Source organism: Eschrichtius robustus, chromosome X, assembly GCF_028021215.1.
Source record: "Eschrichtius robustus isolate mEscRob2 chromosome X, mEscRob2.pri, whole genome shotgun sequence".
Taxonomy (NCBI): Eukaryota; Metazoa; Chordata; class Mammalia; order Artiodactyla; family Eschrichtiidae; genus Eschrichtius; species Eschrichtius robustus.
The window spans coordinates 103076300-103220478 of record NC_090845.1 but is presented as its reverse complement, the minus strand read 5'-3'; positions in this window follow the sequence as shown (position 1 = coordinate 103220478).

Sequence of the window (144179 nt, the reverse complement as noted above, 5' to 3'; positions counted from 1 at the left end):
ATTTTTATGTAAGGTAAGAGATCTACATCTAGGTTTTGTGTTTGTTTTTTGTTTGTTTTTGCATATGAGTGTCTAATTGTTTTACCACCATTTGTTGAAAAGACTATCCTTTCTCCATGGAATTGCTTTTCCATTTTGTCAAAGATCAGTTAACTATATTTGTATGAATCTATTTCTGGGCTCTTTATTCTGTTCCATTGATCTATGTACCTATTCTTTCATTCAATATCATGCTGTCTTAATTACTGTAACCTTATAGTAAGTCTTGTAATCACATAGTGTGAGTCCTCTAACTCTGTTCTTCTTTAATATCGTGTTGGCTATTCTAGGTCCTTTGTCTTACCATTTAAGCTATAGAATCAGTTTGTCAATAATTTAAAAATATTTTGCTGGGATTTTAAATCAGACTGTGTTGACTCTAAAGATCAAATTGAGGAGAATTTACATTTTAAGAATATTGAGTTTTCCAATCCATGAACACAGAATATTTCTCCATTAATTAGAGCTTCTTTGATTTTTTAAATCAATGTTTTGTAGTTTTCTGCATATAGTTCCTGTACACATTTTGCTAGATAAATACCTAATTATTTCATTTTGAGGGGGATGCTGTTATAAATCATACTGTTTTGTTAAATTTAAATTTCCAGTTTTTCATTGCTGGCATATAAGAAAGCAATTCACTTTAGTATATTAACCTTGCATCCTGCAACCTTGTTTTACTCAGTAGTTCCAGAAATTTTTTGTCCTTTTTTGGGGGGATTTTCTACATAGTCAATTATGTTGTCTATGGATAGAGGTAGTTTTATTTCTTCCTTTCCGATCTGTGTACATTTCATGTCCTTATTTGTCTTATTGCTCTAGCTAGGACTTTCATTATGATGCTGAATAGAGGTGGTGAGAAAAGACAATTTGCCTTGTTCTTGACCTTAGGGGAAAAGCGTACAGTTTCTCATGATTAATGATGGTAATACCTTTAAGCTTTCTGTAAATATCATTATAAAATTGAGAAATTTCCCCTCTATTCCTAGTTTGCTGAGAGTTATTACTATGAATGGGTGGTGAATTTTTTCAAATGCTTTTTCTGCATTAATTAATGTGATCACATGATTTTCCTTCTTTAGTCTGTTGATGTGGTAGATTACATTCAGCAGTTAACTGATTTTAATGTTGGACCAGCCTCACAGAACAGTCACGGTGTATTTTTTTAGACATTGTTGGATTCAGTTTGCTAACATTTTCTTAAGGATTTTTACATCTATGTTCGTGCGAGATACTGATCTGTCATTTTTCTTCTTGTAATCTCTTTGCCTGATTTTGGTATTAGAGTAATGCTGGCCTAATAGAATGAGTTAGGAAATATTCGTTCTGCTTCTATTTTTTGTAAGAGATTGTGGAGAATTGGTATTATTTCTTCCTTAAAAGTTTGGTAGAATTTAATGGTGAAATCATCTGAGATGGTGTGTTAAGGCCATTAATATTTAAAGTAGTTATTGATATATTTGGATTAACATCATTCATGTTTGTAACTGTTTTCTAACTATTGCCAGAGGTTTTTTTTTTCAATCTTCTTTGGTTTTAACTAAGCGTTTTATATTATTCCATTTTATATCCTCCCTTAGTGTATCAATTATTCTTCTTTTGAAAATATTTTAGTAATTGCAATTTATACTAATCTAAGTCCACTTTCAATAAAATGTCTTGTGTAGTGCAGATATCTTATAACAAAGTATTCCTAATTCCTCTCTCCTGGCTTTTATGATATTGCTGCCATTCACTCATTTATTCATATGCTATAATCACTCAGTACACTGTGAATATTATTACTTTAAACAGTTATCTTTTAGATAAGTTAAGAATATGAAAAAAGTAGATTTTATTTCACCTTTATTTTCTCCTTCTCTGATGCTCTTCCTTTCTTATGTAGATCTGAGTTTATGACCTAAAATATGTTTCTTCTTCCTGAAGATTTTCTTTAAACATTTCTTGGAGGGCAGGTCTCTTGGCAATGAATTCCTCGTTGGGGGGGAATGTGAGGGTCTGCAAAAGGCTTTTTTTCTCCTTCATATTTGAAGGATAATTTTACTGGATTGTGTTTTTTTTTTTTCTTTTAACACTTTACATATCTCATGCCACTCTTCTTGCTTTTTATGATTCTTGATGAGAAGTCCACTGTAATTGCTATTCTTTTCCTTCTACAGACAAGGTGTCCCCACTCTTGGCTTTTTTCAAGATATTTCTTTGTCTTTGTTTTTCTGCAGTTTAAATAGTATATTCCTAGGTATAGTTTTTTTTTTAAATTAATTAATTTATTTTTTTGGCTGTGTTGGGTCTTCGCCTCTGTGCAAGGGCTTTCTCCAGTCGCGGCAAGCAGGGGCCACTCTTCCTCGTGGTGCGCAGGCCTCTCACCATCGCGGCTTCTCCTGTTGCGGAGCACAGGCTCCAGACGCGCAGGCTCAGCAGCTGTGGCTCACGGGCCTAGCTGTTCCGCGGCATGTGGGATCCTCCCAGACCAGGGCTCGAACCCGTGTCCCCTGCATTGGCAGGCAGACTCTCAACCACTGCGCCACCAGGGAAGCCCCCTAGGTATAGTTTTGTAATGTTTATCCCATTTGGTATTATCTGAGCTTCCTGGATCTATGGTTTGATGTCTGTCACTAATTTTGGAAATTTCTCAGACATCATTACTTCAAACATTTCTTCTCTATTTTTTCTTTCTTCTCCTTCTGGTATTCCAATTATTTCCTTTGAAGTTGTTCCAAAGTTCTTGGATGTTCTGGTGGGGGGGTTTTCCCATTTTTTTCTTTTCATTTCAACTTGGGATGTTTCTATTGATCTATTGTCAAGCTCACTAATTTTTTCCTTGGCTATGTCTGGTCTATTGATAAACCCAACAGAAGCTTTCTTCATAACTGTTACAGAGTTTTTTACGTCTATAATTTTCTTTTGATTTTTTCTTAGAAATTTTCCTCTGTGCTTACATTACCCATTTCTTGAATGTTTAATTTTTTCATTAGAGCCCTTAGCATGTTAATCATAGTTATTTGAAATTTCATATCTGATTATTCAAAATCTGTGTCATACCTGAGTCTGATTCTGATGCTTGCTTTGTCTCTTCAGAGTGTGTTTTTTCTTCTTTCTTTTTAGCGTGTCTTTCATATATATATATGTATTTGTTGTTGTTGTTCTTGTTAAATACCAGACAGGATGCATGGGGTAACAGGAACTGAGATAAATAGGCCTATAGCGTGAGGACATATATTAATTTTTCTAAGAATTGCCCTGTGTTTAATGTTTTTTGTAACTATAGATATAGATACTGAAGGCATCAAATTCTTGTAGCGTCTTCCTTTTTTTTCCTTTTTTGGCCATGCCATGCAACTTGTGGGATCTTAATTCCCCAACTAGGGATCGAACCCCAGGCCCTTGACTGTGAGAGCTCAGAGTCCCAATCACTGGGCCGCCAAGAAATTCCCTATAGTGTCTTTCTTTTTGTCTCCTTGAGTTTGGGTTCCATAACTACTCCTTCTCAGAGAGATTCTCTGTCTTGTAGCTCTTTCAGCTGTAATCCACTGTTAGCATACTACAGGCCTGTTAGTGTCATTGTAATATATAGGGGAGGCAGAGCTTTTGAAATCGTGTACAAGCCCCTGTGTCCTTGCCTTTTGAAGTATAATGCTGACTCAAGAGTTAATGATTGAGGAATGTGAAGATGCAGAAACAAAGAAGAGCTGTTGGGCTGGGGAACCGCTAACAATTTAGACTATAATTCTGCCACATCACAGAATCACCAAACTCCCAGTTCCCTGAAAGCTATAGATAAAGGCCTGACACACATTCCTAAGTTGTTTGTACAGGAAGCAGACCCCCACCAGATGAAAACCGCTGACCACAAGCACATACACCCTAGACTGGTTGAAACCAGAAGGTTGATGATGCTTGAAACTTCACCTTGCTGCCAACCAATCCGAGAACTGTCCACAAGCTGATTACACCCTGCTCCTTGAACACTATAAAACTCCCCACTACCCTCTCCAGGGTGGGTCACACAGTCTTGAGGGCATTAGCCTGCTGTGCCCCCTTTGCCTGGCAAAGCAATAAAAGGTACTCTTTTCTACTTCACCCGGAACTCTGTCTCCGCATTTCTATTCAGCACCGGTGAACAGAGGCAGTTTTAGCAACACTTTCTACAATCTCCTGATTAAATATCAGTCCTCTAGTGGACTTATGTCTTTGGCCTATGACCTTCACAATTGTTTCTGAAGGTTAGAGGGGGCTGGAGTGGGAGAAATGTCATTCTCTCAGGCGGCATAAGGCTCCGGTAAAGTCTTTCCCCCTGGAGAATGGGACCCTCTTATGCAGAATGCTCTGGGCATACTTCAAAATGGTTACTTTCCCCCTACTTCTGCCACAGACATGAAGGGATTTTTCTTGGCTCTTTAACATGAGAAAGTAGTAGGATTTTTGCCTGTAAACCTCATGGAAGTGTGAGGGTCCTGCTAAGACCATGGACCCCGGTTGTTTCTCACTTTCACGCCCATCAACCTTCAGCTTCCAACAACTCATTAGAATTACCATTCAAGTGTTCTTACCAATTTATGGCTCTGGCAGTTTCTGCTCCAGAGAAGCAGATGTCAGCGATGGTTCTCTGGATTGCCTGTCTATTCATTATTCATGGAGTGGTTGTCCTCCAAACTAAGTTTTTTTCTGGGTCTCTTTGATTTTCAGTTTGTCCATCTTTTCTCTTGTTGTAAAGATGGGAGTGATGACTGGCAAGCTCTTTGCCTGTCAGAGCTCACTCCATAATGGATTTTGTTACTCTGGGCCAGATTGCTGATATGGTTGTTAAGAGTATGTCTCATAAACCAAATAAGAGAATTTTATTTGTGCTTATAACAATTATTTATGGGTTTGTTTATAATTGAATAAGTATGATTCATTTTTTTCCAGCTTGTGGACATGTCTGAAAGGAACTTATCAGAGTTCTGTCAATATTTGATAAATTTACTACTTAGGAAAGAAGTATAGGAGTCTTCTGTTTATTAAGTTTTCAAAACAAGGAACTGTGGGATGACTATTATGGCCATTATATTTGAGAAAATATAATTTATTTTTTTTTGAGAAAATATAATTTTGATGGGACTTATTCCTGACAGGAGTCTTTTATCCCATGATAGTACTGATCTGTTTGTTTTGATGTCTGTCTTTTAAGGGAACTGAACTGCCCCTATCTCAGATGTTTAGCTCCAAGTCTGGTTTGCTAAACCTCGGAGACTGGACTTTTAGATCTAGTCTCAGACTATTAGAGTTAAAAGAAATTGTAGTCACTAGCTAAAAAGTAATGTGATTTACCCAAAGTCACAAACTAATTTAGAGACAGCATTGGAACTGGAACTCAGGTCTACTGTCATGCAGCTCATGAATGAATGAATGAATGAATGAATGAATAAATAAATAAATAAATAAACTCAGCAAACATTTACTGGTGCTGCCAACCCCTGGTAATTCCCATTTCAGTCTCTGTTTCTATGAGTTTAACTTGTTTAGATTCCACATATAAGTGATATCATACAGTATTTATCTTTGTCTGATTTGTTTTATGTTGAGAGTGTTTTTTTCATTATGGATGGATGTTGGATTTTGTCAAATTCTTTTTCTATGTCTCTTGAGATGATCATATGCTTGTTGTTTTTTTTTTTTTCTTTTTTAGTTTGTTAACACGGTGAATTACATTGATTGATTTTGTTATACCATCTCTGCATTCCTGGGATAAACTTCACTTGGTCATGGTCTATTATCATTTTATATGTTGTTGGATCCAATTTGCTAAAATTTGTTTACATCTTTTGTTTTTGCATCAACTTTCATGAGATATATTGGTCTGTAGTTATCTTATCTTGGAATGTTTTTGTCTACTTGTGCTATTAGTCTAATGCTGGCTTCATCAAATGAGTGGGAAGTATCCCTCTTCTGCAGTGTTTTGGAAGAGTATGTGTAGAAATCACATTATTTATTCCATAAGTGTTTGGCAAAATTCACCAGTGAAGTCATATGGGCCTGGAGATTTTTTTGTGGAAAGATTTCCAAGTAAAAATGTATTACCTTTAATAGATAGATTGTATATTTCTTTTTGATGTGATGTTGGTAGTTCATAGCTTTCAAGGAATTTGTCCATTTCATCTAAGTTGTTGAATTTGTAGGCATAAATCTGTTCATAATATTCATTTACTATCATTTTATTTTTTAAGAATATGTAGTGATGTAACATCTCTCATCCTAATATAGGTAAACTGTGTCTTTTTTTTTTTTTTTCCTGATCAGTCTGGTTAGAGGTTTATAAATTTTATTAATCCTCTCAAAGAACTAGTTTTGGGGTTTTATTGCTTTTCTGTTTTTTATTTTATTGAATCCTCCTTTAGGCTTTATTATTTCCATTTTCTGCTTATTTGGGACATAATTTGCTCTTTTAGGTTTTTAATGTGAAACAACCTTTTCTTCTCTAACATAGGCATTTAGTACTATAAAATTCTCATTAATACTGCTTTAGTAGTATGCCACAAGTTTTCTGAATGCTTTAAATTTTTCTTTTTATCACTGGTTTAGAGTAACTTGATTATGATGTGACTTGATATAGAATTCTGCATGTTCTTGCACATGAGATTTGTTGAGCTTCTCCAGATTGATCATTTTCATAAAACTGGGAAAGTTATTGACCATTATTTATTCAAATATATTTTGTGTCACCACCATCTCCAATAAGGAGTCTAGTTACATGTATATTAGGTTACTTGAAGTAATCCCACAGATCATAGCTGCTCTTTTAATTTTATTGGATTATTTTTCCTCCGTGTGTTTAATTTTCAATAGTTTTTATTGTTACATCTTCATAACATAATCTTATCTTCTGTAATGTCTAATTTATTGTGAATCCCATTCAGTATATTTTTCATCTTATATATTTTAGTTTTCATCTCCAGATGTTTCACGTGAGTCAACTTTTTGAGCATATGCAACATAGTTACAAGAACATTTAATGTTTTCTCTGCTAATTCTAACACCTGTGTCAATTTTGAGTCAGTTTTGATTGATTGATTATTCTCCTTATTATGGTATGTTTTCCTATTTCTTTGTATATCTGGTAATCTTTGATTAGATGTCAGACATTGGTATTTTTACTTTTTGGGTGCTGGATATGTTTGTATTCCCGTAAATATTCTTGACCTTTATCTTGGGATGTAGTTAAAATAATTGAAAACAGTTTGATCATTTTGAGTCTTTCTTTTATAAATTATTAGGAAGGATCAGAGCAGTGTTCAGTTTGGTGCCAATTATTCCTGTCTACTGACAGGAATACTCCACCCACTGCCACATGAATTACGTGTTTTTCCCATCTAGCTGGTGAGAATAGGCATTATTACTGGCCCTATATGAGCATGGGCCACTCTTTTCAAATCCTTATGGACTATATTTTCCCCCTGGCCTCAGGTGAATTTTTTCATACATATGTGCTTATCAATTTTCAGCCAAATACTATAGGGGTATTCTCTAAATATCTCTACGGTTCTCACTCTGTGCAACTCTCTCCTCTGTGGTACTCTGTCCTGTGAACTCTAGTCACCTTGTTCTCCCTGGACTTTCAGCTCCATTTCCTTACATCAGGGATACTGAGGGTGCTTCACCTGGATTATCCTGCTCTGCACGGCAGTCTGGAAACTCAGGCAGATAATCTGGGGCACTCACAGTGCTCAGTTGATTCGTTTTCCCTTCTGTCTTGGATCACTTTCCTTCATTGTTTGATAGCCAGTGTTTTGAAATCTATTGTTTCATACATTTTGTCTATTTTGTTTATTTTTGTTTCAGGAGGGAGGATAAATCTGGTCCTTGTCGTTCTATATTGGTCAGAAGTAGACCTCTCCATTATTTGAATTTAACATTAATCTGGACTAATATAGTATAGCGCTTTTAAAAAAAAACATCTTTAGACTTAGAAAGACTTATGTTAGAATTCCAATTTCAACCCTAAACTTCTTTGTGACTTTGGGCAATCTACTTAACCTAAGATAATGTCAGAGTCGATGAACAGTACAAATAAATGGCTAAGAAGCTCTGAAGTCACAAGCATATCTGGTGAACCTCAGGCCTCACCATGCAGGGGGATACCCTTTACCTCATGATATGGAGATAATGTGAAAACACACGTTCTCAGCTGGACAGTTAATCCAGTGTTGAGAGAAAAAGAGAAAAAAAGGGTTTAATCATGATCTCATGGTTTATTCTCCCAGGTTCTCCAATCAGTTAAGCCACTCTTCCTCTGGTGAGGAGAAAGGCCAGGAGCAGTACTTTAGGGAAAGGGCTTCATATAGAACAAGTGGAGTAAAGAAGAAGTAACCACTCACTTCCAAAAAAAATCATTCAGTTCTTGGAAAGAATAGACAGGTAAGAATTGCCTAGTGTTCATGTTGAATTTGAGACCTTATTTCCTAAGGGTTCCAAGTTCAATAAGAAGAGGAGATTATGAAAAAAAAATCTTTAAACCATATTTATACCAACTAAAATCTTTTAAGTAATTGAAAGTAAGTTTTCCTGTGGAAGATCTACTCTCAGATAATGTCACAGCCCTCATGTGGTCTTTTTTATAGATGAAACTCTGTGCCATATAATTGAACTCCCCAAAATGAAACCATGAGAAAAGAAATTAGGGTATTGAGACGGATGCTCTTTCTGTGATTTACAAGAAATACAATTTCTTAAAAAGACATTGATTAGCGATCACTCTGCAGAAAACATCCTGTGTATTGAAGCATGTAATAAACTGTCAGGAAATAAATTGAACCAGTAACTAACCTTTTGAAAATTCCTCCTAAATTTATTTGATTTTTTTCATTAAAAAAAAGGTGAAAAACAATTATTTCTTAGCATGTTATTCTTGGTTTGGATGTAGGTCAAATATAAGCAGGAATTGTAATAAGAATGTGATATCTAGCATACATAAATGTGTTTCACCTACAGTTTAGTAACTAGGATTGTCTTTCTATTCTCTTTCCAGTTTCTTTTATTAGAAGGGTAAAACCTTTCATTTTATTGGTCTTAAAAATAGGAATTAACACACCAATAAAAAGAAAGAATTTTATTCCCTGAAAATAAGACTAACAGGGTTTTTTTTTCATCGTTAGACCAAACTAAGCCACAATGCCAGGTCTTTCAACATGTTTTGTCTTCAGTCTTGAGTTCCATTTAACTTGGAAAATCAACATCAATAAAAATCTTAAGCAGCATAAGTGGATTAAATTCCTACCATATGCTATACCTTGTAATGTTATAAGATTCAGCTTCTCACTCAAAGATTTTCCAGTCTAGTTAAAAACCCCAAACTATCAAATGCCCTTTAGACCCAGCGTTCTCTGAAAGTCTGAGAAAAGAGTGATGAGTACAAGTTCTGGTGAATATGAAGGCCTTGTGGAGGAAATGTCCTTAAGGAATAGGTAGAAATTAGATAAGTAAAGGATAGGAGGGAGGATATTCCTAGATTTGCGACCAACATGGAAGTAGAAATGAGATTTATGTAAGAGAAGAAGAATTCATGCAGAAATGTCATGATGAGGAATTGGTGGAAATAGGAGTGAGGACATAGGGTAGATCCCAAGCATGGAAATCATGCAGAAGTACTCAAGATTGATGCATTGACAAATGCACCATTAATGAGTACTGTGCAGAAGAACAATGTGCTAAAGTTTGCATTTTAGGGAATTAGAGGTTGCATGAGGAAAGGCAAGATACAGGAAGAGGCAACAGGCTGCTGTAGTCGTTTAGGCTTAAAATATAGAAGAAAATAGAATTACAAAGGAAAATAAACACATCCCTAATTATACCAGGAGATTTTATCACAGGTATTCCCCCCAGAAGTTGATAAGATTACACGGACAAAACACAAATAAGGATACAAAATGTGTGAAAAACACAATTAACAAGCTTTATCTGAAGAAGATATGTCTTCTCCCATTATTTAGATATTACACATTCACATAACACAGATATTGACCATGTATAGGCCACAAAACAAGTCTAAAAATAGGATATAAATCCCACTTCTGCTGAAGAATATGTGATGAAGTTAGAAATCAATAAAACAAGAGTAGCCTCCATGCATTAAGAAAATGAAAAACAAAAAAATTCTACATAACTTGTGGTTCAAAGGAGAAGTCACTAGCTATCTCTTTTACACATGGTAGTGTATACATGTCAATGGGAGCTCAGCTCAGTGCTCTGTGATGACCTAGATGGGTGGGATGAGGGGGTGGGAGGGAGGTCCAAGAGGGAGGGGATATATGTATACATTTAGCTGATTCACTTCGTTGTACAGCAGAAATTAACATAACATTGTAAAGCAATTATACTCTAATAAGTAAAAAAAAAAAGAAGTCACAATAGAAATAAGAAAATATTTGTAACTGAACAATAATGAAAACACTATATTTCAGATTGGAGATGAAGCTAAAATAGCACATGAAAGAAAATGTATATTCTTAAAATCTTCTTTTCCAATTTGGAATTTTAAGGATAAACATTACATTATAGCCAAATTAAGAAGGTGGAAAAAGTACAAAAGAGTCAACTCAAAGAACTGGAAAAAGGAAATAATAAATACAAAATAGATAGAAGAAAAGAATTTAATCCAAAAATGGTAACAAAATGAGAGAATAAGCAAAATCAAAAGATGGTTTTCTGAAAGGTTTAATAAAACCAACACACCTCTGTCAAGATTCAAACTCTCTAGGATAAGTTCCATGATAAGAGTGATTGCATTTGTTGTTTTTGGTGTTGTTGACCAAGTTTTTACCACTCTATCCCTAGAACCTAATAAAGATCTTGGAACATCTTTTTTCTTGAATACTACATGTTAAGAGATGTCATATTTGAATGATGAGCTGCCATCTAAATGGAAGGGTAACAGAATGATGTATAAACAAAATAGCACTAATCTGAGAGCCAGGGCCTCCACACAAGTATAGGTTCAGCTGTGTAATGTTGGGAAACTAACTTATCTTCGCTGGACCTTAAAAATAGAAATAGAAAATAGAACGGTTTGAAATTCATTCACATCCCTTCTAGCTCTCAGACTCTAAATCTGAATCTGTAATTTACTTTTCTCAATTAGAAATTACAGATTTATTGACTTGTTTATCTGTTTGTTGTGCATTTTTAACAACTAAGCTTCACTGGGTAACCTTATCTGTTTTACTTCAATGTATATGCAAGACCTAAAGCTATCCCTGGCACTTATCGGTGCCTAATAAATGTTTGTTGGCTGACTGAATAAACACTACAATGGGATAGATTTAAGACACAGAGTTTGAAGAGAGACCTGTAGGTCATGAGCAGTAAGATATACATGTATACAGCTTGGGTGAAAAGTCCAGGGAGAGTTTATAGCTTTGGGGAGGCATCAGAAAAAAGGTGGGAGCTGAAGCTGTGAGGAAAGGAATCATTAAAGAAAACAAAATGTGGGCCTCTCAATTTTTTTAATGGTATACAATTTTCTGTTTAAAAGGTAATGCAGAGTCATTGTACAGAATTTTTAAAATAGAGAAATGTACAGAGAGGAAAACAACACATTTTAAAAATGTGTCTGAAAATGCCTGTGATTCACGAAAAACTCTAGTTATAACAACAACATATATCAATTGTCTCTACTGTGGAAGGTTGTGCGTGGGTGGTTGGCAAAGGATTGGGAGTTGTTATTAAGCAAGTAGAAAACATGGCCCCTGATCTTAAAGAGCTCACAATTAAATTGAAGGGACAAAAGAACTACCATGAAATAATCAAGAATAATTCCAAAGTACTACCTGATTAAGGACATAAACACAGAAAAATTAAAACTTGAATGTTGTGCTTAGAGCTAGAGGTGAAATCTGTGATCAGTGTGGGCTGGAGAATGGAGTTAGTCAGGTTTCACAATAGAGGTACGTTTTTGCTTAGGACATGGCAGATCTAGGGGCAGGTGGTGAGGGTGCTGTATTAGTGAAGGGAGACAGGTAAATAGGAGGGAGAGAACGCCTGCTGTTTGAGGGCAGTTAAAGGTTTCCTTTCCTTTGCGGTTTTACAGAGGCAGCTCTTGTATAAAGAAATGGTCTGGGAGCAGTAAGACCTGGGATCTAGTTTCATCTCTGTCACTAATTTTATGTGCGCTCCTAGAGAAGTGGTCTCAAGCTCTGTACCTTAGTAGGACTCAGGTTTCTTCTAGCTCTGATATTAAAGGAAATATTCATAAAAGCTGTTACTTAAATCACTGCTCACCCGTTTTGTCTCTTTTGACTTTCAGAAATGCATGTCATTAATTAAGAATGTAGGTTGATTTGAGAGGAAGAGCATTTATTTAGGCAAAACATCACTTCCCAACTTTGATCATTTTTCCAGACTTGAGAACATTTTAAACCCGAGGCAGACCCAAAGGCAGATTTGCATAATGATTGATATAAAAGCTATGTCACCTCCCACTAGGCTATTCAGCCTGTACCCAGAATGGGAGAAGGCTCTGAAACACAAATTTACGTAATTCAAAACTTTCCCTAAGAAGTACCAAATTGAATACTTAAGTAGTTGTAACCAGGGATATGTTCACTGTTTTATAAGTACTGTGTAATTTTCAGAATCCACAAGCAATTTGCCTCCTGTGGAGAAATCCTCCTCACTGACTACTAGATTCTCCTGCCAAAGGCAGACAAAACCCTGAAGTTCTGTAGTCAGTGCCTTCTCCTTTTTTCCCTGACAGTTCTAACAGTTCTTTTCTTTCTTTCTTTTTTCTTTTTCATTCTCCCTTTCTCTCTCTCTCTCAATCTCCCTTCTTCTCTTCCTCTCTCCCTCCCTCCCTCCCTTCCTTCCTTTCTTCTTTCTGTCTTTCCCCCCTCCCTCTCCCTTCCTCTATGCCTCTGTCTCTCTTTCTTTCTGAGTTCCTCTCATTTTTCATCTATAAGGCAGCTTCACCCCCTCTCCCTTCCAATTATACATTAACATTAAATTTACCTTCATAACTTCTATTGGTAAAGGTTTTTCTGGGAATCTACATTCAGACAGTTGAAGTCTTTCTTGTCGGCTTGAACTCCAGGAAAAGAATCAAAGGTGTGTTCAGGTTGCATATTAAAAAGAATAATGAAAATTCATGTCAACATGTCAGTAAAAAGCCCATGAAAGTAAGACCATACAGCACGTTGTTTATTAATATACCAGTTGAGTAAAAATGTGAAATCTGTCAGCTAGAGCAGCAGAAAATGAGAAGTCTCAGTTAGTATTCAGAAGAGTGAACTCTTCATTGAGTTAATTAATTCTTGCACTTCTTTCTGGAAATGCAGGAGTTAGAATTTTCACAACGGTTTTCATTCTATTCCGCAGATCTGTAACACACCCTCTTATCCTGTTGTTTCAGAAATAACTTTGCTATTATTTAAATGTCATCGGCGGATACCTCTTGATCTCATTTTCCCCTCCTCTTTATATAATTCTTTCTTCCACACAGCTCCAAACACAAACCTTCAGCATATATACCAGTCAAAGTCTGTTTTCCTTTTTTTATTTTGAGCTGCCTGGAGATGGTATTACAAAGGACATAATTTTTATGCTTTAAAGAACAATAAGATTATTCAGGACCAAAGTAGAGGCATTTATTTTCTTATCTTCAGTTGATTTCAATCAAAAGAATTGTCAAATGTAAGGCTGAAGGAAAATGAACATATAGTACTTATGATGTCCTATTTCCTTCTCTAGTGACAATCATTTTTAGGGCTTTCAGGTCATAAAAAACAACTAAAGCAACCAACAAAACAACCATGATTGCCCAATAAATCTCTAGGTAGTTGCGTGTTTTTCTTTCTTGAGATTTATTGACTCTAAATTCAATTTATCATCATTGAGTTCTATTGGGCTTAAGTGGGTAATTCTGGTGATTTAGGGCACTTGTTTTTTTCACCTAGTAGAGATCAAATACTTGTAACATTAATTAATTTATACATTTTGATCAGTTTTAGATGCACCTGTGGGTCCTCTGTTCACAATGGGGGGGGGGAATATTTCTGCTCTGATGCTGTGCTCAGAAGTGTAATTGACAAAGAATAAAAATCAGAAGGAAGGTTCAGACATGAAGGAGTCCTGAGCAAAATTGCAAAAGTTGTTTTGAACTTTGGCTGCCTCACTTGTAACTGCTCCAGAAAATCTATGACATACAGTTACTATAATTATAAACTATCGACAGCCATTAGAGAAGTTTATAATTTTTAATTATTCATTAAGAAAAACATAATTACTATACCCCTATTATTAGACAAGCTTTGTATTAAACTGTTGGTATAAAATACAGGCTCTATCTGCAAGGTATTCATAGGGCTTTTATTTTTAATCTTTTAGTCATGTTCAAAAGCATCATAGTTGAGGTCCTGAAGCTGAAAATAACAGGATATGAATGGATCTCCATTCTATCTTATTGTTTCCTATAAGCTAAATTCTGTATAGACAGGAATAAAACTTCCTCCAGATACTTGTAGTACAGAAGCCCAAACTCATCGGGTATAATCACTGTAGAGGACATAGAGATAGTTTTATCCTCAGAGAAAGCAATTTGTCAAGCATCATTTTATGAGGTAAAACTATAAAAAATAAAGAAAAAGATCATTTTTATTCTTACTGCCATTATCTTATGTCAAGTACTCATCATTCCTCACTGATGCTAATTGAATATCTCTTAATAGGTCTTAACCCCTTAAATCCATCCTCTACACTACATACAGAGGGAGTTGTCTACAAATACAAATCATATCACTTCATTCCCTGAACAAAAAAATGTGGTTTGTTAACTATATCATTCAGATTAGATTCTGAAGACAGTACTTATATCCCTTAATCCACTAGTCTTGATGTACTTTTTAAAAAATCTCATCTCCGACTGCAGCCCTCTACACACTCAAGCCCCAGCCACACTGCCCTCAAAGTTTAACAAGCATGCAATATATGCTCATATCTTCATGGCTTTACTCATGGCTACTCGCAGTACCTGAAATACATTTTCCACCTAACAAAATTCATTTTATTCACTGCAGCTCCCCTGAACTCTACATTACTGAACTCACGCCGATTCTCTCAGCTGAAATTAATTACGCTTTTGTAAGTATCCCCCCCAAGCACTTTGTTTAAACCCTTGTTATAGCATGTATCAATAGATCATTCTAGTAGATGCAGATTAAAGCAGCATCCTATATCTTCTTGAGTCAGTTGCAGGAGCTTGTGTCTTTCTAAGAATTGGTCCATTTCTGGTTTAGTTTTGTTTTTGTTACTTAAAATAGGAATTGTTGATGATCAGTCACAGCATAACACCGTGGAGAGGTGCATGGAACTGAGAGAGATTTATTATACACACAACTCCTAAAGGAGAGAGGCACGGTATGCCAAACAGGTGGCCATATGAGAGGAGCTCCAAGGGAGCAGGCTCAACCAAGTGGGTGGGGAGCCAAGAGAGAGTGCCCATGAGCAAGTGCCTTTATTGAGGGTCAGGGTGGAATACACAACTAAAAGATGTAGGAGAACGCCTTTGAATGCCATTATGTCACAGTCAGGGGAAGGCAAGACTGGTGACCGGAGATGGGGACCAGCCTTATCACACTGGTGCACCTTGCCCAGGCAAGGTGTTCACAGACTGTGAAGATGTTGAGGCATCAGGAAAATATGAATTTTAAAAATTGTACACTACCACTGATTCCATGATGCCTCATCATTAACAATACTAATTAAGCACTGATCCCTTTGGTTGTAGAGATGTTAAAGGTGAGTGGAACAGCTTGGCTAGGTGGCTGAAACTGGATCAGCCAAGGCAGGGGCCAGTCTCTGGGGGGTGCTGCTGCCCAGGCCACCTTGAAGGGACTGTTGGGGCTAGAGGGGGTCTGGGTGAGGGACAGTCCCTGGACAGTGCTACATCCAAGGCTGTGTTGGCTGGATGCCCCGGGCTGAAGCTGGAGTGGGCCTGGGATGAAGGGAGTCCCACAGGGATTCAATGACACTCGCTGTGCCTCTGACCCCAGAGAGGGCTTCAACAGTTGCCTGCTCTTTGGCAGAAGCTCTACGGTTAGTAAATGGATTTTCTTCCCTTAGAGTCTAGGTGTCCTTTAAACTGCTGTTTCTTCACTGTGTCCCAGGGTGGGTGAGTCTGCATTCAGGCCCCTCAGCACTATCCCTTCTTACTGCGGGTCGCTGAGTCAGGAGTGGGGTTCCCATGGATACCGTGTCTCCGTCTTTCCTACCCATTTCTATGTGGTCCTTCTGTGTGCAGTAGTTGGTCAATCAGCCCTCAGGTCTTCTTCAGGAGGAATTGCTCTATATGTAGGTGTAGATTCGGTGTGTCTGTAGAGGAAGTGAGCTCACAGTCTTCCTAGGCGGCCATCTTGCCCTTCCCCCCAAATCTGGTAGGTTTTTAGCCATTGTTTCTCCAAATATTCTTTCTGCCCCTTTCTCTCTCTCCTGTCCCTTTGGGACTCCCATCATGTGGATGGGAGTGGATGTTCATGTGCCTGATGGTGTTTCACAGGTCTCTTAGGATTTATTCACTTTTCGTCATTTTTTTCCTTTCTGCTCCTCAGCAGGTAATCGCAATGAACTTACCTTCAAGTTTGCTGATTCTTGCTTCAGCCTGCTCAAATCTGCTGTTGAGCCCCTAGAGTGAATTGTTAATTTCAGTTATTTTACCTTTCAGCTCCAGAATTTCTACTTCGTTACTTTTAATAACATCTATCTCCATATTTTATTCTCTATTTGGTAGGACTTTACCCTCCTGTTTTTGTTTGTTTGCTTGTTCTTTGTACACAGTTTCTTTTATCTATTTGGGTATATTTAATTCAGTTGATTTAATTTATCCTAGTATATCCAGTGCCAGGGCTTTTTCATTGACAGTTTTTATTGCATTATTTTTTTTCATGCAAATGGGCCATACTTCCTCATTTCTTTGCATGTCCCATTATTTTTGTTGAAAATAGATCATTTTGAATATTATAATGGGGCAACAATAGAAATCATATTCTCCCCCTACATGGGGTTTGCTTTGCTGTTTCTTCTGGTTTGTTCTTGTTTGCTTGTTTAGTAACTTTTAAAAACTGCTTTGTAAAGTCTGTGTTCTTTGTCATATGTGTCCACTGAAGTCTGTCTTCTGTTAGTTAAGGGGTCAGCCATTGTTTTGACAGTTAAAAAAAAATACCTGGAGAAAAGAAAAAAAAAGGAACGGAGGAAGAAAGAAAGAGTCTCCCAGTCTTTTCAGACTGGATTTGTATTAGAACTCTTTTTCAGTGTTTAGCTAGGCCATTTATTACTCTGCCTTAGCCTTTACTCCCTGCTTGCACTGAGTCTTTAGATCAGCCGCAGGTGAAGTTTAGGTTTTCCCTGGACTTTTCTGAGTGTGTTGGCAGTCCTGATCATGAACATGGCCTTCTTGAATCCCTGATACATATGGGACCTTTTAGAATCCCTTAGCTCCTTTTACATCTTCTTTCCTAATCTCTTCCTTCCCAGGTTTTCTGATATGCCTATTCCTTGTTCCAACTCTTGTTCCTTGCCACAGTCTGCTATGGCTAAAACCTGTGCTTTTAAATGCTTTTGGAAAATGTCACCAGGAAGCCAACCCTGCTCTGGGAACATTCCTCATCAGGCAAAACAAGGGCAAGTTCATGTACTTGTTTCTCATCAACCAATAAGCAGTTCAAAAGGGACACACAGTTCTTTAAGAATAAGGTCCATATTGCTCACTCTGACAGTAGCAACCTTCACCATTACCTCATAGCCACTCCCAGTGTAAGGATTGGTGGACTGTAGGTAGTCAATCTAAAATGCTGCATTACTCTTGCTTCATCATGCCTTCTCCTGATTGTTGTAAGGTTTTAACTAGAGTCCAGAGTTCTGTAAAAGTTAATCCTGACAGTTTTTGCCAGCACATTAGCTGCTTTTGTGGTGAGATGGAATCCTGGAGTTTCTTACTCCATCAATTTCCAGAAGACATCTTTTAAAACCACTATATACTTCCTATATTGGGGTGTTCCATTTCTTTCCCCAAAAGATGATGTCAGTTTCTGCTTCTGGCCATAAGGAGGTAAAGGTGTATAGAATTAAGTTCCAGCCACATTAAAAAAAATAGAAAACTGGGCCAAATATATGAAATGTCTGTTTTCAGTTACTGGACAATGGGCAACAAAGGATTATGATCCTTGAGAAAAGAAAAAGGACTTAGTTGAGCCTTATAATTACCTGAATTTCTGTCTGGAGTAAATTTCTGGACCACTGAGCAGGGAGGGTAAATTAAAACAGAGCTTGGTGTTCTTGCTGAGTTAAGTAAAGTGATACATCAGTTTTAAGAGAGCGAGACAACTAGAATTTGAGGGGCAGAATACTGAAAAAAATACAGAAAAATACATCCACTAACCTGCGTGAGTGGCTGAAAGTCCATTTGTATGCATATAAGGTAAAAGCCCCTTATGTCTGGCAAGGTACAACTTCCTGAGAAAAAATGATTACAGGATCTGTAAGCCAAGCCATCCCAGAGCTCATGCAGGGCAAGGGATCATTTGAATCCCTATTAGCCAGAATGAAGAGACCTCACTGACTATGCAGATCATTCAGTATAGACCCTAGAAGGCTTATGACTTATTAGTGGGGCTAAATTAGCCCTAGTATAAAGGCTACTCTAGACTCACCACAACAAGCTATAGAACAAGCATACAAAGGAAGAAGATTACTGTAAGCAATTGAAATGCTTACCATATGCTTAATATGTCCAAAGATTTAAAGAAAAATATGAGAGAACAGCAAATTATAAAAAGAAAAAAAATCTACAGGTGAAAATGCAATATTGGAAATTAATAGTTTACTAAATAAGATTAACAGGAAATTAGACACCGTAGAAAAACAGATCTGTGAACTTGGAGATCTAGCAATAGAAATTATCCAATACCAAGCACAGTAAGAAAAAAACTTATAAAGCAAGGCAACATCAGTGAAAAATGACACAATATCAAATATTCTAACAGACACATAATTGGATTGCCAGAAGGAGTGGGGTAGAAATATATTTGAAGAAATCATGGCTGAAAGTTTTCCAAATTTTTGAGAAATAGGAACCCACAAATCTACTAAGACTAATAAACGGCTGCCAAGAAGATTAAACATAAACAAAACCAGTCAAAGGTACATCATATTCAAATTGCTGAAAACCAATGTTAAAGAGAAAATCTTATAATCAACCAGAGGTAAAAAGCATGTTTCATACAGAAAACAATGATCAAACTTTGAACATACTTTTTTTTCAGAAACTCTGTAAGACAATAGAATCACACCTTTAAAATGCTATGAGGAAAAAAAGGATATCTAAAATTCTATATACAAAGAAAATATATTTCTAATGTGAAATAAAAACAAAAATGACAAAATTTGGTCTCAGTGGACTGGCAGTATAAGATATGCTAAAGGAACTTTTTCACACAGAAGGAAAATGATCCCAGATGGAAGCACAGATATACAGAAGAAAATGCAAAGCATAAAAAAGAAGTATGTGAGTAAATATGAGAGGCGTTTTTTTTTTCATTTTTGACTTCTTTAAGAGATAATTCCTTAAAAATAATAACAATTAACAATACATTGAGAGGTTTATCACAAATAAAGAAATGAGATGTATGACAGCAATCACACACTAGTACAGAGGAAGGAAGAGGGCAAATGGAAGCCTACTTTTGAAAGGCTCTTATATTTGACATGAAGTAATATAGTATTATTTGAAGTTAGACAATGGTAAGGGAAAGATATATGTTGTAAAACTTAGAGCAATGACTAAAAGAGTAAAACACAGATGGTTAGTTAATAAGCCAAATGTGGAGATGAATAGAATCCTAAGTAAGTTAGTTATTCCAAATGAAGGCTGAAAATAGAAAAGGGAATAAAGAAGAGATGAATCAAAAGCAATGTTGGAAAACTTACACTACTTAATTTCAGCATTTACTGAAAGTTACAGTAATGATACTGGCATAAAAATAGAAATATGGATAAATGTAATAGACTACAGAGTCCAGCACATTTATGGTCAATTTATTTTTGACAAAGGTGCCAAGGTAAATCAATAGGGGAAGGAAAGTCTTTTTAATAACTGGTGCTGAAATAATTGGCTATCCATATGGAAATAAAATAACTTTAATGATTACCTAACACCATATGCTAAAGTTATCTCAAATGTATCCTAAACCTTAATGTAAAAGCTCAAATTATAAAACTTCTGGATGAAAACATAGGAGAAAATCTTATTAGGGTAGGAAAATTTTTCTTAAACAGGATTCAAAATGTAGGAACTTTGAAAGATAACTTGATAAATTGGACTTCATCAAAATGGAAAACTTTCAGTTTTCAAAAAACACATATTGAAAAGATAAACCCTAAAACACAATACTTACATCTGACAAAAGACCTGTATCTAACACATATAATCTTATACCTCGATAATAGGAAGACAAACTCATGATAACAGCTAAAATAAAAAAAGGAATGGCAATGACAAGTGCTGAAGAATATGGAGCAAATGGAACTCCCATGCTGATGGTGGGAGCATAAAATAATACAACCACTTTTGAAAACAGTTCGACAGCTCCTTACAAGTACATCCCAGCAATTCTACTCTTAAGGAACCTACCCCAAAGCAATGAACTATGTATTCACACAAAGACCTGAACATGAATGTTCATGGAATCTTTGCTCATCCTAACCAAAATCTGTGAACCAGCCAAATATCCATCAACCGGTGAATGGATTGGCAAGTAATGATCTAGATGACATGGAATACTACTGAGAAAAAAAAAGGAGTGACTGACACACAAAATAATATGAATGGATCTTGAAAGCATTATGCTAAGGGAAAGGAACCAGATAAAAACTAATATATATTCTATGATTCTATATTATATAAAACACTGGGAAAGTCCAAATTTAATCTACAGTCACAGAAAGAACAGTGATTACCTGGGCTGGGAGTCAGAGAAGGGTAATGACTGGGAAGGGGCACAAGGCAATCTGTGATTATGGAAACACTGTATATCTTGATTGTGGAAATATATATATATATATATATATATATACACCTCAAACTGTAATCTTAAAATGGGTACATAATTTGTAAATAAATAATCTCTTAATAATACTGATTAAGAAAAAGATGGTTTCTTAAAAATGAAAAATAAAACAGTATTTTATTGTTCTCTGTAATATTGTGGCTTTTCCCATTAATAAGAATGATCTATATATTTTCTGCTCTTTGAGGAACACTGATTATTCCTGCTCCTCCATTTACGTTGGATCACATGACTTTACCCAGAACTAGACAATCTGAAACAATGACAATATTTAGAAAAGGAATTTTAACATATACAGCACAGCCATTTAGGCATGCTGCAGGTTTACACAAATTCAAAAAGCACATGAAATAAGGAAGGAAGGAATAAAGGAGGAAAGGAAGAAGGAAGAAATCATGGTAGAAAGCAGAGAACTTCAGGAGTCATAAGTCTCTGATCTAATCCTGGCTCCACAATTGTCTTAGTCTGTTTGGTGGGCTGTTATAACAAAATACCACAGACTAGGTAGCTTATAAGCAACAAAAATTTATTTCTCACAATTCTGGAGGCTATAAGTCTGAGATCAGGATACCAGCATGATTGGATGAGGGCCCTCTTCCAGGTCGCAAACTCCTCATTGTATTGTCACATGGTAGAAGGGGCTAGGGGTGTTCTCTTTTATATGAGCACTAATTCTATTCATGAAGACTCCACCTTCATGACTTAGGCACCTCCCAGAGGCCCCATTTTCCCATACCATCATATGGGGTATTAGGATTTCAACATATGAATTCTGGGGGACACAAACATTCAGACCATAGCAAACATCCAATATTTTCTCGCTTGAATTTAACCGTTTTTCCTCTCCATGTCTCAGTTTCCCTACTTGTAAAAGATCAGAGTGTAGAGGTGGACTCAATCATTTCTAAGTTCTATGCTTCTACATTTTATATGTCTAAAAAAACGGTGTATACATTCAAATCCAATCAAACAAATTGACTTATTTGGTTATATATTCTACTACAGTTAGATTAGAACCCAAGGGAATACGCTCTGGAATCAGACTTGCTGGGTATGAATCCCTGCCCTGCCACTGTTTTGTTGTGTGACCTGGAAAAAATTACTTCACCTTAGTTTCTTTATCGGTAATACAGAGTCAAATATAAAGTATCACACAGCTGTATCCCATGGCTGTAGGGCTGATGAAATGAGATGATGCGTGTAAAATGCTTAGCATTGTGCTTGGCACACTGGACAGTCCTCAACAAACTCTTGGTATCATGCAGTCAGTCAGATGGTAGGCTTTGTGACTCTAGTGCCACACCTTATTATAAATACTCAAAGAAGGGCTAGTCACAAAGGACGGTCCCTGAGACCACCATCAGTTTGGTCCAACTATAGAACAATATACACAAACTTATATCTTCTTTAAACATTTATAAGAAGGCAGTCTAGGTGAATAGTTCCCTTTTTGTCAAAGATTCTTTTTTTTTAAATTTTTATTGGAGTATAGTTGATTTACAATGTTGTGTTAGTTTCTGCTGTACAGCAAAGTGAAGCAGTTATACATATACATATATCCACTCGTTTTTAGATTCTCTTCCCATATAGGACATTACAGAGTATTGAGTAGAGTTCCCTGTGCTATAGAGTAAGCCCTTATTAGTTATCTAATTTATATAAGAGATTCTTTTCCATTCTCTGCTCTGCCTCCTTTTCAGTGATGTCCTTATTAGGGGGGTCAGGCATCTTCCATAAAACGGCTTTCATTTTAATGGAGCTAGTTGATGCTCACATGGAGAATTGAAAACACTCCATTGTGTGGTCGTCAGTAGATTCATTTAATGATCTGGAACACAAGTAGGTCAATAGAACATATAACTTTGCTGTTGGCTTGTAATTTTCTGCTGATGCTTTTTAGCATGGCATCTTCTCAGCTTTCTTCACAAAAAATAATGATAGGTTGTTCAAGGCATTGAGGGAGAAATGGCTGTCAGTTATGTCTATAATATACAAACTGTGGTATTTTTAATGTTTCTTGGAAATATTGGGCATTTTTTCCCAAAATGTTGACTAAGAAAAAATTCTTTTGTTTAAGAAAAAATTTGATTTAAAATTATTTGTCCTGGATTCATTAATCAAGTCCTAGATACAATAGCCTTAAAACAAAGCCAAGAGGGTGGAGTCAAGATGGTGGTGTGGGAAGATGCAGAGTTCTCATCTCCCCAAATTAGGGCACCTGCCGGACGCTGGTGGGGGGACCCGGACACCCAAGGAGACGGGAAGAACTCCCAAGTGAACAGGTAGGACGTGTGGGGACTAAGGGGAGAGGAGAAGTGGAGGCCGGACAGGACCAGTGCCCCTGAGGGGTGGCTGGGGGATGGGGTGTTCCCATGCTTGGAGGGACCCTCGGGTGCTCAGATCAGGGGGCAGCAGGCCCAGCTTTTCCCCTGCCCAATTGTCTGGGGAAGTCTGCCCAGCTCTTGGGATGGGTCCTCCATCCTCAGAGGTCCCCTCCGGGCTGTGTTGGTCCTGGGGGCATAGGAGAGAGACCAGGAGAGAACAGGAGAGGCAGGCGGGAGGGGCCCTCCAGGACCAGAGGAGCGGGAAAGGAGCAGAGGGCTTTTGCCCTGCCCACTTGGGCACAGGGTGTCTGCTGCACTCCCAGGCTGATCTCCTGCCCTCCCAGGCTGATCTCCTGCCCTCCAAAGCCCTCTCCAGGCCACGTGGGTCCTGGGGGCATAGAAGGGAGGCTGGGGAGATCAGGAGAGGCAGGCGAGAGGGACCCGCTGGAACTGGAGGAGCGGAGGACATTTGCTCCACCCACTCGAGCCCAGGAAGCCTTCTGGGGTCCCAGGTGGAGTTCCCTGCCCTCTGAGACCAGAGGTGGAGGCATGCCTGGGCCCCTTCTGTTCTGTTGAGCCTAAGGAATCAGGTTCCCTGACTTCAGACTATACTACAAAGCTACAGTAATCAAGACAGTATGGTACTGGCACAAAAGCAGAAATATAGATCAATGGTGCAGGATAGAAACCCTAGAGATAAACCTTCGCACATACGGTCACCTAATTTATGACAAAGGAGGCAAGAACATACAATGGAGAAAAGACAGCCTCTTCAATATGTGGTGCTGGGAAAACTGGACAGCTACATGTAAAAGAATGAAATTACAACACTCCCTAACACCATACACAAAAATAAATCCAAATGGATTAAAGACTTAAATGTAAGACCAGACATATAAAACTCTTAGAGGAAAACACAGGCAGAACACTCTATGACATACATCACAGCAAGATCCTTTTTGACCCACCTCCTAGAGAAATGGAAATAAAAACAAAAATAAACAAATGGGACCTAATGAAACTGAAAAGCTTTTGCACAGCAAAGGAAACCATAAACAAGATGAAAAGACAACCCTCAGAATGGGAGAAAATATTTGCAAATGAAGCAACTGAAAAAGGCTTAATCTCCAAAATTTACAAGCAGCTCATGCAGCTCAATATCAAAAAACAAACAACCCAATCCAAAAATGGGCAGAAGACCTAAATAGACATTTCTCCAAAGAAGATAGACAGATTGCCAACAAACACATGAAAGGATGCTCAACATCACTAATCATTAGAGAAATGCAAATCAAAACTACAGTGAGGTATTACCTCACACTGGTCAGAATGGCCATCATCCAAAAATCTACAAACAATAAGTGCTGGAGAGGGTGTGGTGAAAAAGGGACACTCCTGCACTGCTGGTGGGAATGTAAATGGATACAGCCACTATGGAGAACAGTACGGAGGTTCCTTGAAAAACTAAAAATAGAACTACCATACAACCCAGCAATCCCTCTACTGGGCATATACCCTGAGAAAACCATAATTCAAAAAGTGTCATGTACCACAATGTTCATTGCAGCTCTATTTACGATAGCCAGGACATGGAAGCAACCTAAGTGTCCATCAACAGATGAATGGATAAAGAAGATGTGGCACATATATACAATGGAATATTCCTCAGCCATAAAAAGAAACAAAATTGAGTTATCTGTAGTGAGGTGGATGGACCTAGAGACTGTCATACAGAGTGAAGTAAGTCAGAAAGAGAAAAACAAATACCATATGCTAACACATATATATGGAATCTAAAAAAAAAAAAAGGTTCTGAAGAACCTAGGGGCAGGACAGGAATAAAGATACAGGCATAGAGAATGGATCTGAGGACACGGGGAGGGGAAAGGGTAAGCTGGGATGAAGTGAGAGAGTGGCATGTATATAAATGCACTATCAAATGTAAAATAGATAGCTAGTGGGAAGCAGCCGCATAGCACAGGGAGATCAGCTCGGTGCTTTGTGACCACCTAGAGGGATGGGATAGGGAGGGTGGGAGGGAGACAGCAAGAGGGAGGAGATATGGGGATGTATGTATATGTATAGCTGATTCACTTTGTTATAAAGCAGAAACTAACACACCATTGTAAAGCAATTATACGCCAATAAAGATCTTTTAAAAAAACAACAACAAAGCCATTTCAGAGACAATGAGGAATGTTTTTCTCTTTCCCCAGAAACAAAGGTGTGAAATTATCGATGCCTCTGCACTTCTGTCACCCTTCTATCACCATGAAGTCCTCATTGCCTTCAGGATGCATCCAGAGAGCTTAACCATACCTCAGACATTTGTTTTCTTTGATCGCCTCTGTTTTCGGCCCCTCTCTTCCCCAAACTGACCACTCTTGCAATTCACCTTTTCCTCAAAGATTTTTCTAAGTGCATTTTTGCCAATATATTGCTCTCAAAATGCCTTAACCCAAAATGATATAACAATTTTTGGCAGTAGGGCAAAACTTTAGGAAGGCTGGGGACAATTACCTGTGCTTATTTTTTCTTGACAGAGATGATTGAAACTGGAATGTTCTGAAGATAACTTTTTCTTTCCCCTAATAGTTTCCCTGAAATATTCTCTGGTAATATTAAAGGATTAAAGAAAAATAAGACATTTACTCTTCTGGTTGAGTTCTGGAAATATTCCTTATGAGTGATGATCTGTATAGCTTGTAGAAAGCATTTAGCCAACTGCATTTCTACATAAAGATTACAAGCCTAAGATAAAAACATGCTAAATAGACAACAGAGAGAAAGTTGGCTACAGTGTCTGTGATAGTGCCTGTTCAATTCCCTGCTTCTGAAGATGGTTCTATGATAAGAAACAGCATAAAGCAGACGTTAGGAGACCTGACTCTGACACTAACTCACCATGTGATCCTGGAGCAAGTCTTTTCCACCCCCTGAGCATCCATTCCCTTATCTACAAAATGAGGTAGTAACGAAAGCATTCCTTTTTTTTTTTTTTTTTTTTTTTTACAATTTTTATTGGAGTGTAGTTGATTTACAATGTTGGTTTAGTTTCAGGTATACAGCAAAGTGAATCAGTTATACATATACATATATCTACTATTTTTTAGATTCTTTTCCTATAAGATCATTACAGAGTATTGAGTAGAATTCCCTGTGCTATAGAGTAGGTCCTTATTAGTTATCTATTTTATTTATAGTAGTGTGTACATGTCAATCCCAGTCTCCTGACTTATCCTTCCCCCCCGGTAACCATAAGTTTGTTTTCTACATCTGTGACTCTATTTGTGCTTTATAAATAAGTTCCTTTGTACCATTCTTTTTAGATTCCACATATAAGTGATATCATATGATATTTGTCTTTTGCTGTCTGACTTACTTCAGTTTTCTACCAGTTTTGAAATTTCATGACGGTAACTATTACTGCCCGTGACTATGCTTAGTTTCTGAATCCTGAAGAATCCAGTTTATTTTGGTTGCATACTCAAGGTCATGCCCCAGTCAGCTTCTTGACAACATCAGTGATTTCCTCTACCCTCATAGAAATCTCCTTGAAATAACTATTAGGCCTCCATCTCTTTCAGCTGCCAAACTGGCTTCCTCTGCTGTCCAGCCTCAGTTGGTGTTATTTTCCTAGTTATGCTTCACCTCTTTCCAAATAAGCTTTGAAGAAGGCTTAACCCACTTTATCCTGGTTTCCCACCATCTCCTGACTCACTGGTTTTGTCCCACACATCGGATTCCTATTATATTTTCCCCCTCTACTTTGCTCCTGTTCAATTATTATCTTGCTTCTTAGTCATAACTACGTACAACCATAAACTTGCACACATGACTTGTATAGGATGGATCCTATTGGCAGCAAAAGGATTACATTCAATATATACTTGGGGGGGAACTACAAAAGATCTTTACTAAGCTCTTTCCTTATGACTCCTTCTTTTGGTGTCTTACCTCTTTTTCAACAAGATGTGAATCCTTCTCTAGAGGCTCCTAGAGAAAAAGACTTTGAATTGGCTGTATTGTTGGCATTTTCTTTAAAAAATGCAATGAAATATCCAGGAGGCTGGGGATTATCAGTTGTCTTGAGTGGTGTGTTATTTTGAATAAACCAATATCAGTGGATGGAAATTTTATGATTCTCTGTACTCCAGGGTATTATAAAATAGAAATACCATGTCACTCAAGACTTTCAAGTTACAAAGTTGCTCTTATTTTTTTGCTTCCCTTCGGTTTGTAGTTTTAATGTAACTCGGGAGAAAGACCTAAAGATAGAGCAATTAGATTTTTACCTTCTCCTCAACCATTATTTTCCACTGAATGCTAATCAGCCCTTTCTCTCCCCCCACCCCAGCTTTAAATTTGAAACCAAATACTGCTGTTTTTCAAGCACTGGTGTCTATGCCTTATAGTACCATCTCCTTAACTCCAAAGGAATTGGTATTGTCAACAATTTGGTCAGTATATATAGCCAGAAAAATCAGGACAATCCACATAACCATAACCACTTGCTAGGATCACTGTATTATAGGTGAAGACTATGGCTTCCCCACTGTCCTATAACTCTCTTAGTGGGTCTAGGCAAATGATAGAGAGAGGACATAGATCCACTCATTCATATGCTTTCATTCATAGGAGACCACTGATACCTATTTTTTCTGCCTATAATAATGATTGACACTTATCAAGCACTTAATCTGCAACAAGCACTGTTTTAATTTTTTTTAATTGAAGTATAGTTGATTTACAATGTTGTGTTAATTTCCAGTGTACAGCAAAGTGATTCATTTATACATATATATATATATATATACATTTTTTCATATTCTTTTCCATTGAATATAGTTCCCTGTGCTATACAGTAGGACCTTGTTGTTTATCTATTTTATATATAGTAGTTTGTATCTGCTAATCCCAAACTCCTATTCTTCCCCACCCCCTTTTCCCCTTTGGTAACCATAAGTTTGTTTTCTATGTCCATGAGTGTTTCTGTTTGGTAAATAAGTTCATTTGTGTCATATTTTAGATTCCACATATAAGTGATATCATATGGTATTTGTCTTTCTCATTCTGACTTACTTCACTTAGTATGATAATCTGTAGGTCCATCCATGTTGCTGCAAATGTCATTATTTCATTCTCTTTTATGGCTGAATAGTATTCCATTGTGTATATGTACCATATCTTCTTTATCCATTCATCTGTTGATGGACATTTAGGTTGCTTCCAAGTTTTGGCTCTTGTAAATAGGACAAGCACTGTTTTAAATGCTCTACACGCATTATCTAATTTAATCTCTTTCCCTGGACTATTCAATAAGTGCTATTTTTGTCTTTATATTAAAAATGGGGAAATTAAAGTACAAGGAAGTTAAGTAACTTGCAAGGTCACAGAGTTAGCAACTGACAGACTCATGACTTGAACACAGCAGTCTGGCCCTAACATTAAACATATCCTTACAGGAAATATGGATGTTCTCTGGTGCTTATAGGAGTCTGGACAAAATTGGTCCTTTTGAAGGATGAAATAGGCAGCCTTCTAGCTAGTGTAAATGAGGGAGTCCAGAAATGTTCCCTCCAAGTCTAAAATTGTCTCCTCACCACCCAAGTACAATTCTTGGATGTATATATGATTTTTTAACTTTGAATACGGTGAGTAAAGCTGCTTTTAAAGCCAGGATTTTACCCAGGAATGATAGTATATTAAGCCATTGCCATCCATTACCAAGTTGGTGTTCATCAAATTTATTCATCAAATTAAGGAACACTCATATAACACTAATCTAACAGAGAGCAAAGGACACAATATGGTTCCCAAACTGCACCAAGGTACCCCAGGAAGACACAGTGAACTTCACAGGGGTGCTGTGGGATATTTTAAAATTTAAAGGGGAAGAGTATGACATTTGACATATGTCAGACACCACATGGACTATTAGCTCAAGATATTTCACAGTCTCAACACTAGACTGTACTACATTATTTTTGACAACATCATGCATTTGCTAAATTGGAATTTGGGCAGTTCCTGTATTTAAAAAGCAAATGCCATGTAAAAACCATTGTGGAACAGGAAATGGTGATGTCCAATTTGATTCTAAAAATTTAAGAAGTTGTACAGGCACATGTATCCCATTAGTAAGTAATTATGATTATTTGAGAATAAAATTAAAATATTTTTTCTTCCAATTTATGTGTATAATTTTTTAATTAGCCACTAGGTTGTTAGGACATACATACTAATTTGTTTGCAATTAACTATTTAATATATTGAAATAGTCTTTTGGACTGGGGGCACAATGAATACTATTACTGAGACATTAAAAGATCTGTGAACAGAGAAATTTGGGGAACCTCTGCAAAAAAGATTATATCATATATTTATTTTCTGGGTAGGGGGTAGAAAGCGGGAAAGCCTTATATTTAGGCTGGCAGGCAGTGCAACACAAAAGTACTGGGCATCTGAATGGGAGGAAAGTATTACCAAAAGGACATGGAGCCATTCTGAAAGAAAACTGTAGATACAAATACCCCATGAGTCTGTTAGACATCAAACTCTGAGGATAGGGACCATGTGAATCTAATTCTCCTGTGGCTTCTCGGTTCCCAGTGTATTATCTGGCAGGGCAAATATTTTCTGAAAGAACAATGAATGAAATCAACTTCTAGCATTACCACAATAGTTCAGTTTGTCCAGCTGGCAAATAAAGTCAATAATTGAACTCATTCTCTCTAGCAATCTAAAATGGAAAGATTTTATTTGATTATATCACAACTCACCTACAGACACTACTCTCTTAGGCAACAATGACTACTTCTTGGGAGTTAGCAACACCCCTATACTGACACTACTTCCCATCTAAGCTGGAGGTACATAAATAACTCTGCTGGGAACTAAATTCAGTATCAGGCTCAATCTTTGATGAATTAGGAACACTGATGTTAGGTACATCTACCATTGATTCATTGAAACTTTCTTGCCTTGGTTAACTGTAAGCATAATTAAGAGTTCTTACCTCAGTCTTTACATGCTGATCAATGGTTTTTAGCTTATTTCTGACCCCTGGTGATTTGGGGAGCCATATTATTCACACTTGAGAAATACAAAGGAATAAAAGCAAATTTCCTCAATCTAATATAAAGTATTTAAGAAAAACCTATACAACAGGTCAGACATTATGGTGAAATGCTGGTAGCATTTGCTTTAAGATCAGGAACAGGATAGTATAACTCACTACCAGAGTTTCTATTAACTGTGGGCCAGAGAGCCTAGCAGTGAGGAAACAATAAAAAACCCAAAAAGTGTAAGTTTTGGAAAGCTTGAAACAAAAATTTATTTACACATGATAAAAATGGTCTATGTAGAAAACTGAAGTAACCACAGATAAATTATCAGAACTATTTTAGGAAAATAAGGTTGCTGGATGTACTAGTAAAACATTAAATTTCATTTGTATATGCCAACATAAAAAAATTAGAAAATACAATTTAAAATGAAACAACTCATAAGAGAAACTTTAAAGATTAAGTTTCATTTTCTGCTTCTAGCATGATGAAATAACATGGGGTAGTCCCTCCTAAAAAACTAGAAAATTGGGCAAAACATTATAAAACTGTTCACAGATATTAGACAATAGAAAGTGAATGACTGTGGTCCTAGAGAGAAGGGAAAACAATGAGATGATTTCTGTAATCCCCTTGGCTCCCTTCCTGGAGACACTTTCTGGACCAAAAGTATGAGGAGGGAAAACTGAGCAGAGAACAGAGATCTTATTAATTTGAGAAGATAGATACTGGCATTTGGAAAGGCTGAGGTGTCTAAAATTGGTGAACAAGAGAAAACTATTCAAAAAGAAGTTCTAGAATATTCATAGGTGACCCCTTGAGTTTGTTGCAGAATATCAAGACATCCATGAGGAAGGTGAAAACCCTGGTAAAGGAAAATAAGATAGCTCTAAAACGAACAATTTCCAGAGCTTTCCCAGGGCTGTGAGAGATTCTAATTCTAAGCAACCAGGATGAAGTGTTGTTGTTGTGCACCTAAATAATGCATTAGAATCCCATAAGTGTCACACCTTAGCAATACAACTAAACTAGCCCTAGAGTAAATGTCACTCTAGACCCATGCCACAAAGCCTAAAACAGGCTTCAAAAGAATCAAGCTGATCCAAAAGTACATTTAATGCCAGTCATAACACAATCCAACACTGACTAAGGCAAGTTAACAAATTCCAGTACTTGGTGATGTAAACTTCACCCTGTTCAAGCATCCAATCCATATTAATAGACATGTGAAGAAGAAGGAAAATGTGACCTATAACTTGAAAGGAAATAAGTCAGTCAGAAAAGACCCAGAAATTAGAGAGATGATAGAATTTACAGACAAACATTTTAAACGGATGTTATAAATACGTCCAAGGAATTAAAGAAACACATGAAAATAATTAGGAGAGAACTCAGTGCTATGAAGAGATTTTCTAGAGCTGAACGACATATTATTTAGAATAAAAAATTCACTGGTTGAGAAAAGCAGCAAGCTAAATACTGAGGAATAAAGGATAGACTCTTTAATACCCAGAAATAGAAACTATCCAAACTTAGCTACAGTGAGAGATAATAATGAACAAAGTTAGCAGAGTATCAGGGAATCTGGCTAACATATGTATAACTGGAATATCAGAAGTGAAAGAGAGCAAAAAAAAAAAGTTAGAATGGCTGCAATTTTCCAAGTTTGATGAAAAGTAAAAACACACATCTAAGAATCTCAGCAAGTATCAAGTAGAAAAAAACAGAAAACAAACAAAAGAAACATATCCTGATCAAAAAACTGAAAACCAGTAGCAAAGAGAAAATCATTTAATCAACCAAAGATGCACAATACAGAAAGAAAAATTTTTAAAAGACTGCAGATATTTGATTAGGAAAAAAATACATGCCAGAAGACAGTGAGACTTTTGGTATAAGTGCTGAAAGAAAAAACAAATATGTTAGCCTAGAATTCTATGCCAGTGAAAATACTCTCAAAAAAACAGGCAAAATAAAACTAAAAGAAAAAAAAAAGTCAAAAAAAAAAAAAGCAGAGATAATTCAGTATAAACGTTCATTCATTACAAAAAATAGTTTAACGAAGTTCTTCAGGTCAAAGGAAAAAAATTACACCAGATCAAAATTTAAAACTCAATAAAAGAATATAGAGCAATAAACATGGAGAATATATGGGCAAACATAAGAGTTACTTTTATCATTAACTTACTATCTGAAACAACAAATAAACCACCCAAAGTATATTAAAATTAGTTTTCCAAACACTGGATATTGGGCAATGGTGAACAGTGATCCTCAAGATTCAGGGAACAAATAATTTGTTCTATAATATTGCCTAAGTGTAATAGGGAAGAACAAATCTGACTCCATATTGGACCTGTTTCTTTTACTTTAACCTTTGTATTCTATTGCTTTTGCTACAAATTAATCACTAAAATGATGTTGCCTATAGCTTAAAGTATACATAATGGTCCATCTCCAGGAACCCTGCCTCCCATGCCTGAGTGTTAAGTTAAAATACCTTTGTTTAAGCTCACAGGAAACATCCTGACCAAGCCCACCTGTGAATGGCTGGAGGAAAGAAGAAATTAACACATCCCCTATGGAGTGTGGCCAGAATCAGGAAATATTTACAACAACTTACCACCTTTTTTACTTTACCTCCTCACCTCCCCGCTCTTTGCTCTATAAAAGAAACCAGCATCCAAACCTGGGAAAATGGTTCTTTGGGACACTAGTCCACCATATTCTTGGTCTGCTGCCTTTCCAAATAAAGTTGCTGTTCCTTGCTCCAACAACTTGTCTCTCAATTTATTGGCCTGTCATGTGGCAAGCAGTAGGAGCTCGGACTCGGTAACGTAAGTACTTCCTGGAATAAATCCCCAGGCTACAGCACAGGATGGGGAGGTGGGGCTCAGGTGGAATATCACAGTCTCCCTGAGTTGAGGAGATAGAGCTGGAAGTCTGGGGAGGCCAGAGTCACTAGAGTTCAAAGTGAAACATAGTGATGAAGAGAGAACTGCACAAAGAGAGAACTTGGAGATCTGTAAAGCAATATCCTAGAGTACTTAGCTGAGTACTGATGAGTGCATATGTCTGAGATATCTACCTGAAGCTATGGAAAGAATCACACAGAAGAATTACAGGAAACAATTCCTAGAGCTTATAGAAGTCTAAGCATAAAGCCTGTTCCCAGCGTACAAAGTGAATAATCTCATAATTTAGAGCACTGGGTAGCATACTCAGAAGTTTTTACCTCATTAGCAGGAAAAATTAAACACTGCCCTAGTATCACCTAACAAAGATAAAACTAATATCCAAAAGGATCAAACTTTTTCCATGTAACTCAGTATGTCCCAGAACAAAGCTCAAGAATATTTTTAATAATGTGAACATATCCATCAGTAAACAAGATAAAATTCACAATGCCTGTTATCTAATCAAAATTAAGAGGCATGCAAAGACTAAGGAACATAGTAACATAATGACAAGAAACATTTATCAGTCATAAATGACCCTGAACTGAAATATTATAGATTTAGTACTCAAGGACATTAAAATAGTCATTATTACAGTATTCCATATTTGCAAGAAGCTAGGGGGAAATTGAATATACTGTATTACACAAAGACATGGAAGATATAAATAGGCCCTAATAGAATTCCTACAGATAAAAATCCCAATATCTAAGATAAAAAATACACTGAATGGTATTTACAGCAGAGCAGACATTGCAGAATAAGTGATTAATGAATGTGAATGCTACAGTAGAAACTATCTGAAATGAAGCACAGAGAGGAAAAGTGAATAGGGCACAAGTACACTGTAAAAAAGAAAATCAAACTCTGTGGGGAGTCCCTGAAGGAGAGGAAAAAATGAGAAAATATAAAGAATATTTGAGGAAGCAATGGCTATTTTCAAAATTTGATGAAAATAATTCACTTTACAGTTTAAAGAAACTCAATGAACTCTAAGCACAAGAAAAATGAAGAAAATGACTCTAAGATATGTTATAATCCAATTACTTAAAACCATCAATAAATAGAAAATCTTAAAAGCTTTTAGAGGAAAGACAAATCTTCTTACCTATACCTGAACAAACATAAGAATACAGTACATTTCTTATGGAAAATAATGAAGCTAGAACACCGTGGAGCATAATTTCTTTACTCAGCAAAAATATCTTTCAAAAATGAAGGTGAAGAAACTAGAGGGGAAAGAAACTTCCAGAATGGCTGAGTGAGAAGCTTGGCAAATCCTGTCCTGAAAAAGCAACAATGAAAATGGGCAAAATTATTTTAAAAAAATTCAAAGACTCGGGCTTTAAACAATTTGAGAAGTGTTTATTCAAGAAAATTTATTGAATCTTGATAAGAACAGTGGAAGTTTATGGTGTTTTAATCTGGAGGTGCTCCCCTCACAACCATTCCCCTACCTCCATGTTGCAGAAATACTTCCCCAGGCAATGAGTGGCTAATGTTATTTGGAGCAGAGTGTAGAAAATTCTAGATCCAGTGGTGTTGTCTTCCAGCTGAGACCTCAAGTACAATGGAGCAGAGAAAAGACATCCCCACTTTTCCCCTGTCCGAATTCCTGACCCATGAAATCGATGAGTCATGATAAATGATTGTTTTACATCATAAATGTTGGGCTCATTTGTCACACAGTCATACTAACTGGAAGATATTTGTAACATGGACATGGGATACTGCCATAAAACAAAAACCTAATATGGCAGTGTTTTGAGGAACAAGATGTTAGGCCTAAATTGGATGAGCCTTCTTCTTTCTTAGGAGAATGTATGGAAGACTATCTTCATGATCTCAGATAAAAATGAATTGCTTTACAAATATACAAAATGCAAATGCAGTAAAGGAAAAGACAGATGCATTTGATTGCATTAAACTTAAGATATCTGTTCATCAAAAAACAGAATGTTTAAAGTCAAGTCAAACATTTAAGGAATATATTTGCAACACATATAACTGCAAAAGGATTGATAGGCATAATAAATAACCCCTATGATTTAATATAGAGAAAAACACGAATGACTCAATAGAAAAATGGACTAACTATAGGAATTGAATTTCACATAAAACAAAGCTCGAAAATCGTATTAATAGATACTAATTTTCATTAGTAATCAAGGAATTGAAAATTAAAGCCCTATGAAATGCAGTTTTATGCCTTCCAAATTTCAAAAGTTAAAAGCCTGAGTCTTCCAAGTGGTTTTCAAGATATGAAGTAATGGGAACTCATATACTTCTGTTGCGATTCAAAACGGGAAAGCTACTTTAGAAAATTAATTTGGCATTATCTTGCAAATTCAAAAATGCACATACCTAGGAATCCCACTCCTATGTCTATACCATAGAAAGATTCTTGAATATGAGTGCCAGGAGACAGGTACAGGATTGTTTAACTACTCTTTGCAATAGCCAGAGATGAGAAACAACCCAAATATACATCAGCAGGAGAATGGGTAAATTATGGCATACTAAATACATATGAATGAAAAGAAAGCAACTCTGGCAGCACTCATAAACATGGATGATTTCAGATTCCTAATGTTCAATGAAAAGACCAAGTCATAGATGAGTGCATACAGTATGTTACTGCTTATACGTTGAAAAATGAAACTAAATAATATATTGTTAATGATATGTTCTGTGCATGTAAGTGTATTAGCCACTTGGCGCCAATCCTCCCAAATGAAATTGGGAGCTGTGTTTTCAAGAATCCTCTCCTCTCTATGGTTCTGTATTTGACTTGGCTGTATAATATTTGGGAGGCAGAAGTGAAACACTAGGAAGTTTGTCAAAGTGAGATATAGTGATGGACAGATATAGACAAGTTTAGAGAGCCCTACCTTGTCCCTGCTCTTCTGTTCCATTCCTAGTTCATCTTTCCAACTAATGCCCTTACCAATCAACGGCAGGCTCAAGCCCATCACTAAGTGCTTAGTAGAAGTAGCAGTTTCCACTTAAGGGAACAGCTTTTGCAGGGATGGCAATTTCCACAACAATCTCCATTAAATCTTTCATGGTACAACCTTGGCAGTCACTTGTGCTCAGTTTCTCAGATTTTCCCACATTCTCTGACTTGTTCACCCTCATTAGTGGTTCAGGTGGATGTAAGATCTGATCACTATAACAAATGGCTTTTTGCTATTGTATTAGTTTGCTACAGCTGCCATAACAAAATACCACATACCGGGTTGCTTAAACAACTGAGAGATGTTTTCTTACAGTTCAGTCCATAACAACCATAATATCTGTGTGCTCCTGTTTTCCTGATATATCTACACATATAATAACACCATAATAAGAAGCAATGAAATTGTAAACACACAAATAAGAATAGTAGTGACTATGGGAGATAATATTTCCTTTAGCATCTCTTTAGCAAATCTGCATTTCCTGAGAGGTCTTTGCTCAAGAAAGCTGTTCAGTTAATGTTCTTCTATGTGACTTTGGAAGCTTCGTAGACCATCGCCAACTCATCACTTTTTTTTTCCTTGCTATCTTCAAAACCATCCTTTCATTCCCATTCCTCACTTCTTTCATTTCACAAATCTCTCAACTATAATATAGAACAGAAGTTGCAAAGTGGTGACCCCAGCTCACATCCTGGCTACAGATATATTTTACTTAGTACAAAATTTTTAAAATGGTTAAACATATTCTGAATTAACTGCCAACATTTTGAAATTGGGAAATTTTACTTAACGATCTGGACTTCTGACTTCTCTTCAAGTTGGAAGATCTAGTAATATTGACTGCACATACTCCTGCACCGTCTTGTCTAACCTTCAGCCAGCTTCCTTCACTTGTTGTATCTATTTCTTCACTGTTGGCATTTGAGCTGGTGACCACAATTCCCAGTAAGAAATTTAGCATATGTAATATTTTCCTCATTTTCAGTCTCCCTGACCCCAAAACACCCTATTGTTCATTCTCTCCTGATCCCTACTCTCATGAGAAAATACAATTGATTCTAGCAATTTAAATTAAGGAATGAATAATTTACAACCAATTAGTAGTCAGCTAACCCAGAGTATTTTCACTTTTAAAGAGGCAACCTAAAGAAAGGAAGACATTTCTGCTATGCACCCCACTGCTCCCTGTGCTTTGCTTTTCATAACACTCAACTCATTTGTCATTATTTGTTCAGTGTTATTTTCTGCAGTAGATGATAAGTTCTATGAGGGCAGAAACCGTGTCTGTTCTTTTCACTGCTGTCTTCCCAGGACTAGCTTAATCTATGTCACTGAGTAAATCCAAAATAAATATTTTTTAATAAATAAAGGAATAAATGAGTGTTTTATCCCTGTTTTCCCTAGTGATCTTGGTTTAAAGCAAGCCTGATGTTTAGCTCTTTGCTGTCCAGATAAGCCTTATTTGATGGTAGCTACCCCAGAGGACCAAGTCTATGGAGCTGGTTTTGTACCCTTATGTACTACTGATAACAGCCCTGATCCAAGATTAAATAAGGTAATCTTCCAACATATCACAGAAATTATACCTTTTAATAACTAGTTTGTGGGAGGAGCATAAAAGCTAAAAGGATTTCAAATGCCTTTGTGACCAGTCCAAGCCCTTTTTAAAAGTGTGTGTGTGTATGTGTGTGTGTGGGGGGGGGGGGGGAGAGAGAGTCATTGGTTCTATCCTCTGTGCTATTAAACACCTAAACAAAACACATAGGAGAGAGACAAGCTCCACCAAACTAGAGACTAGGGAGCAAAACAAAGACAATTTTCAAGAACCAGAGAGAAGATACAGAGCAGGGCTTAGAAATATTAGAAGATGTGAATTTATAAGTTTGGCCTAAGTGCACTTTCAACTTGGACGATCTATTGATTTAGTGTCTCAGTAAATTAAATCAAAATTGCATTTCTCATTTCAAAAAGTCTTTTTCCATTTATCCAAACAAGCATGACCTTATTTTAAATACGTTTTATCCATTATAGGTTGGTGTAATGTAATTTACAGATTGGTCTCAGAGAGCAGGATTGGAATGGTGAACTATTTTAAGGCATTTGAATATTTCATTTGAGATCAAAGATCCTTTTCATATTCATCATTAGAGGAGCAATTCAAGGAATATACAAGGAACTCATTCAACTCAATAGCAAAAAACAAACAAACAAAAAACCAAAGTAACACAATTTTAAAAAGGGGAAAGGACCTGAATAGACACTGTTCCAAAGAAGGCATGCAAATGGTGAACATGTACATGAAGAGGTTCCTACCATCACTAATCATCAGGGAAATGCAAATCAAAACCACAATGAGATATCATCGCACACCTGTTAGGATGGCTATCATCAAAAACACAAGAGATAAGAAGTGTTGGCGAGGATGTGGAAAAAGAGAACCCTGGTACACTGAATTGGCTTTACTTTTTAAGATAACTCATAGAAACTAGTTTAATTACACATTTTCTCAGAGAAACCCAATATGGCAGTAAGGAATAGTAATGTATTTTGTATGTCCTTTCTACTCATCAACACAGATATCAAGAAAGCACTATCTCTGAAGTAAGTCAGAAAGAGAAAAACAAATACAGTATGCTAACACATGTATATGGAATCTAAATAAATAAATGGTTCTGAAGAACCTAGGGGTAGGACAGGAATAAAGACGCAGACGTAGAGAATGGACTTGAGGACACGGGGAGGGGGAAGGGTAAGCTGGGACGAAGTGAGAGAGTGGCATGGACATATACACACTACCGAATGTAAAATAGATAGCTAGTGGGAAGCAGCCGCATAGCACAGGGAGATCAGCTCGGTGCTTTGTGACCACCTAGAGAGGTGGGATAGGGAGGGTGGGAGGGAGACGCAAGAGGGAGGAGATATGGGGATATAGGTATATGTATAGCTGATTCACTTTGTTATACAGCAGAAACGAACACACCATTGTAAAGCAATTATACTCCAATAAAGATGTTAAAAAAAAAAAAAAAGCACTGTATCAAAGGCTAGCTGAAGTTATTTTCCATGTTTTCTTCTCCAGGAAAATACTGAGCCTTTTATTTAAGTTCCAGTGCATACATAGTTATTTTATATCATAATGAAGTCACAAAACTTGGTTTCAAGTATTAGCTTCACCATTTGCTAGCCTTAAGCTAAAGTAATTAAGCTTAAATAATCATTGAAGAGAGATTAGAGGAAACAAGGGGGACTTTGTAGGGGGGGGGGTCACAGCCAAGAGCCTTGGGCAGGGAAAAGGGAGGTATAGGATAAAGGCTAAGCTGCTATAACAAAGAGATCCAAAAATACAATGGCTAATATAAGATAGAAATTTCTTTCTCACATAAATTTTTCCCATGAAAGAAATCCTGGGTAGGTAAATGGACTCTGCTTCACAAACTGATTCTAGTAGTCCAGATCAGCAGGGAAGTTTTGCCATCCTCAATAAGTGTTTTTTAACATTATTACTCCGACCTTCCAATTTTCTAGTCAGCAGGAAGGAAAAGTGATAGCAATCCCAAGAGCAATCTTCATTTTAGAAAAGTGACACTCAAATTGCACAGATCACTTTCATGCCTATCCCTCTGAGGAGAGCTTAGTCATTTAGTCACTCCTAGCCATGAGGGATGCTGAGTAATATAGCTTAGCTAGGCAATCAAGCGTCCAGCTACAGCTCAATTGCTGTAGAAGATGTAGAAAATGGAATTTGATGGACAAAAAGCAGTCTTTGCCACAGGGAGTATCATAGAGCTGAGGCTCTAGACCAGCAAACATCTTCTGTATTGGATCAAATAATAAATATTTTAGTCTGCTTGCCTACGACAAGTTTTCCTATGACATATATCTTCTGTTGCATACTCTTTTTTTTTTTTTTACAACCTTTTAAAATGTGAAAAACATTCGTAGTTTGAGGGTCACACAAACACAGGGTGGAAGCTCACAATCAATAACTTTCTGGCCCCTGCCCTAAGGTATAGCTGATTCAGTCGCTCAGTCACCTATTTGCTGTTAGACGTTGGAGAAGTCACTGAACTTACCTAAACCTCAGACTCCTTATTTGTCTTTCCCCAATGATGTGTTGGTAAATATTTAATAACTGGCTGGGAGGTGGAGACTGGTAAGTATTTGTAGTGTTTGTCAATTTGCGTGGTTTTAATACTCCTATTATGGTCAGTTTCAAGCTAATAACACGACATCTCTGAACACCGATTTGGGAAAAGATGCACAAAATTGGCTCCTGCAAGCTGATGTAAATCAGTGCACTGGCACCATTTCCCTTACCTACTTCACTGGATTGTTTTAAGAATCAAAATGAAAAAATGCTTTGAAAATGTAAAGTATCTGTGAACCAAAGAAGTGATAATTATTACATGAAGAAACTTATTACAAGATGGGAGAATCTTGTTAGAAAATTCTGTCTCCAACAAAACCAAATTTAACATACTAAAATTTTGAACCACTAGTATGAACTGTGCTCTCCTGAGCCAAACAGAATAATTTTAATCTCTTTTTCACATGGCAGCCATTCAATATCTGAAAGCTGCCATCCTATTTCTCCTAAGACTTCTATTTCCCTAGTACTAAGCTTTAAGATTTACTTAAATGATGATACTATTTCAATTATTTGGATTAGATTCTGTAGACCATGAGTATTTTTTTAATACTCTTTTATCTGACAATGGGGAATTACTGAGCAGATGCATTTATTACACCTGAATCACTCACGTACCCTCCAAACCAGAATACAATTTGTAAGCTTTTTACACATTTGAATATACCCTTTAAATGAGGTGTATGGAAAACAAATATTTTGTACATTGAATGGTGTCCCTTGGACTTCCATCATAATTTCAGAGATGAGTCCTGACAGAAATAAATATTGAGTCTATATTTAATCAAAATCATAATACAAAATTCTGACATTCAGTTCAGGGAGCAATATGTCTTTGTCAGAGGCATTTTGTTTTCTGCAGTAGGTTGTTCAAAAGGACAATCTTCTCACACACTCTTTGGCACATTGATTCAAGGCACATATTTAGTATGACTATGAATCAAGGAGAAAATATATTAACCACTGTCCTAAAAACTTTGTATTTATCAAATTGGAAACTTTGCAACAATTACCTTAAAATGTTCTACCTTGATTCTCAGCTGCACAGCACTGCAAACCAACCCCCTGCCCATGATTGAACTTCTTTGAAAGTTCTTGCTGTCTCCTGGTGACCCTAAGGAGAAATAATTTTGTTCTGACGCCTTGTATTTAGAGAGTAAGATCCTTTGACTTCCGTATGCCATTTCAGAACCCAAGCAGAGCCCAGAGGATTCTCTGAGATGAGGAGATGGAGCTGAGAGTGTGGGGAGACCAAAGCAGCTAGACAAGACAAGATACCAGAGTGGAGACAGCTACACAGAGAGAAAACTCAGAAGATCTCAAGGGACCCCTTGCTAGCATTTAGCTGAGAACTGGTAAGTTTATGCATGCGAGAAAACTACCTGAGACTGGGAAAATAATTTTCCTAAAGGATTAGCAATAACAGTGCCTGGTATTCAGACAAGGACAGGAATAATCTGTTCCCACCAAAAAGATGAGAAAACCTCATGATTCATGAGACCTTAGGTAGAGTGTACATGAAGATCTTGACTCAGTAACTGGGAATAATTAACCCTAGGCTGAATACTTCTATAGTCCCACCTAACAAAGCCTAACAGTAAGATACAAAAGGATAAAGCAGATTCCCAGTAAATTCACTGTGTCCCAGAAAAAGCTTAAGAATATTTATAGGAATACAAATTATCCAGCCCCTGACAAGGTAAAATCCACAATGCCTGGTTTTCAATCAAAGATTACCAGGCGTACAAAAGGCAAGAAAATTTCAATGATAATGAGGAAAATAGTCAGTTAAAACCACTCCAGAACTGACACAGATGTTAGAATTAACATAGAAAGACATTTAAAAAGTTGTTACAACTATTTTTCATATTTTCAAAAAAATAAGATATGGAAGATTTTTTTTAAAGACCCAAATCAGAGTTCCAGAAATAAAAATGACAATGTATGAGATGAAAAATATACTGAATAGATTAATGACTAATTAGATATTGGAGAAGAATAGATTAGTAAACTAGAAGACACAGTGATAGAAGAAAAAATTCAAAACAAAACACAGAAAAAAGAATTCCAAACAATGAAAATGGTCTCAGTAAGATGAGGGACAACTTCAAGCAGCCTAATATACATGGAATTGGAGTTTCCAAAAGAGGGAAGGCACAGAAAAAAATATTTCAAGAAATAATGTCTATAATGATCATCTATGTAGATTATTTTATAAGATCTACAACAAAGCTGATAGAAATAATGAGTGAGTTTAGCAAGGTTGTAGGATATAAAATTAACATACAAAACCCAATTTTATTTCTACATACTAGCAATGAACAATCGTAAGTTGAAATAAAAACCAATACCATTTAAAATAGCATCAAGAATATGAAATACTTAGTGATAAATTTGACAAAAGACTAGAAAACTATACACTATAAACCATAAAATTTTGCTGAGGGAAGTTAAGGAAGGCATAAATAAATGGAGAGATATAGTTTGTTCATTGATTGGAAAACTTAGTATTCAATATCAATTCTCAAATTAATTTATAGATTTAACATAATCCCAATCAAAATCCCATTCTTTTTTTTCTGGAAAGTGACAAACATTTTAAAATTTATATGAAAGTGCAAAGAAGCTGGACTAGCCAAAGCAACTTTGGAAAATAACAAATTTTGAGGCCTAATGCTACATAATTTCCAGACATATTGTAAAGCTACAGTAATCAAAGCAGTGTGGTATTGATACAAACATAGACAAATAGGCCAATAGAAGATAACTGATTATCCAGAAGTAGACTCCCATGTATATTGACAACTGATTTTTGACACAGGTGCAAATGTACTTCAATAGAGGAAGAATAGTTCCACAAATGATGTTGGAAAATTAGATATTCATTTGTTTAATAAAAGGAACTTCAAACCATTAATCCAATATGGATCATAGACCTTAATGTAAACCCTAAAACTATACAAATTACAGAAGAATGCATAGGGGAAGATTTTTGTGTGTGATCTTTCATTAAGACAAAGATTTTTTTAGATTCAACACCAATAGCACATCCATAATAAAATGAATTGATACAGTTTACTTCCTCAAAATTAAAAACTCTTGTCTCCAAAAAACACTGTTAAGAGAATGAAAACACAAACCACAGACTAAGATAAAATATTTCTGAATCATGTATTTGACACAGGACTTATATTCAGAATACACTGTGTACTCTCAAAACTCAATAATAAGAAAATAATTTAAAAATAAGTAAAATATTTTACAGACACTTTACAAAAAAACTTTTTGAATGACAAGCACATGTAAATTGATCAACATCAATAGTCATTAAGGAATGCATTAAAAAAAAAACCACAATGCAATACCATTACAAACATATTAGAACTGCTAAAACTAAAATGACTGACTATAGTTACTTTTATAGACTGCTGGTGTGAATGAAAAATGATACAACCACATTAGAAAACAGTTTTGCAGAACTGTTTTCGGTTAGATTTACACCTACCATATGATCCAGTCTTTTTTTCTCAGGTATTTGCCCAAGAGAAATAAAGGCATATGTCCATACAAAAACTGATACGTAAATGTTTATAGCAGGTTCATTTATAATAGCCCCAAATTGGAAATAATCCAAATGTTCATCAATTGGTGAATCAATAAACAATCCATGGTACAGTTACATAATGGAGTACTACTAAGCAATACAAAGTAATGAACTATTGGTACAACAACATGGTTTAATCTCAAAATAATTATGCTGAGTGAAAAAAAAAAAACCATAAAAGAGTACATACAATATAATTAAATTTATATAAAATTCTAGAAAATGCAGATTAAAGTATTATGACAGAAAGCCTCAGGCCAGAATGGGTGGTAACTGGGCATGGGAGGAAATTATGGGATTATGGACTGAACTGTATCCCTGCAAAATTCATATGTGAAGCTCTAATGCCCAATGTAATGGTACAGTATTTGGAGAGGGGGCCTTTGGCAAGTTGTTAGGTTTAGTTGAGATCAACAGGGTGGAGCTCTCATGATGGGATAAGTGCCCTTATTAAAAAGATACCCAGACATCTTGTTTTCTCTTTGCCTCTTTGTTCTTAATCCAACATCCTGTGCTGCTTTCTCCCTGTTCATTTGTTGATTAATAAACAATAGGGGCAGAAAGTGGCAAAAAGCAGTCAAACAGAGCTAGGGAGACAAAAATAGGAGTTTCAGGTTATCAAATGTTAGGATTTATAAGACCAAAATTGAGAAGAGAAAAAGTGCACAATGAAGTGAGCCAGACATTCTGAACTGCTTTTCTTCTCCAGGCAGTCAACAATTTATAAGTGGCATAGGACAAGAAAGAGAAAAGCCAATCAGAAAGCAGCTGCTAACAAACTGAGAAGGTAAGCAGAACTGTTGACAGCCTTCACAAGGCTTAAGAGAAAACAAAATGGTAATTAAGGAGCATGAAGGTTCATGGGCTTTGGAAAATACTCCAGGCTATCAGGTGGGACCCCAGAGGACTATACAGAGGAGTGGGGTGGGCTGGAAATACAACAGGCCTTATAACTAAACTCCTCCTCAAATTACCTCAATCCCTTTTGGATTAAGATAATCTGATCCTTTTCTAGCTGCTTGCTAGAACCTAAAGAAAATCCTGCCTGGAGAAAGATTTTCCCATAAGAAACAATTTCAAAATTGGATATGGACAGTTTTTTTAAATTTTATTTTATTATTTTTTGAATTAATTTTTATTGGAGTATAGTTGCTTTACAATGTGTTAGTTTCTACTGTACAGCAAAATGAATCATCTATACGTATACATATATCCCCTCTCTTTTGGATTTCCTTCCCATTTAAGTCAACACAGTGCATTAAGTAGAGTTCCCTGTGCTATACAGTATGCTCTCATTTGTTGTCTATTTTATACATAGTATCAATAGTATATATGTGTCAATCCCAATCTCCCAATTCCTCCCACCCCCTCATCCCCTTTGGTATCCATACATTTGTTCTCTACATTTGTGTCTCTATTTCTGCTTTGCAAATAAAATCATCTATACCATTTTTCTAGATTCCACATATAAGTGTTAATATACCATATTTGTTTTTCTCTTTCTGACTTACTTCACTCTGTATGACAGTCTCTAGGTCCATCCATGTCTCTACATATGACCCAATTTCATTCCTTTATATGGTTGAGTAATATTCCATTGTATATATGTGCCACATCTTCTTTACCATTCTTCTGTCAATGGACATTTAGGTTGCTTCCATGTCCTGGCTATTGTAAATAGTGCTGCAATGAACATTGGGGTGCATGTGTCTTTTTGAATTATGGTTTTCTCTGGGTATATGCCCAGTAGTGGGATTGCTGGGTCATATGGTAATTCTATTTTTAGTTTTTTTAAGGAACCTCCATACTGTTCTCCATAGTGGCTGTATCAATTTACATTCCCACCAACAGTGCAAGAGGGTTCCCCTTTCTCCACATCCTCTCCAACATTTACTGTTTGTAGATGTTCTGATGATGCCCATTCTAACCAGTGTGAGGTGATACCTCCTTGTAGTTTTGATTTGCATTTCTCTAATAATTAGTGATGTTGAACATCAGTTATATCAGTGTACAGGAAAAATAATGTGAGGATATCTGCAATGGTAGAGTGAGGACCTCTGTAAAGTTGCTCCTCTATAAAAGCAATGAATCTAAAAAAAAAAAAAAGGTTCTGAAGAACCTAGGGGCAGGACAGGAATAAAGACGCAGACGTAGAGAATGGACTTGAGGACATGGGGAGGGGGAAGGGTAAGCTGGGATGAAGTGAGAGAGTGGCATGGACATATATACACTACCAAATGTAAAACCGACAGCTAGTGGGAAGCAGCCGCATAGCACAGGGAGATCAGCTTGGTGCTCTGTGATCACCTAGAGAGATGGCATAGGGAGGGTGGGAGGGAGACGCAAGAAGGAGGAGATATGGGGATATATGTATATGTATAGCTGATTCACTTTGTTATAAAGCAGAAACTAACACACCACTGTAAAGCAATTATACTCCAATAAAGATGTTAAAAAAGAAATAAATAAAAATTTTAAAATATAAGCAATGAAAACACTAACAAAAAAATTGTCTAAATCAACTTTTTCAGAACTCTAGAAATTAACAAAAGGCTTTCAAAAATCCAAAAACCACTTTTTCAAGAAAACTCCTGAACCTCTGGAAAAACAGTAAAATTTGGGATGTTTTGACAAACTATACCAAAAATCTCACCTCAGCTCAATGACAACCTTCAAAAAAACAGCGTCCCATCTATCGTTCCACAGCTGCTATGAAAACCAGCAGCCTTGCAGCCATTAAGGGGGGCTGACTTGATTTGGAGTCCCTTGAAAAGCCCCATCCACAGAGAATTGTTATTTGACCTGTCTCACATCTCCCTGGAAAAACCCCAGTCACAGGGCCTTGTCATTATTTGAGCTGACTCAGTGCTCACTTCTTGGGAAAAGCCTTATCATAGGGATTTGGTGAAAACAACCAGGGGCAATTAGTAACCCTGCACCTGGGACAAGCAAAAGCCTAACCAGAACCCTAAAAGGAAGATCTGAGGAATGACACGTCCATAAAGACCTTTGAAAAGCTTAGGTGCATCCTTGGAAAGCTAAAAGGCTGCATACATATGTAAGATTGGGTATGTGCCTTAGAAAGTGCTGAGAAGACCCTAAAACCTTACCTCTGGCTGAACTTGGGGCCCTGCAAAATTTTGTGAAAGTAAATGAAGAGCAACCAAATGAGAACAAGTAAATGCTGTTTGTTCAAAGCTTGTTATAGCAACAGAATCAGCTACCATCGCTTTCATTTTGGTAGAGACTCAAAGTCAGGCAGAGGAGTGGGACAGGTTTACAGTAGGAAAATGGAAAGGCTCCAGTTATGCCCTGATTGAAGGCTGTGGCATGGGGAAGCTGGAGGCGGGCTAAACTAGAAGCTGGGCATCATACGTGATTGCTTAGGAATGTATATTTGGCTTTCTCTGGTTGGTTCTAACTTGGAAGTGGGGACAAAAATTAAGGGAGCTATCGGTTATTAATCAAATCCTGGCTGTTTGGGGCCAATTGTTACAGGAATTATTTGGCTTCCTGAACTGGTTGCTAGAGATCATGGCCTGACTTCCTACAAGTCTGACTCTTAGATGGCATGCTGGCTCCTGGGCTGATTACCGTAGAGGATGTGTTGGTTTCCTGGGCTGGTTGCTGCAAACTGTGGGTCAGAGTTCTGTTTTTATATATGGTCTGGCTATTGCCCATTTGTAGAGTCAGTCTATCATATTTTAGTGAAAAGTTTTAATATTTTGTAAATAAACATGTAATGGACTTAAAGAAGGGGAAAAAAGAAGAATGAAATTAAGGAACAAATACTGGTTAGAAATATAACTTAAGGATACACTCTGTAGAGAAAATAAGCAAATCTGTGAGCCTGAATGAACTTTTCAAGACAGAGACAGATTGGTTAAAATACAGTTTTGTTGCTAAGGTCAGAGATTCCTGAAAGGGGCTACCTATCCCTAGTCCTTTTAAGTTGCAGAAAAAGGCCAACACAGTCTTTTGGATGATGAACCTAAAAATCTCAGTTATTAAGTGGAAGTATATATCACATGTAAGACTAATTACCACAGAGAGCAATATGTTGGTAGAAAGGAATGAGAATCAGAAAGTAGAATTAAGAGAGAGAGAGAGGATGAGAGAGATGGAGAGAGAGAGAGAGAGAAGTAAACAGAGAGACAGAGACAGAGAACAGTGAGAGAGCGAGAGAGATAGGCCAAAGAAGACAAATAAGAATACCAGAACATACAAGAAGAATAAGAGTTAGAGGGAGCAAGCATAAGGAACTATGGTTGGACTTTATACAATTTATACAGTTGTCTCCAGCAAACTCTATCTTGAAAGTAGGATCTTCACAAAATTCTTTACTTCAGAAAAAATGGATAAGAAAAGGTTTCTTTGGTATAGAAGACACACAGGGTGTTTTCTTCCTAAAATGAGCTTGACCCTCATGGAAGGAGCAGCTCATACAGAAATTGACAGTGCATGCAACTGCCTAGAAGGAAACTTGATTGCCAAGAGTACAGTAGATTTGATTCTGCTGGGGGTTAGAGAGGTGATGTGCTTTCAGATTGAAAGTAAGGCCCTCCTATGTTTGGTAGAAGGATGGGCTAAAGAAAACAAGCTATTCATAAGGAGGATCTTGCCCAAAGACATGAAAAGTCATAGCAGAAAAGAACTCAGATTTTCTTCCTTCCTTCCTTCCTTCCTTCCTTCGTTTCTTTCTTTCTTTCTTTCTTTTTCTTTCTCTCTTTCTCTCTCTCTCTCTTTTTTTCATTTTGCTCCACTCCCACCTCAGACAATCCAACTGTAAAATGTAATTTAAATAAATGGATCTGTCCTAAAGTTACATGAAATCCAAAGAAAATAAACCATCTGAAATTCTTACTCCTATAATTCAATATCTGTTTTATTTCTTTTCACTTTTTCTCAAATACAGGAAAAATTTCACTCCTGGGCTGAATGGAACATTTCATACCAAATTTTTATAGAAGGATGTTTTAATACTTGAGTGATTGGACGATAAAATGAGAAATTCTAAATTAATTTGGGATGATGCTAAAATGTATCACTTCATTTCTCCCATCTTTTCTTGGAAAAAAGCTTCAATGACCTTGCCTTCAGTATTCCATGGTCCTCCTTCTTTAGTGTTCCCAAAAATGTTTAGCTTGGCTACTGAAATGTGGGGTTAAATTTATGAGCCTTGCTTGATTACTAATCTCCATTAGGAATGCAAATTTAAATATGGATATGACATTTGGGACCAAGAGGTTAGGAGAGATGGCAGGGAGAAAAGGAAAGTGGGATATATTCTGGGTAAAATATATGATCTTTCAGAAAGCGTAATAGAAAATCATAATTGTCCCCCAAATTCCTACCGTATGTACTTAATACCACTTATATGGTACTTTAAATATATATTGTTTGGTATTGTCGCTAATTGTGTACTTTGCTAATCTCTCCACTAGTCAACAAATTCCAAGAAAGAAGGCTCTCATACACTGTACCTACAATATTATCCAGCACAAAAAAAGAAGCTCAGCAAACGTTTGTTGAATGAATATAGAAAGATGGGAGAAAGGAAAGAAGGGAAAGAGAAAAGGAGGCAGAAAGAGGAGGAGGAAGGTAGGGAGGGAGGCTATGCAAGGAAATGGCAGGTATCACTACATGGAGATAGAATGCTTTATATAATATGAAGTCCTCCAAATAAAAGCATAAACTGAAGGTGCAAGATGAAATTATTTCACTTTCCTAGATTTTTTTGGTCTCCAACATCTGCCAGTTTTGCCATTCAACAAACAGGCAAGTAATCAAAGAATACAATGAACAGACAGTGGCAAACCAACATTCTCTTTCAAAACATCAGTAACTTTGTGTTATGGAATTGCTTTTAATACAATGATCCTTAGCTTAAGTTGCACTTTCCCTCCTGTCTACATCAGCCCACACTGAACTCTTTCTACTTCGATAGCCTTAATACTTTACACCATACAGTTACACTTATATGAACTTTGTATTCCATTTTATGCCACTATGTTCAATCTAGCTAAATATATTGTAAACATCTAGAGGGATTGGACATGGCTCAGCATTCTTGAATTTCTTCATATCGCCTAGCGTGCTGCTTTGCATTCAGTAGTCACTCAGTAGATGAGTTTGTTAATTAAAATAATATAGAATGGAACTTCTGTTTCTGCTAAAGTGGAGTATCCATATTCCTCCCATGTCCTCCATCTTACTATTAAAAAACTTTGGCTATAGCACAGTAAACAACCATAGGGAGATTCTGAAAGGTGGAAAATGTAGATGGGCTGCTTAGGGACATTGGGGTTTGAAGAATGACATGGTTGTTAGTTCTCTGGGTTTCCTTATTCCCTTCCATATATCAAGGACAAGGTCCTATAGAATTCTCCAACCTGGAACTGCCATCAGGCACAGACAAAAAAATGATCCAAGAAACACCTGCTCCTTTTAGCAAAAGGACCAGAAAACGTATGGACTAATAACAGAAAAGTTTTTGGAATGCTCACAGTATTCCAGCCAAACACCAACAGAAAACTCACATACTACTCCCCTGTGGTTTCAGCAGGGCTGGGTGGGCAGCAGTTGATTTTCCTCCCTACTCCCAACCCTGACAGAAGTAGGTAGCAGCATTCTCATTCCCCAACCAGTGGTAACTGCAGAGTCAAGCAAGGAGCTAAACTTGCATCTCCCATCTGGCAGAGATAGCGGTGCTCTAATTCCCAAGCCCCATAGTTTCAACAGTCTCAATGGGCAACAAAGAGACTTAATAAGGTAACGCGAAGTGGGGTAGTCACCACTATACTTCACCCCCTCCACTCTCATATCAGCCGGGCCCAGAAGCAAGCTGAACCTCCACCCCCAACTGGAATCAGTAAGCCTGAACAAGACTGTGTGAGTAGAGGCTAATAGGGATTCCTATCCCCCCTCCATCCCCATGTCAGCTAAGCCCAGGCAGGAGCTGAACCTCCATACCTACCAGACATCAGCAAGGCAGAACAAAGTGGTGCGAGCCGGGGGAGTTGAAATTCTGCCTCCACCCCCCACCCCGCCATGCCACAACCCCTGTTTTCAGCAAGGTCCAGTGGAAAGCTGAGCTTACACCTTCACTCTGAGGCAACATGACAGTGCAAGTTGATGTCCCACTTTACTAGGGTTTAAGGGGGAGCTAAACTTCCACTTTACTTATTTTCAATCTGGAAGTGTGAGTCAGTGATCTACTTTTCCCAAGTAGGAAGCCAAGTAGGAAGCTGAAACATACACATTTGCTTGGCCCTCAGCTATACCTCAACAAAGTAACTACCTGCTAAAATAGATATAAAATCAAATAAATAAGATCTATAGTCTCATAATATAATTTGCAAAATATCCAGGATATAATCGAAAATCACATGTAATGCAAAGATCCAGGAGAACAGCAATATGAATGAGTAAAGCCAATAAATAGACACCAACACTGAGATGAATTAGATGTAGGAATTTTCTGACAAGAATTTCAAAGCCCCCATTATAAAAATGTTTCAACAAACAGTGATTTTTCAGTAGACTTTATTTTTTAGAACAGTTTTAGGTTCACAAAAGTATTGAGCAGAATGTACAGAGATTTCCTGTATACACTTTACCCCTGCATATGCACAGCTTCATCCATTATCAACATCCCACACCAGAGTGGTTCACTTGTTACACCTGATGAACCTACACTGGCACATCATTATCACCCATAGTCCATAACTGACATTAGCATTCATTCTTGGTGTTCTAAATTCTATGAGTTTGGACAAATGTATAATGACATGTATTTACCATTATAGTATCATACACAATAGTTTTGCTTCCTTAAAAATATTCTGTGCTCTGCCTATTTATCCTTTTCTTCCCCCTAGCCCTTGGTAATCACTGATCTTTTTGCTGTCTCCATAATTTTGCCTTTTCCAGAATGCCCTGTAGTTGGAATCATACAGTATGTAGCCTTTTCAGATTGGCTTCTTTCACTTAGTAATATACATTTAAGATTCCTCCATGTCTTTTCAGGGCTTGATACCTTATTTCTTTTTAGCACTGAATACTATTTCTTTGTCTGGATATGCCACAGTTTGTTTATCCATTCACCTACTGAAGGACATCTTGGTTGCTTCCAACTTTTGGACATTTTGAATAAAGCTGCTGTAAACATTTATGAGCAGGTTTTTGTGCAGACATAGGTTCTCAGCTCCTTTGGATAGATACCAAGAAGTGTGATTGCTGGATCATACATATGGTAAGGATATGTTTAGTTTTTTTTCAGAAACTCCCAAACTGTCTTCCAAAGTGGTTGTGCTATTTTGCAATTCCACCAGTGATGAATGAGAATTCCTGTTGCTCCACATCCTTGCCAACATTTGGTGTTGTCAGTGTTCTGGATTTTGACCATTCTAATAGGTGTGCGATGGTATCTCATTGTTATTTTAATTTGTAATTCCCTAATAACATTACGGATAAAATATTACTTAATAAAATCTAAAAGATAGCGTGGAACATGTTTTCATATGCTTATTTACCATTGTCTATCTTTTGGGTTAGGTGTCTGTTAAGGTCTTTGTTCCATTTTTTAATTGGGTTGTTTTCTTTTTGTTGAGTGTTAATAGTTCTTTGTATGTTTTGGATAACAGTCCTTTATCAGACATGTCTTTTGCAAATATTTTCTCCCAGTCTGTGGCTTATCTTTTGATTCTCTTGACAGTGTCTTTTGCAGAGCAGAAACACTTAATGTTTAGGAAGTCCAGCTTATCAATACTTTCTTTTATAGGTCATGCCTTTGATGTTTATCTAGAATGTCATCACCAAACTCAAGATTGTCTAGATTTTCTCCTATGTTGCCTTCTCAGAGATTTATAATTTTGCATTTTACACGTAAGTAAACAACAACCAATAAGAAAACTATGCAAAGTGATGCACCCCTAAAACACTATAAATAAATCAAGACTGAAGCCTTAAAAAAAAATGGTCAAAACTCCACATGAAAACAAGAAAAAAGCAACAGAGAAATGACAAAGAGAAAAAAATAACAATATGGCAGACTTAAGTTTTAACATATCACCTAAAATGGAAATAGTCTAGATATACCAATTAAAGGCAGAGATTGGCTGAGTGGATTAAAAATACACTCCAACTATATGTTGCAAACATTAATTTAAAAAGTAGGAGTGGCTATATTAATATCAGATAAAGTAGACTTTGGTATAAAGAAAATTTGGCTCAATCTACCAGGAAGACATAATTATCTCAAATATGTATGAACCAAAGAACAGAGCCTCAAAATACATCAAGCAAAAAATGAAAGAACTGAAAGAAGAAATAGACAAACCCACAATTATAGTTGGAGACATCACCACCCTCCTATAAGTAACTGATAGAACTACTCTAGAGAAAAACCTACCACTAGAAAACTTCTAAGGAAAAAAAAAAGAAAATATTCATGACCTAACACTACACAAATAATTCTTGGAATTGAAATTTAAAAGTTGTTCATAAAAGGGAAAACTAATAAAATCGAACCTCATCAAAATTTAAAACTTTTGCTATTTGAAAGACCCTGTTAAGAGAATGAAAACGCAAAATAAGATTCGGAGAAAATATTTGCAAATAACCTATCTGACAAATAATTTGTATCTAAAATATCATAGTAATTCTCAAAATGTAACAATTTAAAAAAATCAATCAACTTTGACAGGAACAGAGCTTGGAAGTATTCATTCCCGTTGTTAAAATAAAAAAAGAAAACAACAACTAAAGAAACTGAAGGCCAATTACCTTTCTTGGAGCCATCAGAGAACTGAAGTAGTAGGGCATACTGCCACCTCAAAATCCAGAGACTTAGGTGAATGGAAAAGAGTTACAGCTGAGGTATGCTTACCAATCCCTCTCAAAATCTTCCTCAAAACTGACAAGGAAGGAACATTTTCTAAATCATTTTATAAGGTCAGCATTATCCTGATAACAAAGCCAAATAAAAATATCACAATAAAATAAAATAACAGTTTAACATTCCTATGAATATAGATGCCAAAATTCTAAACAAAATATTAACATATTGAACCCAATGGTATATTTAAAAGAATATTTACCATGACCAAGTGGGGAGGACAAATGTTGTATGATTCCATTTATATGAGGTACCTAGAATAGGCAAATTTATAGAGACAAAAAGTACAATAAGGGATGCCAGGGGGTGGGGGAAGGAAAGAAGAGGGAGTTATTGTTTAATGGGTACAGAGTTATTGTTCAATGAAAAAGTTTTGGGTATAGACAGTGCTGCTAAGGGACATAACACTGTGAATGTAATCAGTAACACTGAACTGTACACTTACAAAGGGTTAAAATGATAAATATTATGATATTTATATTTTATCACAATAAAGAATAAGTTAAAAAAAAATCAAATAAAGTAAAAATATACATAAGTCAGACTTCATCTAAATTAAAAACTTTTGAGTAAGATGGCAGACTAAGGATCCCTGGACCCTCTTTCCCACAACAAACACACTGATTCAGCAACAATTCATGGGTAAATTCCCTATATGAGAAATCAGAAACTAATTGAACGGCTCCTGCACCCTGGAGAACACAAAACCAGACTCACCAAAGCCAGTAGGGAAATTCAGGACACTCTCTTACCTTGTCCCTCGTATAGTGCCATGTAACCCCCAGCTTCATCCAGGGGAGGGAAGGTGTTGGCTCATGGGTCTTGTGCCCCAACTTTTCCAAGGAGGCTTCCCAGAGGACTGGCTTCTGTCTTGCCAGACTTGGGGCTCTGATGGGTCCAGTGCAGTCTAGCCACCTGGAAGAGTATGGAGTCAATGTCTTGGGCTGGTAGGTGCCATTGATTTGCCCCTCTATTCAATGTAGAGCAAATGGATGAAAAATTTCAGCTCTCAGCTTCCCCCTGGGGAGGGAAAGAGTAAATCCACTATCAGTGCTCTAACTTTTCTGGTGCTTCCAAAAGAAGTAACATCTGTCTGGCCAGTCCTGGAGCTCTGAGAGGTCCAACACAGTCTAGTCACTTGGGGAGAATAGAGGTGGCAGCTAGAGCGGGTAAATGTCATAGCTCTCCCCCACCCGCTAGCTCAGCCCAGAGTGGGCAGTTGCCTGTTTCTCCCTGAGTGGGGGGTGGGGAAGAATTGGTAGAGGTCCCCAGAATCTCTGACTGGGCTGATTGGTGGGGAACTTCTCCTCTATGAGGCCAGTATGCGAAGCCTACTTTGTCTACTGTGCAGACACCAACACAGAGAGTCAAGGAAAATACATAATCAGGCAAAGATGTTCCAAGAAAAAGTTGTGGAAGGAGATGGGACATAGCATGGTACTGACAAGGTTAGCTTTGGGTTAGGGAAGAGACAGTGATTCCTCTAAAATTGGAAGAAAGGACAATAGAATACACAGGGTATAAAGAGTGGCATATGGCTCTCTGTTGGAAATTGAAATTCATTCTTAATGGATATTTTTCTGTAATAAGTAGGAGTTAAAGTCCTCTACTGAGAGTGAGGAGAAAGGATATTGGGTAGGAAGCTGAAAGAAAGTAACAAAGGTTATAATAATTGTGTGGGTTAACTAAAAGAGGAAATTAACGAAACATAAGGAGATTGATAAGCAGCTCTGATATCTCAGCTATTATTGCCAATAATATTTTGCAGCAAAACTAATCTGGACATTCACACATCTATCAACAAATAAGCTTCGATATATAAGCAAAGAGGGCTACTTTTAAGATTGTTCCAAATTCCAAATTTAGTGATCGGTAATGTAGGCACAATAAAAAGGAAAAGGTGAAAAAAAAAAAAAAAAAAAGGAAAAGGTGATAAGGAACTAAGGGTGCTAGCCGGAAAATACTTCAGTGATTGACCATTGGATCCAGGCTGGGAGAGAGTATATACACTGAGTTCAGAGCTGATTAACTAAGAGAAGGTTGAAGAATCATTTGACAGAAAATCACAATAGCTTCAAAGAGCAGGTGTAAAGGAAGAGAATGAGCTGGAAAAATAAAAAGTTTTGGTCACTTAGTAGGATCAGAAGCGTTAATGTAGCCATGGGAATGAAATCCAGTACATGTGAATGTTTGGAGAGTCAAGGGTCTGCAAGTTGGTTTATGGATTTTAAAGTCATCCAAGAAAATGAAAGGATTAGGAATGGAATAGAAAGTTGGTAAATGGGAAAGAATATTCTTTAGATTGACAGCGATCATCATCATCTGGCAAACATTAATGTAACTCTTACTAAATAGGGACTTTTCTAACCACTTGACATATATTATGTTATATAATCCTCACAACCTCCCTTTTAGGAAGATATTATTGATACTTTACAGATGAGAAAACTGAGACACAGGGATATTAAGTAACTTGCCTAGTTACACTGTTAAATAGGTAAAAGAACTGGGATTGAAGTACGGTTTGGTTCCAGAGTCCATATTCTTTACTACTACACCATGGTACCCGGACATTGGTTGAAGAGGGAGAGAGGGTGGAATAAATAGGTTACTAACAATATAAGACATAAAGCCTGTGGCCATGGGATTAATAGCATCTGCTTGAGAAGGCTGCAAGTAAAATAGTGTTCTTCGAAAAGATCCGGGTTTCAAGGAAGGCAAGGAATTTGTATCAGAGAAGGTTGGTGCCCCACCCATATCCACTGGGTACTCACCATTCCCTTATATGCCAAGAGACTTCTCCTGCAAGTAGCTGTAACTCTCTTCCTTAGGGCTTTCTGTGGCCAGGAGCATGGGGATTTAATGACTGGAGAACAAACCTTTTGGTAGACAAGATAATACCCCCTCCCCACCAAAGATGCCCATGTCTTAATTCTAGGAACCTGTGAATATGTTAGGTAACACAAATAAGGAAAAATAAGACTTCTAATCAGCTAACCTTGAGATGGGAAGATTATCCTGGATTATCTGGATAAGGTAATCACACAAGAGTTCTTATAAGTGGAAGAGAGAAGCAGAAGAGAGAGAAACAGAGAGATGGCAGCATGAAAAGGATTTAGCCAACGTTGCTGGTTTTGAAGGTGGAGGAAGTGCACTCTGAGCAAAGGAAAGCCTTTCGAACTGGAAAATGAAAGGAAATGTTCTCTGGACCCTCCAGATGGAAACGCAGCCAGGCTGACATTTTATTTTTAGCTCACTGAGAGCCACTGTGGACTTCTGACCTACAGAATCGTAAGATGATTAATAACAACAACAACAATAATAATACATTTGTGTTGTTTTAAGCCACTAAATTAGTGATGATTTGTTAAATTAGACATGGAAAACTAATAGAGCCATAGCCAGTGAGGGACAGGAATTGGAAGATGAACACCCCAGCTTCCTCTCCCTTGAGTGGAACAACTGAAACGCGCTGTTCCCAGAGGTCCCTAGCAACACTGAGCACCAGTTACCCACACCCTGACCTGCTAATTAAAACAATATATTGAGTTTCTTCCTTCCCCCATCTCACATCTCATCTCCTTTACTGTTACTTCCTGGGATCACTTCTCTAATAAACTACTGCATACTAATCCATGAGACTGCTTCTGTGGGATCTCAAACTAGGACAGAGATTTCTTTAAAAATTCTATGAAATTCAGGAGGATTTAGGGGACATTTTTTCTTATGAAATGAGTATTTCCAATAGAATGTATCTGCAAGGAGGACTGCAGAGAGATAATGAGCCTTAGTTCTAGGATATTCAGAATGATACAAGTTTTGATCAAATTTTTCAGGCACATAGATGGTGCTTATTCATTTATTAAAACATAATTATTCGAATCGAATTAGTTTCTTAAATATATTAATATAATTTTGTCTCATCTGTTAAACATCACTGAAATGGTCATAATGTAATTTTATTGAAAATAAATTAAATTTAGTTTTAATTAAACTGTTCTTTTGAACTTTGCAAACTGCAATGGGAAGTGTATTGTGTTATTAATATTTCAATTAACCATCTTTCTAACTTCTATTTAATTATATAATTCCTAATTTAGGATAGTACCTTCAAGTTGAAACTATACACACATCTGATTTTTTTTAGTTGAAAAACTGAAGATTATACCCATTCTGTACCATGCAGTTTTCCTTTTTGATTTATATCAATAACTACATTCTAATAAGTGAAGTTAATAAGTTAATTTCACCACTCCAGAGGCCATCTAAAAGCTTTGGTTAGTGTGAAACTCAAGTTACATTATCTGTGTTGGGGAGCAAAATTTGCCACCCTAAATTTTCTTTGGCATGAGGATTATTTTGAGCTGAAAACAATCAAAGTCCAAAAGATCAGGAAGAACCCTTGACCTTCCTCCTAACTGCCTAAAAGAATGTTGAATAATTTAGGCAAACTTTGCTCTTCTACAGAATTAACACAAGTGAAATTAGCAGTGTACAATGCAAGACACTGCTTAATTCTCTGGAATAAATTTTGCATCTCAAAGAAAATTGAAACTGACCTGAACTTCAAAGACTGTGTAGGATTTGAATGAGGAAGAAAAGGAAGAAGAGACAATGTATTTTAAGGGATTACAGTCTAGCAGAGTACTAATTTCAGGGTGTGGGAAATAGAACTCAGAAAATGTTTGTAGGATGTGTATTACGAGGGGAGGTAGAATAGAGGAACATGGTTAGAAAATACAACCCAACTAAGAATTTTCCTAATTGTTGACACTATTTGCAGCCACTTTACAACTATCTAGACTTTAGATGGCTTTTTTTTTTTTTTTTTTTTTAGATTATAGGTTTGTATCATAATGCAACCAGCCTTATGATCTATCTTGGGATGACTTATACTATCATCTTATTTTGGGATCATTTTTTAACATAACTGGAACTAAAATTATGAAATTAGGGAAAATATATTATTAATGCCCTAGTCTTACTTTTCTTTCACCCATTTCACCAATCCCCTTACTCCACCCTACATATCATAGCCTCTTCCTGGTACTCTCATGTTGCCCAACCCATATTTCATGTCAGAGAGGAAATAAATCTTATCAGACCACACACTATTAGGAATAATTATGGAACTCCTTTCATTTTTAAGAAGATTTTTATGTAAGTGACAAGATAACATTCAATACTGAATTGCTAGTGTGGATTCTTTTTCTGCACTGCTAGATGGAGACTATTTTGGGTGAATTATATGAATCACACCATGTGGGTAATTAATTATTGACTATATCTACCTTTGAGGCTAGCCCTGTTCATGCAACAGAGTTGTGACTTGTTCCATCGTGTAAATGACAAGATTTTTCTCTGTTCTTTGCCTCCTATGTTAATGCTAGAATATGAAATTTATCCATGGCTAAACTTTCATATTTCAATGTAAAAATCATAAAACCTCAAGTGTGGGCATTTTTACTAATTTCTTTACTTGTACCAAACGGCAAGCACTCAGAGTGTCCCCAGTATTACCAGTTGTGCTTCTAAATAACCAGCTTATCTGTGTCTCTGATTTTATGCAAGTTGATATTGACAAAAGAATTTGTGTTTGTATATCCTGGTTCTGTGGTGCTTAAACATGCAAATGAACTTTCTGTTTACATATGCTTTAACAATTCCATTGATGCCTTTTAGAATTCAAAAGTAAAAAAAATCACATGGAGTACTCTACATGAAATTGTACCAAATATATATAGAAAGGAACAGAACAAAGGCAAAGCCAAGTGGCCCTTATGGAAGACAATAACTACCCTAAAATTAATTTCTGCTTCCTTAAGCAAATAAAAGCACAAATAAATCTGTGTATCATTTAGAAGCGATATGGAATGCATTTAGTTAAAAAGGCAGAATCAACCCAAGCCAGACTGACCAGAAGATTCTGCAATTTTGACTTCTACTGTAAATGAATTTGACTCATCAGTAGAAATCTAGAAATTCTGAACTAAACTCTTTGGGTGACATTTTACATTTTTTTATTAATTAAGTCATAATTAAAAAGTAAATACTTCTACAAGGCTAATTACGAAATTCGGGGTATAAATATAATTAAATTAGATTCACAACTGATCCATTAATTGAGAATAATTTCACATCCTTCCTGTTACAATTTTTATTTCCCTAAATTCCTTTTGTCTCCCTTTTAAAAATGTGTATACTTATGACTAATTCTCCAAAAGTATAAATTTCCTCTCAATACATACAAATACCATTGGTAATCTATTACTTTTATCTCTTTCTTGGAGATAGCTTTCCTAGAGCCCTCCATCATTCTACTTCAATTTGGACCATTTGTTATCTAAGCCTTCATTTCTTTCATCAATTCCCTCTTTCTGGATCCCATTTATTTCTGTTTCTTGCTTTCCTCCCTTATTTTGGTGGAATGCATCTATCACTTACTTAAAAGGGATGTAATGGAAGCAAATTATTTGAGATATTGTACATCTGGAAATTCTATACTTTCAATTAGTTGATAAAGAATTCAAGGTTGGAAATAATTTTTCCTCAAAATATTGAAGAACTTGCTTCCAGACAGAGCTGCTTTGAGGAAGTCTGGTGCCAACCTGATTGAATTGCCCTATCCTGAACTTTCTCTACTTCTGAAAGCTCACTCTTATGTGTTGTAACCAGAAGTTTGCATAGAATGCCAAGTGCAAACTGACTATGATTTCATGCAAGATTAGTATTTTGTTCTCTGGTATTCTCAGGAGTGGTAGGTGGGTGGAGGGATGCCGAGGTTGAGGAGTGTGGGAGAGTATCATAAAATTTCCAAAACCAAATTATTTTTTATTTTCTTTACTCCTATATCTGTCTTTTATACTTCAGAACAAAACAAAAGGTCAGATTGGAACGCAGCAGAACCCTACAGGGCCCCCCAAGTACAAAACTGAGCAGTTAATGATTAGGAAAATAGAGTCACAGACTCAGTGTCTGATGCACATTCCTGAGTTGTTTTATAGATACTATAACTGCAACCAGAGGAGAAAACAAGCTCACTGCATGATGACCAGACTATAGACATGACATAAGCTGATCCATCTTGAGCAGTACTGAATCTATGGCTAGCACAATTCCAAGCACTGGCCACAAGAGAATGGGATTAACATTATTGCTCATAATAATCTATATCTTTGTGGGCATCCAAGTAATTGTAGCTTGCTCTGCCCATATATATAATCCGGCAACTAAAACTGTCAGCAAAGATGCTACAGACCCGTGTTGACATCTTCCACTCTAAGAATATGGTACCCTATGTCAGCATGAAGAAGTTACAGAAGATAGACCTTCACCCCTAATCCCATAGAAATGGAATGATGTTTGACAGTGGGGAATTGAAAGCAGCTCTTTTACCTCTTTCCTGTTTGCCCGTTTCTGTTCCCCTCTAACCTTGAAAGAATGTAATTAACCTGTTGATTCAGAAGAATTAAGTAAAGAATGACTAGCTCTCTACCCCCAACAACCCCTTTAGCAATCCTGCAGGCAGATCGCGTAAGCAAGACAACATCTAAAGAGAGAGTCGGTCAGCCTGCACGCGGTGGAGAATGATGCAGAATCCAAACTCCTGCCGTGATGATTCACTGAGAGTCTACCCCTCCCCCTTTTTCCCTTTAAAAACTGCCATGGCTGAGCAGAATTCTAGGAGTTGGTCTCCCCAGATTGCCAGCTTTTCTGATTAAAGAATCTTTCCTTTCTATTGACCCTTGCCTCTCTGTTATTGGCTTTTGAACAGAGAACAGCCAAACCTGAGTTCAGTAACAAGGTGATGCCATTCGTGTAAAAAGTTTTTCTTTTAATCAATTGTACCAAATTACTACGTTATCATTAAAGATGCATTATGCACCCATATCATACTGATGAGTTCCCTGGGAAAACAAATTGTTTAAAATCAGATGTTTATTGCAGAATTATTTAGATACTTTTATCATCTTAATGGACCACCATTTAGGCTGCCTACTTGTCTGTTTTCCAACGCCTAAATCTTAGCCATAAACTATTATAAAGCGTTGGTAGTCTCAATATTTTATTTATTTTTGTGTAAGAAAAATTATGCAGAATGATACTGTATAGAAAACACTGTTCCTGTACACAAATATTTCATTGGCTCACCTTCATAGACAGGTAGAATAGAATTCTTCTTAAGCAAAAGGATACAGCCACAACTTTAGTGTTTAAAGTTTATGAAATCTATCTATATTTAGCAACATACAGTCCTTGCCCACATGGCTTTTAGGGAACTGTCTGCTATTGTCTGAAGGACATGAAGTATACCAACTCTATTGTATAATCAGAATGTAGACTGTGGGCATAACAATTTAATAATACTAACAATAATAGGAACAGTAATGATAATAGCAGCTGTCCTTTCTTGGGCTGTGCCCAACATGTTTTGCATTTTTTAATCTCATGTAGAACTTGAAATGTATCTATGAATTATTAATATAATTCCAGTTTTATAAACAAGAGAGCTGAGGCTCATTGTGATTGAGTAATTTGCCCTTAATAGTGTAAGACTGGAATTTGAAACTAGGTCTGTTTGACTCTAAATTAGGTGTGCAAACAAGTGTGAGTCTGTTGGTTTATCTTGAGGAAAGTGACTTGGTAAAATCTGAGAGTGTAAATTTAGAAATTTGGAGAGGACGCATAGTACTGCACATTCACATTCATCTTTTTGGGTTTGTCAATGAGGATCCTTAAGGCAAGTCTTCAGACCGTGGGCAGTTTTACATCATCCCTAGGTAGGGGCAGAAAAATAATTTTCCCTCTACCATCTTAGCTGAGGTCCCCTCTGTAATTGAAGACATTAACAGGAGAAAAATAAACGTAAGTTTAACAACATGTGTAAAACAAAGAATGTTACTCACCATCTGGTTCTACAAGGGTTATTAGCCACTGCAGTCACTGACCGACTGTGCACCCTGAAAAGATTTCAGGATGAAAAAAACAGGATAAAGCACTCTGTGCTTTGGAAAAACAGACCCTTGGATAGTTAGGTATATCTCTGGAAAAAATTTAATTAACCCATATTCTTGCATTTTTCCATACATAGAAAAGCACAGATATCTGACCCTTGTGACTAACCTTTTTACTGAGATGTATGCTTGACTGCACATATTCCCTAGCCAAAATCATATATAAACTGGCTTCTCTCCCTATTTCCTCAGAGAAGTTTCTCAGAGCAACTGAGAGGCTGTCTCCTTGGCTATAGTCCTCAGTAAGACCCTGAATAAACCTCAACACACAGCTCTTACATTGTTCGTTTTCCTTTCAGTCAACACATGCATACCTCCTGTATACATGAGAGATACTCAGGAAAACTGAGTAACTCTGTGAAATAGCCCAAGCATCACCTTAAATACCATTTCCAGCTAAAGACAAAAGAAGATTTGGAGGTGGGTGTGGTATCAGTTATGGGAGGTTACCAGGAAAAATACAGTAAACAAGAGTATGATTGTTATACAGATTTAAATTTTTGCCTTTTCCATTGATAAAATTTTCTAGAGATTTAGTCATCCTCCTCTTCCTGGTACACAGAGGGAGACACCCTTAAAATGGAGATTTCCCTTATAAATGTAAATGTGTCTTGCAAAAAGGTAACTTCTATTCAGTTTTCAGAGCTTCTCCTGTGTCTGCTGTTTCTTAAAAATAACCAGCTCAAGATAATCCTTATGCCCAAGAGGAATATTTTGGGGTAGTGTATTTTGCTCCCGTTCGCCTATCGGTGAGATTTTATCGGAGGAGGAAAAACACAGTGCTCAAAGAAGCTTAAATAGATTCCAAATGATAGAGATAAGAGTTTACTAATGACTATTTTTAATTTGAAGTCTTACTTTCTCTTTTTTTCCTAGCCTGCTCTTTATCAGTATTTCTCCTTCTCTCAGGCTAAATACAACCATAGAAGAACCTAAAACTACCGATAAACTTAATCTTTCCAACTTGTGAATTATCCAGCAGACTGCCTTCAGACTTCATCTGCACTATCAGCTCTCCTGGGTCTCCAGTTGGCTGGCCCACACTGCAGATTTTGTATTCACCAGCCTCCATAATCCCATGAGCCAATTCCTTATAATAAATATAATAAATCTCTTTATATATTTTTGACCTAAAAAAATAAACTACCTGATATTTCTCCAGCAAAGATGGGATCAGCAAAGAATTGCAATTCAGGGTCTGCAACCATGGTGAACCATGTGCAAGTCCCTGCACAGCAAGGGAAGAACACCTTTATAGAGAGGAAAAGGAAGTTGGGAGGGCTATAGTAAACAAAGAATCCATGGCTTTTCATTGGCTGAGTCCTTGGCAGGAAAGAAGAGGAGTCTTCCTTCTTCCTGTTGGGATCTGCTATCATCACAGGGCATGAGAGCTCCCCCTTCTGGTGTCTTGAGCCTATTTAATTCAGGTTTCTGTTTATTAATTATATATAACTATATATATACATATACATAAATCTGTTAATCTGTTTTATATCCATTTAATTATTAGACCAGCCAAAGAAACCAGAAGGGAAGAAGAGAAAATTTTTCCACTCTTACATACGTATGATGTTTGGAGATGGGGATTCCACAAGACTCATATACTCATCAAAAACTGTAACAACCAGTATGCAGCTTCATGTTTAACTCTTCCATGCTGCTTGTTTACTCCTTTCTCTGTGAGTCTTTTTTTTTTTTTTTAATTTTATTGGAGTATAGTTGATTTACAATGTTGTGTTAGTTTCAGGTGTACAGGAAAGTGATTCAATTATACATATACATATATTCATTCTTTTTTAGATTCTCTGTTAGTCTTTATTCTCATCATATATCCTTAAAAATTATTTTAAGAGCAGTATCTTCAATTCTGTATTTTTTATGGTCAAGTAAAAGTGTGAGAAAGAAAAAAGTAGCCCCTGACCTCTGGGTACTGGTCTGATGCTTAAAGCTAGGCCTGAGGGCTTTTTGGAAGCTGGCCCAGCACTCACAGCTTGTCCATGTTGTTCTTCTGTTGGACATAAACAATCTCATAGAACACCAACATCAGACAAGGTCACTCTGAGACCATGACAGAGTGAGACAAAAGAAGGCCACTCGTAATTTTGTTTCAGCACAGACCAAAACAAGGTCACTGTGCCACCTATAAGATATCATATATATGCTCTCAGACAAAATGCTACTTCTTTACCAAATATAGTTTCATCCTTGGCCTCCCTTTAAAGAAGATTTATTGCAACACACAATCATAGGATTGCCCCTGATTTTTGACAACATCCAATCTTCCAAATCACCTAATCAAAGCTGAAATCCCTTAATAAGTTCTTTCTAACACTCTCTTACTAACATGCACCGTGGTTCCCCAGGATGTGCATCCTCCCTCACTACAATGAGTAGTAAATCCAACTGGTTCAACTACAGGTGTGTTCCTTGGCAGTCTTTGGCTAGAGGGCAAAGAATCTCTGAGGGAATATATCATAGTCTGCTTGTTGTTTCAAATCATTTCAAGAAGACAACATATAAAACAATTGATCCTTACACATCCATTATTAATCAAGTGAAAACCTATTCAAGTGAATGCTTTTATGGACTAACTTATCTGCTGTTGCATAATACAAGTATAGTGTTTTATTTTATTTTTAATCACAGAAATAAGTGTGTGTCTAGCATAACACCATGATAATCAGTTCATTCAGTCATTTGAAAAAATCTAAGCATGCACACACATACACACACAAACACACACACACACCCAAACTGAACAAAGATCAATCAAGTTTAGTGCTTGACAGAATGGATTGATCAACTAGTCCTAACTGCACCTTCATTTCAACAACCATTTGAAAATATACATCCTGACATTTGTGATTTTGCCATTTTTTCCTAAAGCATCCAAATTCATGATGTCATCCACACTAGGCAGCCCCAGGCCCAGATGCAGAAACCATCTTTAACGTTATAGGCTATATGTGTTTTATCAACAGGAAAACAGGAAGCCACAAAAGCTCGCAGCAAAACCAGACCAAACCAGCTTGATCCAAAATGGCCGACAAAGTAGGCTAAAGTTCACCGCTTTTCTCATTATACACACATTATAACACCTTATCATGCTAAGATCTGCTCACCTCCTACACCACTGCTGGGTGGTCCTGACCATGTAATGATAGAAAGAAGGAGTGGACCCCATTCCTGAAACTCCCTGCCTTTTCTGAGAATTAAGATGATGTCAGATTCCACCTGGCTCCCTACCCTTAACCCCTTTCCTGTAAAAACTTTCCCCTGACCTTTGGTTGGGGAGAAGATACTTTTAGAGCAAGAGCTCCCTTTCTCCATTCTCTGGCCACTGGATAAAAGCCTGTCTCTCTTGCACCAAATTGTTTTCTTATAGGCAGCAAGTACCTGAGCAGAAAAGAACTCACTGACAGAGCCAGGGGGCTTCAGTTCAGATAGGGCCCCAAGAGGCGGGTGTCACATCTAATTCAGGAACAATAAAATGTAAGTTCTCTTTATTCCTTCACTGTCAGTGTTGGTGTTTTGAATCTAATAGTGGAATGGGACTGCTCAGTGGAAAGTACATGTAGATGCATACGCTTTCAACACATGAAATATCCTTAACTTTTTTTTTTTTTTGTAGGGATGGGGAGATAAAGGAAACATTGTTCTTATTTCAGAAGGCAATTTTGCTTACTTTACATTATATTCCTGAATTTTACTTTATGAGATTTAGATTAAGCCAATAAACTAACTTTATAGCTTTGGTGCATTTCTTTAATTTGGAAGAATTTTTAAAAATCTATTTAAATTAACACATTCTTTAACTTCAGTTGTTTTGATTTCCAGTTCACTACTTTTCTGAGTTAAAAAAATTGAAATATTCGCATTAATGGCTGCATGATTATATCATAAAAAGGGACCTATAAGTGTACAGTTAACTGGTAGACATTTTATAATCTAATAAAAGCCTTGCAATTATGCAGGACAGAGAAAAAAGCCATTGTCCTAGTTGCCTGAGATATTTTTTCCCTAGGTAAATGCCAAGGCTAGGTATACATTTTAATTCCCAGCTAGTTCTTTAGAAAAGATTCCTGAACTTCCCTATTTCTGGATATTGATGGGAAAATGTTGGGTTATGACGCGGAGTTAAAAGCAGTTAAAAACAGAGTATAAGGATGGGTATAATTTACAAAAGTATACACAGATACAACCATCACCTGAAATGAGATGTAAGATATTTCCAGAATCCCAGACAGTTCCTCATGCCTTTTTCTAGTCAGCACTTTCCAGAGGGAACAGTTGATCTGGTTTCTGTCATCACCACATAATTTTGTTTGTTATGGAATTTCATATACTTTGAATAATACAGTCTATACTCTTTTATGACTGGCTTATTTTGCTCAACATTATATCTGTGAGATGTATGCTGTTGTTGTTTGTATCAGTAGTTTGGTCCTTTTGATTGCAGAGTAATATTCTGTTATTTGAATATAATGCCTTTTTTTTTTTTTTTTGGCTGTGTTGGGTCTTCGTTTCTGTGCGAGGGCTTTCTCTAGTTGTGGCGAGTGGGGGCCACTCTTCATTGTGATGCGTGGGACTCTCACTGTCACGGCCTCTCTTGTTGCGGAGCACAGGCTCAGTAGTTGTGGCTCACGGGCTTAGTTGCTACGTGACATGTGGGATCTTCCCAGACCAGGGCTCGAACCCGTATCCCCTGCATTGGCAGGCAGATTCTCAACCACTGTGCCACGAGGGAAGCCCCCTATAATACCTTTTCTTAAACCATTCTCCTGTTGATAGACGTGTGCATTGTTTTCAATTTCTTGCTTTTATGACTAGACATTCAATGAACAATATTGTATAAATTTTTTGGAGTACTTATGTTTTAATTTCTTTTGGGTAAATACTTAGGGGTGAAATTGCTAGGTCATAGGACAGGTATATGCTTAGCTTTATAAGAAACAGTCAAACAGCTAAATGGTCCTCCAAAGTGGTTGCACTATTTTGGAGAAGTAGTGATGCCATTTTTTTTTTTTTTTTTTTTAAAGATGACCCAAGAATTTACACATGATGTCACCCGGTAACTTATCTTCTTTTTTTTTTTTTTTTAACTGGTTTTTTAATTTTTTTTTTTTTGGGCTGTGTTGGGTCTTCGTTTCTGTGCGAGGGCTTTCTCCAGTTGTGGCAAGCGGGGGCCACTCTTCATCACAGTGCGCGGGCCTCTCACTGTCGCGGCCTCTCTTGTTGCGGAGCACAGGCTCCAGACACGCAGGCTCAGTAGCTGTGGCTCACGGGCCCAGTTGCTCTGCGGCACGTGGGGTCTTCCCAGACCAGGGCTCGAACCCGTGTCCCCTGCATTAGCAGGCAGACTCTCAACCACTGCGCCACCAGGGAAGCCCGCCACTTTTAATAGATATAATCTTATTCAGATTTTCTGTTTGTTCTTGGGTCTTTCAAGGAATTTGTTAATTTAATCTGATTGTCAACACTATTGGCATAAAGTTGTTCATAATGTTCCTTTAATTTGCTTTTGTGTATGTGGGATTTGTTGTGATGTACCCTTTTGCATTGCTCATATGGGTAATTTGTGTTATCTCTCTCTCTCTCATCAGATAACTTAGAGGTTTATCATCTTTACTGATCTTTTAAAATAACTATCTTTGATTTCTTTGATTTTCCTCTAATTTTTGTTCATTTTTCCAGCTAACTTTTTCTTTTATGGAAAAATTCACAGAACATAAAATCAACCATTTTAAAGTGCACAGTTTAGTAGCATTCAGAACATTCACAATGTTGAGCAACCATCACCTCTAGCTGGTTCCAAATCTTTTTCATCACCCCAAAGGGAAATTCTCATACCATGAAGCAGTCATTCCCTGTTTCCCCCTACCCCCAGCCCCTGCAAACCACTAATCTTCTTTCTGTCTCTATGGTTTTGCCTATTATGGAAATTTCATGCAGGTGTAATTATACAATTTGTGACATTTTGTGTCTGGCTTCTTTCTCTTAGCATAAGGTTTTAAAGTTTCCTCCATGTTGTAGCATGTATTAGTACTTTATTCTTTTTTATAACATAAAAATATTCTATTGCATGGATATAACATAATTTGTCTATCCATTCATTAGTGAACATTTGGGTCTTATCCACCTATTGGCTATTGTGACTAGTGCTTCTACGAACATTTGTGTACAAATTTTGAATACACATTTTCAATTCTTTTGGTATATACCAGCAATGGAATTTCTGGGTCATATAATTCTGTCTAACTTTGTGAGGAACTGCCAAACTCTTTTTCACAGTTGCTGTGCTGTTTTACATTTCTGCCACTAATTATGGAAATTTGTACATTTTATATTCCTGCCACTAATATGAGGAGTCCAATATCTGCACCTCCTTTGTTAATCTTTGTTGTTTTCCATTTTTTAAAAATATTATTATTATAGCCATCCTAGTGGGTAAGAAGCAATATCTTCTGGTTTTGATTTGCATGTCTCTGACGGCTAATGATGTTTTGAGTAACTTTTCATGTATTTTTGAGGATTTGCATATCTCCTTTGGACAAATGTATATTCAGAATTTTTGAACATTTTTTAAATTGGGATGTTTGTCTTTGTATTGTTGAACTGTAAGAGTTTGGTATGTATTTTGGATACTTGGTCCTTACCAGATACATGATTAGCAAATACTTTCTTCCTTTCTGTAAGTCGACATTCACTTCCTCAATAGCGTCTTTTGATGCAAAGAAGTTTTTAGTTTTGATGAAGTCCAATTTATCTATCTTTTTCTTTTGCTGCTTGTACTTTTGTTGTCATATTTAAGAGTTGCTAAGTCTAACAGCATAAAGATTCCTTGGTGTGTTTCTTTCTGAGAGTTTTATATAGATTAGCTCTTAAGTTTAGGCCTTTGGTTCGTTTTTTGTTAATTTTTGTATATGCATGTGGATATCCAGCATCATTGTTGAAGAGTCCATGATTTCCCCATTAATTGGTTTTGTCACGTTTGTAAAAAATTAGCTGGACATAGACGTATGAGTTTATTTGTGGAGTCAGTTCTATTCCACTGTTCTATATGTCTCAATGCTAGTACTATAGAGTAGGATTGTAGTAAGTTTTGAAATGCGGAACTGTGAGTCCTACAACTTTTTCTTTTTCAAGACTGTCTTGGTTATTTGGGGTCACTCGCAATTCCATGTGTTTGTTGAGGGTTTTTGTTGTTTGTTTGCTTAGTGGCTTTTCTAAACCATTTTTGTAAAATCTTTATTGTTTGTCCTATGTGCCACTGGAGTCTATGTTCTATTAACTATTGGTCATCTAGCATTTTGACAAAGTTTTCTTAAATTCCTTGAGCAAATAAAAAGGGAAAAAAAATGAAAAGAAACATAAAGAATAAAAGAGAAACAAAACCAAAAAAAAGTATTTTACGAGGTATTACAGATTGGTTCTGTTTGGGGGAACTCTTTCAATGCTTAGCCAGGCCACTTACAACTCCACCTTGGCCTTCATTTTACGCTTGTCGGATGCTAGAGGTCAGCTGGAGGTGAAAACTAGGGTTTCTCAGGCCTTTTCTGTGCATGCATCCAGCCCTGAGCATGCTGTTGGCCTTTTCTATTCCCCGATATATGTGAGAGCTTTTAACAACCATATTCTCCCATGTATCTCCTTTCTCGACCTCTTCCCCTCAGGCTTTCTAGACTCTCTGTTGCTTATCCTGGCTTTTATTCCCTTGCCCCAAGTTGTTGTGGCCAATATTTTGCTTTAAATTCTTTCAGCTAACACCACCTGACAGCAAACACCACCTGGGAAGTCACCACAGTCCTGGGAATCCTCTTTACTTGTTTAAAGAAAAAAGAGAGAGAGAGAAAAGAAAAAAGAAAAAAACAAGTCCTTGTGCTGGTTCCTCAGAGAGCCATGAGATAGAGCAGCCTAACCACAATTCTTTGAGACTATGGTCCGCATTGCCTCTCTGCACTAACAATCTGACCCAGGCAGGCAGGTTCCCCCCTTTACAGCCATAGCAGATCTGGGGAATGGGAGATGGAAGGTAGGCGACTTAAAATGCCACAGTGCAGCAGATTCTTCCTTCACTAAGGTTTCCCTTGGTGGTTGTAAGTTTTTGACTAGATTCCAGATTCTGCAAAAGTTGATTTTGATAGTTTTTACTAGCATTTTAGTTGTTGTTGTCTTTGCAGGGACAGAGCTCTGTAGTAGGGCATGGCCCAACTTTGACATTTTTTGTGCCATTACTCTCATTCATTTTTATTTTGTTATTATCCATCTGTTATGGCCTGAATTGTGTACTCCCCCCAGTCAACCAACCAATCAACCAAACAAACAAACAAAAAATGCAGAAGATTGCAAATAAGAAAATAGTTTATTTGGGGTCTTAAGAATTGTCGTTTGGGAGATACAGATTTGAGTAAAACCAGAAGAATGTTCTGGGGAAGAAGAGTCAGGGGTTTATAAAAGCAAAAGCCATGAGGCTGTACTCCAATGTTACCAAACCAAAACTTGGGTCTGCTCGCCTGCACAGTAAAGCCAATCTACTGAGACCAGGTTGTGGTGAAGGAAAGTGCAGCGTTTATTGTAAGGTGCCAGACAAGGAGTCCGGGACAGCTAGTGCTCAAAAAGGCCAAACTCCCCAATGCGATGCGTTTCAGGAAAGCATTTTTGAAAGGCCAGGTGAGGGAGGGGGGTGTCATAGGGTATGTGATCAACTGGTGCACAATTCTGTGATTGGTTGATGGTGAGGTAACAGGGTGCTGTTACAGGGGTTAACATTATCAGTCCTCAGACTGCAGTAGGCCTGGGGGCTATGCGGTCATGGTCATCAAGTAGTTAACTAACCTCTTCCATTATGTGGGGGTTTTAGCATCTGTAAAACAACTCAGGAAATGTACACCAGATACTGTTAACTATGTACTTCAGAGAGGAGCTAATGCAGAGGATATGGGGGAAGGGACTGCCTCAGGAAGACCCCATAGGGTCCTGCTTGGGTACATTTAGATCATTGATTTTAAAACTTTAAACTTTTAATGTAAGTATTTAAAATTACAAATTTTGTTTTATGGTTTGCATTAACTACATCCTACAAATATTGATAGGTTTTCATTGCTTCTTTGACCCCTAGGTTCTTTAGAATTACATTAATTTCTTTACAAATATTCACAGATCTTCCAGTTTCCTCTCTGTCACTTGCTTCTATTTTAATTCATTTGTGGTCATAGAACTAATTTTGTGTGATTCAAATTATTTAAAAATTTTTCATACTTGTTTTACAGCTTACAATATGGTCTATCTTGGAAAATGTTCCATGTGCACTTGAAGAGTATGTATATTTTGGTGTTGTTGGGTGAAGTGATTTATAGACATCAGATCATGTTGGTTGACTGTAATGTTCAGGCCTTCTACATCCTTACTGATTTTCCATCTACTTTGTTCTGTAAATTATTGAGAGATAGAAGTTAAAATTTCTGCTTCTAATCACAGATTGTCTATTTAACCTTCAAGTTCTACCAAATTTTGTTTAGTGTATTTTAGGCACAGTATTAGTTTTACAGTTGTTAGGAAGATATTAATAATACTTTAATTTGAAATATTTGTCTGCTAAATACAACATTTAGGTACACTTGGAGTCATTTTAACTTATTTATTTTTAGAGAACCAATATTTATTTATTTATTATTTATTTTCTAGCTTTTTTGAGATATAACTGACATATTACATTGTATAGGTTTAAGGTGTACAATGTAGTAAGTTGATATATGTATATAGTGCACAATGATTACCTCAATAAGATTAGTTAACACATCCATCACCTCACATATTTATAATCTTTTTTTATGGTGAGAACTTTAAAAATCTACTCTCTTAGTAGCTTTCAAATATACAATTTAGTATTGTTAACCATAGTCACCATGCTGTACATTATATGCCCAGAATTTGTTCATTTTATAACTGGATGTTTCCACCCTTTGACCACTTTCACCCATTTTCTCCCACCCCCGCCCCCACCCCCCCATCCTCTGTTCCGGGAAACCACTCTGGTAGTTTTCTTCACTTTTATTTTTTCTTCACTTCCATTTTACCTTGATATTATAACCAATCCTGCTTCTTTGATTAACATTTGTAAGATATCTTTTCCCATCCTTTTAATTTTAACCCACATATAACATTGCATTTGAAGTGAGTTTCTTGTAAAGAGCATAAAATTTGGTTCTTTTATTTTTTCATCCACTTTGTGAATCTTTGTCTTTTAACTGATGTCTTTAATCTTTACATATTATGCAATTATTGGTTTGATAAGATTTAAATCTGCCATTTTATTTTCTGTTTTCTGTTATTTCTCTCTGTTATCATTTCTCTGTTTTTCCCCCCACCTTCCCATGGGTTACATCAACATTTTTAGAATTCCATTTTGATGTATCTCTTGTTTTATCTTTGTATAGGTATAGCTTTTTCAGTAGTTTCTCTAGGTATTATATGTTATAGCCGTAACTTATCACAGTTTACTTTTGCCATCATTTTCCCAGTTTAACTTATGTGTAGAAACCTCATCTTTCTTGATGTCTCTTTACCTTCCCTCTATTATAATTGTCTTAAATAAGTCCCCTACATATATTTAGAACCACATTAGACTGTGTTGTAATTTTTACTTCAACTAACATAATTTAAGAAATTGAAGAGCAGAAGGAAAGCCATTGTATTTATTCAATTTTTGCTCTCTGTATTTGTTCTTCCTAATGCTCCAAAATTCCTTTTTTTTTAAATTCTTTCCTTTCTGTTTAGTGAACTTTCTTTAACCATTCTTTTAGAGTAGGTCTGCTGGTGACAAATTCTCTTATTTTCCTTCATTTGTGAATGGCTTGATTTTTCCTCTAACTCCTGAAGAATATTTTCACTAGACATAAAATTCTGGATAAACAGTTCTTTTCTTCCAACTCCTGAATAATGTTGTGTCTCTTCATATTGCTATTTATAGTTTCATATTATAAACTGCTTGTCATTTGAATTTTTTTCCCCTATGGGTAAAATGTCATTTCTCTCTCACTGTTTTCAAGATTTTCTCTTTGTCTTTAGTTTCTGGAAATTTAACTATGATGTATCTTGGCATGGATTTCTTTCAGTTCCTCCTGTTTGGGGTTAACTAAGCTTCATGAAACTGTAGGTTATGCTGTTTGCTAAAGCTGGAAAAATTTCACCCTTTATTTCTTCAAATATTTTTTTTGAATTTTATTTATTTATTTTTTATACAGCAAGTTCCTATTACTTATCTATTTTATACATATTAGTGTATATATGTCAGTCTAAATCTCCCAATTCATCCCACCCCACCCCCGCTTTCCCTCCTTGGTGTCCATACGTTTGTTCTTTACATCTGTGTCTCTGTTTCTGCCTTGCAAGCTGGTTCATCTGTACCAACTTCAAATATTTTTTCAGCTCACTTTCTTTCTCCTCTCTTTCTGGGACTCTGATTACATAAATGTTAGATTTTTTTTTTTTTTTTGCTATAGTCCCCATGAATAAGAAAAACTTGAATATCAATAAAATTATATTTTGGCATTGCATTTATGATTTATGTGAGCTTTGTGGAGAAAGTAATAATTTCAGAATGGCCCAAGTTGTTTTGATTGAGCTATGATGAACTATATTTCATTAAATGTGAAACAATTACATAGTTCCCCTCCCCCAAGGAAAAGAAGATAAAAAAAGAAATAAAGGAATATATAGAAAATAAAGAAAAGAGAAATTATGAAAACATACAGACAACATGATGACAGCTAATAAGGGAAATCCTAAACAAATGTCTATTCACTGAATCATGTTACTATGAATGAAGTAATGATAATATATGGTGAAATAAAGGGTAAACAGCCAGACATGCATTTGTGTTTGAGGATGTGAATATTGAACAACTCCAAGAAATTTTTGTGCTTTAAATAAGTTGATGAGTATAAACTTCATATAGCCTTTAACTGTTAATTAACCCAAATTCATAAAACAAAACATATTAAAAATTATATTTTCCACTAATAATTATTTTCCAAACATCCAACTGTAGTCAGTGCCATTGTTACCCAGCTGATCATCCTTGTTTTTTTCTTGTAATACTTATGATGTTAGACCTGGATGTGGACAGAGACTAAAATAACTGAATCAATTGGGAATTTTTGGTTTTGGGTGTTTTCAAAGCTTACTTCTTTCTAGATATTTGAAATTGGTTTAAAAGACACATTTTTAAGAACGCTGTGATAGGGTCCTATTCTTTCCATTATGTCATTCTTACTTCCTGTGATGAATGTACCCCAGGGTTCACCATGAGAGAATTTTCATATTGTTAGAGAAGTGGTAAAGATTTATTTCACGTGGATAATCTGGTTACCTAATGAAGCTATTTGAAGCTGAATGTGATTATGAAAGTATGAAGTAAGTAAGGGAACGTATTTGTATTGTTGCAAGGAAATCCAACGTTACAAGCATATTTTAGAGATACAATTGAATACCAAAGCTATATCAAGCAAGGCACTGTGAATTATCTTTTTCTTTCTCTTTAAAATTTATTTTGTGATATTTGCAAAAGGAACAATGATCTACAATTAGAATTTTAGGTGCATAACTTTCAATGAGTATTTAATCATAAATATTTTCAACATATAACCCAGTATGTACAAAAATTTTAAATATTCATTTGAATGCAAAACCCAAAATATTTGAGTGTATTTATTTTATTTAGTCAGTTGGTGGCTTTGAGCACATTTATAATGTGGCTCAGAGTGCATAGAAATGTATACATAATGGCAAACAAACTCAAATGCCAATATTTATTGGATTTTTTTTTTTACAGTTGCACCTTAAAACAAGCTGCAGGGGCACAAATATGTAAAAATAGGGATCATTGGAAATATAAGTTTAAAAAATATCTCCTGAAGTCTTTGTATCCCAGCTTCTTTCCCCATTACTTTATAGATTACCCGAGGAAATAGTCTCTTGTCAGTCCTTCCTAATTCTTGGTTCTGCACTGTAACACCATTGACCCAACTGAGATTCTTTTCTTCCTTGGTTTCTGAGACACTATTCTCTCCTTCTAACACTTTTCTGACAACTCTTTCTATGTCTCTTACCATGGTTCATTGTTCTTTTAAATACTAGTATTCCACTGAGTTCTATTAGGCTACGGTTTTCTCAATCTAGTGGCCTGTCTGAGTTATGATGTCTACGCTAAAGGTTTCAACTAGCACACATATAATAAAAATGTTTAAAAACATTTATTTTCTGAAATAAAGATCTGCATATCTACCTGATTATAGGACCTTTCTATCAAGATGGTTGTCAGGAATTTCATTTATTCACGAATTATTTATTCAATATCTGCTATGTCTTAAAGGGTATATTTGGTGCAAGAGATAAAACAGCTAGTGAATTGGATAAAGTTCCTGAACTTATTGCACCTGCAGGTTAGAAGTCGCTAGAAACAAGTACCCAGTCAAATTGGAAACAATGATGTCTAAGCTGATTCCCACTTATTAGCTGAAGAGTCAAGAAAGCATGTTCCAGTCAGAGGGGACAATGGTAGATCCAGATTTTGAAGAGATTTATAAGCCATTGTAAGTTAATACTGAACACTGATGTGATGGAGAGTCACTGAAGGATTTTAAGCTGGGTAGTAACATGGTCACTATGTAATCTGAATGGAAAACTGAATAAAGTGGTAATAAAACCTCAAACTCAACATGAATAAAACCAAGTTCATTGTTTTTCTCTACCAGGTCTTTCCCTCAACCCTATGGACTTGCCAAACCTCACATCTATTTCTCATTTAGCCATTCTTTCTATCCTTTGTGAGTGCATTATCTTTCAAAGAGTATATCAAGCAAGAAATCCCTTAGTGAGGTAAAGGAAGGAAAATATCAAAGAGAGCCAAGTCCTTTGGATTCTCCCTCAAAATCCTCCTATATCTGATCTCTCCTCTTCATAATCCCTGTCTCTGTCATAATCCATGCCACTATTATCTCTCACTGGGATTACTGAAGCTGCATCTGAACAGGTCTGTCTGCCTCTAGCCTTGCATTACCCAGTTAATTCTCCAAATTGCAGCTCAAGTAATCTTTCTCAAATGCAAATCTGACAATGTCACTCCCTTGCTTAAAACACATGACTTTTTTCTTTATCATCAACTCTAAATTCAGAGTCCTCCACAAAACTTGCTTTACCCTTTCCTTCTAATATCAATCATTTCCTCTCACATATCTAGCTACTTTAGATGGCATCCATTGCTGCCAAACTCAAGGTCTATTCATATTTATTTATTCTTGACCATATGTATACTCTTCTTGTAATGCTTCTCCTGCCCACTTCTTGTTTTTCTGGCAAAGTGTTACTTATCAAGTTTCAATTCACTTGTCACTTTTCTTATATGGTCTATTCTCACTAAACTCCAACTAAGAATTAATGCTTCCTCTTTTTTTTTGAATTAATGCTTTCTTAACTGGGTTCTAACAGTATTTTGTACCTATCGCTATTAAAGGTATTATAGGTTTGGTCACCATACTATAGTATTTGTTTGAGTAGCTGCCTCCTTTACTAGATGTGAGCATCTAGAAAAATGAAGGTTACTTTGCCTGAAACATAGAAAGCAGGTACCCAATAAATGCTTGTTTTGCTTACTGACTGAATTAAATATTGTGATGATTAATCTTATGTGTCAACTTGACTGGTCACAGCATGCTCAGATTAAACATCATTTCGTGGATGGACCTGGAGACTGTCATACAGAGTGAAGTAAGTCAGAAACAGAAAAGCAAATATCGTGTATTAACGCATGTATGTGGAACCTAGAAAAATGGTACAGATGGACTGGTTTGCGAGGCAGAAATAGAGACACAGCTGTAGAGAACAAATGTATGGACACCAAGGGGGGAAAGGGGGGGGTGGGGGTTGGGGGGATGAATTGGGATTGACATGTATACGCTAATATGTATAACATAGATAACTAATAAGAACCTACTGTATAAAAAATAAATAAATAAATTTAAATTTAATAAAACATTATTTCTTGGCGTGTCTGTGAGGGTGTTTCCTGATGACATTAGCATTTGAATTAGTGGGCCTAGTGAAGTAGATTGCTCTCTCCAATGGGAGTGTGCATCATCCAATCCATTGAGGGCCTGAATAGAAAAGAAGACGGAAGAAAGAGAAATCCATCCCCCTTATTTTTCTGCCTCACTGCTTGCAATGGGACATCTCATCCCATATTTCCTTATCCTCAGCTGGGATTTACACCATCAGGTCTCCTGGTTCCCAGACTTTTGGACTTGGACTGAATTACACCACCAGCTTTGCTGGGTCTCCAGCTTGCAGATAGCAGATTGTGAGACTTCTCAGCCTCCATAATCATGTGAGCTAATTCCTTATAATAAAAAATATATATATATATATGCAAAATCATTTAACATATTTTATATTATAATTATTTATGTATACACACAAGTGTGTGTATATATGTATGCATATGTGTATCTCCCATTGATCTGTTTCTCTGGAGAACCCTGGCTCATACAATTATGAAACATATTTCCCTTAAACAAAAATCTAGAGCATTTCAAGCAAATTTTAAATAGAGAAGGGGCAAAGCAAAACATATCTCTGTCCTACTACCAAACATCTTCTCTTTCAATAGCACTCAACAAAATAGAAGGAGAGATAAAGAACTTCTCAGACAAGCAAAAACTGAATTCATCACTACTAAACCTACCCTAAAAGAAATGTGGAAGGTTCTTCTTTAAATGGAAAAAGTAAGAAGCTGTAAGATAGAGAAAATCCCACTAGGAAAGGCAGATATATAGTAACGATTGAAGATTATTAAAATAAGCTAGTATGTAGACTAAAAGAAAAAAATTATAAAAGAAACTATAACTACAATACGCAGTTAAAGGATAAGCATGAAGATGTAAACTATGACATAAAAAGCAGGTTTAGTTATGTCATTCTCCTGTCTTCCAGTGAGTTCTCATATATCCAAATTCCATATCATAACACATGATTCTTATGATTTAGGCCCAGACTCGAGATTCATCACCTACCACTTGCTGTTGTGCACTTTATAATCTAGCAACAATGAACTGCTTATAGATTTTCACGTAATCTGTGATTTTTTCTTTTAGCCTAGGTCTTTGTTTCTGTGAGCTCATATATTTAAAATACTGTTTATCCATTCTTAGATAAATTTTTCATCCTTTATGACTCAGTTGAGATAGCGTCTCCTCCAAGAAAAATTTTTTGATCTACACAGGATATAAATATTTCTTCTTTGATCTCTCATAGCATTCTGTGCATTTGTTGTTAGTGGATAGAAATGCAACTGATTTTTGTATGTTGATTTTGTATCCTGAAACTTTACTGAATTCATTTATTAGTTCTAACAGTTTTTTGGTGGAGTCTTTAGGTTTTTCTATATATAAGATCATGTCCTCTAAAAACAAAGATAATTTTACTTCTTTCTTTTCAATTTGTAATCTTTTTTTTCTCATTTTCTTGCAATTTCTGTGGCTAGGACTTTCAGTACTTTGTTGAAAAGGATTAGCAAAAGTGGACATCTTTGTCTTGTTCCTGATCTTAGAGGACAGGCTTTTTTTTTTTTAAAAAACATCTTTATTGGAGTATAATTGCTTTACAATGGTGTGTTAGTTTCTGCTGTATAACAAAGTGAATCAGCTATACATATACATATGTCCCCATATCCCTTCCCTCTTGTGTCTCCCTCCCACCCTCCCTATCCCACCCCTCTAGGTGGTCACAAAGCAATGAGCTGATCTCCTGGTGTTATGCAGCTGCTTCCCACTATCTATTTTACATCTGGTAGTGTATATATGTCCATGCCACTCTCTCACTTCGTCCCAGCTTACCCGTCCCCATCCCCGTGTCTTCAGGTCCATTCTCTACATCTGCGTCTTTATTCCTGTCCTGTCCCTAGGTTCTTCAGAACAGAGGAAAGGCTTTTAACTTTTCACTGTTGAGTATCATGTTAGCTGTCGGCTTGTCATATATGACATTTATTATTTGAGGTACATTCCTTCTATACCTATTTTGTTGAGAGTTTTTATTATAAAAGGATGTTAAATTTTCTCAAATGTTTTTTCTGCATGTATTAAAATGATCATATGATTTTTATCCTTCATTCTGTTAATATGGTGTATCACATTCATTGATTTGCACATGTTGAAACATCCTTGTACCCCAGGGATAAATCCCACTTGATCATGGTGTATAATACTTTTAACGTGCTCTTGAATTAAGTTTGCTAGTGTTTTGCTGAGAATTTCTGTATTATCTTCATTAGGGATATTGGCCTCTAATTTTCTTTTCTTTTAGTGTCTTTGTCTAGTTTCAATATCAGGGTAATGCTGGCCTTATAAAATGAGGAAGCATTCTTCTTTTTCAATTTTTTGGAAGAGTTTGAGAAAGGTTGGTATTAATTCTTCTTTAAATATTTGGTGGGATTTACTAGTGAAGCCATCTGGTCCTGGGTTTTTATTTGTTGCGAGATTTTTGATTAGTGATTCAATCTCCTTGCTCAATATTAGTCTGTTCAGATTTTCTGTGACTTCATGATTCAGTCTTAGTAACTTGTAGGTTTATAGAATTAGCCGTTTCTTCTAAGTTATCTAATTTGTTGGCATATAATTGTTCATAGTAGTCTTTTACAGTTCTTTGTATTTCTGTGGTATCAGTTGTAACATCTCCTCTTTCATTTATATTTTATTAATTTGAATCATCTCTTTTTTTCTTAGTCTAGTTTTTAACCAGTTTGTCAACTTTATCTTTTCAATAAAGTGTTATTTTTATTGATCTTTTCTATTGTCTCTCTAGTCTCTATATCATTTATTTCTGCTGTATTTTTTTATTATTTCCTTTCTTCTGCTACCTTTGGGCTTAGTTTATTGTTCATTTTCTAGTTCCTTTAGGTGTAAGTTTAGGTTGTTTGAAAAATTTTTTTTCTTAACTTAGGCATTTATTGATATAAACTCTCTTAGAACTGCTTTTGCTGCATCTCATAACTTTTGGTATGTCATGCATCAATTTTCATTTATCTCAAGATATTTTTTAATTTCCCTTTTGATTTCTTCTTTGACCCATTGGTTGTTCAGAAGTGTGTTAACTTCCACATATTTGTGAATATTCCAGATTTCCTCCTGTTATTGATTTCTAGTTTCATAAAATTGTGGCTAGAAAAGATACTTGATATGATTTCGTTCTTCTTAAATTCAAGACTTTTTTGTGACATAACATATGACTTATCTTGGAAGAATATTCTGCGTGTGCTTGAGAAAAATGTGCATTCTGCTTCTGTTGGATGGATAGCTCTGTATATGTCTGTTAGGTTCATTTCATCTAAAGTGGCATTCAAGTCCATTATTTTCTTACTAATTTTCTGTCAGGATGATGCATCCTTTGTTGAAAGTGGAATATTGCAGTCTCCTATTGCATTGCTGTCTATTTCTGCCTTCAGATTTGTTAAAAATTGTTTAAAATATGTATGCGCTCTGATATTGGGTGTGTATATATTTACACTTGTTATATCCTCTTGATGAACTGACTATTGTTATATAGCAATTTTCTCTGTCTTTTGTTATAGCTCTTGACTAAAGTCTATTTTATTTAATGTAACTATTACAACCTCTGCTCTCTTTTGTTTCCGATTTGTACAGAATATATTTTTCCATCTTCTCCCTTTCAGTCTATGAATGCCCTTAAAGTTTAACTGAGTCTCTTGTAGGCAGGATATAGTTGGGTCTTGTTTTTTTTAATTCATTCAGCAACTCTATGCCTTTTAATTGGAGAATTCAAGCCATTTACATTTAGAGAGATTTTTGATTGGTAAGGACTTACTATCACCACTTTGTTAATTGCTTTCTGATTGTTTTGTAGTTCTTTTGTTCCTTTCTTTCTCTCTAGCTATCTTTCTTGTGAATAGATGATTTTTGTAATGGTATATTTTGATTTTTTCTCTTTATCATTTGTGTATTTATTTTTACTTTGTGGTTACTCTGAGGCTTTCATAATACATCTTAGAGTTATAGCAGTCTATTTTAAACTGATGACAACTTTACTCCAATTGCATAAAAGTGTTCTACACATTTACTTTTTAGGTTGTTTATGTCATAATCAACAAAATATTGTATCATCCATTATTTTTAACATTTTTGTTCTTTAATTTATAAGCTAGAGTTCAAAATGAAAATAATATTGTGATTAGTTTTACTGTTTTATACTGCTTCGTTCTGGAAAATTCTGACCATTTTAGAAAATGAAGCTAAGATTGTCTATAGTTTATGTTCTCTTAAAAAAAAAGGCAGAGCAATCTGTTTTATTGATTAAGAACTATACAAAGGAAAGCCATTGTAGGCAAATGAGGTATTGATCAGAAAAGTATCATAAAGCTCAAGAGAAAAGTTATAGACATGTGACAGATTATATTTGCCAATGATATCAACAACCGTATCTCCTTTTAAATCCTTTCGTCTGTTTGGAAGGGTCTAGGAGGTGCTACCTTAAAGCTCTGAGGTGAAAAAAGAATGTTCCACAGTAATACCCTTGGTTCGTCTTTACCAGGGGATGTTTTCTTGATAGCACTTTGGTCTCGATCTTTGCTCTGAAGCCCTGTGACAATTATTTTATGTATCAACTTGACTGAGTCACAAGGTATCCAGATATTTGGTTAAACATTTTTCTAAGTGTTTCTGTGAGGGTGCTTTTGGATGACTTTATCATCTAAACTCATAGACAGAATAAAGCCAATTGCCCTCCCTAATGTGTGTGGGCTTCATCCAATCAACTGAAGGTCGAACTAGAACAAAGGGCTGACCCTTTCCTGAATAAGAGGGAACTCTTCCTGCCTGACTAAATTCAAACCGGGACATCAGTTTTTATCCTTACTTGAGGCCTAAACTCAAACATCACCTCTTCCTTTGTCTCAAGACTACTGGCCTTCAAACTGGAACTATACTATGGGCTCTCCTGGGTCTGCAGCTTGCTAACTACAGATCTTAAGGCTTAGTCTTCATAATCATGCGATCCAATTCCTTATAACAAATCTCAAATCTCTCTCTCTCTATATATATATACATATATATATATATATCTCAAGCCCTTTCTTACTTTGATAATATTCATTGGGAAAACTAGGAATTTTAATAAATAGTTTTATATTCAAATACAGCATTATTGAGTCTTTACATTTTCTTTAAATTCTGCTTGAAACAATAATTTCTTCTTTAGTTTGCCTTTTTGTAAGCATACTTTATGATAATCAGCTAACAAGTAAAATACAATTGATAGTTTTGACATCCTATCTGGAAATACTTAGCCAGACCAACAGTTTATAGGTGCATTTTCTATTTTCTGCACAACCATAAATGATAGTTTTGCTAAACTGTTTGCCACTACACATCAAGGATCTCTTTTCCTCCAGCTTTCAATTACGTTTTCCTTACTCTTCTTTAATCTCACATTGACAGTCTCCTTAGGCCCATCAGGCTTCCAGCAATAGTCTTAAGACCATTCCAGTTTCTATCCACCACATGGTCCCACAATCAATGCCATATGTTTTTGGTATTTTCTTTCCAGGTACCAAATTCTGTACCTTATCATGATTTTGTGGGTCAGAAATTTGAACAGGGAATGACAGGAATGGCTTGTCTCTGTTCTACAATATCGGGGACTTCATCTGGGAAGACGCAAAGGCTTGGTTGTCTCAATAGGCAGAAGAATCATCTAGAAATTTCTTTACTTACATGTCTTGCTTAACTGGAATGATTTGAAGGCTAGAATTACTGACCAGAATGCTACAGGTAATCTTTCCATATGGCCTGGCTATTTCAAAGAATGGTAGCTTTGGGATGGTTAGACTTCTCGTATGGTGACTCAGGGCTTCTAGTGTGGTTACTCAAAGAGAACCAGGCAAAAGCTTCATGGCTCTGTCTGACACAGCCTGAGAAGTCACACAGTGCATTTCCACTACATTCTACTTGTAATGGGTATATCGCTAAGGTCAGGCCAAATCAAAGGGGAAGGGGAATAAACTTCCAGTCTTGGTGGAAGGAGTGTAAAAAAATTGCTGACTTGTTTTTATATAACTGCACAAAATTAGAAGGCAAGGAAGCCAATAATTTGAGAGAAACTTATCATAAAGTATATTTGTGTTCTGAACATAAGGACCGAGGCCTTCAAACCTTCAAAATTTATAATCTTTCTGTCATGTATGGAGGAAGAAAAATATATGCAAATCAGAGGAAATAGTAAGGAATTAATACAATGTCTCTCAATGTTGGATACATATTAGAAATACCTGCGAAGCTTTCAGGAACTCTGGTGCCCAGGCAGCACCCCAGACCAGTGAAATTAGAATCTCAGTGGGGAAGTGTGTGAGTGTGTGTGCGTGTGTATGTGTCTGTGTGTGTTGGTGGGAGGGAGGTGGAAGCATGCAGGCATCAGTATTTTTTTTTAAGTTCCTGAGGTGATTCTTTTATATAGCTAATGTTGAAGACCACTGAGCTGATCCTGAGGTTAACAAGAAAATCGATGACCTTCATTTTAATTGACTTCTAACAACCCAGGTTAACTGGCCTCTACCAGCTCCCTAAATGAACCCTAATAGTGAATATGGGTTACTGATGCATGTGTTGAAGAGAACCTGAGAAAGGTCAACTCCTAGTAGAATTGTTAGATAATGAGCCTAGAGTCCTAAGGCTTGTACCATTCCCCAAAGAATCTGATTCCAAGAAAAGCCTAACAGTAATATACAAAGAAGCATACTAGAAAAAAGTATTCACAATACCAGAGTTGCCTTAAGCCGTAATTGATAACAGGTAAGTGTTGAGAGAAATTTTCATCTTTATTAAAATTTGCTCCATAAGATAATCTACTTTTATATTTAATTTTGCACTTTCAATGCGCTAGGACAGTTATGGTGCTTTTTTTGTGTTGGTTTTCTAGTTAGATGTCTATGCGCTTGTTTCTCCAGTTTGATTTTGAGACATTTGAGGATAGGAAGCATATCTTATTAGCCATGCAGCCTAAGTGCCTGGAAAATCTTAAGCTCAGTAATGTTTGTTAAGTTAAATAATTGGACTGAGAAACCAAGAATCCTGTGAAGATGAAGAGAAGAGGAGCACAATAAGTAAAGTTCCTAAGTGGGAAAGCAGGAGTGCCAAACATGTATATGAGGGAATTCCCTGGCGGTCCAGTGGTTAGGACTCAGCGCTTTCCCTGCCGAGGGCGCAGGTTGGTGAACTAAGATCCCACAAGCCACGCAACAAGGCCAAAAAAACAAATGTATACGAAAGCAATAAAGTGATTAGAAATGACATGTACAGCCCTAGGCCATTTCCCCAAAAGACTACCAATACAACATCTTAAGGCCTTGAATAATCTAGCAAAAGAAGCAATGATGATGATAATAATAAAACAATATGAAGCTATGAACATCTCTCTCTCCCTCTCACACACACACACACACACACATACACACACACACACAAAGACACACATACACTCAACCATTAGACCATTTGCTTCATGTTACCTAAGTGTTCTGCCTAAAAGAGAGAGTAGTTATATGCACCTAAGAAAGTATTCTTCATTTATGGCTACTGTAAATGGTTTCTTCTACAGGTAGAAGAAAGTTATACGTTATTTCACTGTCCTGGATTTTTATTATATTGAAAATTGTAACATATGCAATAAAGATTTGGAAATGAGATTTTGTGTGTGGTAGCATTCTTTGAATAAAATAAATTGCTCTGAATGCCAGTTATGAAGACTTTTGTTATTAGGTAGTATTTATGTAAGGTGAACAGAACTCTGGGAAATGTCTACCTTGTGATTTCTTGCTTGAATCTGAACTCACCTTGAACATTCAGATTGGGCTCTCTGCCTCTGACTACAGGTAAACCTTTGCCCATGTACTTATGGATAACTTTAAATTGCCATAGGCTGACTGTGCCCTTGAATCCAGCAGCTGCAAATGTTGAAAAAGGCAATATACATTCAACATTGTTAAGAACATACTGTCCATTTCCTAAAGATATTTCTAAAAAGTCTCAGATAGAGAGGATCCTGATTATGAGTTAATTCTACTTTTATGATTAGACACTACCTTAGACCAAGATCCTTTCAAGAGTAAAGGAGCCAGGATATTTTCATGCTGAATACAGTATCCATTCCCTTGAATTTTTTTCTGCTTCTCCCTGTATATAGAGAATGTGCAACTGGACTTCAAATATAGCTCCAGTATTTCTAAAAGATCTGATGTTTGCAGACACTACTGAAGCACCCCAGAAATAAGAACCAAAAACTCCACCTTACCTTTGTCTTTGCCCCTTTTCAGGACCAAGAGGGCACAAGGGGGTTTCATTCCACTGGACTTCTGGTGAGCATTTATGGCATAGATGTATCTCTGTGTGAATTTACAAACATTGGATTTTAACAAACAGGAGAATCATTCTTAAAATCTCTCCATGTAAGCACACTATTTTCTTAGCTCCCTTTTCTTTGAGTTTCCTTTTTGTGCATGCAGAGCTTCATTATTTAAATTCAGACAGATGCATAGAGCTGAATGGTTCTTTGGAGATTTGAAAGTCTAGCCGTTTGCTTATTCTGGGATACTCATTATAAACCAGACATAACAGCTTAAGAAAATATCATAAATGCTCTGTCTCCATGCAAAAGCCTCATGAATATTGATGTTCAGTTTCTGTCAATCCTATGGCTCTTTCTTATTTCATTCAAATGATAGGATAAGAAGATAGTCCTGCTATGATATACATAGAAACATAGACTGAAAATTTGTATATAATACTCTCTTAATCTCTGCCTTGCCAGGAATATAAATACTAGGCAATAGTTTCTCTGTTCTTATAGTAGCTGCTCCCATTTTCAGGAAGAGAAAATCAAGTCTCACAGTGTTTAAGCTGTTTGCCCAAAATCTCACTTACTAGTTAATAAGTAGTAGAACCAGTATTTGAATCCAGATCTTCCCTATATGAAAGTAAAATGACTTCTCTATGTCTAATATTATGTTAGCATTTTCTCAATAAAGCGTGTAGGAATAAATAATTGAATGAAGGGATAATTGATTCCCCCCCCACCCCCCGCCATGAGATGTTGGTCTGGATCACAAACAATTAAAGAAACAAAGAAACAACTAAAAAAACCTTTCCCAAAATGAAAGGTTCCTTGGCTGCTAGACACCTACTTCACATACCAGGGAAGTGCAGGCAGTTATATCAGCAGGTAACGTATCAGGCTGCGTGTCCTCTCCAAGATGGTAATCAGTCCTATCAAAGGATAGAGGTTCCATGCACTGCGGACGGCAAAGTCAGAAGATATGCCCATATGAAAAGATAATTGGCTACTACTTAGTTTCAAAACAGTAAAATGACTCATACATTAAACTAAATAGCTTTTATTAATGAGTGAAATTTGGTCTAAATCAGTCAACTTTGTAAAAACTTACCACAACCAAAATAAGAACAAATATGAAGCATTTGTTTTATAAAACATTATTTTATTCGAACCACTAGATTAAAAAAAGTTTCTTTATGTCCATTGTTGTATAGCTTCAAACATTCTAAATGTTAGGTACTAACTGATCAGCCTGAGGGACTCATTGGGGCAGGCTGTCTAGGCTGTGTTTTTGATAGTTCAACACCTTCCTAGCTGCTATAACTAGTATATAAGAACATCACTTTAGTCTCCAAGAGTGAACACTTTTAAAGAAAAATATCATATCTACCTACCCTCAACTTGTCTGAGAAAGCAACCTTAGGATTAGTACCTATTAATCTACAAATGTGGAATCTACTTTACACAAGGTCTATCATGCAAGATCCAAAAGATTAAATTGATTGACATTTCATACAGTTCAAGAGGATTAGAGGCTGTGTCTTGAAGCTTCGTGGTGCAGAAAATCCTTATATTGTTAAGCAGGCACAGGCAGCATAGGAGCTGTAGAGTAGCCAGAAACTATATAATAAAAGATTTTCCCAAGAGACCTTAAAGGCCTAAAAGTTAGTGAATGGCCTGGAGCTCAAAACATTTGGAACTTAAAGGTTAGAATCATTAAACTAGGTGACTAATTCTTCTGTGAAATTTTTACCATATCTGTCCAATAAGGTGAGTTTGACTAAATGGATTCAAAGGTCACTTCTAACCTATCATTATACTCTAGAGCCTTATACTGAAGGAACTCCATAGAGTTTAAGTAGGGCTTGATAATACCAAAGTGGGTCAAAATAGTTTATCTACACACTTACCTTTTCAGGTGATCTTCATTCCTTCCTGCTGTTCTTTCCTTCTCTCTGGGATTATTTCCTCAGTCTGAAGAACTTCATTTAGTATTTCTTTAAATGTAGGTGTGTTGTCAGTGAATTCTTTTATCTTTTGCTTGTTTGATAGTGCCTTTATTTTCCTTTATTTTTGGAGGATACTTTTCCTAGGTTTAGAATTTTATGTCAAAAGCGTTTCTCTCTGCATTTTAAAGATGTCACTGCATTGGCTTTTGACTTTCATTGTTTCTATTGAAATGTCAGCTCTCCATCTATTTGCTCTTCTTTTGAAGGTGACATGTCTTTTTTCTCCAGATGCTTTGAAGATTTCACCTTCATCACTCGTTTTTCTAGCAGCTTACTATGATAAAACTACGTTTTCTATTCTCATTTATCCTGTTTGGAGTTTGCTGAGTATTATGAATCTGTGAGATGAGGCTTTTTGTCACATTTGGAAATTTTTTGACTATTATCTCTACAAATATTGTCTTTCCCATTCCTTCTCTCTCTTTTACTTATACTACAATCACACATATTTTAACCATGTCACTATGTTCTACTTGTCCTGTGTTCTTTTTTTCCCACCTTTATTTTTTTTCCATGTTTCTGTTCAGATTTTTATATTGGTTTGTCTTCAAGTTTACTCTCTATGTAGTATGCTATTAAACTATTGAGTTCTTAATTTTAGATTCTTTTCAGTTCTAAAGTGTCCATTTAACTTTTTATAGATTCCATTTCTCTGTGTAATCATGCTTTCTTCCCCCTTTCCACCTTATTCTCCATGTGCTTTAATAATTTAGTCATTGTTATTTCAAAGTACTTGTCCACTAAAACCAACATATGGATCATTTTGCATACAGCAAAAGCGGTTCTAAGAGGGAAGTTCATAGCAATACAGGCCTACCTCAAGAAAGAAGAAAAATCCCAAATAAACAATTTAAGTTTACACCTAAAAGAACTAGAGAAAGATAAAGAGAAGGGAATAATAAAGATCAGAATAATCTAAAAGGACTAGAGAAAGATAAAGAGAAGGGAGTAATAAAGATCAGAATAATCTAAAAGTAACTCTGGATAAAATCATGTTGAGTATCTGGCCAAAATAATGTTTTCTCCTTGTTGTCACGGGTTTAAACTTATATAACACAAAACACCTGAGCTCAAAGCCCAATCCTTCAGGGTCCTTACAAAACAAAAGTAAAATGTGTTTTAAGTGGTTAGAGCCAGACCCCATTATATTTACAGTTCCAAACAGACCCACCAATCATAGGACTTGTTTAGAATTTAACTGTGTATATTTTTAAACTATAGGTATTTTTACTTCTAGTCAACATTAAACCTCAGTGCCATCTCCAAATTATAGGCAGCCATTTGAAATGAAACTCAGCAAAGGACAGGACTATTTGTCACATATTTGCAAGGAATAATTCCAGTCAGCATACATAATGCAACATTTGGAACATTTGTGACTAATTTTCCCATAGGAATAATTGGAATTTTCAACTTATTTCAAATTTTATACATAGCATGAAACCTTATTCATATATTTTTATCAGACTAATTCAAATTTATATTTGAACTGTTAGAAAATATTTGTGTACAGTTTTGGTTGATAATGAAAGAAAAATACGAAATATGTTGAATGTCTTTTCTATGCCAAGATGCAAAACAAGTCATGACGTTTTTGTTGGAAAATTTTTGTACTCAGTGTTTTGTATATACCTTTTTTTTTTAACTGGAAAGAAAATTTAATATTTAGCCTTGCTAGACTCTAACATAAGATGAAGATGACTTTGTTACAGTTCCACCTGACCATTTATGAACTTCCTACTGAAGCAGTGACCTTCCCAGCGCTGAAGAGTGAATGAAGAAAAGGCTAACCCTGCTAACGGTGGAGATTTTAAATCAGCAGGTTTCTGAGCTTTCAAACTCATACTGGCTTAGCACTCCAAACCAATTTTCTCTGGAAACAACTCATGGGAGGAGGGGCCTTTGTATTTGACTAGAATAGAGTAGGACACTTAGTAGTAGTAGGTCACTTGCCTTAATTAAGCTTTTGAAAATACAGCCTCGCAGCTAATCAAGGAGTCTGATTTCTCTACTTGATAACAGTCCAGCAGTGACTAATGATGTGTGACTACACTGATGAGTATGATGAATTTTTTAAAACCAAGCACTTAAATGGTTATGGAAATGAAGGAAAACATGGATATTTAGAAACCTTTTTATATACATATTGCAGTAAGGTGGTCTATAGCAGATTTCATTTTATTTCTGAAAATGTTGTAAACATGTAATTAGTAAAAGATTTTGTAAAACCTTGTCCTATATTTGTATGTCTGTAAATATAATGCATAAGTTCTAAGAATAAATATGTCAATATCATGTATGTTATTTTAAGTTGCCTGTATGCCACTTTACACATTGACATTAAAATAAAAGACAACACTTCAATAGCCTGAAAAAAAAAATCAGAATAGAATTAAATGAAATAAAGACTAAGAAATATAATTCAAAAGATCAATGAAACTAAGAACTGGTTCTTTGGAAAGATAAAATCAACAAAACTTTAGCTAGACTAACCAAGAAAAAAGAGAGAGAACTCAACTAAAGAAAATCAGAGATGAAAAAGGAAAAATTACAACTGATACCACAGAAATACAAAGGATCATAAGAGACTACCATGAACAATTGCATGCCAACAAATTAGACCACTTAGAAAGAAATGGATAAATTCCTAGAAACATATAATCTTCCAAGACTGAATCATGAAGAAATAGAAAATCTGAACAGACTGATTACTAGTAAGGAGATTGAAACAGCAATCAAAAATCTCCCAACAAACAAAAGCCAGGACCAGACAGCTTCATTGGCAAATTCTACAAAACATTCGAACATTCAAAGAAGACTGAGTATCTATTCTTCTCAAACTCTATCAAAAAATTTAACAGGAGGAAAACCTTCCAAACACATTTTACAAAGTCAACATTACCCTGATACCAAAAGCAGACAATGATGCCACAAAAAAAGAAAATTATAGGCCAATATCCTTGATGAATATAGATGCAAAAATCCTCAACAAAATATTGGCATTCTGAATTCCTCAATACTTTAAAAGGATCATACACCATGATCAAGTGGGATTTATTCAAAAGTCTCAAGGATGGTTCAACATCTCCAAATCAATCAACATAATACATCACATTATCAGAACGAAGGACAAAAACCATATGATCATCTCAATACATGCAGAAAAAGCCTTTGACAAAATTCAACATCCATTTATGATAAAAAAAACTCTCAATGCAGTGTGTATAGAAGTAAAGTCTCTCAACATAATAAAGCCCATATATAACAAAACCACAGCTAACATCATTCTCAATGGTGAAAAGCTGAAAGATTTTCCTCTAAGATGAGGAATAAGACAAGGATGCCTATTCTTGCCACTTCTATTCAACGTCGTATTGAAAGTCCTAGCCACAGCAATTAGGAAGAAAAAGAAATAAAAGTCTCCAAATAGGAAAGGGAGAAGTAAAGCTTCACTATTTGCAGATGACATGACACTACATATGTAGAAAGCCCTAAAGACTCCCATAAAAAACTGTTAGAACTAATAAATGAATTCAGTAAAGTTGCAAGATACAAAATCAATATACAGAAATCTGTGCCATTTCTATACACTAATAATGAACTATCAGAAATAGAAATAAAGGAAAAAATCCCATTTACAGTTGCATCAAAAAGAATAAAATACCTAGGAAAAAAATTTAACCAAAGAAGTGAAACACCTGTACATTGAAAATTATAAGAAGAACACACAAATAAATAGAAGGATATTTCATGTTCATGCCTTCGAAGAATATTGTTAAAATGTCCACAATACCCAAATCAATCTACAAATTCAATGCAATCCCTATCAAAATTCCAATAGCATATTTCACAGAGCTAGAACAAATAATGTTAAATTTTGTGTGGAGTGAGAAAAGATACTGGATAGCCAAAGCAATCTTGAGAAAGAAGAACAAAGCTGGAGGTATCATGCTTCCTGATTTCAAAGTATATTACAAATCTATAGTAACCAAAAAGTATGGCACTGGCACAAAAACAGACAGATCAATGAAACAGAATTGAGTGCCCAGAAATAAACCCACGCATATATGAACAATTTATGATAAAGGAGCAAAAAGTATACAATGAAGAATGGATAGTCTCCTCAATAAATGGTGTTGGGAAAACTGAACAGCCTCGTGCAATAGGACAAAATCTGATCATTATCTTACATCATGCACAAAAAATTAACTCAAAATGAGTTAAAGATTTGAAAGTAACACCTGAAATCATAAAACTCCTAGAAGAAAACATAGGTGATAATTTCATTGACATCAGTCTTAGCAATGTTTTTGTGAAACTGACTCCAAAAACAAGGGAAACAAAATAAAAAATAAACAAATGAGACTACATCAAACTAAAAAACTTCTGCACAGCAAAGGAAACCATCAACAAAATGAAAAGACAACCTATTGCATGGGAAAAGATACTCACAAATAATATATTAGGTAAGCAATTAATATCCAAAATATATAACAACCTTATACAACTCAACATCAAAAAACAAGCCAATATGATTTAAAAAATGGGCAGAGGATATGAATAGACATTTTTCCAAAGAAGACATACAAATAGCCAACCAGCACATGAAAAGATGCTTAATATCACTAATTATTAGGGAAATGCAAATCAAACCCACAAGATATCAGTTCACACCTGTTAGAATGGCTATAATTGAAAAGACAAGAAATAACAAATGTTGGAGAGGATGTGGAGGAAAGGGAACCCTCATACGCTGTTGGTGGGACTATAAATTGGTACAGCCACCTTGGAAAACGGTATGTAGATTCCTCAAAAAATTAAGAATAGAACTACCATATGAACCAGTTATTCCACTATCTGGATATTTATCTGAAGAACATAAAAACACTAATTTGAAAAGATATATGCACCCTTATGTTCATTGAAGCATTATTTACAAGAGCCAAGGCATGGAAGCAACCCAAGTGTCCATCAACAGATGAATGGATAAGAAGATGTGAGATATTTATATATATGCACACATACACAATGGAATACTACTCAGCCATGAAAAAGAATGAAATCCTGCCATTTACCCCAACATGAATGGACCTAGAGGGTATTATGCTAAGTGAAATATGTCAGACACAGAAGGACAGATACCATTTGATTTCACTCACATGTGGAATCTAAGAAAACAAAACAAACAAACAAAATAAAACAAAAGCAAATTCATAGATATAGAGAATAGATTAGCGGTACCTGAGGGGAAGGGGGTTGGGTGTGGGTGAAAGTGGTCAACTATACGGTGATGGACAGCAACTAGAATTGTGTTGATGATCACTTTGTAGTGTATATAGATGTCAAATTATAATGCTATACACCTGAAACTTATAAAATATATATGTATATATATATATAAAATACATATATACAGAGAGAGAGAGCTATATAGTTAGATGATAGATGATGGTGATGATGAAGATAGACAGACAAATAGATAGATGGATATGAGAGAAGGAAGAAGGATGATACCAGTAGATAAATCAAAGACATTGAATAAAGAATTTTGAAACCTCCAAAGCCAACTGGCCTCCCATTCTGACCTCCAGTCAGAGCATTAGCTAAATTCCATAATTATTAATGGCAAATGAGAGTCAGTAAGGTACCAGTGAAGTAAATAAATTGTTCATGAATATAATCAGAAAGAGCTAAATTTCAGGAGATAGAGGAAAAGAGTAATGTATAGATGCCTTGAATTTTCAATCTGTTGAAATTTCTGAAAATGTGCTTCAGCTCCAAAAAACTTTAATTTGGGAAATGCCAAACTCAATTAGTCTGAAATGAGTAGAGTTAAACAGCAGAGAGTCTTCTAAACTAGACAGAAATCTGTTTTACAAAACTCATTTCTTAATCAGAAGTTCTTAAAAATCAATCCTGCTGACTTTTCAGAGCTTCTCAAGATTTTGAAATTCTATGGCTTCAAATCTATTTGGGCTTATTCTGGGACAGGCATAATAGCAGCACACCCACATACAGATTGCTTTGTACTGTCACACAGCTCTGTTATAGGGTGAGAGAACAAGAATGTTCACCATCTAAATTGATCTCCTGATCTCCAGTGAAAAGCAAAACCCACCTCTCTCTCTCTCTCTCTCTCTCTCTCTCTCTCTCTCTCTCTCTCTTCCTCCTGGTGTACTGTAGAGATTTCTTTAATTGATTATAATTGGTGAGGGTGTAGGGAAGAGACTTGGATCTACCTACACAGTCAACGCTGGTTTATCTTATCATTCATAATGACCTGTTGATAGCAGCATATATTAATCTGAGACAAGACAGTGGGTCTATTTATCTTTCTATATTACCTGAAGCCTTAAAAGAACATGAAGGGAAACCTGCTTAGTTAAATATCAACATACGAAGAACATCTGTTGGTTAACTTTTGTCCTTTGAATAATCCAAAATCACTGGTTCTTCTCAAAGTATTTGTCACAAGCAGGACTCACTCAACTGAAGGGGAGCAGAATTTGCCACCCCAAAATATGCCTTTTTGGCATAAGGATTATTTTAGTCTGATTATTTTTAAGACAGCGGATACAGGAGAAGCTCTAAAAATGGAGTAGAAGTTACACTTTGTAAGAGAAATTAACATTTATAAGGGAAATTTCCATTCGTAAGTGTCTTCCTGGCTGTACCAAGAAGAGGAGGATGACCAAATCTCTAGAAACTCTTATCAATGGAGAAGGCAATTACCTAAATCTGCATAACAACCATACCCTTGTTTACTGTGCTTTGCCTGGTAACCTCCTGTAACTAGCTCCCCTGCTCCACCAACATCTTCTTTTGTCTTTAGCTGGAGATGATATTTAAGGTCGTGGTTTGGGCCACTTCCAGGAGTTACTCAGTTTTCCTGGGTCTCTCCCATGTGTACAGGAGGTATACATGTTACTAAACTTCTGTTTGTTTTTCCCCTGTTAGTCTGTCTTTATATTACAAGGATGTCTCAGCTTCTTAGAAAGAGAACCTAGAAGGGGATATTATTTTTCTTCTCCTACGTAACTCGGGCAGATTTCTGGGATCTGGTTCTTGGCAAGTCACTAATGTGAAAAGGCAGTATTGGAACTGTACTTAAAAAGGCCAGAATACATTGTTTTAGGTTATACCTGTGCTTTTCTCTATCCTTTTGCAAGTTCTGTTTCTAGCTCTGGATTCAGTTTTCTGTTGCAGAGGGTCACATCTCACCCCAATGAAACTTTAAGGCAAATCAATACAATGTCATATTATTCTTGGGAAAACAACTTTACAATGCAAACAAATTATGTATGATTTGTACTTTGAGGAGAAGTGGCATGAGAAAAATTGCTATTCTGAAAACATAACAATGTGTTACCTTTATCATATGCAGCATCAACATACAATATTTGCAAGGGCTTTTTCCACTGGTTCCTTACATCTTCAAACATATTTAAGCTTCCTCATTTTGTAATTTTTTAGTTGATCCTGATCTCCTATCTGGGAATCCCTCTAGCTCTCTACTACATTTTAGTCTCAGAATGATCAAACTTGCAATACATGTGCACTTTCCCCATTTCCTTGCAGCCCATTCCTTTTCAAAAATTGAGGTGCAGTTCACATACTAATAAAACTCAGCATTTAAAGTATCTAATTCAATGGTTTTTAGTATATTCATAACCATCACCACTGTCCAACCCCAGAATATTTTCATTACCCCAAAAAGGAACCCTATACCCATTAACAGTCACTACCCAATCTCCCCTCCCAAGCCTGGCAACTACTAATTCCCTACTCTGGACATTTTATATAAATATCATCATACAATATGTGGCCTTTTGTATTTGGCTCCTTTCCCTTAGCATGTTTTCAAAGTTCATCCATGCTGTAGCACAAATCAGTACTTGATTCTTTTTTATTGTTGTATAATATTCCATTTTATGGATATACCATACTTTGTTTATACATTTATCAGTTGATTACTTTGGGGTTGTTTCTACATTTTGGCTATTGTGAATAATGCTACTTTGAGTATTTGTGTACATGTTTCTGTGTGGACATATGTTTCCAATTCTCTTGGGTATATAACTAGCAGTGGAATTGCTGTGTCATATAGTAACTATGTTTAAAATTTGAGGAACAGCCAAAGTGTTTTCCAAATCATCTGCATATTTTTACATCCCCACTAGTTATGTATGAAAGTTCCAATTTCTACACATCCTTGCTAATGTTTGTTATTATCTGTCATTTTGAAAGACATACCTGGTAGTTGTGAAGTGTATCCCACTGTGGTTTTGATTTGCATTTCCTTGATGATTAATGAATTGAACATCTTTTCATGTGCTTATTGGATATTCATATATGTGCTTTGGAGAAATATCTGTTTAAATCCTTTGCCCATTTTTAAATTATATCATTTGTATTTTCATTATTGAGCTGTAAGAGTTCTTTATATTCTCTGTATATGAGATCCTTATCAGATATATGATTTGCAAATATTTTTGCCCATTCTGTGGCTTGTCTTTTCACTTTTTTAAATAGTGCCTTTTGAAGACCAAAATTTTAATTTTAATGAATTCAATTTATCTAGATTTTTCTTCGGTTGTTTGTTCTTTTGGTGTTATATCTAAAAAATATATATTGCCAAATGCAAAGTCATGAAGATTTATGCCTATGTTTTCTTTTAAGAGTGTTAGAGTTTTAATGCTTACATTTAGATCTTTGATACAATTTGAATCAAATTTTGTATCTTGTGTAGTAAGGTTCCAAAGTCATCCTTTTGCATGTGGATATCCAGTTTTCACAGCATCATTTATTGAATTGTCTTGGCATCCTTGTTGAAAATCAGTTGACTATAAATATGTAGGTTTACCTCTATAATTTCAATTCTATTCCATATATAAGAATTCAATAGTGTACATATATATGGAGAAAGAGAGAGAGAGAGAGAGAGAGAGGGAGGGAGCTATCCTTATGCCTGTACCAAACAATCTTGATTACAGGAGATTAAATTTTGATAATGGGAAGTGTGAGTCCTCAAATTTGTTTCCTTTTCCAAATCGTCTTGGCTATTCATACTTCAATATAAACTTTAGCATCAGCTTGTCTATTTCTACAAAAAAGGGCAGCTGAGATTTCAGTAGGATTTGTTGTGAATCGGTAAATTTGAGAGTATTGTCATCTTAACAATATTAGTGTTCCTGTCTTTGAACATGGGCTCTTTCTATATTTACATACATCTTTAATTTATTTCAATGATGTTTTCATAGTTTTTATGTGTAAGTCTTACACCTCCTTGGTTAAATTTATTCCTAAGTATTTCACACTTTTTAATTTTAAATGGAATTGTTTCCTTAATTTGATTTTCAGATTGTTCGTTGTATAGGAATTGCATTGGAATACGATATAATTGTATACAAAACAATACAGTTGTATATAGTTGTACAATCTATTTATGTATATTGCTCTTGTATCCTCAAAACTTGTTGAACTTGTTTATTAGTTCCAATAGTTTTTTTGTGGATTTCTTATGAATTTTGGTGTATAAGTTCATGTCATCTGTGAACAGAGATAGTTTTACGTCTTTCTTTCCATTTTGAATGCCTTTTATTTCTTTTTCTTTCCTAATGTCCTGTCTAGAACTTTCAGTACAATGTTGAATAGAAGTGGGAAGGCTGGGCGTCCCTCTTTTGTTCCTGATCTTAGGGGGAAATCTTTTGATCTTTCACCATTAATTGAGATGTTAGCTCTGGATTTTTCATAGATGCCCTTTATCAGATTGAAGAAGTTTCCCTTTATTTCTAGTTTGTTAAGTGTTTTTATGGTAAAAGGTGTTGGACTTTGTTAAATGTTTTTTTGGCCTCTATTGAGAATATTGTTTTTAGTGCATTAATATGGTGTATTGCATTGATTGATTTATGTATGCTGAATCAACTCTTGCATTACTGGGATAAATCCTACTTGGTTGTGGTGTGTACTCCTTTTTTGCATGTTGCAGAATTTGCTTTTCTAGAATTGTTAAAGATTTTTATGCCTATATTCATAAGGCATATTGGTTTCTAGGGTTTTTTTTCCTCTTGTGATGTCTTTGCCTGGTTTTGGTATGTTTGTTCCCTTTTAAGCTTCCACTGTTAGGTGTTAAGGTTCACCTTTCCATTGAAATTGCTCTAGCAAAGATGACCAAATCTAATGCCCACACATTCTTCGAAGCATTTGTCACTGTCTCTGAATTTGTCATTATTAATTTTCACGTCCTCAAAATCTTCTCTTCCATCAGCATTTACCCCTTGGAGAACTTAGTACAGAGATACTCCTTATTTGTTTTTTGTCACAAGGATAGAGGGGGGGAAAGTTGGTATTTGTGATCAGACAGCTTTTTGAAGAGCTGTGACCAAATCAGAGAATCCCTGCAACTATTCTGACCATCATAACAAAACAAAAAATACTTCTATTAAACAATGAATTCTGCTTCTTCTACAACAGGCTCTGGAATCACACTACCTGGATTCCCATCCCGCTTCTACATCTCTGCTCTGTTTAGCAAGTTATTTAACCTTTGAGTCTTCATTGCTTATTTGTAAAATGGAAATGATAGTAATAGTGCATATGTTACAGGGCTGTAAATATTATATAAGACAATGTGTACAAAGTCCCTGATACATACCAAGTACTTCATAAATGATGACCATCATTATCATAATCACACAATCTAAGAGAGATGTACATGAATGGACTATGCAAACAATATGATTCAGATGTTAAGCCATTTGCTTCAGTTGCTTCTCCAGCTTTGATTTCCTTCCAATCTTCTTGTTCAGAATTCATGACTCAAGTGTGTGAGAGATGTAGGGGCAGTGCAGTATGACAGTTTTTCCTGTATCTGGGCATGGAGAGAAAGACCTCAAGCTTGAATGTACTCAGGGTAATATTTATTCCCTCATTCATTCGACCAATATTTATTGAGCATCAATTATGTACCAGGCACTGTGCTAAGGAAAAGGAATACAGTAGTGAATAAGATATATATATATATAGTCCATGCTGCCATGCAACTTACCTTCTTGAGGGGTGGGGCATGGATATTACAGTCTAGTATGGGATTGGCAAACTTTTACTGTAGAAGAAATTATTTTCCAGTTTGCAGGCCAGGCAATCTCTGTTGTAACTATTAAACCATGAAGTTGTGGTGCAAAAGCAGCCATAGAGAGTACAGAAATTAATGGCGTGGCTGTATTCTCATAAAATTTTATCTACGTAAACAAGTGGTGGGCCAGATTTTGCCTGGGCTATAATTTGCCAACCTTAGTCTAAATACATAATCATAAGTAAGACAGGCCTACATTTACCTCAGCCTTCATCCTTCATTTCAAAACCAGAATGGGCCCATGAAGTCAGAAGTCCAGTTTCCTTCAGGGTTTGGAATTCTGCACAGTCATGGTAGATATAAAACTGCATGCTCTTACAGGACTTAGGGAATTATTCATGACTAAGGTATATGAAGTTTGTCACAGAAGATTCTTATTCCCTTTTGTGTTGTTATTACCAAGCAAATTGGTCTCAAACATTTGACATCCTGAGTCACAATTTTGGTGGCTTTTCAAGTTTGTTTCTATGCAGCACAACATTATAATGTCTATTCTCCATCCTAAAAACTGGCCTCTGACATTTTGTTCCTGTGTGGGCCAGAGTAGACAAAACACATGTTATATCCAGGGTTAGTTCCAAGAGTAGATAAGGTTTGGATTGGCTTTTATTTTTTCACTGATTATAAAATACATAATTTGAGCAAAGCCAGGAACAAATTGAGCTACTTGGCATTTCAGAGACATTTCTAAAGAAACACTAAGAGTTACTCTTTGCCCAGGACTGTTTCTGGAGATATAGAACCTCTGAAAAGGGCCATTTTAAGCACGGGACGGCAAGGGTAATTATAGGATAATTTCTTCTTAAAAACTCTCTTTTAGATGCTATTCTTTTGAAACAGCGTGCTTTGTGCCCTGACAGTTACTTTTGGTTCATGGGTCCTATTAGCATGTAGAAGTTTTGAAGCATTTTAGTTTATTTTTTGATAATGCAGGAAAGTTAGTCTTTAAGACATAATCATCTTTGTGTATCTCTTCTTCTGATTCTTGTTAAAGGTTTGATTATACAGCTATGTGATGAGACTTTTTCTCTCATTTTCTCTTTTTGTTGTCATCTTTGAGATGAGCATAAAGTATCTGAATTTTCTTGCTTAATATATTTCTGTTCTATAAGGTGGTTTTCTGTAGTGGTTTGACCTTTTCAGTATTGTTGGCAAGATGGGAGTGCCTACCTTTCAGAGTCCTGAGAAATTAGTTTGTGGAAAGGCTGCCACCTTCAGGTAATGGTACAGAACAGGAAGGAAGGCTTAGACAGAATAACAGCACACTAGGGGAAGTTTCTATCTGCAGCAAACTTCTATATGAATTAAGCTTTTGTTTTAAATAAGTTTTGTGACCCTAGATTCCCCATCCTCTAGGCTGCGATTAAAGCTTTTTATTACTAAGGAAAGATTAATCTCCCAGTTAATAAGCATTTGTGCATGTGCTCTACACACCCACACCCACACAAGTTTGAATAATGAACCACTGAATTTTCTACTCTCTGTTCACCAACCACATAATATGAGAGGAAGGATTTAGAAAGTGATTTCAAATACTGCCCTCCACCTCCTTTAATATTTACCACCAAAATAATTCTATTTTAAGTTTCTTATTTGAGACAAGTAATCAGCAGAGAGATTTCTAGAGATTTCTAGAGATTTCTTCAATTAATTTGATTAATGAGAAAAAGTTCATATTGCATAGAACGGATAACAGAGAAAATACTAGAAAGATGCTTGGAAAAATAATGGTGGGAACACTGCCTCTCCTCTCTAAGTAAGCATTTCTCTTACTGGCTGATGAAGAAGCAATATTCTCAGAAGCAATATTATCACAGTTTTTTTTTAGTTTAAATTTATTCAATTACTAATAATACGGACCTTATTTTCATAGGTTTAGCTTTTGTAGTCCTTCTTTTGTGAATTTTATGTTCTTGTCCTTCAAGCATTTTTCTATTGGGATATTTGCAATTGTCTTGTTTATTTGTTAGAACTCTACATAGTAAGGGTATCTACCCTTACTCTGTCATATGTTGCAAATATTATCCAGGTTTCACTAGCCTTTGCGTTTTGATTGTAAATATTCATGGGTTTTTTTAGATATAGAAAAAATGTTTCTAACTGTAGTCAGTTCTCTTAGTCTTATCCTATAAGGTTTTTTAAACGTTTACCTCCATGATTAGGAATGACTTGGCAACCAATTTTCTAATTTGAAATGCCACCTTTATGGTATATAAAGTTCATACACATAGATAAAGATGTAGGCTATGTAGATAAACAGTTCTTGTTTATTCTTGTGTCAGTTGCACATTGATTTATTTTAGCCTTACAACACATAAATATTTTCAATCTGGTAGTGCAAGTTCCCTTCATTATTATTTTCAAACTTATCTTAGCTATACCAATAAATTAGCAGAGACAATATTTATAATCTATTTGTCAAATTCTCCTCCTATCAAATAACGTGGCACATCTTTTTATTTATTAAGGATTTTGTCTTTTATTTACCAAAATAAAGTTTTACAGTTTACAGAGATCCTACACATTTTCCAATGTTATTCTGAGGTATTTTATAATTTTGCTGTTAGCACAAAATTTTTCTAAATATAATATTTCATTTTCTGTTGATACTTAATGTTTAAACAGAATATGTACTTTCTGGTACAATTTTGTATAGTTTAGAACAAGATAGTTAAATGAATTATCTAAATTCACAAAACTGTTATGCATTTTCATTTACCTTCATCTGTTAAATTCCGAGAAAAAATCCATCCCCTGATGGCTGATTTGTCTGCTGTTTCTCCTTGCACATTCACCTGTGTTTCCTTTATAAAATCTGAAGCATATTTTCTATCTAGAATGCATGTTTTTTGAACATGAAATACTACTTTTGGCACAGTTTACAATTTGACTCTTTTTAGAATTAACATCACGACACCTCCTTTTGTTGTATTATCACTTTGTACTTTTCTCGTCCTTTTATTTTTAAACTTTTTGTCTCATCATGCTTTAAGTATTTCTGATTTATTACATAAAGAGAAGGAGATGGATTCTCTGTGTCAGTAGAGGGAAAGACATTAATAAAAAATGACTTTTGATTTTTAGACTAACTGGGTAGATTGTGATACCATTTATTGAGCTAGGGGACACTTAGGGAAGAATAGGTTTTGGAGGATTGGAAATAAGACAATTTTTGACATATTAAGTTGAAGACAAAAAATATTGAGTAGACAATTGGATATATAAGTCTGGAGTTCAAAGTTAGAGATTAGGGCTGGAGCTATAATTTTGGGAGTAGCCAGCTTAGAAATGTTATTTAATTCCACGGCACTTGATATGATCACCTAAGGTAAGGGTACAGAATGAAAGGAATAGAGGTCTATGAATTAAGCTCTAGGACATGCTAACATTTGTATGATGAAAATAAGAGAATCCAGCAAAGGAGACCAAGAACAGGCAGCAGGAAAGTAAGAGGAAAACCAGGAGAGTGTATTTTCATGGAAGCCATGGGGGGAAATTTTCTTGAGAAGGAAGGACTGGACAACTTTGTCAAAAGCCGCTGAGACAGCAGTGTCCGAATGAAGTTTGTGTAGTAATGAAAATATTCTAGATCTGTGCTGTAGGACATAGTTGCCATTAGCCACAAGAGCCTACTGAGCACTTGAAAGGTGGCTATGTGACTAAGGAACTGAATTGCTTTTAACTTAATTTTAATAACCGAATGTGGCTAGTGGCTGCCATACTGGACAGTGCTGTTTGAGTTGCTGGGAAAGATGAAGGCAGAAATCTGTACATTTGGTACATCAGTTTCACTGGAATGGTGGAAAGCTGGATGAGAGAGGGCTGAAGTGTGAATAAGAGAGAAGAAGCAAATTCAATAATATCATGTTAAGAAAAAAAACAAGAACAATTTTGTGTGGAGAAAGATCTCTATTTTAAAGTAGTATATAGGAAGTATAAAAAATCTTAAAAGGATATACATTAAAAATAACAACGGTTTATCTCTGAGTAGTAGGATAATGCTTGATTTTATATTCTTCACACAATTTTTATATTTTCTAAATTTGTACAATAGTTATATATTCCTTGTATAATTCTAGAAATTAGATAAGCGATATTTTAAATGCAAGTCACAGACATTGAACAATTTGAAATAATTATTTCATGTTTGATGAAATTGAGGTATATGAATATGATTATCCCAATAATATTAAATGTATTAAACCAATACATTATACATTTAGAAAATAGAACTAGAATTTGATAAATTAAAATAAATAATAAGATCTTTGACTTGCCATTAAATCATTCACTGAACATAATATAAATCTTTCTGAAGTTAAAAGACTGTGAATGGGCATTTTAGTACATAGACTCAGTGTAATATTTTTTCTTTTTCTTTTCTTTTTTTAAAAATTTTCATTGGAGTATAGTTGATTTACAGTGTTCTGTTAGTTTCAGGTGTACAACAAAATGAATCAGTTATACATATACAAATATCCACTCTTTTTTAGGTTCTTTTCCCATATAGGCCATTACAGAGTAATGAGTAGAGTTCCCTGTGCTATACAGTAGGTCCTTATTAGTTATCTATTTTATATATAGTCGTGTGTATATGTCAATCCCAATCTCCCAATTTATCCCTCCCCCCACTTACTCCCTGGTAACCCATAAGTTTGTTTTCTACCTCTGTGACTCTATTTCTGTTTTGTAAATAAGTTCATCTGTACCATTTTTTAAGATTCCACATATAAGCGATATCTTATGATATTTGTCTTTCTCTGTCTGATTTACTTCATTCAGTATGACAATCTCTAGGTCCATCCATGTTGCTGCAAATGGCATTATTTCAATCTTTTTTATGGCTGAGTAATATTTCATTGTGTATATGTACCACATCTTCTTTATCCATTCATCTGTTGATGGACATTTACGTTGCTTCCATGTCCTGGCTATTGTAAATAATGTTGAAATGAACAGACTCAGTGTAATTAAATTGCAGTTTCTTCAACAATTTTTACTCTAGATCTAACTTTTGTTTTTTTACAAATATGATGGTTTAGGGACTGATCCCATGTCACATTTAAATATAATTAAAACTTTCAATTTCTGAGAATTCTTTAACAGTCTTAAGTATTGAATAAGATTAGTATTACCATAAATTATGGAAGATTTCACTGCAGCTGATTAGTAACTATCACCAGATACCAAAAACGTCTAAATATCATAACATTGGTATTCTATGCACATACATCATTGTTGATTAAACTCTAATCTTTCCTACTAGATTTTTTTTTCAGCTTGATATTTATCTCCATTTCCCTAAGCACTGGTATACCTTTGTATGAAGTGTAATATTGCCTTATTGTGTATTATATGACAAGAAAACATTAAGATTTGATTAATTTTGTGGTCTTTTATTTTACTAATCTGCCACATGAATTTGTTCTGAGATTGTGGGCAGAAGGAAGAAGGTGTTTGGCTTCTGAATATTTAAGATGATTTTGGTTACAAAGCCATTGAATTTATTCTCTGCTTATGATGATTTTAAGCACAAATGAGAGAATGGTGTCAGTTTGAGTCCAATACAGAAACATTTTAGACCACTTCAATGTGCTTTGAGTAGCATCAAAAACATAAGTTAACTTTATCTCTCCTCATTCTCCAAATTTAAACTCCAGACTTCTCACTACTACTCTGGCAGAAACCATAGAACAAAGGCCCAGCTTGATCCCAAAATGCACAAGAAAGAGGATTGCTCTCCACGTCTTCTCAAGATAATTCTCCTAACAGATCATAAGATGTGGCATAGAAGAAAGAATATTCGACTATGGATAAGAAAACCCAGATTATCTTCCTGGGCTTCTGCTTGCTTCCAGTGTAGGTAACACTGGGTACATTATTAAACCTCTCTGCAATTTGGTTTCCTTAGAGAAATATATAGAACTGTAAAATAGAGGTCATAATGGTTCTTACTTCTTGGTGATGATTAAATTTCGAGACAATTTTATAATGCACCTAACAGGGTTTCTTGCCTAAAATAAATAAATGTTAAATATTTATCTCCCTCCTTCAGGAATGACCCATGGGGTTCATCAAATCCAGGGGTTCCACTCCTACTCTGCCTTTTCTTTGTTTTTTTTTTTTTTGGTTGCACCGCACAGCTGCGCATGCAGGATCTTAATTCCCTGACCAGGGATGGAACCCTCGCCCCCTGCAGTGGAAGTGCGAAGTCTTAAACACTGGACCACCAGGGAAGTCCCTCCGCCTTTTCCTAGTCATGTGATTAAAAGCAAGCTATTTAACCTCTCTAGCTTCAAGCATTCTGTAAAAAGATAATACTATTACCTACCTATGAGATTTTTATGAGGATTGTAGCAGAGTATGGCATAACATATATGAAGTTTCTCATAAGACAGTAAGTATAAAATATTATTATTAAAGGTCTATCTAGAGCTTCCTTGAGGCTCAATTCTATTTTCAAAGCAGCACTGTTTGAGAGTTCAGTAACTCCTCTCTGTTTCTTAACAGAGTCTAAGACTAGAAATATCTGAAGAGCAAAGATATAATTTATAGGATGTGCTTTTCAACTACTTGAATATCTAACTCTCATTGCTGGCAATCTATGTGTAAGAAATTTGTACATATTCAGGGATGTGACAGACAGGAGTAAGCACTAGTAAGAGTAAATGTACCTATTGGTTAAGAGTATTAGTTACTCATCGTTACTGTTTCAACAAATATTTATTCAGCACCTACTATATGCCAATGGGTTTAAAGCCCTGGGAGATCAACATTGTAAGAAACAGGCTAAAAAGTTGGTCAACAATGGGGATTGTAAATGAGTTCCTTTTTCCATGGAATTTTATGCTGCGAAGTGCGAATGATAAATGAACCTTATAAGAGGTGAAGTTTTAAGGATAATAAGAAAAGCAAGGGTTGCAGAACCAGAAAAACCTGAGTTTGAAATCTGCCTCCATTCACTACCTAGGCAACTTTGGGCAAGTTAGTTAATCCTTCTAAGTTAGTTAGGTGCTTTTTTTAAGCATCAATTTCCTTATATGTCAATTAGAAGTGATAATAAACTACTTTGGAAGGTTATTGTGAGCATGTAATGAGACAACATATGCAAAGTTAGTAGTACAAGGACATGATACGCGTCTATCTTATCCTTTCCTTATGAGCATAGAAGAGGCATCCACACTTTTGTCCTTTTGGCACCAGGCATGCTTTCCTATCATCTTTAACTATTCTGAATTGGCAACATCTTTTATTTTGCTAAACTCATTGTAATTGTGTTTTTAGGACTCTAAATTCAGTTCAGTTCAAGAGGTATTTATTGATCATCTACTGTCTCCCAGAAAATATGCTAAATTCCGGAAATACAAACATGAATAACTAATTTCTTCCTTCAGGTTTCTCACAGTCTAGTGGGAGAAACAGGCAAAAAACTCAATTCCATGCAGTATGGTAACTGCCATGAGACATATAAACACAGAGTGCTCTGATAGGACACAGGCGGGGCATCTAAGCAAGACTGGAGAAAAGGAGGTTCAGCAATGACTTCCTGAAGCAGGTGACACAAAGAATAACCAAGAATTTTCTACAAAATATGGAGATTCAGGAAGCCAGAATTCCTTTAATCTTAAACAAATGGCTGGTCACTTAAGTGTCTGGGATAGCACCCCAACATTTTTTTGTAATGATGCCATTTGTGTAGTAACTCCTCCAACATACTTAATCAAGAGAAGGTCTTATTAAACTCGTTATGGAGAACAGGCATCTCCATCATAGCCTCAGACAGTGATTTATGTTTATAGTTTTAGAAAGACACCATGATATAGTTTGGTAGTTCTTATTCTTTGCTGTATGGTAGAATATCCTGGTGGGGTGTGCTTAAAAAATACAGATTTCTTAAAACTACAATGAGGTACTGCCTCGCACCAGTCAGAATGACCATGATTAAAAAGTCTACAAATAAATGCTGGAGAGGGTGTGGAGAAAAGGGAACCCTCCTACACTGTTGGTGGGAATGTAAGTTGGTGCAGCCACTGTGCAAAACAATATGGAGGTTCCTCAGAAAACTACAAATAGAATTACTATATGATTCAGCAATCCCAGTCCTTAACATATAGCCAAAAAAGACGAAAGCTCTAATTCGAAAAGATACATGCACCTCAGTGTTAATAGCAGCACTATTCACAATAGCCAAGACATGGAAACAACCTAAATGTCCATTGACAGATGAATGGATAAAGAAGATGTGGTACATATACACAATGGAATACTACTCAGCCATTAAAAAGAAGGAAATAATGCCATTCGCAGCAACATGGATGCAACTAGAGATTATCATACTAAGTAAAGTAAGTCAGAAAGAGAAAGACAAATACCATATGATATCACTTATATGTGTAATCTAATTTTAAAAGTGATACAAATGAACTTATTTACAGAACAGAAACAGACTGACAGACATAGAGAACAGACTTGTTGTTACCAGCAGGGTGGGGGATTGAGGGGGATAGACTGGGAGTTTGGGGTTAGCAGATGCAAACTGATATGTGTAGAATGGATAAACAACAAGGTCCTACTGTATAGCACAGGGAACTATATCCAATATCCTGAGATAAACCATAATGGAAAAGAATATAAAAAAGAATGTCCATATATATATATATATATATATGTGTGTGTGTGTGTGTGTGTGTGTGTGTGTGTGTATGTATAATGGAGTCACTTTGCTGTACAGCAGAAATTAACACAGCATTGTAAATAAACTATACTTCACCTAAAAAAATACAGATTTCTTGTTCTCACTCCAGACAACTTGAATCAGTGTCTTTGGGAATGAGGCCCAGACATCTGTATTTTTAGGAGCTCCTCAAGCAATTCAAATGCACAGTGAGTGTTAAAAATAAGTGATATAGTAGAATAAACAGTTTTCACAGGACATGTGTTCTCTTCATGGCTCAATAATGAACTTACCTTGTGATTTGAGTGAGTCATGTCATCTTTCTTGTCCTTAATTTCCTTGTCTGCGAGATGAGATGATCTCCGAGGTCTAACATCCTCATAACATGGCTCTTTTACTTTATTTCTGGACAATATTTCTTCTGTTCATCTACCAAAGTACAAACTTTGGTATTTTGATTGCTGTACTATTTACTTTATTCAAGCACATGGTGATTCTCAAATTGATTTATACTGTGGAAGAAAATTAACATTCTCAAGGAAAAGATTTGGTCAGAGGAAAATTTTCAAAGACTTATGTAATGAAATCAAATATAATAACACTTGAGAGAACATTTTTTCATGTACATAGAGAATCTAGACTGTGATGTATTAGAAAGGGGTTACTCTCCACAGGGCAGCACAATGATAGATGGGAGAAGAGTTAGACGTTAGAACAGCCAGACTTACTACCTATTTAGAACATAGCCTAAAGGAAAACTGAACTTCTCAGGTGCTACACATGTTTTATGTTTATATTTCTGGAAGGTGAACTGACTGACCCTGAGAGGACTTGCTGGTTAGAATCAATTTCAGGTTTTCTTCTCACAAAATTACACCTAAAATACAAGCATATAGAATGCATCGCATATAGGTCAATGTACTTATAATTTTGTAAAATAAATTAGAATTATTGTAAGACTAGACACTCCATGGCCTATAAGGTGCTGCCAGTGTTAGGAATATCATCACCTGTGTTAAAAGTTTTGAAAAAAACCAAATGCCCTGAAAGAACTGGATTATCTGTAATGTATTCTCCAGGAAAGAACACCGTTGGTGAATCAGAATGCTAATCAGTTGTTCCAGTGCTTGAGGTCAAGAGTCAATGCTGTTTGTAGCACTACATCCAATGATGGTGGGAGGAAATCATTGATGGGAAACACCACATGATTGGAAAGAAAGCAAAAACGTTCATCCTCCTAATGTGCTTTGGTATCCTCATTCAAGGTTATTCAAACTGGAAATAGTAGAAAAAACATAATAATAAAGGACCTGAAATCCAAGGTAAGTGAGGAGATAGGGAGTACCTGACTTCTTGAAGGGAACTCAAATTTCCAGGCCCAGATAATTCAGTCCAGCCTGGGAGAATGGCTTATGGACTATGAAAAACAGGGTTAGATGCTTAAGGTCATGGAGAAGTTTAAAGAACTGAGAAATAGCAAATACATTTTGTCATTTTCTCCTGCCAAGGAAAAAATATTCAAAGCTATATACGCTTAGGACAAGGTTACACAGTAGAATAAGAATGGACTTTGGAATGACATGTACATGGCTTCAAATCTCAGCTATACCACTGAGGCTTAGAGGAAATCACATTCCTTTCTGAGCCTCGGCTTTCTCAATCGTAAATAAAATAAAATAAAATCTCAGTCTTGCAGTTTTGTTGTAAAGATAGAAGATAATATATGAAAACGCCCAGCAGAACGCTTGGTACATTATAAGCATTCAACAAATGGCAGCTCCTCTATTATTAAAATAGTCTAGGGGAGACTTTCAAGATGTTGGAGGAGTAAGACGTGGAGATCACCTTCCTCCCCACAAATACATCAAAAATACATCTACATGTGGAATGAATCCTACAGAACACCCACTGAACGCTGGCAGAAGACCTCAGACCTCCCAAAAGGCAAGAAAATCCCAAAGTACCTGGGTAGGCAAAAGAAAAAAGAAAAAACAGAGACAAAAGAATAGGGACGGGACCCGCACCTCGGGGAGGGAGCTGTGAAGGAAGAAAAGTTTCCGCACACTAGGAAGCCCCCTCACTGGCAGAGACCGGGGTGGCAGAGGGGAAGCTTTGGAGCCACGGAGGAGAGCAGCAACAGGGGTGCGGAGGGCAAAGCGGAGAGATTCCCGCACAGAGGATCGGTGCTGACCAGCACTCACCCGCCTGACAGGCTTATCTGCTCACCTGCCGGGACGGGTGGGGGCTGGGAGCTGAGGCTCGGGCTTCAGAGGTCGGATCGCAGGGAGAGGACTGGGGTTGGCTGCGTGAACACAGCCTGAAGGGGGCTAGTGCGCCACAGCTGGCCGGGAGGGAGTCCGGGAAAATGTCTGGAGCTGCCGAACAGGCAAGAGACTTTTTCTTCCCTCTTTGTTTCCTATTGCGCAAGGAGAGGGGATTAAGAGCGCTGCTTAAAGGAGCTCCAGAGACGGGCGCGAGCCGCGGCTATCAGCGCGGACCCCTTCGTGGGCGGAGACTGCGGGTGGTGAGGGGGAACCTTCGGAGCCACAGAGGAGAGCGCAGCAACAGGGGTGCAGAGGGCAAAGTGGACAGATCACCGCACAGCAGATCGGTGCCGACCAACACTCACCAGACTGAGATGCTTGTCTGCTCACCCGCTGGGGTGGGCGGGGGCTGGGAGCTGAGGCTCGGGCTTCAGAGGTCAGACCCCAGGGAGAAGACTGGGTTTGGCTGCATAAAGACAGCCTGAAGGGGGCTGGTGTGCCACAGTTAGCCGGGAGGGAGTCCGGGAAAAAGTCCAGACCTGCCGGAGAGGCAAAAGACCATTGTCTTGAGTGTGCAAAGAGAGGGACTTCCTGCTCTGTGTGCCCACAGACGACAGAGCACCACCTCAGGGAGCTCCAGAGACGGGCATGAGCCGCAGCTATCATCTCGGACCCCAGAGACGGGCATGGCCCACTACAGCTGCCGCTGCTGCCACCAAGGATCCTGTGTGCAAGCGCAGGTCACTACCCACAACCTCCCAGGAGCCTGTGCAGCCCACCACTGCCAGGGTCCCCTGATCCAGGGACAACTTCCCTGGGAGAACACACTGCACACCTCAGGCTGCTGCAACATCACGTGGCCTCTGCCACCACAGGCACAGCCCGCATTCCAATTGTGACTAGCGTACTCCTCCCTCTCCCCAGCTTGAGTGAGCAAGAGAGTCCTAATCAACTGCTGCTTTAACCCCCTCCTGTCTGGGCAGGGAACAGACGCCTGAGGGTGGCTTACATGCAGAGGTGGGGCCAAAACCAAAGCCGAACCCCAGGAGCTGTGTGAACAAAGAAAAGAAAGTGAAATTTCTCCACGCAGCCTCAGTAGCAGCGGACTAAATCCCCGCAATTGGCTTGGCAAACCCTGCATGTGTGGAATACCTGAATAGACAACGAGTGTTCCCAAAATTGAGGTGGTGGACTTTGGGGACAACTGTGGACTTGGGGTTTGCTTTCTGTGTTTGGTTAGTTTTGGGTTTTATGTTTATCTTAGTTTAGTTTTTAATGATTGTTTTTATTTGTGGGTTTCTTTATTGGTTTGGTTGCTCTCTTTTTTCTCTCTCTCTTTTTGTGAGTGTGTGTGTGTATGTTTCTTTGTGTGATTTTCTGTTTAGTTTTGCTTTTACCATTTGTCTTGGGGTTCTGTCTGTTCTTTTTTTTTTTCTTCCTTTTCTTCTTAGCCATGTGGATGGCAGGGTCTAGGTGCTCTGGCCGGGTGTCAGGCCTGAGCCTCCAAGGTGGGAGAGCCAAGTCCAGGACGTTGGACCAACAGAGACCTCAAAGCCCCATGTAATATTAATTGGTGAGAGCTCTCCCAGAGATCTCCATCTCAACACTAAGACCCAGCTCCACCCAATGGCCAGCAAGCTCCAGTGCTGCAGGCCCCATGCCAAACAACTAGGAAGACAGGAACACAACCTCACCCATTAGCAGAGAGGCTGCCTAAAGTCATACTACGTTCACAGACACCCCAAAACACACCACTGGATGCAGCCCTGCCCACCAGAAGGACAAGATCCAGCACCCCCAACCAGAACACAGGCACCAATCCCCCCCCAACAGTAAGCCTACACAAGCCACTGAACCAACCTTACCCACCACTGGGGACAGACACCAAAAACAACGGGAACTACGAACCTGCAGCCTACGAAAAGGAGATGCTAAACACAGTAAGTTTAAAAAAATGAGAAGACAGAAATATGCAGATGAAGGAGCAAGGTAAAAACCCACCAGACCAAACAAATAAAGAGGAAATAGGCAGTCTACCTGAAAAAGAATTCAGAGTAATGATAGTAAAGATGATCCAAAATCTTGGAAATAGAATGGAGAAAATACAAGAAACGTTTAACAAGGACCTGGAAGAACTAAAGAGCAAACAAACAATGATGAACAACAAAATAAATGAAATTAAAAATACTCTAGAAGGAATCAATAGCAGAAGAACTGAGGCAGAAGAACGGATAAGTGACCTGGAAGATAGAATAGTGGAAATAACTGCCACAGAGCAGAATAAAGAAAAAAGAATGAAAAGACTTGAGGACAGTCTCAGAGACCTCTGGGACAACATTAAACACACCAACATTCGAATTATAGGGGTCCCAGAAGAAGAAGAGAAAAAGAAAGGGTCTGAGAAAATATCTGAAGAGATTATAGTCGAAAATTTCCCTAACATGGGAACAGAAATAGTCAATCAAGTCCAGGAAACACAGAGAGTCCCATATAGGATAAACCCAAGGAGAAACAAGAGACATATTAATCAAACTATCAAAAATTGAATATAAAGAAAAAATATTAAAAGCAGCAAGGGAAAACAACAAATAACATACAAGGGAATCCCCAAAAGGTTAATAGCTGATCTTTCAGTGGAAACTCTGCAAGCCAGAAGGCAGGACATATTTTAAGTGATAAAAGGGAAAAACCTACAACCAAGATTATTCTACCCAGCAAGGATCTCATTCAGATTCAGCGGAAAAATTAAAACCTCTACATGAAAGCAAAAGTTGAAGAGAATTCAGTACTACCAAACCAGCTTTATAACAAATGCTAAAGGAACTTCTCTAGGCAGGAAACACAAGAGAAGGAAAAGACCTACAAAAACAAACCCAAAACAATTAAGAAAATGGTAATAGGAACATACATATCCATAATTACCTTAAATGTAAATGGATTAAATGTTCCCACCAAAAGACACAGACTGGCTGGATGGATACAAAAACAAGACCCGTATATATGCTGTCTACAAGAGACCCACTTCAGACCTAAGGACACATACAGACTGAAAGGGAGGGGATGGAAAAAGATATTCCATGCAAATGGAAATCAAAAGAAAGCTGGAGTAGCAATACTCATATCAGACAAAATAGACTTCAAAATAAAGACTATTCCAAGAAACAAAGAAGGACACTACATAATGATCAAGGGATCAAGCCAAGAAGAAGATATAACAATTATAAATATTTATGCACTGAACATAGGAGCACCTCAAAACATAAGGCAAAAGCTAAAAGCCATAAAAGGGGAAATTGACAGTAACACAATAATAGTAGGGAACTTTAACACCCCACATTCACCAGTGGACAGATCATCCAAAATGAAAATAAATAAGGAAACACAAGCTTTAAATGACACATTAGACCAGATGGCCTTAATTGATATTTATAGGACATTCCATCGAAAAACAACAAAATACACTTTCTTTTCAAGTGCACGTGGAACATTCTCCAGGATAGATCATATCTTGGGTCACAAATCAAGCCTTGGTAAATTTAAGAAAATTGAAATCGTATCAAGTATCTTTGCCGACCACAACGCTATGAAACTAGATATCAATTACAGGAAAAAAACTGTAAAAAATACAAACACATGGAGGCTAAAATATACGCTACTAAATAACCAAGAGGTCACTGAAGAAATCAAAGAGTAAATCAAAAATTACCTAGAGACAAATGACACTGAAAACACGATGACCCAAAAGCTATGGGATGCAGCAAAAGCAGTGCTAAGAGGGAAGTTTATAGCAATACAAGCCTACCTCAAGAAACAAGAAACGTCTCAAATAAACAACCTAACCTTACACCCAAAGCAATTAGAGAAAGAAGAACAAAAAACCCCTAAAGTTAGCAGAAGGAAAGAAATCATAAAGATCAGATCAGAAATAAATGAAAAAGAAATGAAGCAAACAATAGCAAAGATCAATAAAACTAAAAGCTGGTTCTCTGAGAAGATAAACTTGATAAACCATTAGCCAGAGTCATCAAGAAAAGAAGGGAGAACACTCAAATCAACAGAATTAGAAAAGAAAAAGGAGAAGTAACAACTGACACTGCAGAAATACAAAGGATCATGAGAGACTAGTATAAGCAACTATATGTAAATAAAATAGACAACCTTGAAGAATGGACAAATTTTTAGAAAAGCACAACCATCCAAGGCTGAACCAAGAAGAAACAGAAAATATGAACAGACCATTCACAAGCACTGAAATTGAAACTGTGATTAAAAATCTTCCAACAAACTAAAGCCAAGGACCACATGGATTCACAGGCGAATTCTATCAAATGTTTAGAGAAGAGTTAACACCTATCCTTCTCAAACTCTTCTAAAATATGACAGAGGGAGGAACACTCCCCAACTCATTCTACGAGGCCACCATCACCCGGATACCAAAACCAGACAAAGATGTCACAAAGAAAGAAAACTACAGGCCAATATCACTGATGAACATAGATGCAAAAATCCTCAACAAAATACTAGCAAACAGAATCCAACAGCACATTAAAAGGATCATCCACCATGATCAAGTGGGGTTTACCCCAGGAATGCAAGGATTCTTCACTATATGCAAATCAATCAAGGTGATACACAATATTAACAAATTGAAGGATAAAAACCATATGATCATCTCAATAGATGCAGAAAAAGCTTTTGAAAAAATTCAACATTCATTTATGATAAAAACTCTCCAGAAAGTGGGCATAGAGGGACCCTACCCCAACATAATAAAGGCCATATATGACGAACCCACAGCCAACATCATTCTCAATAGTGAAAAACTGAAAGCATTTCAGCTAAGATCAGGAACAAGACAAGGGTGTCCACTCTCACCACTATTATTCAGCATAGTTTTGGAAGTTTTACCCACAGCAATCAGAGAAGAAAAAGAAATAAAAGGAATCCAAATTGGAAAAGAAGAAGTAAAGCTGTCACTATTTGCAGATGACATGATACTATACATAGAGAATCCTAAAGGTGCTACCAGAAAACTACTAGAGCTAATCAATGAATTTGGTAAAGTAGCAGGATACAAAATTAATGCACAGAAATCTCTTGCATTCCTATACACTAATGATGAAAAATCTGAAAGTGAAATTAAGAAAACACTCCCATTTACCATTGCAACAAAAAGAATAAAATATCTAGGAATAAACCTACCTAAGGAGACAAAAGACCTGTATGCAGAAAATTATAAGACACTGATGAAAGAAATTAAAGATGATACAAATAGATGGAGAGATATACCATGTTCTTGGATTGGAAGAATCAACATTGTGAAAATGACTCTACTACCCAAAGCAATCTACAGATTCAATGCAATCCCTATCAAACTACCACTGGCATTTTTCACAGAACTAGAACAAAAAATTTCACAATTTGTATGGAAACACAAAAGACCCCGAATAGCCAAAGCAATCTTGAGAAAGAAAAACAGAGTTGGAGGAATCAGGCTCCCTAACTTCAGACTTTAGTACAAAGCTACAGTAATCAAGACAGTATGGTACTGGCACAAAAACAGAAATATAGATCAATGGAACAGGTTAGAAAGCCCAGAGGTAAACCCACGCACATATGGTCACCTTATATTTGACAAAGGAGCCAAGACTATACAATGGAGAAAAGACAGCCTCTTCAATTAGTGGTGCTGGGAAAACTGGACAACTACATGGAAAAGAATGAAATTAGAACACCCCCTAACACCATACACAAAAATAAACTCTAAATGGATTAAAGACCTAAATGTAAGGCCAGACACTATAAAACTCTTAGAGGAAGACATAGGCAGAACACTCTATGACATAAATCACAGCAAGACCCTTTTTGACCCACCTCCTAGAGAAATGGAGATTAAAAAAAATAAACAAATGGGATCTAATGAAATTTAAAAGCTTTTGCACATTAAAGGAAACCATAAACAAGACGAAAAGACAACCCTCAGAATGGGAGAAAATATTTGCCAAAGAAGCAACTGACAAAGGATTAGTCTCCAAAATATACAAGCAGTTCATGCAGCTCAATATCAAAAAAACAAACAACCCAATCCAAAAATGGGCAGAAGACCTAAATAGACATTTCTCCAAAGAAGATATACAGATTGTCAGTAAACACATGAAAGAATGCTTATCACTAATCATTAGAGAAGTGCATATCAAAACTGCAATGAGGTATTACCTCACACTGGTCAGAATGGCCATATCAAAAAATCTACGAACAATAAATGCTGGAGAGGGTGTGGAGAAAGGGGAGCCCTCTTGCACTGTTGGTGCAAATGTAAATTGATACAGCCACTATGGAGAGCAGTATGGAGGTTCCTTAATAAACTAAAAATAGAACTACCATATGACCCAGCAATCCCACTACTGGGCATATACCCTGAGAAAACCATAATTCAAAGAGTCATGTACCACAATGTTCACTGCAGCACTATTTACAATAGCCAGGACATGGAAGCAACCTAAGTGTCTATCGACAGATGAATGGATAAAGAAGATGTGGCACATATATACAATGGAATATTACTCAGCCATAAAAAGAAACGAAATTGAGTTATTTGTAGTGAGGTGGATGAACCTAGAGTCTGTCATACGGAGTGAAGTAAGTCAGAAAGAGAAAAGCAAATACCGTATGCTAACACATATATATGGAATCTAAAAAAAAAAAAATGGTTCTGATGAACCTAGGGGCAAGACAGGAATAAAGACGCAGATGTAGAGAATGGACTTGAGGACATGGGGGGTGCGGGGGGAAGGGTAATCTGGCATGAAGTGAGAGGTGCATGGACATATATACACTACCAAATGTAAAATAGATAGCTAGTGGGAAGCAGCCGCATAGCACGGGGAGATCAGCTCGGTGCTTTGTGACCACCTAGAGGGGTGGGATGGGGGGGGGGGGGGAGGCTCAAGAGGGAGGGGATATGGGGATATATGTATACATATAGCTGATTCACTTTTTTATAAAGCAGAAACTAACACACCATTGTAAAGCAATTATACTCCAATAAAGATGTAAAAATAAATAAATAAATAAATAAAATAGTCTGTGCCTCAGGCTTGATTATTTTTGTACTCATTCTTGAGTTTCTCCGAGCCCTGAAGAAAAACTTATTGGGAAGATACATTGTAAAATCACCAATGTGGATACACCCTGTGATTCAGTTGAGTAATTGCCTTCTGAAGTTCCTTGGTAATATGGAGTCAGGCTAGCTTTTACCCTCCTAGGGACAGCCATTTTGAAAGAGGTTTTTTTTTTTTTTTAAAGTAGTGCCAAACTATTTAATGTTTTGGATTCTCTCTGTAGCTAGAAAAACACCCAGAGTGCTTTGTTTAAAAGAAAACAAGAGTTAGTTTTGTTTCATCTTGTTTCATTTTCTAGATGACCTCACGACCTCTTTTGCCATCCTTTTTTGGTGTTGGGCAAGAAGCATTACACATGTGTGTCCTCTATCCCATGGGATGGTGCCCAACAGTGATGATATATGTGTGTATTTTGGAAGGTGATTTGGGAGGAAATGTAAAATAAAGATGTAAAATATTGCTTGCAATAAGCTCCTTTTGAAGTTATAAGGTCTAAGGTCTTAATGACATAGTACAAGATGAAGCATGTTCATAGCATAAAAATAGATGTGATTGGAAACATACTGTGGTTTTTTTTCTCTAAAGTTTAGCTCTAGAATTTGCGGCTCAGTGCTGGAAATTTCCTTGCTTCTGAAATGTAGTTACTTTTTATTGTACAAAATAGGCACTCAAAATAAATGTGCACTTGATGCATACATGAATAAATGAAGAATATATTTTATAATCTGGCGCAAAAATATGCAGTGTACACAGTTGTCTGGTAGATCACTGCTGCCTCAATTTGAAGCACTATTTAGTGACCAAAGCTAGCAAACTGTCAACATACCTTGAAATAAGGATATTAGCAATGTAGGTAAGTTGGCCCTGAATTAAGGTAAGCAAAACAAACTATTTGAAACATTTCTTAGAATACTCTCAAATTCAAGCCATGAGGACCTGACATTCATGTCTTGAAAAAGACAAACTAGTCCTGCTTGCCAATAACTGGTTTTGTAGAAATTCACTTAGTATCTCTGAGCCTCAGATTCCTTATCTATAAAATTGGAAAGGTCTACTATATCATCCTTAAATTCCCTTCTAGCACTCTTTACAATTCTACATTCTACATATAAAATTAAAAATATATAATTTATGTTTTTATACATTATATATATATATATATATATAAAACACTCCCAAAGCAATAAAGATGTCAGCTGACTTTTCTAAAAAATATATGTATATATACCCACCAAAGTTAAAGGTTCTGGTGGCTCTGAACGGCTACAAGCAATACTGCTTCTATAAAAGCATTCTCTTTGCTGAATCAATATTGATATAAGTTGGAAAATGGTTTGGGGCCCCTTTTGTGTGGTCTCTCACAGCAGTACTGGGATCACAATAACAATGGTATCTTAAGAAAACACTGGACATATGCATTAGTTATATAATGTTTGTCTTAAAGAAAAATACCGAGTAAAGAATCATATACTTCTTAAACATGAAAGTAGATTAAGGAAATATGTTTCAAATTCTCCATTTTACAAAGGAGGAGGCTGAGGTCGAGAACACTTTAGTATTATATATGAGATCATATGGGAAAATACTTCTTATCTATGGAAATTTTGAAACAAAAAATTATGCATGTAATGGGTATAGCTTTCATTCAAGGAAACATGTCAGAAGTTATCATATGGGGATTATAAGTCCTTTAGAGGTCTGTACATTTTAATTTAACATGCAAAGGGCATTAACCATACTTACGTTCCAAAATCTTTCATTTTTTGATGTTCTAATATATTTATTATATACAATTATCCCATGGTACATGAATTGATAATTGTTACAAAAATTCAAGCTCACAGCTTACCAAAGTCATATTTCTCCCTATGATGAGATCAGAGTGGTAGGCTATGGGGTAAAAATTTCAAATTCTTGACTCTATCTAAAAATACGTAATCAGAAACATAATGGTTTAATTAGTCTCTTGGATGCTCTGAAAATATGTAAGTATAGTATTGCCTATAAAGTAATTGTGAAGACATGATTTATGTGTTTATTTTTATTTATACCTTTATCTTTCACTATCCACCATTTCATATTTTTCCACATTAACAAGCCAACAATAAAAACTGATATTTTGAAAATGTTTTCCTATCTTATTTACATTATTTATTTTTAATTAAAGTTTCTCTTTTTATTGACACATGCATTCATCTTACATGTTAGCCGATAACAGAACTATGCCCATTGAGATGGTTCATAAGAGAGGGCTTTTCCCCTGAAATATAGCTATGAAATATTCAGCCCTCTCTTATTTTTCTTTTAGAATCATATCAAAAATAGTCTTTTGGGAGAAGCAGATTAGCTCAGGTACAGAGAATGAGCATCGCATTAAAATGTTCCTGGGTAATAAGCATACTGAAATGCCTCAAGTGTAAGTAGATGGTGCAGATGGGTAATTTGAATATGCATACATTCCTGCCTTTATGTTGCTCTGCCCTACTTAAACTACCATTCATTTGAATTAATGCCGTAGCATATCTCTCCTTCTCTACATTGCGTGCAGGGTTCAGACTGAAAATTCTTCTTCTGTGCTGTATTATGGATGAAAGATTTGATTAGGATTTTTTTTTCAGTGCCAGTCTCAATAACATGCAGCTGAAGAATCCTCACTCACCATTACACCTAGGGAGTGTGGGTGTTCTCACTTAGATAATCTTACTAACACTGCCACGGTATCTCTTTTTAGCCCATAAAACATCTGGCCTGCTTGTGGATTACCATGGTTCCAAACTCACAAATAAACCTGATACATTCTCTGCATGCTAGATCATGTCAGATTTCAGTAAATTATCATCTTGTGACATGTAGTCGTTTCAGGTTACCCAACAGCAATTAAATCCCAAACTAGTGTGCAGAGGAAATTAGCTTAACTCTTACAACATGCTGAATTCCTCAAAGTAGTACAAATAGACACAAGGTGATGACATGAGTGTACAATAAACTTAATATGAGTTTAAATCAATTTGCTTATGTAGCTCATTCCATGCCTTTTCTTAATAAGAAATAGAAAAAAAATGAGGGAGCACATAACTTATTTAACAAATTATGGGGTACTTTTCATTGGTCTTTTTCCTTCTCATAACACAAAGAGAAAATCATCCAGGCTCTCTTAATATTTGTTCTTCCTTGCAATCTCTAGAATTCCTACTGTGAACCAAAATGATGAAATAATTAGCATGCACATTTTTGTTGTACACAGTCTCACATTTTATTAAATTAGTATAAGTGTGGTATTTGGATTGCAGTATTTGTCTCTCTGGAAAATTTATTTCTTTTCTTCCTGTTTCCTTCCTCTCTTTATACTTTTCCTAATGCCAATATGCATTTATATTTAGACCTCAGGTTGTAATCCAAGGTTGAACAGATGTTAGTTAAGATTTTTATTATTTTAATTCTTATGAGGAACTGTGGGGCAAGAAGTAGAGGGGAAGGTTTAGAAAGAATTGAAAAATGGAAGGCAAGACGATTCAATTGCTGACAAGTGCTTATTGAACACCACGTCTTGCATCAGTGTGATATTGATCCATAAATGTAATTATGGCTGTTAGTATGGCATGCAGTAGAGAAGGGCCAAGGAAATCGGGCTAACAAAAGAAGCAAGATCTATGGTTATAGAAGAAAGAAACTACTTAAACTTAGGAACAGATAAGGATAATTTTTCAGAGCTTTACATTCAAAACAATTTGACCATGTTCATCAAATACATTAATACAAAAGTTTTATATACTCTTGGAAGACATCTAAGGTCCGGAGTTTGTCTTTCCAAAGTACAAGCAAATGGACTGCAGGTCAAAAGATCATCTATACTTAATAAGCTGTTTGAAACTTGAGATTCATTTCCCCATAAAAATACAGTTATAGGGACTTCCCTGGTGGCGCAGTGGTTGAGAGTCCGCCATGCCGATGCAGGGGACACGGGTTCGATCCCTGGTCCAGGAGGATCCCACATGCCGCAGAGCAACTAAGCCCATGCGCCACAACTACTGAGCCCGTGTGCTGCAACTACTGAAGCCCGCGTGCCTACAGCCCGTGCTCCGCAACAAGAGAAGCCACCGCGATGAGAGGCCCATGCACCACAATGAAGAGTAGCCCCCACTCGCCACAACTAGAGAAAGCCCGCGCACAGCAACGAAGACCCAACGCAGCCAAAAATAAATAAATAAAATATAAATAAATTTATTTAAAGAATACAGTTATAAGTAGTTAAGTTCTCACATCCAGTGTTGAAGGTTGGGTTCACTGGGAAACGGACTTTGAGACATAAATGTGCTGCTAGACGTTTATTGAGGAAGAGGATGAGCATCTGTGGGGGAGGAGTGAGGAAAGCAGGACTGGGCAGAGGGAGAAGTTGAATCGTGTGCAGTCATGACAAAGGCCTCAGCTCATCCCACGGGGAGCTCTGGAGCTGGAATAGCTTTCAGAATTATCTCAAATTGAGACAAGGGGGCAGGGCCTTTATACTTTCATACTGACCAGTCATGAGGTGCAAAATAACCTTGGGGAAAGGGGGTGATTTGCGTGAAATAATCTTTGTTCAAGGCCAGATCCCAAGGAGGGACTCAATTGGAAGCCATCAGCTAGCCAACACTGCCGGAAGCTGGGAAAATGAGTGTTTCAGTCCTGAAATGGAGAAGGAGGCAATCTGGGTGGCTGACCAGAACATCCACTATACTAACCCATGACAGCCTGTTTCATCCTTAACACACTTGAGCTATCAGCCCAATGATGCCACCCTTGATACAGGTGGGCTGTGTAATAAGAGAAGGAGCTAGCACTAAGCAAAATCTCATAGGAGACGAAAGCTGTCACTGTCATCCTTCCACTTCCTTCTATATAACCCTTCTTCATTACCACCTAGTGACTCATTCCTCAAGCAGTAGGTTCTTCGTCTTGTCCTAAACTACTACCTTTCCCCTATGCCCCCCACCACATATACACTGCAGCATTCCATTCCTTTTTTTTCTCACACGGAGCTGTTTATTTTAGAACTCGGTAAATAAACATAGTAAATAAGTGCAGAAAGAACTGACATTTCACTTAAAAACCCAGCACCATAAAAATTGGTAACATTTAATGATTTAATTATCTATAATTTGTAAATTAAAGTCACATATTAACAGTATACTCATGTAAAACATGCAGCATTCCACTCTTACTGGCCCTTACTGTGCTCCAGCTCGAAAGGGACCAACGTGTTTCACAAGGTTGTCAATTCTCTCACGTAGCACAACTGAGTTCTAAGTGGATGCAACTGTACTGATGATGTCTACCAGAAGGTATGAAAGTCTGATAGTCTGTTCCTCTCACAAGCATTTTCACTTTTTTTTTTTTAATTGAAGTATAGTTGATTTACAATATTATGTCAGTTTCAGCTGTACCGCAAAGTGATTCAGCATTTTCACTTTTAAAGAGAAGCTGTGGAAAAGCTGAATGAATTCCCAACTGGTGGAATTTCAGGTAGTATAACGAAGTGAAATGAAGATAATGAATTTAGGAACAGGACTTTATCTGCCCTTGAGCTATCTCTCCTAAACTGATTCACAGTAGAGAAGTACACTTAGAGATCTTCTAAGAAGACTTCACTCAAATCGCCACAGAAATATCTGATCTATCTATCAAATTCTTACGAAAAGAGAATCCTTTAGTTGATAGACTTGTGGTTAAGAATCACTATAGATATTGATAGTATTTTATCCTTCATCAGAATCATCTTGATTTTTACACAGAGCTCCATGTTTTCACTTACGAAAATATATTCCAGCAAGTTCAGTATTAGACTCCACTACGTTAGTGTTAGTAATTCATCTACAATGAGAAGTTAGATGACAATTCTCTTGTAGACTTAACTTAAAATGTTGAGGAAATTAATTTCTAAAAGCCTAACCTTTCTGCTTGCTTCTTCAATTTTCCAACACGTAAAAATATGAGATTAATTTCCAGTGTTCCATATGTGCCATTTTGTTAATAAACTTTAGAGAGAATATGATTTAATTTCTTATAAAAGAGAATTATAAAATCAACCAAAAATAACATGCCAGTGACTTTTGATTAATATTCATCCACAGGGTCCTTTATACTGGCATCTTTTTGTACCATCACGCATCTTTTTGGCTTAAAAATAATTGCATAACTTTACATATTTCAGGATATGGCAAGAGTAGCAAACTCTCATAGTAAAATTCATTAATTGTTTCATGTAATACATTTATTAAGTGCTTATCTGGTCTTTGGGGACCTGCCAATATTAGAACAACCTTATTTTAGATGCAATTACATAAAGCAACAAGCTGGGTGGCTGGGCTTACTAGATAAAGATAACAGCACTTTAGAAAAAAAGAAAACAAATATTTAATAAAAACTGAGGCAATTCTCTAGGTAAACTATATACAGGCTTTTCTGGTATAGAAATAGCTAATTTCAAAGGTCTTCTATGAGTATGGTCAATAGAGTCACTTTTTCTCTAGCCATAAATGCCTAGAGTCAAAATCATAAATCTGTTTCTCTGTCACCTTCCTTTATTCTGATTTGTGAACATTTACTGAGTGCTTTGTATGCAGGATAATTTTATTTACTAGTCACTATAGGCAAGGTGCCCAGGCCCTATCAGATTTTCAAGGAACCCAAAAATCTGTTTGCGACATTAAAAATAAAAACTCTTGGCACCCAATTAAGAAGAAAAAACTGTAAAACAAGATCATTAAATGCTTAATTAAATGTCCACAAAAAGTAGCATTAAGTCAACTTCATTGTTAAATTTAGTATTCATAAAATTTTAATTGCATTTGAAAAAACTTTATGGGTTAGATCCTCTCATTTAAAATGGAAGAATTTCCAAGTATGCATATGATGGCACAGAAATCACTGTCAATCACAAATAAATGAATTATTTGCAGACTAATAATTTCAAAGCAAAATTACTTAAAAATTCTTTTAAAATGTAGGGTGTTTGGGCCCCACAAAGGTATTAAAATGATTATACATACATGGGCAAGCTGCCGTTCTATACCTTACATAGATTATCTAAATCGATCATAACCACTTCAATTTAATTCAATTCAAGGAAACTTTTTGAACACCTACTAGGATTGCTGAACAAGCTCTCAAAGTGTATGCATTATCTAAATTGATCTTCGTAATTTCTTTTCTATTCAACAGTAATTTATTCATTATCTACACTGTGTCTGGCACTGTGCTAGTTACTCTGGATACAGAAATAAGATGGTTATGTACCCTGCTCTCAAGGAGCTCAAAGGCCAAGAGGAAATTCAGACAAGTAAGTAAAAATATATATGAGAATGTGATAAGTGCTACTATATAAATAAGCATGGTTGGTCTATGACATTATCTAAGAAGGAAACTTCTTTCAGGTTTGGAGGAATAGAATAGGCACCATGGAGGAAGACACTTCTAAAATCAAAACCAGCAGGATAAATTGAAGGTAGTCAAGGAAATGGGGTGGAAAGGGGCTCGAAAGTTCCAGGAAGAAAGACAAAGAGCATGTGCCACTCACAAGGTAAGAGAAAAGGGCACATGGAAAAAAATCAATGAATAAGGTGTGCTTCTATGTCCTCTAAATAAGTACAAGGAGTGCTGACCATGTGGCCAAAAGCAGACAGAAACCTCTGAGAACCCATCAAAAGACTTTTGCATCAAAAATTGCTTTTGATCCAGCAGAACAAAAAGTTGTCAAAATCTGCATTAGACAAACCGATTTCTATATCGAGAAACTAACATCTCCACCCATATCTCCAAATTTATGCCTTCTCAAAATGTCAGCTGTTGTGTAAACATGACCTTTGAAAGAAGCAATTTGACTAACGATTTCAAATCGTTCAGTGAAACCGTGATACAGTTGCATCATCAGAATGAAAGTGAATGGCCCATGCAGAGCCACTAATATAAGCCATTAGCCATATTGTGCCTTCAGGAGAATTATATGACCTTCCAAAGGCAATCCAAGTATTTAAATGTTCTAGGGACGCATCATGTAAAGTGTAACTGACAAACAGCTTGTCTAAGGCAACTGGGTCCCACAAACTTTAAAAAACTATATTTAGGTGGAGAGATCTATAAGAACCAAGTTATCTGGACTATAGCTTCAGGTTTTAAAATAGCAATTTGAAAAAAATACGATTAATAAAAGACTGCTGGGAGACAATTCTCCATGGATCTTTTGCATTTCTGTATGTTTTACAAACAGAGGAACTGATTGCCTTTGTTCTGAACTATCCTTTCAGAGATGTTTGTGTACCAAATATCTTTGGAAGTTAGAGATAGTGGCTCCCTCCAGAGCCAAAGGCAGGTTTGTTTACTGTCCAGTATCACAAGAGATAATGTCTTCCTCTAGAGCAAGTTGAGACAGGTTTCCTTGCAGCCAATTATAGATGGTTAGGGCTTCTTAAGCATGGGTTTCCTCAGGTGTGATGTAAATCCACGGTGTGGGCCACCCTGTTATTCCTGTGGTTATTGGGGGGAGGTCAAGGGGAGCTGAGATGAACATGATACTTATGCTGCTTTCTGTGCCATGATAAATAAAGTCCTTTGTCTCTGATCCAGGAGTCTCATGTTTCTGTCAGCATTAATGGATTATGGCAGGCTAACTTGTTAGCTTGCAAGTAGGGTAAAATCTCAGACTCATCACCATTCTTAAAAATAACCTTTTCATCTTCCACGTGTTTGATAACAAATCCATATCATAAGATTTATAAACATACTGATTTATTTAAATATTTTGCTCAGTTTAAATAAGTTAAATCTTTGCCTGAGCTGAGTTTTATGACATCACAATTCGCACATGATCCTTATCTATAAGATTAGATATTCATTATTATGAGACAAATTTATTCCTTCCTAGAGATAATTCATAATTAATAGAAATATTGTGAATTAGTGCTTTACCAAATTGTAATATGGGAAATTGTAATATGGGAAAGGATTCTTGCTTTCTCCTGCCCTAGAAGGATTCTTATGGTCAGATATCAGAATGATACATAAAATACTTCTTGAAACTTAATTTCTACTCTTAAATGAGGTGATACCAAGACTGTAATTAACTTCTGAAATCTTATGGGATTTTTTTCTCCTGTGACAGCTGATGGGCTTCTGCAAAAAAACAAATTATCCCAGGCTCTTTGCAATTTGATTCCAAGTTTCCAGTCACTAGAGTGTGTCAACTTATTTTCAAAGTTGACTTTAATACCTTAAGTCTATGCTTTATGACCTGAAGTATTCTGTTGCATTCTGAAGCATATATGCATTCTAGAGTGAGTCCCAGTAATGGTATCAGACTCTAGTTTATGCCACAGGATGGCTGCACACTTAAACTGCTGCACTATAAGCATCATTATATCAAGACTGATGACCAGCCACAGATGAGCAGCCAATATCCTATGGTAAAATAAAGTCGTAACACAGGATGCAAAATATATGTCTTTAAGCCAACTGGCCCTGAAGATAAGTACCCCCATAACTTTGATTCTGACCTTCTTTCAAAGATTTGAGCTTAAATCTAATTTTGAAAATGACACAAAGTGGACTAAGCACACATAAATATTAAAAATACCTAAAGCCAATGAGATGTTCATTATTTCATATCTAAAAAGGTACTGATGTGAAGAACTTCAATCCAATCACTTTATGACAATACCAGAAATGTTCAACTTCCAATATTTTACTCACTAAATATGCCTATCTTCCCTTTTCATATAGCAAATGGCTTTGTCTTAATTAGTTACCTTGATAAAATCTATATAGACTAAAGCTGAAATCGTTTTTAAATAACTTTTCAATTGAGAACACAATCATGGTATTTTGAATTGAGGTGAAATTTCTCATCTCACCACCTTGATTTAAAAAAAAAAAAAAACAAACATTGTGGGATCCTTTGGAAAATAATTACTAAGTTTTTTGAGACAAGTAGCTTGAATTTAAAATCGGCCCAAGGGTGTGACAAACTTTGAAGTCAGGTAAACTCATCAGATTTCTTTTCTAAGCAAATGATCCAGTGTTCACATAGCATACAAAATATACAACTTTGAGACAAATAAGCTTTTACAAATAAGTATATTACAATAGTATGAATCAGAAATTTAAAAAAATCAAAGTGGCTGAAGTTCATGAAGTGATACATTTTATTTGCAATATAAAATGTATTTTAAATTCATTCAACAATACTTTTTGGGCACCTGCTGTGTGCTAGAAACTATACAAAGCACTGGAGATACAGAGATGAGTAAGATACCCTCCTGTCCCCAAGGAGCTTGTAGAGTTGAGGACAGTGATAGAGTTATAATAAAACATGCTATGAAAGCGTGGAGTAGGGGCGCCCAACTCAGCCTGGGGTAATCAAATGAATGGTTTCCATAGCTGAGTCTTTAAGGATGAGTTGTAGTTGTCCAGAATGCACTAGGATGCATAAAAGTGTATCTGTGCAAGGAAGAAGTTGAACCTATTTCCACTTGATGGTCTAGCTTACCTAAGTAGAGCAGGGGTGAGCTTATGTGTGGAGTAGGAGGTGGCGTGTTGTCTGGTGGGGTCCTCAGAAGAATGGTGTTAACTGGGGACTCCAAAGAGCTATTAATCCTCACCAAATGAAATACTATCTCAGTCTGAAGACCACAATTTTAAAAAATATTTTCTTTTTGTTATAACCCTTTCAGCACTGTTTGCCTTTTTATTTTATTTATTTATTTATTTATATTTATTTTATTGAAGTATAGTTGGTTTACAATGCTGTGTTAGTTTCAGGTGTACAGCAAAGTGATTCAGTTATACATACATATATATACATATACATATTCTTTTTCATATTATTTTCCCTTATAGATTATTATAAAATATTGAGTATAGTTCCCTGTGCTATACAGTAAGTCCTTGTTGGTGATCTATCTTATATAGAGTAGTGTGTATATGTTAATCCCAAACTCCTAACTTATCCTCCCTTTCCCCTTTGGTAACCATAAGTTTGTTTTCTATGTCTGTGTGTCTACTTCTGTTTTGTAAATAAATTCATTTGTATCATTTGTTTTTAGATTCCACATATAAGTGATATCATATGATATTTGCCTTTCTCTGTCTAGATGGCTTAGTTCACTTAGTATGATAATCTCTAGATGAAGACTACAATTATTTTTACACAGTGTATTTGCCAATACTTTGCCAAGACTTCTGTTATCTGGTTCTGTCTTTAAAATATAACCCATTTAAAATAAAGCTGACCCAGCTCATAGAGTTGTAGGAAATAATGCTGCAAAGAAAAGCCCTATTACAATGTTACATAATTATAATGTCTATAATGTTTCCAAGTTTTTGCTACCATCTAAACTGATGTGTGACCTTGCACAGATCATTTAACCTCTCTGCTACAGATGTCATCGGTAATTTGGGAGTAACATCACAAATGTTACAAAAATGTGAGGCTAAATAAAGTACTCTGAGAGACTCCAATGAAGGGATTATATATGCATAGAGTGCATTGTGATTATAAGAACTAATAAAAAATTGTTTCTTGGCACTTTGCACACTAATTAGAAGTACAACCTGTTCTGGAGCATTAGAGGAGTTGAAACTAAGTTGAGGACTCTGTTTCTCAGTCCACTGTGGTTTATGGAGTGATCATATAATTTTGGGGGGCCCAAATCAGGACATTGTTGTTTGTGAAAAAGCACACTAACCAGATGGGATGCTCGGGCAACAGGCATAAATGAGGACAGTCCCAGGCAAATCAGGACGTAGAGTCACCCTGCTTATATACACATTTATTCCTTCATTTTTTGGATATATATAGCATCTTCTACAAAGCTCAAGGTCCTCTCTGGGAAATTCCAAGTATGATGGTTGCCATTTGTGCAAGGCTCCTGACAGTATCAAAGCAAGTGTAAGACAGCTATGGGCATTTTAACCAGGGCACAAAGAGTGGAGGAGTTTTACTGCACTCCACACCGTCAACCCAAACTTTAAAATGGAGCTCTCCTAACTATTTCCACAGTCTCTAATCATGTATTTGTCTCACCTTCATTCTCAGAAACGTCCTTTGACCTAAAGATGCATTCACCACATTAGCATAAGGTATTTGCTGTGCCTTCTGTATGTAAAACTGTGGCCTGTTTGAGCTCTGGCTTATTCTTTCACATCTCTGAGCCTCAGTTACCCCATATGAGAATTCAGATGTTCTCTAAGCTTCTTATGGCTCTGATAATGCTGGATTTTATGGCTTCTTTGTGTGTAAGAATAAGGAAAAGGTATATTCTGTCTTAGCTTGCAAATTCCTATAGGTTGATGTGATCCAGCAGTCCCACTCCTGGGCATATATCCAGACAAAACTGTAATTCAAAACGATGCATGCACCCCAATGTTCATAGCAGCACTATTCACAGTAGCCAAGACATGGAAACAACCTAAATGTCCATCGACAGATGAATGGATAAAGAAGATGTGGTATATATACACGATGGAGTATTACTCAGCCATAAAAGAATGAAATAATGCCATTTGCAGCAACATGGATGCAACTAGTGAAGTAAGTCAGAAAGAGAAAGACAAATACCATATGATATCACTTATATGTGGAATCTAAAAAATGACACAAATGAACCTATCTATGAAACAGAAATAGACTCATGGACGTAGAGAACAGACTGGTAGTTGCCAAGGGGGAGGGGTTTGGGGGAGGGATGGAGTGGGAGGTTGGGGTTAGCAGATGTAAGCTTTTATATATGGAATGGGTCAACGACAAGGTCCTACTGCATAGCACAGAGAACTATATTCAATATCCTATGATAGACCGTAATGGAAAAGAATATTAAAAAAGAATGTATATATATATATGTATAACTGAATCGTTTTGCTACCCAGCAGAAATTAACACAACGTTGTAAATCAACTATACTTTAATAAAAAATAAAAATAAAATTCCTATAGGTTGAAGACATTGTTTTTATCACCGCTTTCCCTTTTCCCCCAACATGTCCGAACACACACACACACCATTCATCATATTGAGAAGCAGCAGCAAGGAGAAAAGGCAAGGCAGCAGGAAGTGATATTGGGGTGGTGAAGATGCTGTATAAAATGGAAGGAGGGATGAGAAGATGCTTGGGAGGGAAGGCAAGGGAGGCAGAGCCAAGTACAGCACAGTGGGCAGCCTGCATTGTCATGCACATTCGTGATTGCTAGTCAATGGTCACGGGCTGTGAAGGCAAGGAAAAAGAAATGCCTTTTAAAAGTCATTTCCATTTTACATTTTCAATATGTAGAAAAAGTTTAATAATGTGCAATCAGTCAATAATGTGCAAGATCATTAAACTCCTTCGCTAGAAGGAAAGAAGTCATCCTCACAGACCTTCTTAGTGGCAAGTCTCAAAAGAAAATGTAGTAGAAGTTGGTTACGAGGTGCAGAAATCTCTGAACTCAAGTTCAGCAGACAGCTCTCACCAATATTCTCCCAGGCTAACAAACAGGCTGGGGCAATTTGAGTCATGAACGTGTTCAAATCAGAATGATCTTATTTATGCTCCAAAAGCACAGCTTTCAAGTGATGCTAACTCAGAAGGCATAGAAAATTATATGTAATAATACAATTTGATCAAAGAGATTGTTTCATTACTTGTTTCCAGGCTAATCATTCACTGTTGTTTGAATGGAGGTGATAAATGCAGACAAATGAGCCTTGAACCGAAGACCCAAAGGTAGAGGACTGTTTTGGTTTTGAAGTATGCTCATTAAGGAGCAGCAAAATGGAGGCAGGGCAGGAAAAATATATAAAATCTTAAGTCGTCTGCCCTGTATAGCTAGCAGGATAATAGCCAAAAAAAGCTTTGAACTAAGTATCAGGATACCTATACATTATACTTGGTTCCTTAATTTGGTCAAGAAATATTTATTGAACACCTAATATGTGCCAGACACTGCATCTTGTATTAGGGAAATAAAAAGTAATAGCGTTTGAGTAAAGCATCGAATGCATTGACAGGGGTGGGAAAGGGAATAAAAATCTGGCAAGATAAGTAGGCTGGGATGCATCCTTGACCTTGGTTCCATGTAATAATGTTCCTTATTTTTGCTTGCACTAGTTTGAGTTGGCTTCTGCCGCTTTTAATCTGAAGCTCCTTGGCTAAATTAAAGAATTAAAACTTTTCTGCCTGGCCTACAATGGAACAGCAACAATATGAATTAAAATGAGGGATAACATACATACAAAGTTATCTCAAAGGTAGAACCAAAGGAGTTGGTGTCAGATTTTTCATCTCAGCAATTCCTTACACAATATATCTGTTTATATGGTCTTATGTTTAACAGTGGTTTTCGACTGTTTCCCTTTTTGGCTTGTTGAGGGGAACAATTAAGTTTGTGGACTATTTTCTACATATAAATCCTTATCCTATGATGAGGTGTCCAGTGAAAGCCTAAACATGCTTGTTTAGTATTTTTGTTCCCACAAAGCTGGAAATTCTATTTTATGGCCATATCAGACATCCTAGAGAAGACAAGGAGCAGAAACTCCTCCCTTCTTGGCCAAGAGGACCCATAAAATCACAAAGGCAAAAGAAGATGAAGGAGGAGATGGAGGAGGAAGGGGAGGAGGGGGAAGGGGAGGAGGAGGAGGATGAGAAGAAGAAGAAGAATAAGAAGAAGAAGAAACAGCTTCACTCATACCTATTGCCTACATCCGTGCTTAACTTTATTTATCGACCTCATCATTAAAAATGAGTTCTGACCCAGTGGCTATGTTGGCTATGTAATAAGTACTGCCCCAAATGAGGTGTCTGCCTATGTGTGAAACATAACCTGTTTATCCCTTTGGAAACAGAAGAATAATTTTCTCAAGTATAAATACTAGTGGAAGTATTTCCTCCAACTTTTTTCATTCATTTTAGATGCTGCTTTGTGACAACTGGGCTTTCAATGAGGCTATTTATATATTGTGCCATGATGCTGATTTTCTGTCTGTATATGTTATCACCCTTCTATGTAAAACAACAAAATTAAAGAAAGAATTTTTTTTAATTCCCAAAATAAAAAATTGAGTGACAAAATAGTGAAGTTTACTATATCCCAAAGCCAAAATTCGCTTTGGACTTCCTGCCCTTCAAATCCTTTTCATGCCCATGGGCTTGCACTGAATATAGAAGCCATTAATCAGACCTCAGCTCCTGGGTACCAGGGACAATTCAGTTTTGCCCCCAAGCCAGACACAACACAACGTGACCTATATTGGCTGATTGGTCTATTTGCCACTCCATGTGCTGGAAATAACGGGGTCAGCCTGACTGGTGACACAGGGGGTGACCCATTGAAACTGGCAAAAGGGGCAAAAGGAGTCACTTTCTCCTTTCCCAGAAGCCTTCAAGTGAGCACAAAGGATAAAACTGAAAGAATTCAGGGTAGCAAAAGAAAACAGAAGAGACCAGACCATGTCTGCGGGAGGTTGCCTCATTCATGTCAGTCTCTCAGGTGTTAGAAGCAAGTGTCCGAAATAATACTTCACTTCATCTTTCTATCTCCCCCTCAGTGGGAGATTATCCTATTTACCTCGTCCCCAGCCTTCATTTCCGCAGCCATGTCCTCAGTCAGGCTGGCGCCATCCCCTGCCTATATGATTCTAGCAGCCTTCTGTTGGGTCCCCCTGTCTAGCATCTCACCTTCTGCCCCAGCCAATCTTGTTTGCTATTCCCATATTTATAACCTTACCAAATGTCATTTTCTTTTGATTTATCCCAGAAAGCTCAGAAGGCTAAATGAATATTATCCCCAATACCTGCCACCCCAGTCTTAACCAGTGGTGGAAGAACAGTCTCAGAGCTGTGTGTCTCAATTGACCTTTTAAGTTTAATAGTAAAAGACTGGTTAATGATAACAATGCATCGTAAAAGGAGAATGTTTTGTGGACCATTTGTTTTGTGTGTGGCTATTTTAAGTTATTAGTTTTTAAAATCAGTACTTTTTAATGGAAAAGACTTGACCAAAAATCCATCACAGAATTTGAGACCTACGACAGTTTCTTCTCATCCTAAATAACCTACAACAGTTTCTTCTCATCTGTTGACTTAAATTGAAATTCTTCCCTTTGTTTTCTTTTTTTTTTAATGCCCCTGTCCCAACCCCACCAACTTATCTCATATTTTATAATTTCACAATTAGTCTTTACAGTCAAACAGTTGCCCTGCTTGTAGTGGAAATAGCACAGGTGTGTACAATAAGCCCATAGAAGAGGCATTTCCATTATTTTTTAAATTGCTGTCTTTAAAATAGAGGTTGAGTGGAGGGAAAGTGTAAGGAGAAGGAACATAGAAGGAGGCAAAGGACCAAAGACAAAGCACCTGACCCATCTTAATCCAGGTTCCAAGCTTCCTACTGCTACCAGGAGATTGTATCCCATCCCTCACAGTGCTGTTGTGGTCATTAAGCAAAGATGACAGTGTTTGTTAAATGCCAACTATATGCTAGGCCCTTTCAGGTGTGTCATTTTGTTGAAGACTAAGAGCCCTCGAGGCAGGTACTGGAGCCCTTATCTTACAGATGAGGAGACTAAGACTCAGAAACGGAATAAAGAGCAAGTGAGTCAGGACTAACTTCAAACCCAATTCCCTTCCATTTATTGTGCTGTCTTTCATTAAATGAGGTAACATGGAAGTGGTCTATATTGATTAGATCCCCTCCTCAATCCAGCCTTCAGGCAAACTGGGTTAAGAAGGGAAGGTCATGAATGTAGTTGTCTTCCTTTCAGTAGTGCATTTAGGGGTTCTTCCATGGATCCCAAATCAAGAAACAAATGAACTAACAAATTTTTATTAGCAGCAACTTGGACCACACACATATACCTCTGAGTAAAATCAAAATACAATGATTATTTTTAAAATCTAAAATGAATGAATTTCCATTAAATGTCATTATTTTAAATCTAAAATGCATCAATAGAAAATAAAATTTAAAAGGGCTTCTGAAGGTTATTTGATCTTTAATGGCCTTTAAAATATTCCTGCCATTTCTTACATGGTGAGTGAGCATGGCTGCTCTCTTCCACAGCAATTCCTACTTCCCTGCAATATTACTCATGTGGCATCAAGAGCAGATTGAACTTATTGGTTCCTCACTCTAGATTTTCTTCTGTTGATGCAGCTTAAGAAAGTATTACCTTCTCCAGCAGCCACATCAAACTATTGATGCATATTGAATTTAAAAATTAGCTAAAAGCACTTAAAGTGATTTTTGTGTATAGCTGTAAAGTCACACTTCCTGTAATGTCAGGAACTGACATTCCTCACACATTACTTCCTGTAATGTGTGAGGAATGTGTCCTCACACAGTGAGGTGAGGTTTGGGAATCCTAGTGCAGTATCTTATGGTTATCTCTGCTAAAAATGTATCTTATTGGATTCAGACTGTCAAGAGACTAGTCAAGGGTGATGCCCAGTTTTCTGATTTTGGTTACTGAGGAATGCAGTTCCTAGAGATAGGAAACTCAGGAAGGAGACCCGATGTAGGGGAAAGAACAGAGTTTATTTTGGAGGTGTTGAGCTTGAGCTCCCTGTGCAAACGCAAAAGAAGAGGTCTGGGACTCAGATATAGCTCTGGGAATCATTAGCTAATTGGTAGGAATTTAAATAGTGAAATCGTCCAGAGGATCAAATGCTTAGGAATACTAGTATTTAGAGTATAGTTTATATAGGTTTAGGGAAAGGAGATTGTAAAGGTTGTAAGGAGCAGTCAGAGATAGAAAAAAGTTTGTAGACTTATGGAGCAACAGTTTTTCAAGAAGAAATCACACTTATATGGTCAATTAATCTACAACAAAGGAGGTAAGAATATACAATGGGGAAAAGACAACCTCTTCAATAAATGGTGTTGGGAAAACTGGACAGCTACATGCAAAAGAATGAAACTGGACTACTATCACCATATACAAAAATAAACTCAAAATGGATTAAGGAGTTAAATGTAAGGCCTGAAACCATAGAACTCCTAGAAGGAAACATAGACATTGTACTCTTCCACATTGGTCTTAGCAGTATTTTTTGGATATCTCCTCAGGCAAGGGAAACAAAAGCAAAAATTAAAAAGTGGGACTACGTTAAACTAGAAAGCTTTTGTACAGCAAAGGAAGCTATCAAAAAAATGATACTACTGAACATATTTACAAACGATATATCTGATAAGGAGTCGATATCCAAAATACACAAAAACTCACACAACTCAACATCAAAAAAACAGCCTGATTTTTAAATGGGCAGAGGACCTGAAAAGACATTTTTCCAAAGATGACATACACATGGCCAACAGACACACAGAAAGATGCTCAACATCACCAATCACCAGGGAAATGCAGGTCAAAAACCACAATGAGATATCACCTTACACCTGTCAGAATGGCTATCATCAAAAAGACAACAACAAAATAGTGTTGGTGAGGGTGTGGAGAAAAGGGTGGGAATGTAAATTGGTGCAGCCACTACGGAAAACAGTATGGAGGTTTCTCAAAAATTTAAAAATAGAACTGCCATATGATGATCCAGCAATTTCACTTCTGGGTATTTACCTGGAGAAAACAAAGACACTAATTCAAAAAGATATAGGCACTCCAATGTTCATTGCAGCATTATTTACAATAGCCAAGATGTGGACACAACCTAAGTGTCCATTAATTGATGAATGGATAGAGAAGATGTGGTATATATATACAATGGAATATTACTCATCCATAAAAAATGAAATCTTGTCATTTGTGACAACATGGATGGATCTAGAGAGTATTATGCTAAATGAAATAAGTCGGGCAGAGAAAGACAAATACCACATGATCTCACTTATATGTGGACTATAAAAAACAAAACAAACAAAACAAAATGAAAACAGCCTCAAATACAGAAAACAAACAGGTGATTGACAGAAGGGAGGGGGCGGGTGGGTGGGTGAAATAGGGTAATGGGATTAAAAGGTACAAACCTCCAGTTATATAATAAATAAGTCACGGGGATGTAATCTACAGCATAAGGAATAGGGTCAATAATATTGTAATAATTTTGTATCCGGACAGATGGCTACTAGACTCATCGTGGTGATCATTTCATAATGTGTGCAAATATCAAATTATGTAGTACACCCAAAACTAACACATTATATATCAATATTTCAATTGATATTTCAATTTTTAAAAAATTTTAAATAAAAAGTAAAAAGTTAATAAGCCAATTCACCTAAAAGTCATATAATCATCAAACAAAAATGTTTAATTAATCAAATAAAGAATATCAATTAAAAAAAGAAGTAATGAAAGAATAATCAATTGTGTTAAATACAACTAAAGGATAGTTGGGAGGAGAAGTGAAATTCTGTGGTCTGGGTAGTCTATGTGTACACAATTTCCCTGATCTCTTTTATCAAGGAAAGGAATGGTCTGTTATGATTTTTCTTGACCTCCTAGTGGATTTCTCTAATAAGAGCTTGCAGACTTTCATAACTCCTTCTCAATTCATGCACAAATTTGAACACATATCCATCGGCCTGTAAAGGACCCATTTTCTTTTTCTTATTGACTACTGGACTGACATTTCTCCGTTCTAATCTTTTGGTATATTTCCCCATTCTCAATAAGCAACAGACATGTTGAACAGTCTCATCTATAAAATCTCTTAGAGCCCTGGTGTGTGATGCCCCTTGATCAGGAGTTGTATATTTATTTAGAAGAAAGAAGTGGTCTTTAAATGTTTTTCCCCACATATCTTGGGCTAATGTTCCCCCTTCCCAATATTCATTCTGCCATTTTTATAAAAATATTATTCCCTTCCAGTAAAGGACATAAGCAAAATAGTTTGACTTTAAAAAACACAAATGTCATCATAGTAATTTAGTCAATTTGTCAGTAGAATAATGCCATTGTGTTTCAGAATTCTAAAGGTAAGATGCATTCAAGTTCATTCCTAATAGCCTGCAAAGAACTGTTGCTACCCCTGATCTATTAGCTATAACAGGGATGCATATTTAATTCCCTTCAAATTACATTGAAACTTTACTGCATTGTATCTTCAGACAGGAGATTTTTTTTAACATCTTTATTGGAGTATAATTGCTTTACAATGGTGTGTTAGTTTCTGCTTTATAACAAAGTGAATCAGCTATACATATACATATATCCCCGTATCTCCTCCCTCTTGCATCTCCCTCCCACCCTCCCTATTCCACCCCTCTAGGTGGTCACAAAGCACCGAGCTCATCTCCCTGTGCTATGCGGCTGCTTCCCACTAGCTATCTCTTTTACATTTGGTAGTGTATATATGTCCATGACACTCTCTCACCCTGTCACATCTCACCCCTCCCCCTCCCCATATCCTCAAGTCCATTCTCTAGTAGGTCTGTGTCTTTATTCCCGTCTTGCCACTAGGTTCTTCATGACCTTTTTTTTTTTCCTTAGATTCCATATATATGTGTTAGCATACTGTATTTGTTTTTCTCTTTCTGACTTACTTCACTCTGTATGACAGACTCTAGGTCCATCCACCTCACTACAATAACTCAATTTCGTTTCTCTTTATGGCTGAGGAATATTCCATTGTATATATGTGCCACATCTTCTTTATCCATTCGTCTGTCGATGGACACTTAGGTTGCTTCCATGTCCTGGCTATTGAAATAGAGCTGCAATGAACATTTTGCTACATGACTCTTTTTGAATTATGGTTTTCTCAGGGTATATGCCCAGTAGTGGGATTGCTGGGTCGTATGGTAGTTCTGTTTTTAGTTTTTTAAGGAACCTCCATACTGTTCTGAATAGGGGCTGTATCAATTTACATTCCCACCAACAGTGCAAGAGGGTTCCCCTTTCTCCACACCCTCTCCAGCCATTTATTGTTTCTATATTTTTTGATGATGGCCCTTCTGACCGGTGTGAGATGATATCTCATTGTAGTTTTGATTTGCATTTCTCTAATGATTAATGATGTTGAGCATTCTTTCATGTGTTTGTTGGCAATCTGTCTATCTTCTTTGGAGAAATGTCTATTTAGGTCTTCTACCCATTTTGGGATTGGGTTGTTTGTTTTTTTGATATTGAGTTGCATGAGCTGCTTGTAAATTTTGGAGATTAATCCTTTGTCAGTTGCTTCATTTGCAAATATTTTCTCCCATTCTGAGGGTTGTCTTTTCGTCTTGTTTATGGTTTCCTTTGCTATGCAAAAGCTTTTAAGTTTCATTAGGTCCCATTTGTTTGTTTTTGTTTTTTATTTCCATTTCTCTAGGAGGCAGACAGCAGATTTTTATGATCTGCTTAATGAAATTAAATTTTCCAGCATTCTCATAAATTATAAGATGGGTGACATTGCTTCTGTGGTTTAGCCAGAACTAGAACTATGAAGCATTTTAACTATAGATATGAATAGTACTTAAGTTAGAAATGCCTTAATCTTAGAATAGGAAATGCAAGAGCAGATTACACCTTTACCTATAAGCCTAAAGAAACAACAATTTTATTTTAAGGCAAATTTGCGGATTAATACAGAACTCATGGATGCGAGTAAGAAAAGAAGCCAGTAGCTTTCTTGCCAGTTCCTTCTGGCTTTTAGCAGGAGATTCTAGTTGCCACTTCTGATAACTCACTCCCTACTTCATACCCCTCTGCACGTACCAGAAAAACTGTCTCTTCTCATGCCAAAATTTTCTCCCGTTTCAGGGGTTAAAGGCACATTTCTGGTTTCTCCTATTTTTAATTTTGGTTTGATAAAATCCTCAAGATCCTTCCCCTTGCTTAACCAATGTCTACTCATCACTTCCTCCCTCCCCTTTCCTCCTCCCTTACATACGGTTGTCTGGGAAAATCAGCACAAAGAGCTCCAGCTGGATGATTCATCCTTCAGCCACACAACCCTTTTCAGAGGCATAGATCTTTGGAAAGCTGATGGGAGCATCCTTCTCAACAGCAATTCAAGAGTTAATCCTCAACCACACAACCCTGTTAAATAACTCAGAAGTACAGTTTAAAAAAACAATGTAGGGAAAATGTAGAACATAGTATCTATAGATCACTTTATAGAAAACTCCAGAGATCCCTCTGCTTTCCAAGCAGATGGAGATCCCACTCTATCAAAGGTTTTGTCTGTTGGCTCTTTTAATGAGGCTGGTGCTGCTGACTCTTGCAGAGTAAAAAGGAGAAAGGTAAGGATTTTGCTGATTCCCAGCTTTCTGGTATTTCTGCTGCTCTGGGTCCTTTTTAGGGGCTCATATTTTGTTTAGTTTTATTTAGTTAGTCCCAAATGTAATCAAATTGATATTCTCTGAAGTTTAATGTATCACTTCAGATGACTAATTCTTTGAAAGTCATTCTCAGGATCTTGAATGATAAAATGCCTAACTCTCATGATGCCACCAAATCCCAGAAAAAAATCCAAACGAGTTGAAAAAAAGTTATACGTTATTACAGATTCTATGAAAGACAAAGAAAACACTGTCTTAAGTTATGCTTAGTAGGGAATGTAAATAATGTTTTAAAATTAATCACAGAAGGTCGTTTAAAGCCTTCAGACTTTTAAAGGTCAAATAAGAACTAAACGTTGCATAAGTAATAAAGGATTCATGATTTTAATTCTAACTTTTAATATTTTCAAGAAAGGTCCCAGACCAACCATTATATAAAAACATTCACCATGACTAATATTTTTGGTCACTAAAGATCGAAACTATTTTATATAAAAATGTTTTTAAAGCATTTCCGGTTTTGACCCTGGATCATTCTGTATAATAAAACTGAATTGCATTTGTATAGCATTTTTAAAAGTCCTTCTTTTTTCATTTTGCATTTACATATATACTTGTGAATAGGTACAGATGAGGAAATGAAAGCAGAAAGGTTATGTGACTTTTCTTAAAATCACACAACAAATTCATAATACGGTAAGTTATAAATTCTGCTTGATTATTCACAGCTTTTTCTCTCCCACTACCTGTTAAAAAGAGGAATATGCCTCTTAGTCTCAAGGTCTTTGGTAAACACTACTACCAACCATTTCTCCAAAAAGATCGTGCTGATTTGAACCATTGCTTAGCGATATGTATGTTGTCTCTGTACAGTGGTCCCTGGTCAAAAAAGAAAATTACGCTTTTTTTCACATTTTGATGTCCACTTGTATTGTCATCAATTGTGTCCTTTGCCCTTTTGTTTTGGATTGGTGTACTTGTCTGTTACTTATGGAATTGTAGGAGCTTACTTACTCTGTACTCATGATGTGATTTTTGTGTCATTCATGTTTGGGAATATTTTCTCTTGTTTATTTGCTTTTCAATTTGTTTATGCAGTGTTTGACTTACAGAAGTTGTGAGATTTTATTTAAACAGATCTATCAGTCTTACCCCTTATGAACTGAAGCTGTAATGTAATGCTTAGAAAGCCCATCCCATGATAATTTCAATGTCTACCAGTATTCTCTTCTAGAATTTAAAAGAAACATTTAATTCCTGTGGAATTCATGTGGTATGATTTTCCAGATGTCTCCACTGAGTTTATTGAAACATACAGACTGTCTCACTAGCTTAAAATGCCACCCTATGTCTCAGATTTACCTCTGGCCACACTAGCATTTTCTCTAATCTTTGAACATGCCAAACTCATTCCCACGTAAAGACCTTACTATTACCTGGAGAGTGAGCATGGCTCACTCCTTTACTTAGGTCAGATCGCCATTTAAACGTTACCCACTTATAAAGCCTTTCCTTGAACACTCCATCTAAAATAAAATACCATGCTCTCCTTAGTCTGCTTTATTTTTCTTCAAAGCACTTAATTTAATTCTGCCTGAAATTTATATGTATTTATATACTTGTTTATTGTCTTGCTTATCATCATATATTTCATGTGGGCAGAGATTTTGTCTCCTTATTCAACCTCTATATCCCCAGTACCTAAAGAGTGATGGGTGAACATGAAGAGATTAATAAGTACTTGCTAAATAAAGAAATTAATACTAAATGTTCATACTGGTTTCTATCTTTATTAAATGGCTAATATGTTCCTCTGATTTATCCACCTATTTCAATACCAATTCCAAAATATGTGCCTTTATAATGTATTTTAAAATCTACAAGGATATCCTTCCTTATTTTTTCTTTTTAAAAATTTGTCCATGTCTAATCTCCTGCATATATTCTTCCAAATGAACATTTTTTCCGTTTCCAAGAAAGATGATATTTTAATTGAACTTCCATTAAATCATGAATTAATGTGGGGAAATTTGACAGCTAGTGTTTCTAACGAGGAATAATTTTACATCTCTCTATTTAGTTGATTCTTTCTTTATGTCCCTCAGTAAAGTGTTATAGTGTCCTTCATGTAAGTTCTGTATATTTCTTCTTGTGCTTATTTCTAAGGATTATATAGTCTTGTTGTTATTGTAAAGGGAATCTTTCATTCTCATTATTTCCTATCTGGTTATAAAATTAGTATAAAAATTTTAATATTTATCGGTTATATTTGTTATATAATTCCAATTTTATAACCTTAGATTAATATTCAATATACCTAACCTAGCAATGACTAGAATTTATGAAAAATATACCATACTAATGTAGTTCTGTCAGGTTATCCTTTTGTTTCTAACAAATTTTACTGTTTGTTTTTAGATGTTTTGTTTTGTTAATTGGTTACAGAAGGTTAGTTACTGGTATAATTAGAAAGTCAGTATTATTGTATTTTTGGTTTGTAACACCTCTTTTGGCTTGTTATATGATTTAAGATACAAATGCATAAAACAGTAATTATAAATCCATGTTAATGGTCAAATGATGTAACAGGATGTAATTTATGATGATAACAGGATAAAGGGGGAAGCAGAGGTGTTTAGATGCAGTTAATGAGTGATATTGAAGCTAAATTCATATCAATTCAAAATAGATTGTTGTAAATTTAGGATGTTAACTGTAATCCACTTGGAACCACTAAGAAGATAACTAAATATACAGAAAAGGAAATGAAGAGGGAATTAAAATGGCACACTAGAGAAGATCAAACATGAAAGAAGGCATTATTGGAGGAATTGAGAACCAAAAACTATATAAGACATATAGAAAACAAATAGCAAAATGACAGAAGTGGGTACTTTATTACCAGTAAACACTTTAAATATAAATTGAATAAATTCACCAATTAAAGACAGAGATTGGCAAATTGGATACCCCAAAAATGATCTTTTCATTACTTTTATTTTTCAGTTCTAGAATTTCCTTTTGGTCCCTATTTATAATTTCTCTCTTTATTGATATTATTTATTGTTCTCCTGGTGTCCCTTAGCTCTGTGTCCAAGGTTTCTTTTAATTTTTGAGCATACTTAAGACAGTTAGCTTAGTCTTTGTCTAATAAGTCCAATGTTTGGCTTTCCTTGGGGAAGTTTTGATTAATTTCTTTTTTTCTTGTGAATGTGCTATACTTTCTTGTTCCTTTGAATGCCACATAATTTTCTTATTGGAAACTGTGCACTTTGAATATTACAATGTGGTAATCCTGGATATCAGATTCTCCTCCCTCCCTCTTTATTATTGTTATTGTTTTAGTTGTTTGTTTAGTGCATTTCCAGAACTAATTCTATAAAGCATGTATTATTTTTTGAGTATGACCTCTGAAGTCTCTGCTTTGTTATCTTAATGATCAATTAATGATTAGACAGAGATTTCCTTAAATGCCTAGAACTAGTAAGTCTCCATGCTCTTGCTTAGGAGCTCTTTGTGTGTACTGAGGCATACCTTCAACACTCAGGCAGTTGACAACTCTGCCTTAGCCTTCACTTCCTCAAGATTAGCAGACGTGAGAACTTAGGGCCTTTCCTGAGCATGTGCTGCCCTGAGAATGCACACAGTCCTACACATGTGTGTGGCCTTCTAGGTTTCCAGGAATTAGTCAAATATTTTTAAAGCCTCCTATGTTCATTTTTTCCTTTTTGTTTCTTGGTCAGCTTGTTGTTTGCTTCAACTATTATCACACTCTTGAGACAGCTGTGATTTTAAACCATTGCTACTTCTTGTTTTAGACAAATACTCCCAGGACAAAGGCTATTGTCACTGGGATATCTATGTATCCAATCAAATAAAGGTAAACCTTTCATATGGAGTTTTCTAGGGAACTCTCAGGTCAAATAATGACAATTTTCTAAAAATGAGGACTTGAAAAAGCTTAAACTCCATTTTGACCACTCCATCAACTACTAGGTTGCTGATTTTTACCATGATTGTGGGCCGTTTATTTCCAAAACTATCATGGAGCTAGGGAGAGGAGGATGGTAATAATGCACGTTAAAACACTACAAAGCTCACTATTCTTATTGAGACCCAGTCATTTTCTTTGATTAAGCACTGTTGTGATTGTTGCAAGCCTTTGGCTAATTTCCAGAGTTCCAAAAAAATTTATTTTGACAATTTTGCCAGGATTCTTGTTATTTTTTATGGAGGAGTAGATACTGAGCAGTTTCTTTTTTAAATTTATTT